The sequence below is a fragment of the Lemur catta genome, chromosome 16 (assembly GCF_020740605.2).
Source record: "Lemur catta isolate mLemCat1 chromosome 16, mLemCat1.pri, whole genome shotgun sequence".
NCBI lineage: Eukaryota > Metazoa > Chordata > Mammalia > Primates > Lemuridae > Lemur > Lemur catta.
The window spans coordinates 6380805-6524983 of NC_059143.1; the positions used below are offsets into that span (position 1 = coordinate 6380805).

At 40.0% G+C, this 144179-nt stretch overlaps 2 protein-coding genes and 3 non-coding genes across 17 annotated transcripts; 4 read left to right on the plus strand and 1 right to left on the minus strand.

Moving 5' to 3' along the window:
• Positions 1-327: 327 nt before the first annotated feature.
• PPP4R1 (protein phosphatase 4 regulatory subunit 1) lies at positions 328-68689 on the plus strand. 11 transcript variants are annotated; one of them, XM_045527232.1, is made up of 22 exons: positions 328-495; positions 1503-1547; positions 22762-22897; positions 24077-24183; positions 28793-28849; positions 30960-31102; positions 31932-32078; positions 34953-35060; positions 35203-35268; positions 36246-36404; positions 42063-42190; positions 48733-49232; positions 52518-52724; positions 55826-55998; positions 57297-57392; positions 58847-59032; positions 59648-59809; positions 62344-62444; positions 65422-65542; positions 65637-65771; positions 66384-66525; positions 67514-68689. In XM_045527232.1, the coding sequence occupies exons 1-22, from the start codon at positions 450-452 to the stop codon at positions 67675-67677; spliced, it is 3129 nt and encodes a 1042-aa protein (XP_045383188.1). In that variant the 5' UTR covers positions 328-449; the 3' UTR covers positions 67678-68689. The 11 variants fall into 11 exon arrangements, with proteins under 11 accessions (XP_045383188.1, XP_045383191.1, XP_045383197.1 ...); XM_045527235.1 differs by having other exon boundaries at positions 22813-22897; XM_045527233.1 differs by lacking the exon at positions 328-495 and adding an exon at positions 1198-1298.
• Positions 46790-46905, plus strand: LOC123622015. The gene has a single exon (XR_006729379.1). It is a non-coding gene; the product is annotated as a U5 spliceosomal RNA (small nuclear RNA).
• Positions 68690-75688: 6999 nt separating the features above from the next.
• On the minus strand, positions 75689-119899 carry RALBP1 (ralA binding protein 1). 3 transcript variants are annotated; one of them, XM_045527246.1, is made up of 10 exons: positions 119767-119899; positions 97493-97791; positions 92115-92573; positions 88564-88913; positions 86991-87152; positions 85895-86026; positions 81815-81922; positions 79646-79767; positions 79329-79452; positions 75689-77587 (listed from the first exon to the last, which is right to left on the minus strand). In XM_045527246.1, the coding sequence occupies exons 2-10, from the start codon at positions 97734-97736 to the stop codon at positions 77321-77323; spliced, it is 1968 nt and encodes a 655-aa protein (XP_045383202.1). In that variant the 5' UTR covers positions 97737-97791; positions 119767-119899; the 3' UTR covers positions 75689-77320. The 3 variants fall into 3 exon arrangements, with proteins under 3 accessions (XP_045383202.1, XP_045383200.1, XP_045383203.1); XM_045527244.1 differs by lacking the exon at positions 119767-119899 and adding an exon at positions 119262-119446; XM_045527247.1 differs by lacking the exons at positions 85895-86026; positions 119767-119899 and adding an exon at positions 119262-119413.
• On the plus strand, positions 91416-91601 carry LOC123622003. Its single transcript, XR_006729375.1, has one exon. It is a non-coding gene; the product is annotated as a U2 spliceosomal RNA (small nuclear RNA).
• Positions 112514-112615, plus strand: LOC123621968. The gene has a single exon (XR_006729346.1). It is a non-coding gene; the product is annotated as a U6 spliceosomal RNA (small nuclear RNA).
• Positions 119900-144179: the final 24280 nt, after the last annotated feature.

Sequence of the window (144179 nt, forward strand, 5' to 3'; positions counted from 1 at the left end):
TATTTAGAATTCCGCCTCCTTTCTATGACACTAGACCCCTAAGTGGCATCAATTATACAAGTTGGTGTTTTGTTCTCCACTTTTAGGAGACCACCACTTCCGAGGCCTTGGGTGGAGCTGGACGTAGACTAGAGTCATGGAGATAGGACAATGATACGGAGTCTGAAAACTTGGGTTTGGCCCCACTCTGTACTTGGGAGCTCCAGCTAATCGCTTAACTCAAACAACAGAACAATAAAATCCACGATACAGACTTGAGCGCCTCAAGTGCTGCCAAAAGTACTTAAAAGGCAGAAAAGAGCTAATCACAGGCACTCCTCACCGAGCACCTCCTAGATACCGAGTACCATTCTGTTCTGGGTTCCATACATTCTTCTTTTCACCCCAATAACCCACCCCAAGAGGCAGTTATCATCATTCTACAAATGGGTCACACAGCTACTAAGTAAATGGCCCAATCAAGACCTGACCCCAGGCCTGCCAACGCTCTTGCTGGTGAGTTTCCCGCGTTGTCAGCTCAGGCTTAGTAGGACGTGGGGGTAAAAACCTGGTGCCTAAGCCTTAAACGTGTTGTAGGAGAAAACTGGATGGGGCAACATGACTTTGTCACTCAACTACCCTCCAGCTGGGCCCTGGGCTTTGTCAGCAGCCACTTGGCTAGAGCCCCGGGCGGGTGGGGAGGCGGCGCCTCCTCCGCCCGGAGGTGGGACCCCCGGCCCCACAGACCTCGGGAGCCGCCCCCGGCCTAGGATCTCCGACGACGTACGTGCAGGCCCGGGGAGGGGGCGCGGGCGGCGAGCGACGCGCCCTGCGAGAAGGCTGCGGCGACGAGGCGGTGGGCGAGGCCGGTGACCCAATAAAGCGGCCGGGCCGCGGGAGGCCCCGCCCGGCCGGGTTCCGGCACACGCCGCGGGGTCCCGGCCGGCGGCAGCTTGCGCGCCCCCACCCGCAGCGCTCGGAGTGAGGGCGCCTCCGGCCGAGGGTGTGAGCGTGCGCCGCCGGGCCGGGCCGGGCCGGGCCGCGAGCAGGGGAGGCGGGAGGCGGGAGCGCCGGCCGCCCCGGAACCGCGCGGAGAGGCGGGCGGGGCGGGGCGCGGCCGAGGGCCCCGGCGTCCGGGAGCCGCGCCGCCCGCGGCAGGCCCGGGCCCTCGGCCCGCCCCGCGCGCGCGCCCCCGCCGGCCCGGCCCTCCTCGTCGCCGCCCCTCCCGCGCGCGTCCACCGGCTCCCCGGCTCGCGCCGCTCCATGTAGCCCCGGATCCCCGGGAGGCCGCGGAGGAGGGGGCGACCACAAGATGGCGGGTATGTGGCCCCCTGTTCTGCGGGCGGCGACGGCGGCTCCCCGCGCCCACCCGCCCTCTGCCGCCACCCCGAGGGGCGGCCTGGCTGAGGCCGGTGCGGGGTCCCGACGCGGGGAGGCGCCGCCGGGCCGAGAGGGCGGGTGGCGGGGGCGTCGCGCCGGGCCCCGGGGCGCTGACCGGGCCTTTTTCTCTCCCCTCGGCGCAGACCTGTCGCTGCTCCAGGAGGACCTGCAGGAGGACGCGGACGGATGTGAGTGGCCCGGCCTCGCCGTGCCGGGGTGGCCCGGGGGGAGCGGCCGGGAGGGGTGGGGAGCGGGCGGCGGCCTGGGCCCGGCCGGCGGAGGGGACGGGGGGCGAGGGCGGCCCGTGGGCCTGGGTGGTGACTTTGGGGGGAATCGCGCTGCCGTGAGGAAACGGCGTGCCCGGTGCCCGGCTCGGCGGGGGGAGAGAGGCGCCCCGCGTAACGCCCAAGTTCGGGATCTGCCCCGCGCTTTCCCCTCCCGGCGCCCCCAAATCGCCCGCGGGCTCGGGAGTTTCTGGGACGTCTGTTCTGGAAGGAGAAACCGGTGGGGCAGAAATTTGAAATGTGAATTTAGAGGGTGTTTTTCCCTTTGAGCGTCTTCCGCAGTCCCCCCCCCCCATCACTCCTGAGGAAGGAAGAGGCTCTAGGGAAGGGAGGTGTGTTTCCTCAGTCGCTCGCAAGTGCTGCTGCGGCGCCGGTGGGAGCCGGCCCTGGCCTGCCGCCGCGCTCCGCCGCCGGGTCTGACTGTGTGCAGGTTACATACCCGTAATTCTGCTTTGCTTCTTAGCAGTTTAGATTGCCCCGGTGTGATTCGTGGATTACGGGAAGGTTAGAAGGTGTGGCCTTGGCAGGAATTACTAGGTTTAGAGAACATATTTCTTTAATGCAAGTATTCAGAAAACACCCAGCCTTCCTTAATTATTAAAATATTGAAGTTTTTTTTTAAGAGTTGATTCTTTTATTTTAAAAAGACAAACTTTTTGACGTTGTTTCCAGATGGTGACGGGAAGGAATTGATATTTAGAAAGGAATTTTTCATTTTACATATGCTTTTCTAGGTATCAGAAAATAATTTGGGTCGATGACAGAAAAGACAAAGAGTTAAGCAAATTGGTATTGAAAGAAGTCCCAAATTGCAGTTAACTTGAAATAATTTCTGTTCATGCTAATGTTCCAAAATAGTAACCAATCAAAAAATTCCTAGGTTTTGAAATGCATTTTAGGAACGAAGAGTGTGCAAAATGTATTAAGTGTGGATTACGGGATACACAAGAGGACCAAGAAATTGTGAGTTGGGAGGATAAACGTGGTAGAATTGCGGTCTGTGCAGGGGAGTGCCTGCCAGAAGCCGAGATTGACTGTGTCTAATACCTGTGTAAGTCATTCAGAGATGGCTGCAGTTGGAAGTTGCTCTTTTAAATACTGTGTAGTTAATCTTTAGCATTGCCTAATGTGGTTCCCTTACTCAAATTAAACTTAATTTTTAGATGCCTAGTGGTTTTGAGTAAAGTAAGAGGGATTTACTATTTAGAAGGATTCTCTAAAAAGTAATTATTTTTAAAGCAAATGAATCATATACAAACTTATTGCTAAGTATTTTTTGGGGGAAGGGTTATAAACATCTCTTTTAAAGGTAAAGGGAGCAGTACTAATACAGGGAAGGACAGCTTTTATGGTTCATGCAATGCCTTTAACCATAGGCCACTTATTTGCCTAATAGTAAGTTTAAAATATCATTTAAGTCAACTACTGACTTGAGATCTTTCAAGGTTAGAATTGGAGAGGTAGCCCCGATTATGTTATCTCGAGACAGAGGCTTCTTATTCTTACATTTCTGTTCAAGACATTGTGAATGGAATATTTATTCAGCAAATATTTATGACTGTCCAGAGCAAGAACTGAGTATTCATCTGTTTTCAGTTAGGTGTCATGAACTTGTGAAGAATGAGATGCAGTGTCAGTTTCTCCCCTGACCCTCAAGAAGTGCAGTCTAGAGGGGAAGGCACACCAGTGAAAATTCAACAATGAGCTTTAAGACTGTGCTCAGTGCTGGGATGTAGCTGTGGAAAAGATGGTCACAATCCATGCCCTCTAGTGGTTTACAAGCCATTTTAATATAAATGTTATTTAGTATAAGAGGCAGTGTAGTACCACAATTAACAACACAGACTATTAAAAATGATAGAGGAGTTTAAAAAAAAAAACAGACTAGAGCCAGACCTCTGTGTTCCAGTCTTGTAATGTCACTTTGGGCAGACTTGGGCAACTCACTTAACTTCTCTCTGTCTCAGTTTTGCCATTTGTATTAATAAATAGGCATAGTAAGTATTACGTACTTTGTAGAGTTGTTGAGGGCTGTAGATGAATCAATGCATGCAAAGCACTTAGAGCATTTAGAACAATGCCTGGTAAATAGCGATTATTATGTTTGCTATTATGAGTAGAGCGCAAGGGAAGCTTAAAAGAGCAGAGAGAGTAATACTGATGTTGAACATTACAGAATTGATATGCTTAGTTTACAATTACCTTTTTAAAGGTTCTGTTCCCTGTGCATTTTAATTTAAGATAAAATGTTAGACATTTGAAGGCACAAATAGTTTATTTGCATATTTATAATCTGGTTGAAGACTTTGTTAGAGTAAATTCCTTATTTTTTTCAGTTGCTACAGTTATAGATAATAACATACCCATGATATTCAGGAACACGGGTTCGTTGAACATATGGCCAGTTGAAGGACCACTTGCCATCTCTTGTGAAGGGAGAAACAATGAGGAGGAAATCTGGCCATGGTACCCATGTAGAGAGCAAGATGGTTGGTAAGAGAATGAAAAAGCTTGTCAAATCCCGGAGAGGATGGAGAAGGTAGAGGACCAGAGTTTATAGAGATAATGGAGGTTGGGCTGCCCTCACTAGGCTCTTACCTTATGAGCGTGAGTTTCTCTGTCTCTAGCAACACTCATATGGAGGCCAACCTCCAGAGTAGTTGTAAATGAGTCTCGTCACTTTAGCCAAGCTAGATCTAAGTTGGCCCTTGGGATGGGAAGAAATTATTTTCAGGTCAAGCTCTGGAATCTTGATTACCTTTCCTAAATGCAGAACCTGGAGTATGACAGGAGAAGGTACATTCTGTTGTATGGGTAATCTGCAGTTGTGGAGACGAGGACAGGACCTGCGTAGGGTCTGGATCTTGAAAGGGGGGCGTTGCCGGACTTTCGTAAGAGTCTCAGTTCTTTTGATTTGATTTGTTTTAAGCCCCAGAGTCTCCATATAGAGGCCTTAGAGTGGTGGAAAGGATTGGTCAGAAACCAACTTGACTGATAACTTTGGAGAAAAAAAATTCTAGCAGGGGAAAATGGGTGTATTGTATGTATATAGCAAAAGGTCATAAAGGTAAGTAAATAAAATCCTTATTAGGTACTATTAAAATTAAGTTTAGGAGAATAATGCAATAAGAACTATAATTTTTTTAAAGTTTAAAAGTGATACTTTTGGCTACGCTGTGGCTCACGCCTGTAATCCTAGCACTCTGGGAGGCCGAGGCGGGTGGATCACTCGAGGTCAGGAGTTCGAGACCAGCCTCAGCAAGAGCGAGACCCCGTCTCTACTAAAAATAGAAACAAATTAGCTGGCCAACTAAAATATATATAGAAAAAATTAGCCGGGCATGGTGGCGCATGCCTGTAGTCCCAGCTACTCGGGAGGCTGAGGCAGAAGGATTGCTTGAGCCCAGGAGTTTGAGGTTGCTGTGAGCTAGGCTGATGCCACAGCATTCACTCTAGCCAGGGCAACAAAGTGACACTCTGTCTCAAAAATAAAAAAAAAAAAAAGTGATACTTTCACTACTGTATCATGAAATATACTTTGAATTTCAAAGTGAAAGCAAACCAGTGACTCCATTTGAATATAGGTTGTCTCAGCAGATTTCAGAGTTGGGTAAATCCTTTTAATTTTTATAACTAATTCTGTTCCTTGAATAATGGGAGGCAGTGCAAAATTATGGACTTCAGAGAAAGTTATTTCAAATTTCTATTGTTAGTTTTTCAAACATGCAATTTTGATTTACATTTGTTGTAGATTTCTAAAACAGGTGAGATAGAACTTAAGATACAGTAAGATTTGATGAACTAATGTTTGCAAAAATAATTTCATTGAAGGAGTTTGATTAAAGTTTAAACTTTTAACAAAGTAATATGTTGAAGAATGTTATTTTAAAAGAATGATTACATAACACTTAATAGTTTATGGTAGTTTTCATACACAGATTATTCATCACAGCAGTCCTGGGATATGTAGACTGTGGCATTCTAATATTAATAAATAAGTCAACTGATGCCCAAAAGGACTAAATTATTTTCTCAAGGAACAAAACTCTTAAGTTCAGACAGGAATTTAAACTAGGTCCTCTGATTCTAAATACTGGGTTTTAAACATTGCCTTTTCTTAAATTGTCCGATTTAAAACATTGATCCGTCCAAACTTTTATAGGCAGTTTGTTCGAACTCATAGTTAAAATGCCTTTGAAAATTAATCTAGGATGTGTGTGGTTTAATTTAACTTGGAGAGAGAGAGAGAGGGTGAAGCTTGGGTAAAATATAGCTTATTTAGTCTTTGTTAGCTTTTATTTCAGCTGTAATTAAGCATGATGTTGAAGAGCTTTTGAAAAACTATATTATGGAATATGCTATACCACAGATTTTTTCATATTTCTTGAAGTTCTAGAATCATTTTACATTACACCGTTTTTTGGGTTTGAGGGCATTGTTGAAGTAAAGTGAAGAAGTGATGCATCCAGAGTCCCTAGGCCCTCCAACTGCTTCTGAAAACCAGTTCTAATAAGCTTAGAATCCTTGCCACTGGGGTAGGTGAGAAGTAAAAAATTCGGGCTGTGTCCAGTAGCAGCCAAGGAATCATTCAAAAACCTTAGGAACATGATGATATTTAGGACTGTTGTTAAATAGGGATTTGGGAGAGTGAATCATGAGACTTGGTACCCTGTTTTGATTGTTGCCAACAAGAATAGACAAGAGAAATGTTTATATAGAGATAATATAATTGATAGCCTCAAAAAGAGTGCTCTAAAAATGGTTTTAGTGGTACCCACATGGTGTAGAATCAGTTAATGATACCTTGGCTAACAATTCTCTATGTAGAAATAAAAAAAGAAAGGAAAAGGGGAAAAACCCTTTGTAATTGTGCACAGACTTGTAGCTACATGACAAAGAAAAAAAAACCCAGAACATTCAAATGCATAGTTTTTGTTTGTTCTTCGCTGTAAAAGGTAGGTAAAGTTCAGAAGTCTGCCACATTTGTTTGACCCCTGGTTTATTATTTCTCGTCATTTTGCCTTAGTCCCTCCTCTCATCAAAACAAAGAATTTGGCTGTGTGTGGTGGCTGTAATCCTAACACTTTGAGAGGCTGAGGCGGGAGGATCGCTTGAGCTTAGGAGTTTAAGGTTGTAGTGAGCTATGATGATGCCACTGCACTGTAGCCTAGGCAACAGAGTGAGATGCTATCTCAAAAAAAAAAAAGGAATTTATATTTGTTTAATAAACTATTGTTACCTTGCTCCTGCCTTTGCATTATATCTCTTATATTTTGGAGTAAAGGATTTTTCTCTCTTGATGGCAAAGAATTACCTGATAGTGTGAGGTGTCTCTAAATTTGAATTAGGGTTTTGTTTTGCTTTTTACTTGGATCTGAGAGTAAACCTAATTTACTGTTTTGGGCAGAAGGCTGGGTGGCATACCTATGGGATCTTAGCTGAGGAAGTTAAAAGGCCTGTATAACTTCTGTAAGAGGGTCTGAAACCTGCCCTTGCTTTTAGCACAGATCTTTGAGCTGGTGGATCACCTAAGGTTCCATCCATTCCCTAACTCTCCTAACTTTTAAGTCAAGTCTTCTTAGCTCCTTATCCCCCTAGGCTTAGGAGCAAATTTGTTTTCTGGCCTGATAATAATTTGGTTGGTATTTGAGCTTTTATTGTGCAGTAATTCTGGAAGATAGCCCAGTATAGTTTTGTGTAGGGGAAAGAGCACTGGGCTTTCTTTGTAAACCTTTAGACCTGGGTTCATATTCTGGCCCTGCCATTTTATTCTCTTTATGATCTTGAGCAAACTACTTTTTTCTTCCCTGTTTTCTATCTTTAAAATGTTGATGGATTTTTGGATTGTCTCCAGTTTTTGGCTATTACAGATAAAGCAGTTATGAACATTCATGTACAAATCTTTGTCTGGATATATACGTTCTTTCTCTTGGGTCTATACCTAGGAGTGGAATGGCTATTTAAGAAATTGCCAAACTGTTTTCCAAAGTGGTTATGCCATTTTACCTTCCTACCAGAAGTATATGAGAATTCTAGGTCCTCCACATTCTTGCCAATACTTAGTATGGGCAGTCTTAATTTTAGCCATTCTGTTAAGTGTGTAGTGGTATTTCTTTGTGATCTGAATTTACATTTCATTAATGACTAATAATGTTCATCTTTTCATGTGCTCATTTACCATCTATATGTCTTCTTTGGTGAAGTGTCTATTCACATCTTTTGCCCATTTTTTCATTGGATCATCTTCCTATTAACTTATGTGAATATATGCTTTTTAAAGAGACGAAATCTCACTGTGTTGCCCAGGCTGGAGTGCAATGGCTGTTCACAGGCACACCCATAGGGCACTGTAGCCTCGAACTCCTCGGCTCTTTCTGTATTCCAGACACAAGACCTTTCTCAGATGTGTGATTTGCAAGTATTATTTTCCAGTCTGTGACTTGTTTTTTCATTGTCTTAACAGTGTATTTATTTATTTATTTATTATTTTTTTTTGAGACAGAGTGTCACTTTGTTGCCCTGGCTAGAGTGAGTGCCGTGGCGTCAGCCTAGCTCACAGCAACCTCAAACTCCTGGGCTTAAGTGATCCTACTGCCTCAGCCTCCCGAGTAGCTGGGACTACAGGCATGCGCCACCATGCCCGGTTAATTTTTTCTATATGTATTTTAGTTGGCCAGATCATTTCTTTCTATTTTTAGTAGAGACGGGGTCTCACTCTTGCTCAGGCTAGTCTAACAGTGTATTTAGAAGAGAAGTTTTGAATTTTGATGTTTAATTTATCATTTTTTCACAAGTGCTCTTTAGCAGGCTAAGTTCCCTAAGTTTGCTGAGAGCTTTTCCGAAACTAGGAATGGGTGTTAGATTTTGTCAGATGCTTTTTTTTTGCATCTATTGAGAGGATTACATGTTTTTTCCTTTATTTTTTCAAGATGATGAATTACATTTTTTTAGTGCATACCATTAATTTTTTATGGGAAACCTCAGACATACACAAAAGCAGATGAACCATGATGTGCTCACCACTCAGCTTCAACTTTCATTTTTCCCTTTCTAACATGTGAACTTTTGTGGGGAGGGAGGAGGAAGCCAAAGTATTTACCTGAAGTGGTTCTTGAATTTATATTCAAACCCAGATTTGATATAGAACATTTTTACATTTAAATCTGTCACATTTGTTTTTGGTAGAAATAACACATTCATTCAAGATTTCATTTATTGGGGATTGGTGGCAATTTGGGCCTAGGTTAGTTCAGATTTTATATTTGGACTACCTGTGGAAAAAAAGAATTACAAACCAAAGTAATTTGGGTTAAACAGACTGTAAAGGAAGTGTTTACTCATTGAAGGGAACAAACAACACATCTATAATGTTTGGGAGATCTACACCCTACAACTATGTTAATACGCTACGTAGTTCTCTAGCTATCAAATACTGTTTGGAAAGCATGATGTTGGTAACTAATATGAAAGTAGATAAACATACCACTACTCTCTCCATTTACATGAAACTTTAGCAAATTATTCTTGCTGAAATTCAGTTGTAAGATTGAACATGCTAAAGGACAATTTTGCACTTAATAAAGATGTCTAAGTATTTAGTAAACCTAGTATTTATATTAATATTTGAGGGAAGGAGTTCTGATAAACATTATACTGTTGAAAAGTATAAATCGAAGCTTGACATACCTGTTGCTTGGGGCTATATTTATAAGGACTAAGTTGTGTGGTCCTTCAATTTTATTATTTTATCTATTTCCATTAATTTTCTTCCTCCAAGTAATGACTTTTATTGGGTTTCTGTTCCATCACTAGACCAGAGGTTGAAAAGTTTCTGTAAAGGGCCAGACATTAATTACTTTAGCTTTTATGTACCACATGATCTCTGTTGTAGCTACTGAGATCTGCTATTGTAAGGGGAAAGGAGCTATAGACAGTACATAAATGAATGAACATAGTTGTCTTTCAATAAAACTTTATTTACAAAAACAGAAGGTGGGACAGTTTGGCCTGCTTGCCATAGTTGGCTGACCCCGTCTGTATACTGTAAAATTCAAGGTCTGTAACATTTTTATTCTTTACCCATAGCAGAGTGCCCAGCACACACCCACCCCAGCGAGACTGCAGAAGCTCCCTCCCTGGTGAAGGGTTCCATGATCATGTGTCAGGAGGGGGGAAGAACTAAGACACACATGGTCCCCTCGGCCAGGGCAGGGCCAGGGCAGGGAGCACACACACATGATTCTGACTGATGCTAGGAGAAGCTGGTAACGCCAGGTCTGTCCACTAGTCTGGGCAGGAACTAGGCTGATGTGCGTGGAGCTGGGTCTTTGGTACATACTCACTGAGATGAATCTTGATGTTTCTGGCCAAGCTAAATAAGGCCATAACCTAATTTGGAGTCAAATAATGAAATTATTTTTTAATTAAACTTATTATTTTGAAAACTTTAAGACCTACACAAAAGTTGCCACAGGTATTATAGTGAATTCCCAAAACTCTTCACCTGTATTCAACCATCGTTAACATTTTGCCAGTTTCCTCTGTATTTCTCTATGCAGTTACACACACACACACACACACACACACATAAAATGTAATGTATACATTATTAATCTTTTTTGTTGTACCTTTGAGAATAACTTGTAGTGATTGTGACTTTTAACCTGTATCTCCTAAAAACAAGGGCATTCTGTTGCATAATCATAGTATAAAATTTAGGAAATTTAACACTGATATGATTGTATTATGTAATATGAAATCTCATCAGTAATATCCTTTACAGCAACTGTCTTTTGCTGATCCGGGCTCATGCATTGTGTTTACTTGTCATGTCTCTTTAGTGTGGAACAGTTTCTCAGCCTTTACCTTTCATGACATTGACATTTTTGAAGAGTATATTGGGTTTTCTCCATTCCCTCATGATTTGATTCAGGTTCCGCTTTCCCTTCCCCCCCAGGACTGCTGCAGAAGTGATAGTGTAGTTTCCTCAGAGCTTCACATCTGGAGACAGTCTCTCCGTTGTTGCTAGTGTTGGGTGATGTCTGTCAGATTGCTCCACTATAAAGATTCTGTTTTTCCTTTTGTAATTAGTAAGGGAAATAATTTGACAATAGAAAAATATCCCATTCCCAAACAAATATTTACTCATTAGTGTCAGAATGCATTGACGATTCTTGCCTGAATCAGTTATTAGATTTGCTAGCTGACATTCTCCTTTACAGAAGAGCTTGTTCTTTCTTCCTGTTTATTTGTTGATTTATTGTTAAAATATCATTTTAAAGCCCTAAATCTTAAGGTAACTCTCATAAAAATGATTTAAATCTTCTATGGTTTGTCTCATTATCTTTAATTTTATAAAATATAAAGACTGAGGAAACAAAAGAAAATTTGGCAGATTTATTGTGGCTGAAGCGGTATCAAAGGAAAAATTGAAAGGGAAGACTACCAGGTTTTTTCTGTTTATATAGGATTATTAGAGGTTATGTAAGGAATATAAGGGTGTTTTGATCAAGTTTGGTGAAAGTTAGGTTGTACAAATTAATCACTTCTCTTTGGTGAAGTATTTGTCAAAGGCATTAATATGCTAATGTACTTGTGAATATCTTAGAGGATAAAGTACGTTATAGAAACCCTTGATTCTTCAAGTATCCCTGTGGACTACCTTTTCATTAACAAATAGTAATGAATGTGGCTCCTTCTTGAGAAGCATTAGACTCTCTTAAGTAATAAAAAGATTAGAAGACTATCTTTAGGGAATTTATATGTGTTGGGGAGGGCTGAGGGTAGGTAGAAGAATATGAAAAAAAGAAAAAAAAATACCAAGCACTGCAATTCCTGGTGAAATAAAAGCAGGAGCCACCAAGACTGCAGAGAATTCAAAGGAGGAAGAACTCTTAATTAGTAAGAATGGGAAATGCCCCCTGGATGGTATTTGTAGTAGGTAAATTTAAACTGAGATAAGGCTAGAGAGGACAGAAATGGGACAGATGAAACCACAGGAAAGTAGTAGGGTGTGTTGCAGAAAATTGACTCCACTGTGGACTGTGTGCAGGATAGGAAACTAGGTTGGGGCCAGATCAGGGAGTCCCTTGAACTTTCTTATCAGCATGAGAAAGTTGTACCTTAATTCAGACTGCCTGGGAGGTTTTTCAGGAAGTGGAGTGGTATGGGATGGGAGAAAAGGCAGGGAATATATGAACAGTAGTGCTTTAGGAAGATTAAAATGGTGCTTTTGTGTATACTAGATTAGAATGAGGGGAGACTGGGAGATGGATTGAAGCAGTTAAAATAGTCTAGGACAGTAGTCTTGAAACTTTATTACTGCATACCTACTAAAATAATTTTGAAAACTCTATCACTCATACATTTTTTTAAAATTCACATCCTACATTTTCTCCATAAAATTTTATCATATTTACAAAGAATGTAATTCCTAATGTATTATAAATATAAACATTTAAAAAAATAAGGGTTATATCAGTTCTAAATTGGAATCTAAATATCATAGCATTTTGATACTCACTACCATTCCTTTTAACAATTCATGAATAAACTCCTTAAATTGGGAATTTTGCATTTTCTCCCTTTATCTCTTTCCATTTCCCACACAGAAGTTTACCCTAATACATTTTTATGCTTGAGAATTTTGATTGCCTTGTCACATTTCCTTTTTTAAAATTTTTTTCCCCAGAGGCTAGTAAAGTGATGCAGTGAGCCTGTCACATTTCTTTGCACCAAAAATATATAAAGTGAAATTTAAAATTTGAATTTCCTGTTGCTATAAAACTGTTAAAATTTTCTTCTTCAGTTTCTGTTGTTATTAATACTCAATTGATCAACCAGAATATATTATAAATTATGATAAACACTTAATAAATAGAATTTTATTGGAAAGGCATCTCTTAATGAAATGGATGGGACATTTAAAAAATAATTAACTTACGTATTCATAATTATGTGTTCATGGATGAATAAAATTTATTGCTTAGAATGAGGTCATGTTTAGCATCTTTTCTACCTTTCATTTTAAGAGCTATAAGCACTGAGAAATTTTGTTGACGTAAATAAGTCAATGGGAATGGAAAGTGTTTTGTTGGCAGTGCCACTCATTTTCTTGAACTGCTTCCAACTTATGTGCCAAAAATTATTTTTAATGAGCTTTCAGTCTTTCAAATTTTTTGAAAGCAAGGGATCAAAAACCACCTGGTTTATAAAAGTATTTATTACAGTCTTTAGAGAGTTGATCTCATAACATTTTCATCAGTATTTCAAAGGGGTCTTTGGTTTAGCATGGAAGGTTTTCCTACCTTGGGGCAGTGCATCCTCCTAGCTTTAGGTAGTTCAGCATTGTGCCTTTGTTAGATGGGAGACTGTGAAGGGAAAAGCCTTGGATCCAAAACCCCCAGGTATGTTTTTTTGGATAGAGATTCCTAGAAGCTGAGGTCAAGAAAATCCCTTAGTTATCCAGTCTGACAAAGTTATAACCATGAAGTTATAAATCTTTATGTATCTCATGGGGTTTGAATACCCCAGTTTGCTCTAGGCAAAGTGTATCAGATCCTCTGAATTAGGGTGTTGGGAACTAAAAGGAGAGAATAGATACAAAATACTTCATGAAAGTAGAATTTATAGTTCTTAGGAACTGATTAGATATGGGGGCAAGAAAGGTAGCTTTAAAAAAACACTGAAGACCTCATATTTGGTAACTCATATTTAGTGAGTGGGGAGAATGATGGTAATTGGAAAGTCATCAGGAAGAGCTGATTTTGTAAGATTAATTTGGACAGTTCAGTTTTCAGAACAAATATGACATGGAGTATGACATGGAGGTGGTGATTCTACAAAGTATGTGCAAACAGGGAGCTGAGGATCAGGGTAAGAGAACTTCATGGGTCATCTGCATTATACATGGTATCTGAAAATGACTGAGTTTACCAAGGGAAGGCAGGGTGTGTGTGTGTGTGTGTGTGTGTGTGTGTGTGTGTGTGTGTGTGTGTGTGTAAAATGCGTGTATGAGAGCAAAAGTACAGGGAAGCCACCTACATAAAAGGGTCAGAAAGAAGTAAGCAAGAATAGTCCAGAAAGGGAGAAAAATATTCAGGATTGTGTATTTCCAGAGAACCCAAGAAAAGAGAATTTTAAGAAGAGAGTGTAGGGGTGGTGGGTGTGGGCACTGTGAAGCGCTGTAGAGAAGTAAGACCAATAGGTCCGAGAAGGGCCTCCTACTTTTGGCAAATTGCTGATCTTTGAGACTAGAGTACAAGAGTGAAAGAGAAATGACATTATGTGTCTTGAGGAGGAGATGAAGGCTGCCAAGGGATCTAGAAATTTGATGAAAAAAGTCATTTTAGGTGATATTTACTAGTCTTACAGTGGGTTTTTTTCTCTTCACTTTTTGTAACATTGTTTCTTGTAGTTGAGTCCTAGATGAGGTGGTTGGAGTTTAAGGGCCGTGTTGTTGGGAAATAGTCTTTAGACATGGTAGCAAGGTGCTTACATTTTGAGAAGTTTGTGGGGACTGAGAACAGCTGTGAGAACAGCACTTCTGCGTTTTCTTCTCACGCCCTGAAGCATTTATGTGTGGTCCGTGAGTGGAGTGGTGGTCATATGTACTGTTCAAACTACTCTCTCCCTTGCTTTTGTTCTTGTGGTTGCTGTTATTTTTTTACCCCCTGACTTGGCAGTCTAGAGTACATTAAATGCATGTGTGATAGTAAGGTAGGAATGGAAGGTGATTTATTTATTTATTTATTTTTTTGGTTGACATCCCAGCTAGAGTGCAGTGGTATCATCATCATAGCTCACTGCAAGCTCAAACTCCTGGGCTCAGGTGATTCTCCTGGCCCAGCCTTCCAAGTAGTTGGGATTATGCCACCACACCTGGCATGCCCTGCTAAATTTTCTATTTTTTGTAGAGATAGGGTTTTGCTCTTGCTCAGGGTGATCTTGAACTCCTGACCTAAAGTGAGTCTCGTGCCTCGGCCTCCCAGCGTGCTAGGATTACAGGCATGAGCCACCTCGCCCTGCCATGGAAGTTGATTTTTTGAAGTTGGTTCTGGGGACATCTAATAGAATAGAGGTTTGGACCATCTTCTGACAATTTTAAGATTTAAAAATTGTTGTGTGAATATGAAATTAGCTTGAATTTATGGTATATTTGGGCATATTTAACAAAGAATAGGAGAGAGGTATACTTATGGTATTGATGCGGATGGAGCTAGAATTCTCTTTGTTGAATTAGAATAGCCAGCCTTCTGTATCCATGGGTTCCACATCCAGGCATTCAACCAACCACTGATTAAAAATATTAAAAATCACACACAATACAACAATAAAGAATAATACAAATAAAAACAATATAGTATAACAACTATTTATATAGCATTTACTTTATATTAGGTATTATAAATAATCTAGGGAAGTTTAAAGTGTAGGGGAGGATGTTCAGAGGTTATATACAAATACTAAGTCGTTTCATACCAGAGCTTAAACATCCTGAGATTTTGGTGTCTGTTGGAGGTTCCTGGAACCAGTCCCCCACAGATACTGGGGAATGATTACATTGTACTCTTGAGAGAGTTAGGGCTTCTATGTACTCTTTTCTCCTGTTCTTTGACAACTAAGAGTGGTAGGATCATTAGAAGAGGAGTGTTAGGAAATGAGGCCTGAAGTTCTCTTAGAATGCTATGTTAAGACAGAGTCATCTGGCTTGGAAAAGACAGCATGGTCTTTGCTTCTATCTTAATTTTTTAACAGTGATTTTAATTAATAATTTTAATCAAATTTTCTTGTAGCATAGTTGAATAAGTATATATGTTGCCTGTGATTGTTTATTGTTCAAAGGAGATAACTTGAATTTAGTCAAGTTGTTGCTTAGAAAAATCTCAAATGCCACTCCTAATTGCAGGGTAGTGATGTGATTTCTCTAGCCAGGTAAGATGATTTTCCAAAATGTATTAATGTTACTCTTGAAAAATTAGAACGCTAAATTGATTTTGGTTGGTCCTATTCCTCTACTCCTTCTGCCTCTCCTGTATAAACCCTATGCCCCACCTATACCAAATTACTAGTAATTTTCTAAACATGAAAAGATTTTCTTTGACTTCCTATCTTTGGATTTTTTCTGCTTAGAATGCCCTCCTTGTACCCTATGTCCTGATTGGTAAATTCCAGTTTATTTTCCCAGAATTGGTTTGACTTTGAAACCTTTTCTTACTCATCAGGGCAGACTTAGAAGTATAATATTAGTAGTTAACAACATACAATAGTTAACAGCATATTTTGTATGTATACATTCTTATACCATGTATCTTTTGTTAGAATATATTAATATATGTGCACACACTTACATACCCATACATGTACATACTTAAACACATACTTTTTTATCTTTTTGTATCTATATCTCTTGTTCAGTGCCCAGCACTATGTATTATAATAAATGTGCTGTCCTACTTACTGGTTGAATGAAATGAATGAAAACAATTAAAAGCACACAGAAACCACAGTAAGATTTTCTGTATCTAGAAACAAACCAAAATGCAGAATGGAAGGGAACATCTGCTTATTTGCCTGACAATATGTTAATGTTACTTTATAGGCATTGTCTTTGTAGTGTGTGTCTTAAAAGTCTTGACAACAGTTATTTTATAGATGAAGAAGTAGATTCAAATTAATTTGGTACATGTTTAAGTTTACATTGATAGTTCATAAAGTGACAGAAGACAGGGTTTGAACCCAGACCTGTCTTACCTTAAAAAGCCTCTGCCCTTTTCACACCACTTTTGCTATGACTATTTAGTGATTAAATTAGTCATCTTTAAAATTCCACCGTGGGCCCAACTTTTAAACTTTTACATTTTAAACACTGTTTTTCTTAAATTTAAAAAGCTAAAAATTGGGATTGTTGTCTTTTGCTGCCCTGGATTCCTGTGTTAGGTGCAGGGAGCTGTGAGTAGCATAGAGGGTACTTCTGGAACTGTGAGGATGATTTTGTCTCTTCTGCTGTGTGATCTCATGTCTTTATACAGAGGGAAATATTCAGTTCTGTATGTAACAGTGATAAATATAATTGTTTTATTATTTCTTTCCCTTGTCATCTTCTTTCCTCAGCTTCTCTTTAATTGTAACACATTTGATTCCTCATAATTTGGAACTAGACGGTTATATTGAGTCTAATTTATGTTTAGCAGCAGTTTTCAAATGGTCTTGGAGATAGGGAATGGACTAAGCCTTAAGTATAGGAACTTAGGTTATGTCCTAGGTTTCTGTTCCTATTAGGACTTCTATTTCATTCTATTAGGATTCTATTCTATTATGTTAAGATTCACTAAAAGCTCCAATTTTCAATTAAAAGATGTGCCATATAGCTTCTTCATGGAAGCTTTTACTTTGTAATTAAATGTTAGGTTTTAGAAAATGAAGAATGCCTTCTTAAATATTTTTTGGAAATCAGTCTCTTATGTTGTTGAGCTTACAAGAGATCTTCCTCTTAACTTTTTGGAGACAAGGTCTCACTGTTTTTCCAGACTGGAGTGCGGTGTCCCAATTGTAGCTCACTGGAACCTGAAATTCCTGGGCTCAAGTAATCCTCCTGTCTCAGCCACCTGAGTAGCTGGGACTACAGGCACACGCCACTATGTCCAGCTAATTAATAAAATTTTTTTGTAGAGACAAGAGTCCTTTATCCTTCCAAAGTGCTGGGATTTATAGGCAGAGCCACCACACTCAGCCTCCTTTTAACTTTTCATCCTGGCTTCCCTGCAGCCAGCAGTAACAGCTACCTAAGCCAGTAAATTTGTAGGGAAAGAGGGAGTATTGGAATTTTGGGAGGACAGATATGATTTGAAAAAGCATTTCAGTGATCATTGTTTCTAGATGCTTTTTAAAAAACTGGTTTGAACACTGTATTGTATGCTTTTAGGCATTTTAAAACTTCAAATAACATGAAAAGATGATGTATTGTTTTTATTTTTTTACTTCATCAGTGGAGGAGGCTTGATTTTAAAAGCTGTGAAACAGTTATAGGGCTATTGCTGCTATTATAGTGTCCAAGAATCCATAAACTTTAGTTATCCAGAAAGAACTCCAAAAGAAAGAGCTCAGAGTCCTGTGGTACTGACCCTTTTATAGTTGTGAAGTGTCTCTCTTCATCTCTGGTGATACTCCTTTATCTTTAAGTCTATTTTGTCTGAAAATAATATAGGCACTTCAGCTTTCTTATGCTTACTATGTTTGATGTTCTATCTTTTAAAAATCCATTACAACCTACTGGTTGAAATTTTAACATTAAAAGTATGTCTCTGGTAGACAAACTGTATTTCAGTGTTGCTTTCTCATTAGTCTCCTATCTTTGCCTTTTAACTGAAATGTTTAGTCCATTTATATTTAATGTGATTATTGATCTGGTTAGATCTCCTATTTTGCTGTTTGTTTTTGGTTTGTCTCATTGCTTTTTCTCTGCTGCTCCTTTCCTGACTTTATTTTGGGTTAACTGAATAATTTTTAGTATTCCATTTTAGTTCCTCTATTATCTTTCTGGCTGTACAATAGAAGGCTGTATCTTTCTGGCTATACCATGTTTAAGTGATTACTCCTAGGATTGTAATTTGTGTCTTTAATGTATCACAATCTATTTAAAGTTAATGTACACTTTGAATAAATTATAGGAATCTTATAGCAGCATAGCTTCCCTTATTCCCTCTATGCTATTTTATCTGAGGGTATTATTGACTGTGCTGTCACTTAGGGTATGTATATATATGCTGTAGGATTTTTTTCAGTAGCAGTGATAGATTTTTTTAAATTGATTATTTCTAAGTTTCTCCTTTAACATATGGTAGGTGTATGCAGGATGGCTGGGTAAGACTTAAGCATACAGTCTGTGGCCATGGTAATCAAATCTTTGTGGCCTCCATAAACATGAAATTCGTAGTCTTATTAGTCCAATCAAGAATTGGTGAGGAAATTTTTTAAGTAGCTTGACCTGGGAGAGGATGATTCAGACCAGAATGATTCCACAGATATTTGCAAGAGGCAGCAGTATTGGGAAATAGAAGTGAACCTGTGGTGGGGTGCAGTGGCTCACGCCTGTAATCCTAGCACTCTGGGAGGCTGACGCGGGCGGATTGTTTGGGCTCAGGAGTTCGAGACCAGCCTGAGCAAGAGCGAGACCCCCCTGTCTCTACTAAAAATAGAAAGAAATTATATGGACAGCTAAAAATATATATAGGAAAAATTAGCTGGGCATGGTGGTGCATGCTGTAATCCCAGCTACTCGGGAGGCTGAGGCAGGAGGATTGCTTGAGCCCAGGAGTTTGAGGTTGCTGTGAGCTAGGCTGACACCACGGCACTCACTCTAGCCTGGGCAACAGAGTGAGATTCTGTCTCAAAAAAAAAAAAAAAAGAAGAAGAAGTGAACCTTTGTCACCAGTGTCTGTGCCAGAGTGGAACACTCCCACCCCCATTATATAGAAGTGATTGTCAACCATGACTGATAGATTGATGCAAAATACGATTTTGTTACCTTCTAGAAAAATGTTTCTCAAGTATGGTAACAGTCTGCATTTGAATTAGTAGGGTCATTTATTAAAAATAAATGTTCTTGGGCCTTACTCTGAACTAACATAATCGTATCTGAGTGTGAGATACAGGAATCTGCATTTTAGGTAGGTGCTTCAATCTCGTGTCAAATATAATGATGTTTGACAATCACAGCTCTAGGAATCTTTCCCATTGTATGAAACATGAGTTTTTCTCTGGCTGCTTAAAAGATTTCATCAGTGCTTTCAAACAATTTGTTTATATTGTGCCTTGATGTATTTTTCTTCATGTTTCTTGCTCATGGAATTCATCGAACCTCTTGAGTCTATCTATGGATTGATAGTTGGGTTTTTTTAAATCAAATTTGGAAAATTTTTGTTCATTATTTCAAATATTTTTTATGTCCCCTACTTCCTTCTTGGGGCACTCCAGTTGCATTTGTGTTAGGATGCTTGGAGTTTTCCTGCAGGTAATTGATACTCTGTTCTCTCCCTTCTCCATATTTTTTTCTGTTTCATTTAGGATACTTTTCTCATGCTCTGTCTTCAAAATAACTAATCTTTTCCTCTGTAGTATTTAGTCTCCTCTTGATCCCACCTGGTGTATTTTTCATCTCTCTTTCTCTCTCTTTTTCTCTTTCTTTTAATCTTTAGGTCAATTTGAGTCTTTTAAAATATCTTTCATGTCTCTTAACATGCTCAGGCTTTCTGCTACCTTCTTGAACATATGGATGGAAAATAGTTATAATAACTGTTTCAGTGTCCTTATCTCCTAATTCTGTCATCTTTCTCCATTCTGGGTCTGCTTCTGTTGAATTTTTTCCCCATGGTTTATATTTTCCTGATTTTTTCATGCCCAGTGATTTTTTTTTTTTTTTTTTTTTTTTGAGACAGCGTCTCACTTTGTTGCCCAGGCTAGAGTGAGTGCCGTGGCATCAGCCTAGCTCATAGCAACCTCAAACTCCTGGGCTTAAGCGATCCTTCTGCCTCAGCCTCCCAAGTAGCTGGGACTACAAGCATGCACCACCATGCCCAGCTAATTTTTTTCTATATGTATTTTTAGTTGTCCAGATAGTTTCTTTCTATTTTTAGTAGAGACGGGGTCTCGCTCAGGCTGGTCTCGAACTCCTGACCTCGAGCGATCCACCCGCCTCAGCCTCCCAGAGGGCTAGGATTACAGGCGTGAGCCACCGCGCCCGGCCCCCAGTGATTTTTTATTGGATGGTAGACGTTATGGGTTTTTACCACTTTTGAGGGCCAGGTGTTTTTATTTTCATTTATATACTCTTGAGTTTTGTTCTGGGACACAGATAAAGTTATTTGGAAAGAATCTGTTCCTTTCGAGGCTTGTGTTAAGCTTTGATAGGCAAAACCAGAGCAGCTGTTAGTCTAGGACTAATTATTTGCCACTTCTAAGGCAATACCTTTGACTGCTCCGCCTGTTGCCCCATGTATTATAGAGTTTCCAAAAAAATTTTGGTTGGTGGAGACATGAACTATTCCTGGTCCTTTGTGATATTCAGGGATTGGTTCACCTGATCTTTTAAGGTAGTTCCTTTCCCAGACTCAGGTAATTTCCTCACACATATATACTGTCCCAGTACTCACCTGAAGACTCATCTGCAGCTTTCTGAAGCTCTTTCTCTGTGATGCTCCATCCTCTCTGGTACGCCACCCTGCAAATTCTAGTTGCCTTGGCCTCCCTGAATCCTCAACTCTTGTCTTGTCTCCTCAACTCAAGGAGTCTGCTGGGATTTTGGCAGGGGATCCTTGTAGTGCTGTGGCCTGGAAACTCTTTCTGGGAGGTCAGCTGGGGACTGTACAGCTTATTTCATTTGTTTCTTCTCTCAGAGTGCATCTTCCTTCCTGTACTGCCTTTTGTCCAGTGTCTGAAACAGTTACTTGAAATAGTTTTCAAATTGTTCTCTTAAACATTAGGAACAAAACTAAATATAAAAACAATCTTATTTTGTATGCCCTGGTTAGTAATCTAATCCAATCTGTTATCTCACAGTCACAGTTCTGGAAAGCATATTTTGCACTCATTGTCTTCACTTCTACTTTCTTTTACCTCTTCAGTCACTGTTGTTTGGCTTCTTTGCTTTCGTAGCATGGAAAATTGCCCTTGTTAAGTTGAGCTAATTAACACACAACATGGCACAAAAGTACCAAGTTTAGTGGGCACCTTTTAGTTCTTTCTTGACTTCTTTGCCAGTAAATGCTATTTAATTACACCTTCAAACTCTCTTTGGTTAGTTCTTTGAATCATTACCTTCTGGTTAGTCTTTAGCCTCTCTTTCTTGGTCTTCTCTTCTTCCTCCTGCAGCTTGAGTGGATTTCTGGCCTAGCAGTTTGTACATACCTTTATTACAGTGATCATTTTAAAATAAATAGTTTCCTCAGTAGAATATTAGCTTTTTGAAGGCAGAAACATTAGTATTTTTATTGCTATTTCCCCAGCATCTATCCTAGTACTTGGCACAAATGTATTTAATAAATATTTGTTAATGAATATAAATACCATTAATGGTTTTTAGCTTTCCTCTGTTAAATTAAGTCAGATACCAGTTTCATTAGCTTTATTTATTTATTTTTTTTAGACAGAGTCTTGCCTTGTTGCCCGTGCTAGAGTGCTGTGGCATCAGTCTAGCTCACAGCAACCTCACACTCCTGGGCTCAAGCAATCCTTCTGCCTCAGCCTCCTGAGTAGATGGGACTACAGACATGTGTTACCATGCCCAGCTAATTTTTTCTATATATTTTTAGTTGTCCAGCTAATTTATTTCTATTTTTAGTAGAGACGGGAGACTTGCTCTTGTTCAGGGTGGTCTCGAACTCCTTCCTGACCTCTAGCAATCCTCCCGCCTTGGCCGTTACCTTTATCTTGTACATTGCAGAATTAACTGTATCAGTGTTGGACTTTTTGTGTGTTTATTCACAAGTTCTTAGTGTCCTGATTAAACATGTAAAGTTCTGAAGACTCTGATCACTGTTTCCCCCATACTGAGTTTCTGTGACCTCTGACCCTTGTTCTTTTAGAGGCAATTATAATATTCCTGTAGAAAAAGGAGAGGAAGCATCCTTCCATTATTCATGGCTTTGGGATTGATTCTACAATTCTCTTATGATTCTTTTTTTTTTTTTTGAGACAGAGTCTTGCTTTGTTGCCCAGGCTAGAATGAGTGCCGTGGCGTCAGCCTAGCTCACAGCAACCTCAAACTCCTGGGCTTAAGCGATCCTTCTGCCTCAGCCTCCCGAGTAGCTGGGACTACAGGCATGCGCCACTATGCCCAGCTAATTTTTTCCATATAGATTTTTAGTTGGCCATATAATTTCTTTCTATTTTTAGTAGAGACGGGGTCTCGCTCTTGCTCAGGCTGGTCTCGAACTCCTGACCTCAAGCAATCCACCCGCCTCGGCCTCCCAGAGTGCTAGGATTATAGGCGTGAGCCACTGCGCCCGGCCCCTCTTATGATTCTTTATACCATTTCAGAAACATACTTATGCTGCTGCAGACAGGCAAGGGGTATATTTTAGTTTCAAAGTGTTATAAGGAGTATTTCTGATGTCTCTGATAGTTGGTGTGGATGACTACAGCTCAGAGTCTGATGTGATTATTATACCTTCAGCCCTGGACTTTGTCTCACAAGATGAAATGTTGACGCCACTGGGGAGATTGGACAAGTATGCTGCAAGTGAGAACGTTTTTAACAGGTATATGTATATTTTTTTCGTTAAAGTGGAGGTGGAAGGGTGGTTTTATTAATTTCCGTAGGGAAAATAAAATTAACCAGTTTAAAATAGGCATTAACCTGCATAATCTGAGTCGTCAAGTTTTATTAATAATCAAAGCAGGATCTGTTTTTTTAGTTGTTCACTCCTTAATCCTAGTAAACATACAGGATTCTTTCGTAGCTTTTTGGCATAATACTACCATTGCTTTTTTGCCATTAGGCATAATTTTGGTATTCGTGTAAATTGCTTGTTGGGGAGTATGTTCCTTGGACAGATGGTATTGTACTCTTACTGTGTGCCAGCTGATGCCCAAGGGCATTGGGGCACAGTGGTGACCCAGAGCTAGCACTCTTCGTACTGCAGTGTCCCTCCAACTGTTGTCCCCAGACCACCTATGTCAGACTTTTCTGGGAAATTAAAAAATCTTTGTTTAAATTTTTTGAGTCTAGGTATATAAAACTCATGCCAATAAGATATGTGAATATAATATGTATATCTGTAAAATATATATGTATAATGAGGAATATGTTTTTCCATTATGATATTAATCATTGAAGGCTGTTTGAATTTTCACAGACGTTAGCAATTTGCCAAATCAGTTAAATAAAGATAAGAAAAAATATGTTGGTAAATATCTAATCTCATTAAAATCAGTACTGGCATTTGCCACTTAAGAAATTACAGGCTTTTTTTTTTTTTTTTTTTTTTTGAGACAGAGCCTTACTCTGTTGCCCGGGCTAGAATGCAGTGGCATCAGCCTAGCTCACAGCAACCTCAGACTCCCGGGCTCAAGCGATCCTACTGCCTCAGCCTCCCGAGTAGCTGGGATTACAGGCATGCGCCACCATGCCCGGCTAATTTTTCTATATATATTTTTAGTTCTCCATATAATTTGTTTCTATTTTTAGTAGAGACGGGGTCTCGCTCTTGCTCAGGCTGATCTCGAATTCTTGAGCTCAAACGATATGCCCGCCTCGGCCTTCCAGAGTGCTAGGATTACAGGCGTGAACCGCTGCACTCGGCCTACAGGCTTAATATGTGTTTTATTAATGTAATAAGGGAAAAGTTTTTTAAAAACTATATGGATTCTGTCTTTTAAAATTCTAGATATTAATATTGATTTCATTGAACAATATATAATTTTATTTTTCTCTATAGACAAATGGTGGCCCGGAGTTTGCTGGATACATTGAGGGAAGTCTGCGATGATGAAAGGGATTGTATTGCTGTTTTGGAAAGAATTAGCAGATTGGCTGAAGATTCAGGTATATGTTTATGCAGAGAAAGTGAATTTACCCTATTTCTAGGAAGGTTTTTAAATCAAATATGTGTTTCTAAAAACTAATGAAAAAGTTAATGTGATATGAGATTTCTTTATAAGATTTCCTAAGTAACACTCAAACTCATCACTAACAACAAAATAAAATTTGTTACTAAGACCTGAACATTGTATAGTAGGCTCATTTGGTTTAATTTTGAAAATTTTTCATTAAAACAAATTTAAGAACATTGTTTTACATCATGTATACTAATATTTTAGGGTTAATAAAAAATTTAAAGAATAATTTAGAATAAATTAGAAGAGCTGGCGGGGGCTATAAATGTAATATGCATTCTCTCTATGTGCTTTCTGACTTGCAATAAAAGTCAGTCATCCATTTGTAAAAGTAAACCTAGTTTATTTCCAGAGTGAAGATAAAAAGGTCTGCTTAAGAAAGAGGTAAACTTATGTGAGGCCTAGAAAATGGTGATATTAAAGTTTTCATGAATATATCTTTTCTTGTGGTAAACTATATATAACAAAACTTACCATTTTAAGCTATAATACTAAGTTTTAAGCATATTTTTATACTTGATTTTAGAAAAAATCCAAAAATACATTTAAAAAAACTTTTTTCTTAAATCCATTTATTAAAATATATTTTCAATCTCTGATAAACTTTTTAGCATGTTAGGAAGTCTCATCTAATTTTTAGATGAGCTTCCTCTTTTGGTAAACAATTTTATGGGAATAAGTTAACTATTTACACAAACCTTAAATATTTTAAATTTTCTTACAGGATGAACAGAACATCTGTAAGCTTAACTGTCTTTCTTATGTATTCTTGTTGTAGAATGGTTTTAGGAGGTTCTCATGAAATATAATTTTTACTTATTTTTTTATTTGATATAAGTTAAATAATCATTTAACTGAAATTTGTGGCACTGTAATAGCCTATTGTGGTTGTACCTTTCTTAGTAGAGACAGATACTCTTTAAGGAAAATTTGTATTTTTTTTTTAACCTGTTTACCAACTCTGGTGTTGTTTCTTATATATGTATGTGTACATACATGTTTTAAATATGTTCTCAAGTTTGTAAGTTCGTGATAAATGTCTTTGATATTTATACTTCGCATTCATTCAGTATACATAAAACAGTACATAATCTATGCCAAGTTCTAGATTTAATGCTAGAGCAGTTATTAAGATAAGTAAGAATTTCTGTCATCGAATTAACAGTTTAGTGACTCAAACCAACATATAAACAATCAATAACAGGGAAAAATTAAGCTGGTTTCAGAAAGTTAGTGACGTTTGAGTTGGATTTGGTAGGTGCAGAGAGGGGAAAGGGCATACTCAGGAAAGGAAAAGACAGGTTTGGAGGCCAGAGGAATTCAAGGGTGTGGCCCATTTGGTCAAGAATGGGGCCAGCCTGACAACTACACTAACTTGCTGAGTCTGCAGCTTAGAAAAACGAGGCTGTTAAATAAAGTAGGTGAGGGCTAGATTGTAAAGGTTTATAATATGCCATGCTAAAGAGTTTACCTTTCTTGTGAATTAGAACAATAATGCAGCAGTATGAACTGACTTGATGAAAAAGATAGGTGACAGGAAGACTAACTGGGAGACTCTACTAATTGTTAATAAGAATGAGTTGTTTGAGAGAAATTGAACTGCTACGAGGGATTCCAGAGCTAACCTCCGGATAGAGTGAGGGAGAGAGGAATTGACCCTGACGTTTCTAACTTGGTAGGTAGGCTGGGCTGATTGTGACATGCAGGTGAGGTAAATCCTGGTGAATAATAGATAACTATGAAGGGAGTGAATAGATCCATCCTCCTAAACAGAGCAGCAGTTGAGAATCTTTAAATCTTTCTTATATCTTATCTTCATCAGCTTCTATCTTGATATTTTTATTCCCCTAAATTCATCTGCCTTTATTTTATATAGTAAATACTTGTTTAGATTTAATACTAAATTTGCCAGTTTTTTTTCCTCATCAGTGCATCCTGTATCCTACTCTTTCTTGGTTCAGTTTCCTCTGAGAGGACATCTGTTGACAAGGGTATAGCAGTGTCATATCGTTTTTCCTTTGTCTGAAATGTTTTTATTTCACCATTACTCTTAATTGATCACATAGCAAAGTATAGAAATCTAGTTGATAGTTTCAATATTATTTCATTTCTTCTTGCTATTATTGTTCCTTCTTTTTTTTTCAAGGTAGGTTCTTGCTCTGTTGCCTGGGTGGGAGTGCAGTGGTGTCATCATAGCTCACTGCAACTCTTGGGCTCAAGTGGTCCTTGTGCCTTAGCCTCCCGAGGAGCTGGGACTACAAATGTGCACCACCACGCCTGGCTTGTTTTTCTTTCTTTAAAATTTTTTGCAGAGATGGGGTTTTGCTATGTTGCTCAGGATGGTCTCAAACTCCCAGGCTTAAGCTATCCTCCCACCTTGGCCTTCCAAAGTGCTATAATAGCATTACAGGTATGAGCCACTGTTCCCAGCTATTGTTACTATCGAGAAGTCTGCTAGTCTAATTTTGTCTTGTAGGTAATCTGGTTTCTCTTCCTGATTGGTTTTTAAATTTCTTTTCCTTGATGTTGTGGGGTTTCACTGTGATGTATTTAGGTACAATTTTTTTTTTTGTTTATTCTACTCAGGATTTGCCCTGCTTCTTGAATTTGAGGATTCTTATCTTTCCATTAGATATGGGAAATTTCATCCTTTAATATTTTGAATATTGCTTCTCCTTTATCTTAAAATCCTTTTTTTAAAAGTTGTTTTGAGTAGACATATTTTACGTGGTTGAGAATACAGAACTCTAATTAGAAAAAAGTATATTGTATTTTTCTATGGCTTTTAACTGTTCTTATTTTTCAGTTTTTTATCCCCTAACTGCATTTTGCTAATTTCTGTCAGCAAAGTATTTGCTACTGAAGTCTAACCTTTCATCTGACTGTTCAATTTTTCATTGCCATTAACTCCATTTTTCATTTTCAGGAGTGTCAGGTGCTTTGTTTTCAGATCTTGTTTTTCTTTCCCTATTATCATATTCTTTTTCATTTGCTTTTCATTTTTTTATATCTTTAAAATAGAATGTTTAAAATGATTGAAACCTCCAAAAGATGATTTATAACAGCTAATCCTTCCATTGGATCTTAATCTTTTTGCTACTGAAGGATCATTTTCTTGTCTTTTTTTATAGATTTGGATTGTGAGTTCATCTTTAGTGGGTCTTCATGGGAATTTGGTGTTTGATTCATCCTTCAGTGTGGGACATTCCCACAATGTTTTTATCTACCAGTCTCAGGGTTGTTAGTGACTAGGAGTAATTTTATGTTGATTCCATATGTGTATATGAGATGTGTATGTATGTGTTTTTATTGCATGTAAAGGGAGAGATAGTTCTCAAACTATGCCTGGATGTGTAAATTTGGAACTCAAACCAGTTACAAATTTATCCCCAAACTTAGAAATAATATATTTGAAGCAATTTTTAAAAAACTCTTTTCATATTGAGTATAATGCATTGCAAAAAACACATGAACTATGAATGTACAGCTCCGTAAAGTTTCACAAAGTTAAGGCTCGAGTAATTAGTATTCAGATCAAGAAATAGATTAGCATCCCAGAAACCATCTCAGTGCACCTCCTAGTTTCTGTCCCATTCCTCTTCCCCATAGGTAAGCCCATTTTGACCACTAAAAGTGCAGATTAGTTTGCCTGTCTGAACTTTATGTGGAATCATACTGAATGTACTCTTTTATGCTGGCTTCTTTATGTTTCTGAAGTTCATCCATGTTGTTGAATGTAACTGTATTGATTGATTGATTTTACCCATAGTCTGTTACATGAATCTAGTGCAACTTATTTATCTATTGTTCTGTTAGTGGATACTTGGACTGCTTCTAGCTTTAGGCTGTTAATGCTGATGTGAGCCAAGGAGTCACGTAGAGCACAGGTGCACACATTGCTGTGGGTATATACTTAGAAGTGGAGCCACTAGGTCATAGGGTGTACATGGATTTATCTTTAATAGATATGCCGTAGAGTTTTTCAGAGTGGTGTAGCAATTGTGGTCCCTTCAGCAGTGTATCAGAGTTTCTGTTGTTTCAAATATTCACCAGCACTTGCTTATTTTAAATTTTGCCAAAGGGGAGTGGATGGGTGTGTAGTGGTGTCTCTCTCTGGTTCCCCTCCGAGACAGTCTCACTCTGTTGCCCGGGCTAGAGTGCTGTGGCATCAGCCTAGCTCACAGCAACCTCAAACTCCTGGTCTCAAGCGATCTTCCTGCCTCAGCCTCACGATTAGCTGTGACTACAGGCATATGCCACCATGCCCGGCTTATTTTTTCTATATATGTTTTTAGTTGTCCAGCTAATTTCTTTCTATTTTTAGTAGAGATGGGGTCTCGCTCTTGCTCAGGCTGGTCTGGAACTCCTGAGGTCAAGCAATCCTCCCGCCTCAGCCTCCCAGAGTGCTAGGATTACAGGCGTGAGCCAAGTTGAGTACCTAGTTATATGCTTATTAGCTGTTTTGGTATCTTTTTTGAAATGTGTGTTCAAGTCTCTTCCCCTTTTTGAAAATTGGCAGTCTTTTTTTTTTTTTACAGATTTGCAGGAATTCTTTATTCTGGATATGAACCCGATGTCGTTTATGGGTATGAAAGGTATCTTTTCCACTCTGTGGCTTGTCTTTTCACTTTGATAATGGTGCGTCTTTAAAGAAGAGACGCTCTTTTCTTTTATGGGTAGTGCTATTTGTGTCTTCTGAGGAATTTTTCCCTACCTTGAAGTCATAAATATTTTTTCCTATATTCTCTAATTTTAGAAGCTTTATTGTTTTTGCCTTTGATATTTAGATCTATATTCCACCTGGAATGTATTCATGTATATGATACAAAGTAGGTGACAAGTTTCTTTTTCTTTCTTTTTTTTTTCTTTCTTTCTTTTTTTTGAGATAAGGTCTCGCTCTGTCACCCAGGCTAGAGTGCAATGGCATAATCATAGCTCACTGCAGCCTCCAACTCCTGGGCTCATGCAATTCTCCTGCTTCAGCCTCCCGAGTAGCTGGAACTACAGGTGTATGCCACCATTCCCAGCTAATTTTTCTATTTTTTGTAGAGACAGGGTCTCGCTGTTGACCAGGCTGGTCTTGAACTGCTGGCCTCAAGTGATCCTCCTATCTCAGCCTCCCAAAGTGCTAGGAACACCCAGCCTCTTTTTTTTTTTTAATGTGAGTAGTCAGTTGACACAGCACCATTTATTGAAAAGACCATCTTTCCCTGTTCACCTTTTCATATATCAGTTATCTACATGTGTGTGGGTCTTTTTCTGAAGTCCATTTTTGTTCCATTGGACTATTTGCCTAAGCAGGGTTTTGAAGAAAGAAAAGTTGCTAATTGCATTCTTAACTGTAACTGTCCTTTTGCTTCAAAAATATCTGTAAGTGATTAGGTTAGTGTTAAATTAGCAAATTCAGGAGGAAAAGTAGAGGCCTGTATGTCTACTTTTTAAGAAATTAGGTTTTCTTTAAAACAGAAGCACTCTATTTTGTTCAAATCTAACTTCCCATGGCACAACAATATCACAGAAATTCCAAATATTGGTTTGTTGATAAGATTCTGAACTTTGTAAAATGTTAATATGTTTTATACTGATAGCTATATTAATTTCTCTTTGTTGAAATCTGAAATTCCAATGGACACATTCATGCATAGCTACCCTAAGGTGACTTTAATAATATAATCATTAATAGGTATAAAAGTTCTAGTAACGTCTGATGTAATAACTTCTTACAGATAATTCATTGTGCCTGTGTGTCAGTCACTTGGGTGACTTCCATGAATTGCTCATTTATATCCTTTTTCTTATATTCATGTTCCTTCTATATTTTACTTCTAATACTTTGTTAAGCATACCTCTTCTCTTAGACTCTTTTGCCTTTTAACTGAGTATGATCTCTTATCAATAATGAAGTTTTTATAAAGTGAAATTAGCTTGTCTTTTAGTTGTTTTTTTGGATTTTGTTTTCCCACCTAAAGATTGAACATTCCTTTTAATGTTATTTTTTAGTGCTTTTGATCTTTTTTTTTTAAAAATAAAAGTTTAGAACTTTATTTCACCTGGAATTTACGTATCGTGTGCAGTAGGAATCTTTTTTCCCCCATGTAACTAGCTGATTTTCCTACCCTACTTATGGGACAGTTCATCCTTTTGAAACCCAGAGATTTGAAATGCCATATTTCTAACATTTAAATTTTCCATATACACTTGGGTCTTTTAAAGTATTTTTTTAAATCTGTCTCCCTTGATACTCATTTATCCTCTTTTAATCTTTGTCAAGTCTAATTATAAATCATTCATTCATTGACTGAATTAAGATTAGGAGCCAGTTCTGATGACTTGTCCTAGGGGGTTCTTAAATAGTGGAGTTTACAGATCATATGATATCATAATATTGATGAAAATATCAGATATTTAACCCCTAGCACTGTGTGGCATAATGTAGGTGGTGAATAAATTCATTTATTATAAGATATACTTACATACTCAATGCATACTATAAACAACAGAAGCTTGGGTTGGGGGTAAGGTCCTACTTTCACTCATGGGATTGACTGGTGTATGGTTGTGAAAAGGATTACACAGAGAATGTTTTTGTAAGTCTTCTTTATGCTGAGGATGAAAGTCCAAAGCCTGTCTAGATAGTGTGAAGCCTAGAAAAAGATTTTGTTACTATGGGAGAATATGTTTGCTCACATTGCTGTTATTTCATAGAACCAACTGTGAGAGCGGAGCTGATGGAACAGGTGCCTCATATTGCATTGTTTTGTCAAGAAAACCGGCCTTCAATACCATATGCTTTTTCCAAATACTTGCTACCTATTGTGGTTAGATATCTTGCAGATCAGAATAATCAGGTAAGAGTACCATTTACGTGTTCTTAAGGGAAGTTGATGTAGCATAATGTAGTTAGCCTAAGTGATCTCATTAGAATGTTTTTTCCTCTTTCACTTCATTATTCTGTTTTTCAGAAATGACCATCTGTCTTAGACAAGATGTGTTGAGAATCTGACAAATCTACTAGGTCTCCTTAATGCCATTATAGGCGGTGCCTAGTAACTGCACTCTCACTCATACCCTCCCACGTGTCCCTCGAAATATTTGTTACTTTGTGAGACATCTTTTACAAGGATGGCTTTTGTGTTCTTCTTCATCTATTATAACACAACCTACCAAGTTCTGTCTTTGTAATAATTGAAAAACCCAGGCCAGGTGCGGTGGCTCACGCCTGTAATTCTAGCACTCTGGGAGGCCGAGGCGGGAGAATTGTTTGAGCTCAGGAGTTCGAGACCAGCCTGAGCAAGAGCGAGACTCCCGTCTCTACTAAAAATAGAAAGAAATTATATGGATAGCTAAAAATATATATAGAAAAAATTAGGCGGACATGGTGGCGCATGCCTGTAGTCCTGGCTACTCGGGAGGCTGAGACAGGAGGATTGCTTGAACCCAGGAGTTTGAGGTTGCTGTGAGCTAGGCTGATGCCACGGCACTCCAGCCAGGGCGACAGAGTGAGACTCTGTCTCAAAAAAAAAAAAAACAAAAACAAAAAAACCCCACAAATATTTGTTTGCCAAGTTTTGCCAGTTTTGGATCCCTTTGAGATGAGAAGTCTCAAGTTTGTAAAAATCAAGTGATAGAGTTTTGTTATATTACATATTTACTTTGTTTATATTGTTTTTTTCCTAGGTGAGGAAAACAAGTCAGGCAGCTTTGCTGGCTCTGCTGGAGCAGGAACTAATTGAGCGATTTGATGTAGAGACCAAAGTGTGCCCTGTCCTCATAGAGCTGACTGCCCCAGATAGCAATGATGATGTGAAAACAGAAGCTGTAGCTGTAAGTAGAATGCCAGTTTTTCATTTAGGCAAAACTTGCATGATAGGAGGTGCTCATTAAATGTTAAGCGGGTTTATCTCATTTAACACACGTATTAAAGTAGCCACAGATCTTTAAGTTTGAAATGTAATCAGGGCTAGAAAAGGACATGAAGGCTTAAGGGAAAAGTGTACTTTCACACAATAAAAAAATAATAAGTAACTATTAATTCATTTTTATGTCAAAATGGAAAAATAAAATGGTTATTACCAGTGCAGTTAGGGGGAAAAAAAAAAAACCTGTGTTGAATGAAAAAATATTTGAACCCCTTCAGTTGCTGTTTAGCACTTTTCTTGGCACTACAAGCACAAGGAAATAAAAAAATATTACTTGGCTCCTGCATTTGACAGTATGGTCTTTGGAAGGAGGATAGTCAGGCAAGTAATTTTGTTATGAGACATGATGTCAATAATGATTATTGGAAGACTGTATAGATTAAGTCATTATGTACATAATAAAATCACATATAATAGTGAGTTTCTGGGCTTTTTGACATGGTTAGCTAATATTCTGATTATTTGGGAGCAATCATAATTAGGGCATGAATTAGAATGGAGTAATATATATGTTATGATTCACATCTGTGGTTCCTGGGTTCAGATAATAAGAATTCTGATAATAAATTAGAAAAGTGATAAATTCATCTGAAAATTTATTCAAATCTGTTTGGATAGTGAGTTCATTCACTATTTAAACCTAAAGTAGTAGTTACATCTTTGTTGATACAAAAAAATTACACCAAAATTGTATAGTACTTCCAGATCATCATTAGTGGGATGAATTAGATGATGTCTCTAGTCTCTTTTCCTTGAAAAATTTCTTGAATCCATTATCTTATTTTTAGATGCTTAGTTACTAGTTAATAAATTTAGATACTTTTTTCAGTAATATTTTTATTGAAGTGAAACTCATATAAAATTAATCATTTTAAAGTGTATAAGTCAGTGACATTTAGTATAATCACAGTGTTATGTAACCACCACCTCTGCCTAGTTCCAAAACATTTTTCTTTTTTATTTCAGGAATTCCTCAATAAAGGAAATCAGTTTTTGCCTTGGCATAATTGTTAGTTTATATTGAGCAGAGTTTAACTTACTCTATTAGAATTTTTGATGGGATTTAAAATTGGTAAAACATTATAATAAGACTATATCCAGCACTAGTAGTAATCTCATGATTCTTACAATTCATTTATGTTTATTTTTGTCATGTTTTATATTCCCTGGCTCCCAATTTTTCCTCTATCTTGGGAATAATTCATCTAGTAAATTTAGTTATGCTATATCAGTGATATGGTATAACTTTGGATCTTTAACTGGGGCTTGGAGATAGCTTGGAAATTCAAAAAATGGGCTGGGTGCCGTGGCCCATCCCTGTAATCCTAGCACTCGGGGAGGCCAAGGTGGGAGGATCGCTTGACATCAAGGATTCAAGACAAGTCTGAGCAAAAGCAAGACCCCATCTCTACTAAAAATAGAAAAAATTAGCCAGGTGTGGTGATGGTGTGCCTATAGTCCCAGCTACTCGGGAAGCTGAGGCAGGGGGATTGTTTGAGCCGAGGAGTTTGAGGTTGTGGTGAGCTGTGATGATGCCTCTGCACTCTAGCCCAGGTGAGAGGCTATCTCAAAAAAAAAAAAACAAAACCAAAAACCAGCTTTGGGATATAAGGAGGATAGGTAGGCATTATCTTCAGTTCTGATGATGCTGGGATTTTGTTGGGGAGATTGTATTGGGTCCGTCGATCAATTTGGAGAGAATTGCCAGCCTAACAATCCATGAATGAGGTAGATCTCTCCATTTATTTAATTCTTTGATTTATATCATAAATATTTTATAGTTTTCAGCAGAAAGATCTTGTATGTATTTTGTTAGATTTCATGGTTTTTAAAAAACAATATTGAGAATAATACTGTTTTTAAATGTTTCCAGTTGTTTGTTGCTACTTTGTAGAAATACAATAGATTTTTGTATTCTGATACATATCCTACAACCTTCCCAAACTCGCTTCTTTGTTCTTGTGACTTCTTTGTAGATTTCCTTGTGATTTTCTATGTAGACAACCATGTCATATATGAATAGTTTTCTTTCTGTTCAATCTGTATGCCTTTTACTTCTTTTTCTTGTCATATTTGCAGTCTAGCAGTGGATATAATTGATAGATGATAACAGGCTATCAGATTTCTTTCTGTGTTAACTATGGGGGGAATGTATTTAAATAGTAGAGGGGCTAGTTTTCAAATAAAGTTAATCCTCATTTAGCCTGGTACTATGTTAACTGAAACATATCTATATTGGAACTGTCCTTCCTTTCCCTGGAACCGAAGCTTTGCAAAACCAAGACATGGTTCCAATATGCATGAGCTTCAGTTAACACTGCTTTGTAAGATGAGGATTGCCTCTGTGTAGTCTTTTTTTAGCAATACAGTTTTGCTAAATCCAGATCCTTCTGAGGGATAATCTTTCCCTTTGAACAGTCACTGTTTATATTTTTTTTACTGAGAAAAGTGTAGGGTTTTTTTTGTTTTAAAGTTACCAGGCAAAAAAATAAATAACTAAAGTTACCAGGCAAAATGATTAATAAGATAGAAACTGGACAACAATGAAATTTTAGGATTTTCTGTGCATTTATTTAGTATTTATTGGGTGATTTTATTGATAGCAGTTAATATCTAATTTTCTGTTTCCTACTTGGATAAACAAGATGAAATTAACAATCGACTATGAATGTTTTCTGTGATGTATACAATATAGTGCCATATCACATTTTATATTTGCTTAAATTATATACCGAAAAAGCCTTAAACATATTTCCAGTGTGTTTTGTTCTCATTTTAGATAATGTGCAAAATGGCTCCCATGGTTGGGAAGGATATTACAGAGCGTCTTATCCTGCCTAGGTTTTGTGAGATGTGCTGTGATTGCAGAATGTTTCATGTTCGAAAGGTATTTTTTGCAGTCAGTTTTTTTTCTATTTAAAAACACATAGTTCTAATGGTTAATGTATTGATATGTGAAATTTAAAAGGTTGTTTTTAAAAAACTGTATATGTAATGTTTTGAAATATCAATGATGCTTTTGTTGTCAGGTCTGTGCTGCCAATTTTGGAGATATTTGCAGTGTAGTTGGCCAGCAAGCTACTGAGGAAATGTTGGTAAGTAGCACAGATATAAAGGAGTAAGTAATGTAGTACATAAAGTTTGAAATGCAGACATTTACCCCAAAATTTTATTAACACAATCCCATGAATATAAACCAGAAAGAAAATAATAACTTTGAATTTAGAGGTTTAAATTTCTGTAAACTAGGCACTTGAATTGTGTTTTGATAAAGACAGTTTATTAAAAAATATACATATATGTCAGAACTGCTGATCTTTTTTTACCTCTTACATTTTTATGAAGCAAATCAATTGTTTATGCAATTGAATTTTTAATTTCATCACAACCTTCATATATTTTGGTGGCATATTAAATCCATAGCAGGTTAGTTTTAAATAGTATATGAAATGTATATGGTTGATATACAAGTTAACATACTGAAAAAGTTTCTGAAACTGTTATGCAAAATAATTAAGTTCAGGTACAAGCTCTTGGACAACCTTTAAACTATTTGTTGGGAGTGTTTTTGCTTTTGCATAGTCAATTTGGTTATGAATTAGAGGTGATTTATTAAAAAGTGCTGAGTAGCAATACTAAATAGGTCTTCTGCTTATTAAGAAAATCCAATGTTTAAAACTCTATGAAAGCAGAAAATGCGCCAGGCATGGTGGCTTATGCCTGTAATTCTAGCACTCTGGGAGCCTGAGGCAGGAGGACCACTCGAGGTTAGGAGTTTGAGACCAGCCTGAGCAAGAGCGAGACGCCCGTCTCTACCAAAAATAGAAAAAATTAGCCAGGTGAGGTGGTGTGCACCTGTGGCCCAGCTACTTGGGTGGCTGAGGCAGGAGGATTGCTTTGGCCCAGGATTTGGAGGTTGCAGTGAGGTATAATGATGCCACTGCACTCTACCTAGGGGGACAGAGTCTATCTCAAAAAAGGGAAAAAGAACTCTATGAAAGCAGAAGATGAAAGAGAAATAACTGCTGGAACTACAGTCTTTGACTAACAAAACCCTTTCCTCCTTACATAGCTACCCAGATTTTTCCAGCTTTGTTCTGATAATGTATGGGGAGTCCGGAAGGCTTGTGCTGAATGCTTCATGGCGGTTTCATGTGCAACGTGTCAGGAAATCCGACGGACTAAATTATCAGCCCTATTTATTAATTTGATCAGTGATCCTTCACGTTGGGTAGGATTTTGTTTAATTATCATTTTTGTAAAATAATTCATTTGAATCTATTTTAAAGTGAACATAATTTTAACTTCATAATTTAAGAAATAATTTATAACTTTTAAGATATGTTATTCATACATTTAGGAGTAGACTGTAGAAAGACTACTATATTAAGTTTTTTTGTAATTGGACAAAATTTATTTATAAATATAAATCTTTTTTATTTTTTTCTATTGGCAGGATGTATTACATTAATTGATTTTTAGATGTTAAACCAACCTTGCATCTTTAGAACAATTCCCACTTGATCATAGTGTGTAATTATTTTTATATGTTGCTAGATTCAGTTTGCCAGTATTTTGTTGAGGGTTTTTATATTTATATCTTAAGTGATTTTGATCTGTAGTTTTTTTATGATGGCTTTGCCTGGTTTTATTACCAGAGTAACAGCTTCATAAAATGAATGGGCTTCATAAAATTGAATTGGTCTCCTCTTCTGTTTTTTTGAAAGAATTTATAAAGAGTTGGTATTAATCCTCCTGTATCTGTTTGGTAGAATTCAGTGGTGAAGCCATCTGGGCCTGGGCCTTTCTTTGTGGATAGTTATTTAATTACTAATTCAGTCTCTTCACTTGTCTATTTCTTCTTGAGTCAGTTTCAGTAATTTGTGCCTTTCTAGGAATTTGTCCATTATTCTAACTTATCTAATTTGTTGGTATATGATTATCCATAGTATTCCCGTATAATCTTTTTATTTCTGTAAGGTTGGTAATTATGCCCCTCCTTTCATTTCTTATTCAAGTAATTTGAGTCTTGTCTCTCTGTTTCTTGGCCATTCTGGTAAAGGTTTGTTAATTTTATTGATCTTTTTAAAGAACCAGGTTTTGGTTTCATTGACTTTTTTTACTATTTTTCTATTATCTATTTCATTAATTTCCATTCTCACCTTTATTATATTCTCCCTTCTGCTTGCTTTTGGTTTAGTTTCCTCTTTTTTTTCCATTGTCTTCAGGTGAAAGGTTAAGTTATTGATTTGGGGTTTTCCTTCTTTCTTTGAATTACCATCTAGGGTAACTGGCTTTCAACCTGAAGAAATTCCTTTAGTATTTATTATAATGTGGGTCTGCTAGTAACAAATTTTCAGTTTTTGTCTATGAATGTCTGTTCTGACTTCAATTTTGAAAGATAGCTTTGCCGAATGTGAGATTCTTGCTTGATGGTTTTTTTTTTCTCGAGCGCTTTGAATATGTCATCCCATTGCCTTCTGGCCTCCTCTGTGCTTGCTGAGAAGTCAGCCGTAAATCTTCTGGGGGGTTCCCCTATAAGTGATGTGTCATTTTCCTCTTGTTGCTTTCTAGATTTTTTGCTTGTCTTTGACTTTCGGAATTTTTACTGTGATACGTCCATTTGTGGATCTCTTTTAGTTTGTCCTACTTAGAGCTGATGGAGCTTCCAGGATTTGTAAATTGTTGTTTTTCAATAAATGGGAAAATTTGAGCCAACACTTCCTCAAATATGTTTTCTTCTCTTTTCTCTCTCTCCTCTCTTCCTAGTATTCCCATTATATGTATGTTGGTGTGCTTAATGGTGTCCTACATTTCTCTGAGGCACTGTTCGTTTTCCCCATATTTTTCCCCTCTGTTCTTTGGCTTGTATAACCTGTATTGATCTTCAATAGATCAATTCTTTGTTCTGCCATTTCAAATCTACTGTTGAGCTTACATAGTAAATTTTTTATTTTAGTTATTGGACTTTTCAACTCCAGTCTATTTGGTTCTTTTTTTTTAATAATTTTTTTTTATTTCAGCATATTATGGGGGTACAAAAGTTTAGGTTACGTATATAGCCCTTGCCCCCCTCCCCTGCCGAATCAGAGCCTCAAGCTTGTCCATCCCCTAGACAGTGTGCATCGCACTCATTATGTATGTATACACCCATCCCCTCCCCACCCCTGGTTCTTTTTAAATAATTTCTCTTTATTGATATTATTCTCTGGTTGATGCAACATTGTCCCCATACCTTCCATTACTCTGTGGTCATGTTTTCCTTTAGTTCTGTGAACATATTTATAATGGCTACTTTGAAGTCTTTTTTTTTTTTTGGTTTGAAATCTGATTGCTATCATGTGCAGTTTCTGATGTGTGATTTTTTTTCATTTTCCTAACACGGATTTTTCTTTGCATGCCTTGTAATTTTTTATTGGAAACTGGACATTTTAAATAGTAATAGTGTAGTAACTTTGGTATTGGTTGTCCCCTCTCCCCCCAAGGCCTATTATTATTTGCTTGTTCATTTAGTGACTAGCTTTTGTATACTTCAGTGGAGCCTGTTTCCCTCCTCCAGGAGGCACAGCTTTGGGTAAGCCCACAGTCACCCTGGGATGACAGGAATTTGGTGGGCGTGGGAGGGCAGAGCCTGAGGTTCTCTTGGTGGGGAATCGCTACCTTGTGAGCTGGAGCAGCACCTGTCGGGGCCCCAGTATTCTCAGTGTGCCATGCTTGAGGCAGAGCCTCTGTTTTACAAGTGGGTGTTGGGTGGAAGAAAGGACCGTCCGCCTCTCAACCGTGGTCAGCCAGGACTTGGCCTCAGCATCAGGAGCTGGGGGCTGGGAGAACAACACAGAAAGCCTGTGAGTAGGAGCAGGGGAGAGAGGGAACCCCATGTTATTGGCTACAGCAGTCCCAAGTGGGGTCTCCACCTCGCCAGGCTGGAGGAAGGGTAAGAAGGGAATGGTTTTGGTTCAGATAACACAGACTCTGAGCTTTTTTACTGAATTTTGGTAGATTTTCTTCAATAGATATTTTTTCATTTGCTGTTTTCTCTTAGGGCCATTTCCAGAGGCTTTGAATGATCATTTTATAATTTTCACTTGTTTCACTGGGGAGTGAGTCAGCTGAGCTCCCATGCTGCCGTGGCAGAAGTCGATATCAGGACCGTACCACATTCATTTCCAAAGCAAAATTGACACAGAGGGAAAGACTTTTAAGCCTTAGTATTATTTTAATGTTTTTGTAATATTCTGTATAAGATTGTTAGAAAAGATTAACATAGCTTATTTGAAGTTTTCATTTTGAAACTATACTTGGTCATTGTTTTGGATCAGTAACGTGCATTATTTGCTGCTAATTTGAGAATATGGATATCTTGGTCATTTTAGATATATACAGTTTTCTCTCAGTATCTGGGGGGATTGGTTCCAGGACACTCTGTGGATACCAAAATCTGAAGATTCTCAAGTCCCTTATATAAAAAGAGCGTAATATTTTCATATAACTTACACATACCCCCTGTATATTTTAAATCAGCTTTTGATTACTGTAATACCTAATATAGTGTAAATGCTATGTAAGTAGTTGTTATACTGTATAATTTAGGGGATAATGAAAAGAAAAATATCTCTATGTTCAATACAGATGCAACAGTTGTGAGCCTAAGTACATTTTCAATCTGCAGTTGGTTAAATCCACGGAGCCCACGCATACCCAACTGCATATCCTCTGCCTATTTGAGAGAGATACATGTACACACACTTTATGTGTAAAGTGCCTATGCCTATTTAGGTACAAAAGAAAGAACGAAAATGGACTTCTGTCAGAAAAATGTTAAGTTGTTTGGGGAAGATTAATCTACTGTACTGTCCCTTCTCAAAAGTTAAGCTTGAATTGAAAGTTAATTTTATTTCTGAAATTCTTTAATATTCATTCTTTGAGTGACTTGTGGATTTTTTAGTGGTTTTCAGAACCTCTGTTTAAAATCATTAGTTACTTAAAGTCATTGGAACTAGTAAAAATAATAGTGGCTTAAAATCACTTCATTTTGAGGAGTAACTCAAAGTAGAAATGTTTTTGTAGTGTCGGAAAATTTCTCAATTATATGCAGTGGGATGTGTTAGAGAGTTAAGGAACTGGGATTCTAGTCGTGATCCCACTGTAATTACAGAGTGACATTGAGGAAATCATTGTATTAATATTTGGATTTCAGTTTCTGTGAACTCAAGGAAGTAGATTAATCTTTAACAGTGTGATTTAATTAACTCTTATTAGACACCCTTAGGTGATGTTGCTCCTCCACATTAAACTCTTTTCATTCTAATCTAATGACAGAATAAACTTATCTAATGATTTAAATAAGTTATATATGTCCTTTACTGGAACAAGCTTAAAGATTTAACAATATATAGAGAAGACTAAACTCATGCAATATTATTTAAAAAGTGACCTTTTGTGCTTTTATGGAAGCAATGTTTGTTGATTTATAAAAGGGAAGAAAAACCCTAAATTCACAAGCTATTCTTTTCTGTCATGTATTCTAACCTTTTTTTTAACCTGTTGAACCATTACAAAATGCTTCTCCAAGTAGATAAATACAAATAATAGATATGTTCTACATTTATTTGCCTTTGTAAAAATACACATTATATAACCCTTATTTTAAAATTGCAAAAAGTATTGTTATGCTGTTTTTCTAGAAAAGAAATGCTAAACTTCAGAGAAATTGATTTGTGACAAAGTCAAGGTTTTAGTAACATACCAGTTTTTTCGTCAAGATTGCCTTTGTTGGATTGTGTCTGTCCTTCCTTCCTTTCATAAAACTTCCCCTTTTTGGCCGGGCGCGGTGGCTCACGCCTGTAATCCTAGCACTCTGGGAGGCCGAGGCGGGTGGATCGCTCGAGGTCAGGAGTTCAAGACCAGCCTGAGCAGGAGTGAGACCCTGTCTCTACCAAAAATAGAAAGAAATGATTTGGACAGCTAAAAATCTATATAGAAAAAATTAGCTGGGCATGGTGGCGCATGCCTGTAGTCCCAGCTACTCGGGAGGCTGAGGCAGTAGGATCGCTTAAGCCCAGGAGTTTGAGGTTGCTGTGAGCTAGGCTGACGCCACGGCACTCACTCTAGCCCAGGCAACAAAGCGAGACTCTGTCTCAAAAAAAAAAAAAACCAAAAAACTTCTTTTCCAATGTTGTGTTTTTAAAAAAATCTTTATTTTAAAAATAATGTAAAAATACAACATGAAATAAAATTCTGTAATCTCCTTTTCACCCCTCCTATGGAAGACAGCCATTGATCACAGTAATACATGTTTTCAGATTTTTGTGACATATTTAGTCACAAAGATAATATAATACAATTTAGTCAGTATTATATTTCTGATCGATATGCACGTAGTTCTGATACATCTGCCTTGCCTTCATGTAGTAAAAATGTTTTCTACCTGAAAACATTAAATATATTTATGATCACATTTTATTGACTTTATTGCTTTATATCTTCTGTTTGACATTCTTGGTTTTCTTCATCCTTTTTGTTCTTGAGTATATAACAACAAGACTTTCTTTAGTTCTATGCAAATGTTTTATGGGATCTCATATTCAGATTATCATGGTTTAAATTTTAAAGCCAGAATAAAAACAACTGAAAGTAAATAAGAAAAAATAGTTTATAAAGATTTTAAAATCATAACTGAAGAATGATTTATAGTTTTTTTTCTTTTTAATCTTAATCACATCCACAATAGGTTTATAGTTCTGAATCTGGGTTTCTTTTAGAAAAGCTTGAGTATTATCCTAAACATACTTTTTGTATATAGAAAATAGATTATTAAATATATATAAATGTGTGTGTGTATAAAAATCTTTTTTAAAGTGTTTTATTATTGTCCTTTTTTTCTTCCTAGGTTCGCCAAGCAGCTTTTCAGTCTCTGGGACCTTTCATATCTACTTTTGCTAATCCATCTAGCTCAGGCCAGTATTTTAAAGAAGAAAGCAAAAGTTCAGAAGATATGTCAGTAGAAGACAAAAATAGGTATAATTTTAAAACTTTGTTTTCCAGTTCTGCTTGTGCACATCATTTCCACTATTTTACAATAAATATTCTTTTTGGGGAGTTTGCTATTTCTCTTGAGTATAAAAATTGGTAAATATTTTTCTAGAGTTTTATTTTACATACATTTGTTAAGCATCTTTTTGCTTAGTTACATGCTAAATGAGAAGATGGGTGTAACAGGCTTAACTTGATGCCTAGCACATAGAAAACTCTAAATGGTAGATTCTATGATTTTTTGCTAAGTTTAAGAAATTATTAATATTTGTCCAGTAAACCATCTGTTGATATTTAGAATATATGGGTAACTGTTACACAATGTATAGGATTTGGTTTTTTAAAATTCATTTTTAAGGAGTAAAACTTAAGTTAGGATTATGTTTGTTTTATTTTTCTTTCCAATCAAATAATTTAATTGTGGATCTTGGAGTCTCTGTCTACAGAATGATGATTGTAATCTCTCAATTGAGGGGAACCCATGTGAATGACTAGTATCAACTTAGTATACTTATTAGCTAGTATATCAGTTTTCAGTGTATTAGTCTTGATAGGACAACCAAATTTTTAAATAAAGCTTAAAGAGTCAACTCTGATTTTTAAAAAAAATTCTTGCATTAAAAAATTTCTATTAGATTTTAATTTTTAGCATGTATTGTAATATATACTTAGGGGAAAAACTGATTCAAATCTAACTTAGTACATGGGAATGCCCACGAACTTTTGCAGTTATGCATTTGAAATAATTTTAGTACATGTTTTTGAAACGATCCCTACTGTAATGCTTGACTTGCCATAGTTTCTTCTCCCTCCCTTGTCATGATGCTAATGGACATTTTCTTCTATAGGTCTTGATACTGTGATATTTGCTTTCTTGGTGTTTTGATTTGGCAGTTCTTCTTTCTTCTCTGCTGCCTTGTTTTACCTTTTTGCCTGTTCTCCTACTGTCCTGCTGCATAGCCAAACAAACCCGAGGTACTGTTTTTTGTAAAGGAAGAAAAATCACTCAACCCTGTCTTCCTAGCAAGCAAAGTCTGTCAGTTCTTTTGAAAGAACTGCTGCAAGGAGTTTGACAAAAATGATTATGGGGAGGGGGGGATGTTATCTATTTTTCATTTTTTAAGTCAGCATACTTTTTTTTTACTATCTATTTAAATGTACTGAAGATTGTTACATAACTTTTATTTATTCTTAAATCTGGAAAGGATCTAGTAAGTGAAAGCATAAATTTACAGAGAATTATATAAGACAGAGGTCAGCAAACTTTCTGTGAAAGGCCAGTGAGTAACTATTTCTGTTCTCTGTCACAGCCGCTCAGTTCTGCCTTTGCAGCGTGTGAGCAGCCGTAGACATTACATGCATGAATGGGCTTGGCTGTGTTCCAATAAAACTTAATTAACAAAAATAGTTGATGTGGCTATCAAGGCTGTGTTTGCTGACTACTGGTAGATAGCATTATTGGAAGAGCTATTTAAAGGTAGTTTAATTCTTAATTCTTCTTCCGCTGTAATGAAATATATATGTATTAATTTCTATGTAGACGCTATTTGTAGCATTGGATCTTCACTATATTATTAAACTTTATTGAATTATGTTAATGGTATAGTAGAGGGAAGAGAGAATTCCTAGCTAAGGAAGGAGTTCCATTAAATATTGTAAAAGCTTTTATATAGTTTGACTTCCTACCTTTATGAAGAAGTAGTCCTATATATTATTCAGTCAATCTCAGCACCATTAGTTTGTTGCCCTCCCTTAAGTACCATACTGGCTTTTGTTTTAAGCAGTTTTAAAACTGTTGTGTTATTTAAGATTGATGGATTATGCAAAAATTACCTGAGCACCTACTATGAACCAGAAACTATAGAAGGAAAGATAGAACTCGATTCCTATTGTCAAGGTTCTCTCAGTTTCCTGGAATTAAGATTTCTCAAACAAATATCTTGTAAAGTAAAAGCAAGTTTTTAGCAATATGTTTCCACTATTGTTTGTTTATTGTATAGTGTTTCATCTGACCCTGGAAACATTTACTATCATTTTAATACTTTTGAAGCATTTATTGATTATAAACATCTGACTTAGATTTATCTTTTACTCTCCCTGGATCAGGCTATTAATACTTCTTTGAAAGTGCTAATAAAAGCTACTTCCAGAAGCAGGATCAAACATTCAAATTGGCATTTTAAAAGTATATAAAATAAACATTTTCTTATATTTAGTGAAACAGTTATATTGTTCTCTGAATGTACTGTGCTCTTTTGGTTCTACCTGTTTTTTTGCACTTGCTGCTCTCTGGGAAGTGTCTTGTTTCATCCATACCTTCATTTAACAAAGTGAATGTCAGCAAGTTTGCTGTCTTGAATCACTACCTCCAAGAATCCTTTCCTGACTTTTCCAGGAAGTTCAGAGCTTTGTCTTTGTTGTCAGTAGCACTGGAATTAGAGCACTGATTTTTAATCATATCTTTTAAATTATGTATTTGCATATATAACCCAGTAGACTCCAAACTCATCCCATGTAGCAGTCTAGTTTTTATCTTTGTTTATACTAATACCTTCACTGTGCTTGGTACATAGTTGGCACATAATACATCTTGAATAAATTATTCTAAGGAAATATGGATGTGATCTCAAAAACCCAAAGTAAGTGAACCACTTATGCTGGGTTTTGTCAGTTTAGCTTAATGCTAACTATGTGAAAATAAAGTCAATAGTTATTAGCACAAATTCGGAAGTATTTCACTAATGTTAAAACTTCATTTAGGCCAGGCGCGGTGGCTCACGCCTGTAATCCTAGCACTCTGGGAGGCTGAGGTGGGTGGATCATTTGAGCCTCAGGAGTTCGAGACCAGCCTGAGCAAGAGCAAGACCCCATCTCTACTAAAAAAAAAAATAGAAATTATCTGGACAGCTAAAAATATAAATATAAATAGAAAAATTAGGCGGGCATGGTGGTGCATGCCTATAGTCCCAGCTAGTTGGGAGGCTGAGGCAGGAGGATCACTTGAGCCCAGGAGTTTGAGGTTGCTGTGAGCTAGCCTGATGCCACAGCACTCTAGCCCGGGCAACAGAGTGAGACTCTGTCTCAAAACAAAAAAACAAAAAACTTCGTTTAGTTAATTCATAGTACTTGGCAGAAGTATCCTGGAGAGTTTTCTTGGCTTTCATTTCAGGATACAGTGCTTTTTTAGCCAGATGTTCTGTAAGTCATTTTCCCCGTGAAATACTTGTGCTTAATTTTCTAGGCCCATTATCTGTAGTCGGGAACTCTGAGGATATTAATTGTAAACTTAGGCATGAAAAGAAACTTAAGGTTCTCTTTAATTAGGTTCTCTTTTGTGTATTTTAAATGGAAGTTTCTTAAATTTGTCAGATAGTAGATGAAGCCTTACAGGTTTTACCCATTTGCTCCACCTTCCTTGCTGAAACAATATCTTATTAAAATTTTTAAAATTTAGTTTGAATGATTTTAGAAAAATGAGAAAATACCACAAAGATTCCATATATCTTTCATCTAGATTCTCCAGATACTGACCTTTGACCATATTTTTATTTTATTATTTTTTTTGAACTCTTTGAAAATAAGTTTTAGACATGATTTTTTTGACCTTTCTTACTTTATTCACTGTGTATTTCTTTAAAACACAGGTGTTAATACATAACTGTAGTCTGATTACCAAAATTAGGAAATTAACATTGATACAATACTGTTATCTAATCTGTAGACTTTATTCATATTTTACCAATTAGCCTACTAATTTTCTTTATAACAAAAGGGAATAAAATGATTTTAATAAGGACAAGATGGGAAATCCATAATTCCTACACATATAGAAGGTACATTTATTTTGTATAACAGCACTAGCTACAAGAGCTTCTTTGGAGGGAAAAGGATGTTATACAGGTTATCTATATCAGTCCCTCATTTTTATGAATAAGGAGTAAATGAGGAATCTTAGAAGTCCCTGTGAAGCTCAGAGTTTTATATTAATGCCAGTTCTGGGTTAAGAACTTGCAGTCCAGTGTTTTCACAGTTGTGAAACAGTTGTGTTATGTATACATACCATGTATTTTGCAGTTAAAAGACTGGAAGAGAAACACCAGAATTTAAAATGCTATCACTGTGTGTTATGTTTTCAGATGAGTTATTTTTGTTTATCCGTATTTCTTAAAAATTCATGTTTGTGAAAATATGGTTTTGAAAATGAGCATTACAATGTATATGGTGGCTATTTAACTGGGAGCTTACATAGGTGTTGACATCACCCTCCTTTTGCACAGTCCTATTAAGCCTCCTATTAAATATCTTTTATTGTGTGTGTTTCAAGGCACACAATGTTTTAAGGGAGCACCCTTCATTTTTTCCCTGTACTTACCTTACAAATTTACGTACGTATTCCTCCATCTTTATTTCCATTTCATGTTCCTTAGAAAAAGGTGTCTCCTCACCTGTTTAATCTGTCCCCTTGTGTTCTTGAAGCCTGTATTCTTTCTTCTCTGAAAGACATTGCCTTATCAGTTACTCTGTCTCTTCAGTTCCTTCATCTCTTCTAACCTCTTTTCCTCAGGCTAAATCTGTGCTTGTCTTATGCTCTGGTTTCTCTTCAGAAGGTATAAATCTTTCACCTTTTACTAAAGATTTCCATGGAGAGGAACAATTCTGAGTCTTACCCCAATTTTTTGAGGCCTTGCATCTGCAGGAAAAATAAAGAAAAAAATAATGTTAATCTTTACCACCTTTCACACAAGAAAAATGCCTTCATTCTTTGTTGTTCTATGTGATTGTCACATTTTTCTTTATTCATATTTCTTGCCTAGCACACATTTCAGCTCTACAAATCTTTCTGAGCTGATGACCTCTCAGTCTGTCTCAGTTTCCACCTCTGCCTGGTGTTTGACCAAGTCCTCAGAGACGTCACCGTATAGAATCCAACATAGATACCCTAACTCACCTTGTCTGAACCCGAACCCATTATCTTTCTCGTTAAACTCTTCTTGCATTTTTCACTTTCAGTTGGTGCTGCCAGCATCCATTCAATTGCCCTAGCCAGAAATCTGCAAATCTTCCCAGGTTCCTCCCTTTGTTTCTCACTTCCAGCATGCAGTGAGTGAAAATGTCCTGTTGATTTTATCCCCATTTCAGTGTGTTTACTTCTTACGTAGCTCTGAAGACACTGCCTTCATCAGAACGTCATCTCTCATCTTCACATCTGTAATTCCTGCCTTCTGTCTTACCACTCAATTTTCTGCTCTGCTTCCACAATGGTCATTAAAAAATAGCAGATCTGATGATACCGTTTCCTTAATTCCTACATGATTTCCTGTACCCTGGGGTAAATTCCAGAGGTATACAGGTGTGGATTACCATGTTTCCTGCGACCTCTTTCATCCTTGCCATCATCATTCCCTTCTCTTAGCTGCAGTAAACTCACTGCTGCTTTCTGAAGGCATCCTACCTTTCTGGCACTCTTGCCTTGGCGTGTGCTATTTCTCCTTTGGTTGCTTTTTCTTCCCCTTAGCCTCATAAACATTTATTGGTTCTAAATATGACCTGTCATTTCCTCTAAAGCCTTTTAATCTCCACGCTCCTCTCCACCTCCCATGTTCCGTGTGCATACATGTGTACTTAACCACTCTGCCTGGCAGTGATTTGCTTATGTATTTGTTTTTCGTATCTGCTTCTAATTATAATCTCAAGAGCAAGATCCGCATCTCATTCACATTTGAACCCTCAATACTGATTCATTTCTTGGCTCTTAGTAGGTGCTCAATAAATGCTTGTTAAATTTAATTGAGTCAGGTAAAATATAGGAGATAAACAATAAAACGTATTGTAGTGCTTTAGTTTAGATAATGCAGTAATCAGTGAACTTGAATTAGGAACTTGTACCCTCTGTCTTTACCAATTAAGCCATGACTTCATTTTGGGAAAACCTTTGGGAGTAGAGATGATTATTGTGGAAGAAATAAAGATAATCTTTTATTTACACTTAAGCAGATTTCAATATGTTTTGTGAGCTAGTGAATAAGTATCTTTTCTTCTGTTGTGTAAAGTTTTTTCTTTTTTTCTTTAAGCAAATAGCTTTAATTCTTAGCTTTTCGGTATGTCTTTAGAACAGAGTGGCAGTACAAATAATCCTAAAAATCAAATAATTTAAAAATTGTATATACCTTAAAATGCATTGTAGGAATTTCTTTTCCTACTATTTTTCTTTAGTTACTTGTTATTGAAGTTAGCACAGTATTTTAGAACCCCAGGATTCTTAAATGCTATGTTCTCCGACTAATATATATTGCTTGAATATCTAGACTTATGCTTAACAGGTGTTTACATCCCTGAACACAGAACAACTGATGGAAAAAGAAGCATTATAAATACCATACATACACTGCTCAGTTTGTATGGATAATCTGTAATTTTTAATGTTTAACTGGTTTAAATGCTATATGTAATATCTCTTCATTGATTTTTTTTTCAGTAATTATTTTTATACTTTCATGTTTTTCCCCCTCCCAATGAAACAATAAAAGGATCAGAGATCAAGAAGTCCCAGAGGATGTACAAATCAGGCCAGAGGATGTTCCTTCGGATCTCAGTGTTAGTAATTCCAGTGTCAAACTGGAAAACACAGTGGAAGATAATGCTGCTGAAACATCTAGGAAAGCTCCAGGTGTGGACAGCTCTTTACTTTGTACTTTGTCCTCAGAATCTCATCAGGAAGCAGCTAGTAATGAGAATGATAAAAAACCTAGAAGCTGCAAATCTACATTATGCACCAGTTCACAAGATTCAGCTCTCTTAGATCAGGAATTGTACAACTCCTTCCATTTCTGGAGGACTCCTCTTCCTGAAATAGATCTAGATATAGAGCTTGAACAGGACTCTGGGAAAACACTCAGCCCGGAAAGACCAGAGAAAACGTCTGAAGTCCCCATGCCAACTTCTCCAAACATCACCATGGCTACCAGAAAGGAACTTGAAGAAATGATAGAAAATCTAGAGCCCCACATTGATGATCCAGATGTTAAAGGTATGGAAAAATCAGTCAAGTTCTTTATTCTAAAATTGATAAAAATGTTACTTTCTGGCTTTGAAAATTTTTTGTTTCATAAAAATTGCCTTTTAAAAGTTTATTATGACCATCATGATGCATTCTTAAATCCTCTTGATAAATACAATTAATCTGATTTTGGGGGAATTTCATTTAAGACAGGCTGATCATTGTATTCCTTCCTGTACTATACACAGATTTGTTAATGTACAAATCACTCTTAGAAATTTTGAGTTATTCAAACAATGTTTTATAATTTTGAATCTTCCGCCCTGCCTTATCTATTTTGCTCATTGTCTCATTAGTTTTGTTTATAAAATAGCAGTGGATGCAATGTTGTTTTTTAAGGACAGACTATCATCTATTAACAGTGAACAAAGATCTCCATTTTTCTGTGGAATGTGATGTTTTAAGAGCTACAGACCTGCAAAGATAAAAAAAAAAAAAAAGAGCTATAGACTTTTACAAGAGTTTAAGTTTGTTTTTCAATTTTGACTTTTTTCAACTGGTGACACTTACTTCACCTAGATTCCTTCGTTATTAACAACAGTCCCAGTGGTTTTCTATCTTAAAATGAAATGTTACCTGTTATTAAATGGAGTCTGTGTTCTAAGTAAATCAGTTGGTCTGCCTGCTGGAGGTTAGGAAGTAGTTTACAGTCAGTGGGGCAGACTCTGATGAAGATGTTAATCTTTTACTCCTTTGAACATCATGGCCTTCCTGATAACTCTTTATAACCATTCAGTGAAATATGAAATATTTAAAACAAAAAAATTTTTTTGAAAAAATCCCGTAACTACTATGTCTTCAGATCTTACGTCACTTTAGATTTTGTTTTTCCGTGTTAGTTCCAAAGCTAAAATTTCTAAACTATCTGTTCAATGTTGGGAAGTATTTGTTTTTAAAGCAGTTAAAGTGATACTTTCAGTATCCTTCTAAAATATAAACCTTGTTATGTTTAAACTTTGAAAGTTGTGTCAGTATGATTCAGTTAACAGTTGCCTTTATTTGCTTTAATTTATTATGATTTTTAGAGATTTCCTATTATAATTTTATACCTGGGGTAAAATTTAAATGATCTGATTAAAGCCTAGTTTTATATCCTTGATTCTTGAAAGTTATTTTAATTTAACTGACATGATCAGTTTCTTTTTTTTAACCTTTTTTTAATTGGGGTAGAATTTGTTTCAGTAAAATTTAACTTTTGAATGGATGCTTCTCTGAGATTTGACAAGCACAGTCAAGTAACAACCACAATAGTCAAGATATGGAATAGTTCCACTATCCCAGAAGTCCCTCATGCCCATCTCTAGTGAGTTCTCCTGTCCCTAGCTGTTAGTAAGCACTGGGCTTCCTGTGACTTTGCCTTTTCCAGGATGCCACATAAACAGGGTGTAGCCTTTTTGAGTCTGACTTGTCACCTAGCAAAATTTACCTTGTTGCATGTACTCATAGTTTATTCCTTTTATTTTCTGAAACAAGGGCAAGAACAGAGGGCCAAATATTGTCAATAGAATACCCTGTTTAAAAAAAAATCTTTTACAATAGATTATTATTTTTTAGGAAAACCTCACCACTCTCCTTTCTTTGCTTCACTCCTTGTTTTTTGCCTCCTGTCATTGATACCTTCCTTGAACCAGTTTTCCATATTTTATGACAACTTGATGATATATAGCAAGTACTCAGATTTTTTGTTTTTTTCAACAAATTAAAATCTTCACAAAAATCTTGCTGTAACAGTCTCCTTCTATCCTTCTACTTCCACCCCCTAGGTGAGAATTGAGTCACAGAGAATTATACCTAAAAGTAAGGACATTCACAGCAAGGACAGTCAACTCTTGATGAGTGTTAATGCCTCTGTAACTTTAAACTATATTTAAATGTTTTATTCTTATTTATCAACTTAAGTTTATTAAGTTCATCAGACTTGAATGACTGGTATTTTATTTTATTATTTTTATGGAAAAAAGATTGCCAGCTAGGCTTTAAGCCTATTCTCGGGGCTGTCATTGTACAGTACCTGCTAGTTCTCCGACACATAGTCAGCACTTAAATATTAATTGAAATACTGAATGAACTGCTTTAAAATTTTCTTTCAACAATTAAGCAAAAAGTAATATACATAGTTAACTTTTTAAAAAACCTACATGTTACATACATACAAGCTTCACAGTATGACTTTCTGTTTCAGAAGGTGGCTAATACTCTTGGTACTGTAAATTTATAAGCTACAATTGAAAGATTTCAATACAGATATAGGCATACCTTGGAGATACTGCTGGTCCAGTTCCAGAACACTGCAATAAAGCAAATATTGCAAAAAAGCGAGTCACATGAATTTTTTCATTTCCTAGTGCATATAAAATTTGTACTATCTTGTAGCCTATTGAATGTGCAGTAGCTTATGTCTATAAACACAATGTACTTTACCTTAATTAAAAAATACTTTATTGCTAAAAACTGCTAAGGATCATTAGCCTTCAGCAAGTTGTCATCTTTTTGCTGGTGGAGGATCTTTCCTCAATGTTGATGGCCGCTGACTAATGAAGGTGATAGTTGCTCAAGGTTGGAGTGGCTATAGCAGTTTCTGAAAATAAGACAACAATGAAGTTTGCGGCTTTGATTGACTCCCCCTTTCACGAAAGAGTTGTCTGTAGCATGCAATGCTGTTTGATAGCATTTTACCCACAGTAAAAATTCTTTCAAAATTAGTCAGTCTTCTCAAACCTTGCCACTGCTTTATCAACTAAGTTGATATAATATTCTAAATCTTTGTTGTCATTTCAATAATGTTTGCAGCATCTTTACCAGGAGTAGATTTCGTCTTAAGAAACTGGCTGGGCATGGTGGCTCACACCTGTAATCCCAGCATTTTGGGAGGACAAGGTGGGAGGATCACTTGAGGCCAGGAGTTCAAGACTAGCCGGGGCGACTTAGCAAAAACCCGATCTCTACAAAAATTTTTTAAAAATTAACTGGGCCTGGTGGCTCCTGCCTGTAGTCCTAGCTACTTGGGAGGCTGAGACAAGAGGATCACTTGAGTCCAGGAGTTCCAGGTTACAGTGAGCCACTGCACTCCAGCCTGGGTGACAGATCAAGCAAGACCTTGTCTCTTAAAAAAAAAAAAAAAAAAAAAAGGAAGAAAAAAGATACCACCTTCTTGCTCATCCGTTCACATTTGATCCTGAGATTGCAGCAGTTCAGTCATATCTTCAGGCTCCACTTCTAATTCTAGTTCTGTTGCTATTTCTACCACATCTGCAGTTACTTCCTCCACTGAAGTCATGAACCCCTCAAAGTCATCCATGAGAACTGGAGCCAACTTCTTCCAGACTCCTGTTAATACTGATATTTTGACCTCCTCCCATGAATCACAAATGTTCTTAATGGCATCTAGAATGGTGACCCCTTTCCAGAAGGCTTTCAATTTACTTTGCCGAGATCCATCAGGGAAATCACTCTATATGGCAGGTATAGCCTTATGAAATGTATTTCTGAAATAATAAGATTTGAGAGATGAAATGACTCCTTGATCCATGGACTGCAGAATGTATGTTGTGTTACCAAGCATGAAAACAGCATTCATCTCCTTGTACATCCCCATCAGAGCACTTGGGTGACCAGGTACACTGTCAATGAGCAGTAATACTTTAAAGAATTCCTTTTTTCTGAGCAGTCGGTCTCAACAGTGGGCTTGAAATATTCAGTAAACCATGCCGTAAACAGATGTGCTGTCACCTAGGCTTGTTATTCCATTTCTGGAGCACAGAGAGTAGATTTAACGTCATTTTTAAGGAGGCCCTAGGATTTTCAGAATGGCAAATGAACATTGGCTTTAACTTAACGTCACCAGTGGCATTAGACCCTAATGAGAGTCAACCTGTCCTTTGAAGCCAGGTTTTGACTTCACCTCTCAAGCTAGGAAAGTCACAGATAGCGTCTTCTTCCAATACAAGGCTATTTTGTCTGCATTGATAATCTTTTTTTTGTTTTTTGTTTTTGAGACAGAGTCTCACTCTGTTGCCTGGGTTAGAGTGCCATGGCGTCAGCCTAGCTCACAGCAACCTCAAACTCCTGGGCTTAAGCAATCCTACTGCCTCAGCCTCCTGGGTAGCTGGAGTCCCAGGCATGCACCACCGTGCCCGGCTAATTTTTTCTATATATATTTTTAGTTGTCCAGCTAATTTCTTTCTATTTTTTTTGGTAGAGACGGGGTCTCACTCTTGCTCAGGCTGGTCTCAAACTCCTGAGCTCAAATGATCCACCTGCCTCGGCCTCTCAGAGTGCTAGGATTACAGGCGAGAGCCACCGTGCCCAGCTGATAATCTTTTGTTTAATGTAACCACTTTCTTCAATGATCTTAGCTAGATCTTCTGGGTAACTTACTGCAGCTTCTCCGTCAGCACTTGCTGCTTCACCTTGCACTTCTGTGTTATGGAGATGGCTTTTTTCCTTAAACCTTGTGAGCCAAACTCTGGTAGCTTCAAAGTTCTTCTGCAGTGCTTCCCTACCTCTCTCAGCCTTTGTGAACTTTAAAGATAGTTAAGGCCTTGCTCTGGATTAGGATTTGGCTTAAGGAAATGTTGTGGCTGGTTTAATCTTTCCTGATCACTCAAACTTTGTCCATGTCAGCAGTAAGGCTATTTCCCTGTCTTATCATTTGTGTCTTCACTGGAGTAGCACTTTTAATTTCCTTCAAGAACTTTTCCTTTACATTTACAACTTGGCTAGAGGCACCAGGGGGCTGGCTTTCAGCCTGTGTAGAGACTTTGGACATGTCTTCCTCACTAAATCATTTTGAGCTTTTGATTTAAAGTGAGAGATGTGTGACTCTTCTTTTCACTTGAACACTTAGAGGCCATTGTAGGGTTATTAACTGGTAATTTCAATATTGTTGAAGTCCAAGGAGAGGGGAAGAGATAGAATGGCTGGTCCGCAGAGCAGTCAGAACACACATAATGTTTATCAGTTAAGTCAGCTACTTTATATGGGCAGGATTTAGGACACCTCAGGACAATTAGAATAGTAACAAAGATCACTGATCACAGGTGACTGTAACAGATATAATAACAGTAATGAAAAGTTTGAAATATTGCAAGAATTACCGAAATATGGCACAGACACAAAATGAGCACACATGCTATAGGAAAAATGCTGCCAGTAGACTTACTTGAAGCAGGGTTGCCACACCTTCAATCTGTGAAAAGTAGTTCTAGCTACTTGGGAGGCCGAGGCAGAAGGATCGCCTGAGGCCAGGAGTTTGAGGCTGTAGTTTGCTTTGACTGCACCTGGGAATAGCCACTGCACCCCAGCCTGAGCAACATAGGGAGACCTTGTCTCTTTAAAAAAAAAAAAAGGCAAAACTGCAGTATCTGCCAAGTGCAAGAAAACAAGGTATACCTACACTTCCCAGGGAACAGAAATGCAAACACTTAGGGATCACACAACACACATCATAAATTGTATGTGGGACAGCCATTTTAACCTTTATTGTACTACTTTGAGTACTATTTTGGTTTGGTTTTGGAAACTTACAAGATCCCAAAATAGGGTTGCTGAAATCATTAAAAGGATAGTAAAAATCGAAAAATTGGGGCTGAAATTATGAAAATGAGAATATTCCACTAGAACATTTTTGTGAGTAAACATCCTCAATGTACTTAATTTAGCAAGTAATGAATAGAACCTTATACTCTATGTTTCTTGTATGTCTGTTGCCACGCACTTCTTGTACTTAGACAAGAAATTTTTTAAATGCTACAGCATAGTAGTAGGTTATCTTAATAAAATACTTACTGATTGTTTTAAGTAAATTTGAATTTAAAATTTTCATATTTTGAATATCTAGGTGGATTGTTACTTGGAGTAAATGCTAAGTAATATTTTTTGCTACATTTCTCATTTATTTGGGGAGCAGGAAGAATGCTTTATCTTAATTTTGAATCACCTTTGTAAGGAAGGTACAATTCAAAACCTAGGCAATGCTCATTGCCAGATTTAAGAACCACTGGTAAGTTGTCATTTTGGTTTGCTGCAAGCAGGACGGTGCTCATTTGGTATCCCGATGTTTGGGACAAGGTACTACTTTCATTTAAAAAAAAATTATGGAAAAATAAACTGGAATAAGTTATGAGATGTTTAAATGTAACTGCAACAAAAATCTTTGTAATTACCATTGTTTTATGTTGGCAGGGTTTGTGTGACTGGTCTTCTGCTAAAATAGCTTAGTAAGTAAGCCTTGTCAGTTTGATTCATACACTACCAAAACATAGTTAACTTACACTGAAATTGACTCCTTTTAATAAACTGGAGGTAGCTCCAGCAATTAGATAGCATTCTCTTTTCATACTAACGCAGAATAATGTATAGTAGCAGATAAACATTTTTAATCTCATGAAAGCATATTAGTTTTCTTCTTTTTCTCATGAAGGACTAATGATTTACCACAGTAGAATTTTTTTTTCAGCTTTTTGATGGCAGTGTCAATAAAGTATACATTTCATTGATAATGTGCCATGCGCGTGGAGAATATTGCGGCTGTGTCTCTCACTGCTTCCTTCCTTTGCCCACAGCACAAGTGGACGTGCTGTCTGCTGCGCTGCGCGCGTCCAGCCTGGACACTCAGGAAGAGACCAGCAGTACAGAGAAGAAAAGTGATTTGCAAGATGAACTGGGTGTAAATGAGCTACCCGATTGTAAAATAAATCAAGATGATTCTGTGCCTTTAATCAGCGATGCTGTTGAGGTAACAAACTCAGTAAAGTGTTTACCGAGTAAGAGCAGTTTGAATCAGAAGTCTTTCATTGGGACACAGTTGTAGCTAATCACTTTCAGTTAGTACATTCTGTTTGTTGCTGATTTTTTAGCTTTTCCTTTTGCATAAAGTAAAAGTAATTATTCTTACCACATCCTGTCCTTGTGACATTAGTGTCATATGAAATGCCTGGAAAACTAAATCCCGGTCCTGTCTATATGACTATTTTAGTAGACACGATGTTAATGTAGCTCACTGCAGTGAAATAGTCTTACTGGAAACAAAGCCCTTTGTCAAGAATAATTAACTCTTCCCTTTTCTTTTTGGAGAGGTGCTTTGTTTCTGATCGGAACATTTCACTGCAGCAAGCAACACAGTATTCTGAGCAGAAGATCGGGACTTGAGGCCATGTTGCGGAGGGCCAGTGGCATTATCTGGACTCTGGAGTGTGAGGGTGGGTACTGTTCTAGCACCGTCTTCCCTGTGTACTTGTAGCTGTTCTGTATGATCCTCCCTAATTTCCTGCTACGTCCCCATCAAGCCAGCATCATTTGGCATTGGTATTTCTTACCCCTTGTTTATATAAACTCAGAGAAGGAATGCACCACCGATTGCCAGAATCAAATGGTCACAGACCGTAGTGGCTTGAATGACAAGCTCAGGAAAGAGCCTACACAAACGTTGGGGCTGGCAAGAGGGTTTTTAGAGCTCTAGTGTATTTCTGTTTTGCTTTTTGTTAGGTGACATCTGGTATAGTTAGAAATCTGTATAGTACCAATTCTTTAGAATGAAACCTTGACCATTTTTTTGAGATTTGAATACTATATCTATATTTTAGATATAGATATTTTTGGTTATTGCTTTTGGGGCTGTTAAAAAAATATATATTTTGAAATTAGATATTAACAGCCAAGAATAGAAATAGAATAAAAACTGCATATGAATACCCCATGGTCTCTAAAACAGTTGAGCATAACTCACTCAATAATATTTTATTAATATAAGTAAGGTAATTTGAGCTATTTGGATCATTTCAAAATTACTTTCAAATTTACTTTTTAATTACTCTCATTTTCCTGGAATTTGTTTTCATACATTTGGCAACTTATTCAGCACATTTGATTTAAGGCAGGGAAAGTTCTTACAAGGTCTTAGTATGTTTATAAACTTTTAAAACATGAAGAATGTATATGTATATCTTTTGTCAATCTCAAAAGGTAAGTAACTTAGTAAGATAGTTTAAGTGAAGAAAATTTGGGACAGCTCTAAGTAGACATTTTTCCTAACAGAGTGTGGACTCCACTCTTCGCCATATTCATGACGATTCAGACTTGAGCACCAGCAGTGGTCTCAGCCCTGATGAGGAAAGGAGAACTAAAGTCCAAGTGAGTGACAAAAAATGTTCTTTTGTGTGTGTTCTTAATTTCTCTTTCAAAGCCCATTTCTGACCTAAGTCATATTTTCACTAAGAAAATTAAAACAAAAGAATAACACACAAACACAGATGTTCCCCTTCCCACCCGTGAGCCCTTTCTTCATTCAGAGTGACCACGGATCACAGTCCTGCCATGTCTTGTGATACAATTTTGTGTGCACATAAACATGCACATGTGCCCTTTTTTATCTTTCAGAGACACCTGTAAGTATCCCATCCTACCTAGGTATTTCCTCATGCCTAAGTTGCCAAGAGTTACAAAATACAGCTCCGGTGGGCGGTGGCTCACACCTGTAATCCCAGCACTTTGGGAGACAGAGGCAGGAGGATTGCTTGAGGCCAGGAGTTTGAGACCAGCCTGAACAACATGGCAAGACCCCATCTACACACACACACACACACACAAATACAAATACTGTTCAATTTCAGAAATTAAAATATGAAAAAATGGCTCAAAGCTATTTTAAACTGCCATCAATAACAGGTACAAGGAAAATACACTTATGGAGTCATTGGAATATGAGTCTGTGCCCTGACTTGCTCTTCTTTTCTTTTCTAAAAATGTATCTTGGGGCTCTTTCCTCTGAGCACACCCGGACACCCTCTCGCAGCACGGCACAGGTCCTCACCACACCTGGCTTCCGTTGTAAGAGTCGTTCCAGAGATGCTTCCAGTTGTAGTTTTGCTTTCATGTCACAAGCAATGCTATGTTCATCATGATTTTCTACACATGTTGTTTACTTCTGGGACTATATTATTATTAGAAGTAGATTTCCTAGATCAAATGGTATGTGTTCTTTATTGTTATGTATTAAAAATGGAGTTGGTATTCATAGTGATTTTTTTGTTCTTTTCCTTTTTTGAAGACAGGGTTTTGCTTTGTTGCCTAGGCTACAGTGCAGTGGCCTGATTATAGTTCACTATAATCTCCAACTCCTAGGCTCAAGCAATCCTCCTGCCTTAGCCTCCTGAGTAGCTAGAACTACAGGCATGCGCCACCACACCCAGCCAAGTTTCTAGTTCTTTTATAGAGACGGGGTCTTGCTGTGTTGCTCAGGCTGGTCTCAAACTCCTGGACTCAAGCAGTCTTTGTGTTGCAGCCTCTTAAGCAGCTGGGATTACAGGCATGCACCACTACCCCTGGCTGTTCCTGTTTTAAGATGTTATTCATTGTTGTTCTCCTGGAGTTGCTTTTATTTATTAATATTTATATATATATGTTTGCCTTAGCATGTTTTTCTCTCTTTCCAGTTATTAGATACTGGAAAATTTGATATTAGTTTTTTTCCTGCTATTTAGGATGCTATGTTAAAATCTATATATTTAAAATTAATTTTGCCTAATTTATGTTTAAAGTGCTCAAAGTGCATCTAAATGCTGAATTGCTCTCTCTTTCTTCATCAGGATGTTGTACCTCAGGCTTTATTAGACCAGTATTTATCTATGACGGACCCCTCTCGTGCACAGACGGTTGACACTGAAATTGCTAAGCACTGTGCATATAGCCTCCCAGGTGTGGCCCTGACGCTCGGCAGACAGAATTGGCACTGCCTCAGAGAGACGTATGAGACTCTGGCTTCAGACATGCAGGTGGGTACAGCAGTTAAAGAATTACCAGAATGGACATGTGGAAGGCATAGTGTTTTGCCTTTCAAAACCTGTAGAATTCCTGTTTGTATTCTAGCATGTATTTAGTGTTGCAGGAAATTATGTACGGAGCAGCTGGAAAGTAATACCAGAGAGTGTTCTTTTTGCACTGTCAGAGCTGCACTATTTGGCTTCTTCATTTTTACTTAAAGCAATAGAAATTGATATCACATTCAGCATACCTAAGTTCCTGACTTACAAATATGTAAAGTAGGAATGGTACTAGGTAGCCTTTGACATGTGGGATGTCTGTACATTGGGGTCTAATGTTAAGAGAACTACAAAAAACTATGATTACTAATGATTTGCAAGCATTTTTTCCCTTCATAAATGAAAAGGAGATAATACATACATACTATGCAGGGGTTTAAAAATTTTGTCACACCTTTTGATACATAATAGGCATTTAAAACTTAGTATCTATTATTACTACTATTCTGATTTAATTTTTTGAGATGAATAACATTCAGATATAAATTAGCCTTCATATATTATCTAAAAGTTGAAGTACTGAGCACTTTGTGTCTAGCATTGCTAATGCAGTTTTCATTTCTGCAGTGGAAAGTTCGACGCACTTTAGCATTCTCCATCCATGAGCTTGCGGTGATTCTTGGAGATCAGTTAACAGCTGCAGATCTGGTTCCAATTTTTAATGGATTTTTAAAAGACCTTGATGAAGTCAGGATAGGTGTCCTTAAACACTTGCATGATTTTCTGAAGGTAACTTTTCAATTCCTTGCATACAGATGCTCTAAAATTCTACTTGTAAATCTGAAGCTTTATCTTCTGCTATTACCAAGATAGGTTTCTGTATGTCCCTATGTAAGAAAATATAGCCATGAGTTGATGGCAAGATATGACTTAATAAAGAAATAGTCTCATAGTTATGCTAAATTTTATTTTTAGAACAATGTTAGATCATAGTTGCAAACATTTGTCCCTTTTTTATTTTTCAAAGTTATTGACTGAAATATATGTAAAAAAATTTTATGAACTACAGCCCTCGGTATATGTGGCAGATTGGTTTCAGGACCTCCACGTATACCCAAATCTGTACATACTCAAGTTCTGCAGTTGGTCCTCCACGTACACAGGTTTCACATTCCTTGATCTGCATTTGGTTGAAAAAAATCTGTGTTTAAGTGGACCCACGAAGTTCAGGGTCAACTGTATATCAAGTTTGGAGGCTTTACGATGTGTAAGGAGTCTGAGAATTTACCTTTAGCCCTCGCTCCTTTGATATAGGATCTGTGGTCTCCAAAGCCCCAACTTTTTTTTTTTTGAGACAGAGTCTCACTCTGTTGCCCAGGCTAGAGTGCCGTGGCATCAGCCTAGCTCACAGCAACCTCACACTCCTGGGCTCAAGCAATCCTCCTGCCTCAGCCTCCCAAATAGCTGGGACTACAGGCATGAACCACTATGCTCGGCTAATTTTTTCCATATATTTTTTAGTTGTTTGGCTAATTTCTTTCTATTTTTAGTAGAGACAGGGTCTTGCTCTTGCTCAGGCTGGTCTCGAACTCCTGAGCTCAAACGATCCACCTGCCTCGGCCTCCCAGAGTGCTAGGATTACAGGCGTGAGCCACCGTGCCCAGCCTAAAAAGCCCCAACTTTTGACAAATTATTTAATCCTGGAATTAAATAAATTAAAAACTATTGTTTTTTAGACTTCAGCCTTGTAATTGACTCTCATAATTCTAAGTTTTGAGGTACAGAAGTAATCTAATTTTTAAAAAACATTGATACCTTGTTATATTTTATATAGATCATATTGAAATTTTTCCAATTATCCTAATAACGACCTTTATAGCTTTTCTCCCCTCGATTCAGAATCTTATCGGTAAGTGTGTATTGAATTTAAATGTTTCTTTAGTCCTTTTAAACCGTGAACACTTACCCTGACATTCTGTTTTTAATGTCATTGGCATTTTTGAAGAGTCTAAACCAGTTTTTTTGCAGATTGCCTCTCAATTTGAATTTAAGTGTTGTTACAGTTTGATTCTGGGTAAACGGGGTTTTTTTGCAGGCATATTACCTGTCTGTACAGGTCAGCATTTTTTAACATTAATGTGGACTTTAGTACTTTTTTTTAATTCAGTGTAATATAATGTAATCCACTTCTGTCCTCTGTTTTGAGCATCACAGTTGGCTAGTGGGAACCCCTTAAACTGCCTCTTGTGTCCTTTCCACTTGCCTGTCTCCTTGTTTTAAAGCATGTCCTTGCTGTTGGGCCCAGTTTCTCCTCGCCTTGCCCCAGCCTGGAGTTAGCTATTTCTCCAAAGAGCCTGGTCCTTTTTAGTGGAGAATGGTCTTTAGCAACCAAGATCTGGGCACTAGATGTGCTCATTGCTCCCGGGGTATTACTTCTTTTAGACTTTTTCAGGGTACAGGAGCTAGGAAGTTTGTTGGTTTTTTTATTGAATTAAGTTCATATTGAAATGAACTACTTCTAGTCTGATACCATTTCCTCTCCTTTCTTCACTTTATTTTTTAATTTTCTCTTATGGTAAAAACTCTATTCTTAACAACATTAATATATTTAGTCATTTGCTCAATTGGACAGCATAATGTGAAATAGTTTCAGAATCCCTCCACCAATAATAACACCAACATCAAATCAACTAACGTTGAAGATTTCCTTCAGCACATTCTGTCATTAAAACCTATCCCATGAAGGTGCATGAGCAGAGTACTAAGTGCAGCCTTGTGTGATTGTTATCTGTTCGATTTACTGTTCGATTTACTTGCTTCCATTTGTATAAAATTTCAGGATTTTCCCTCTTGCTGACTATAAACCTACTTTTAAATATTTATAGAGCAGCTATTAGGATACATCTTTTTATTTTTTTCACTCAATAAATACTGAGTACCTGGTATGTGCCATGATAGTGCTATACAACTGGGCTCACATGCATGTGTGACTAAGAGCATAATCACCGTCTGCAGGGAGTCCGTGATAGCCAGGTGTCGCGTGAACAGAGAGGAGCAGCACCGTAAACAAGCTGTGCCCGGGGTCCTGTGGGCTTCGGTGCAGGCCACTGACAGGCTCAAGAAACAAAGATTCCAAAAGAACACGACTCCTGAAGGCAGATGGAATTATTCAGGGAAAATGAATTTAATACCAATTTTTAAAACAGCTAAATATAGATACTACATTTCTTCTGAAGAATTAACCATATCACTTGTAGTCTATTTTCAAGCACTCTAGTGAAAGGAATAATGTCTATACCTTGTCCTGGTTTTCGTTGCTTCAGCTTCTTCATATTGACAAAAGAAGAGAATACCTTTATCAGCTTCAGGAGTTTCTGGTGACAGATAATAGTAGAAATTGGCGCTTTCGAGCTGAACTGGCTGAGTAAGTTCTCACAGTTTATTAGATTATGTTTTATGGGGTATGTATTCACTTCATTTTTACCTTTTCTGAATTTCTTCATTTGTGTAGATCCACGTTTCCTGTCTGGTATCCTATTCCTTTAACATTTCTTATAATACAGGTCTTGCTGGCAGTGAATTTTCTCAGCTTTTTTTCTTTCTTGAAAAAATCTCCATGTAGCCTAATGTTTTCTAGAGTTATCCATGTTGTAGCATACACTCAAAACTTTCATTCCTTTTTATGGTTAATATTCCATTTTATGGATATACCACATTTTTAAATCCATTCTTGAGGTGGACTTGCTGAGTCATATGGTAAATCTGTGTTTGTTGAGGAACTGACTAACTTTTCCATAGCAGATGTACCATTTTACATTCCCATTAGCAATGTATGAGAGTTCCAGTTTCTCTGCATCCTGACACTTGCTATTTTCCATTTTTAAAATTACAGCTATTCTAATGAGTGTGAAGTAGCATCTGACTGTGGTTTTGATTTGCATTTCTCTAATGACTGATGTTGAGCACTTTTGCATATTCTTGTCAGCGATTTGTATATATTCTATGGAGAAATGTCTAAGTCCATTCCCTATTTTTAAATTGGGTTGTTCATCTTAAACTGTGTTGAGTTACTGAGTTGTAAGAGTCCTTTATATGTTTTGGATTATATACCTTACCTGTATTTTTAAAAGAAACTTTTGCTTGGTATAGAATTGGGGGCTGACAGTTTCTCTTTTCTTGAATTGGGGCTTGCCCGCTCTGACTCAAAATGGGCAGGCTGCTTCTGCTGTTAGTGTGGGAGTGTGAGTCCATCCAGTCAGGATCAGGCTGGGTCTGGGTTTTGTTGCTGTGGTTACCTTCAGTGTATTATGGGCTTTAATTTTTCTTGCTGTGGGCTGCCATTGCCATTTGCTGAGGCCGGGGCCTGGCGCTGGTGGGCTTTTTCTAGTGTGAGTATTCTACCCTCAGCTTTTCTGCGTAGCAGGCGTAGACTGCAGCATTTGGGCTCGTGCTGGGAAAGGGGAGGGTCTCTGTGCTTCAGGTTCAGCCTCAGTCTCTGGGGGGCCCGTGTGCCCGGGCTTTCTCGGAATGCCTGCCCCCGCCCCGCGGCATGCAGGCTCTCTGCCTCGCATCTCTGGTTAGTCTGGGGCGGGTCGCCTGCCCGCCCCTGGCAGTAGGAGATTTTTGCTTGACGTCAGTGTAGAGTCAGCTGGAGAAGGTTTCCTGCCCCTTCACCAGGAGTAGATAGTTTAGTTCTCTTCCCCCCACTGCAACTTGTCTTTGCCTGTACCTGTGGGATGGGCAGGCTTTGTGTCCCTCTACCAGCACAGAAGGCTTTTGCTTTGCATGAGAAAGGGCCTGGGGAGTGCTAGGTGTTCATGGCTGTCCCCTGACAGGTCGGTCTCCTCTGCCTGCACTGAGAGACCTCTCTCCTGTTTCCTTTCCCGGTCCCAGTGAAAGTGACGGATTTGCACAGGAATGCGAGCTTCCTGTGTCTGCCGCCAGCCCCCAGCCTTTGTGTAAGCCCGCACCGTGCCAGCCCCCATCTGGCCCTGGGCCGCTGCTACAATTTTAGCTGATTTCCTCTCCCCTCGTACGTGGCAGCAGGTGCCTCTTCCACCTGTGCTGGGCTCGGGTGAGGCTGTTCCTGTGCCCGTCCCTCCTGGGAGAGGCACTTGCTGTCTTGGGAAGTCAGGTTATTTGGGTGCCTTGCAACCTCAGCTCTCTGGTGGGCTCAAGAAAAGATTTTGTAGTTTATACAGCTTTTTCTCATTGTAGGTTCAGAGTGACATTCTTTGTAGCTTTCTGTATGCTAAACAGAAGTCGAAGTCCTGTTTGGGATTTTTATTTTGAACTTTTGTGCCAGAAAACAAATGTGTTTCTCTCTTTGAGGATTTATGTTTATGTATATATACAGGTACATTTATCATTGCTGCATTATCTATGTTAATAGTTCACCCCCTGCTGATTAGAAATATAAGTAATCTTTTTTTTTTTATTTTTGAGACAGAGTCTCACTCTGTTGCCCGGGCTAGAGTGAGTGCCGGCGTCAGCCTAGCTCACAGCAACCTCAGACTCCTGGGCTTAAGCGATCCTTCTGCCTCAGCCTCCCGAGTAGCTGGGACTACAGGCATGCGCCACCATGCCCGGCTAATTTTTTCTATATATATTTTTAGTTGTCCAGATAATTTATTTCTATTTTTAGTAGAGACGGGCTCTCGCTCTTGCTCAGGCTGGTCTCGAACTCCTGACCTCAAGCGATCCACCCGCCTCGGCCTCCCAGAGTGCTAGGATTACAGGCATGAGCCACCGCGCCTGGCCAGAAATACGATCTTAAACATAAAATTGGAAAAGGCAAGTCTCAGTCGTATCCAGGGTATTTCTTCCAGAGCATCATTGCAGCTACTCAGGTCAGTCTGTGGATGTTGTGAAGGTCTTCAGTTCCCTCAGACATGGGAGGAGAGTTGCCAGAGGACCCCCTACTTCTGTCACCCCGAGGTGTGTCCTGTCATTAGAGGCTGCTCAGAATTTTGACAAGTACACAGCAGGCTACCTCAGTCTGCTGGAGCTTTCTTTTTGGGATACCTGATTTGTAGATGGAAGCTTCTCAGTGTTCTAAACTGTTACTATGGAAAAATGTGTGCTATCTTCCAATAGAACATACTAGGAAATGCTTTGCTCTGTCTCAGTCCCTGTGGACACAGAATTCTACAGCTTTTGTTTTCCTTACACTCTAAGGGGAGGAGAGACTCCTTGAACTTGCAGTGTGTAAATGCATTTCCTGACACACAGGGACTGGATGTAATTCTGTGCCGGAGAGGCCTGCGTAATCACGCTCTTGCATGTGTTTATCGGATGAGTATTCAGTATCCAGTGTTACAAACCATTCACATGATTAATCTGTTTTCATTTGTCTTACTGATTTTTAAACTTAATTGTCTTTTTATAATTCCTTTTTGTAGACAGCTGATTTTACTTCTAGAGTTATATAGTCCCAGAGATGTTTATGACTATTTACGTCCCATTGCTCTGAATCTGTGTGCAGACAAAGTTTCTTCTGTTCGTTGGATTTCCTACAAGTTGGTATGTATTAAACTTCTAAAATTGCAAGTCGGCAAACTATTTATAATACCCTAGAACAGAAGCTATTCCTTGCTTCCCCGTGCTGCCCTCCTAGGTCAGCGAGATGGTGAAGAAGCTACACATGGCCACACCACCGACGTTTGGGGTGGACCTCATCAACGAGCTTGTCGAGAACTTTGGCAGATGTCCCAAGTGGTCTGGTCGGCAGGCCTTTGTCTTTGTCTGCCAGGTAAGCGAGGACCTGTGCTTGCCGTCTGTGGAGGTTTTTCTCCTAGAACTGTTTCCTCTCTCACCTCCTCCCTCTCTCACACCCTCTTCGTCATCCTCAAGGAACAGAACTTCACCACCATCTGGCTATTTTTAGGATGTCCGTGTGTCACTGTTGGGCATCTGTCTGGCCCTTGAACTGGCCTTTCTCCTACAGTCAGCTGAGCTCGTTCTAAAGCTGGCACGTACCACACACATACCGTCTGTGCATATGTACATGTGCCACACACATAGCATCCATGCGTACATACACACAAGCTATACACACACACACACACACACACACACACACACACCACACACATGCACCGCAGCCTGGCTCCTGTTAGAGGGTCCTTGTGTCTGGGCTCAGTGCCCGTGGGAAAGTGAACTTACCGCTGAGCATCCAGGTCTCTGTAGAGCAGTTTAAAAACCTGTGTGTAATTGTTCTTGAGTTCCCAGGTACCTGGAATATTGGTTAAAAAGCCAAAACTAAAATACCTATTAAGTTGTAACAAAACAATTTGTTAGTTAGTATTACAGTTCGGTAGCCGAATTGGCAGAGAAATCTAAAGCAGTTATTTCTTGTCCCCAGACTGTCATTGAAGATGACTGTCTTCCCATGGACCAGTTCGCTGTGCATCTGATGCCACATCTGCTAACCTTAGCAAACGACAGGGTCCCAAATGTGAGAGTGCTGCTTGCGAAAACATTAAGACAGACTCTATTAGAAAAAGGTAGGTGGGTGACTGTACCAGGAAACGTGTGTGGCGAGGGGCTTCAGCACTGTGTGGAGTAGAAAGTGTCACAGCAGAAGTAGCGTAGGGTCACACAAAACCATCTGGCAGAATGATACATTTTAAATTGTTCTGGTGGTTCTCCCAAGAGGACAGGAGATTGAAGGAACTTTAAATTAGCACTGTACTGTAGAAATATTTTTATCATGGGCATATATCATTTTTATAATTTAAAATATAATAATTTTTTAAATTTAAATTGGGTATTTAAATTCGCCTATGACTGTGGGAGCCATGGCCTTGGCAACCCCCCCCCAGCGCCGTCTGGCACTGCAGTGCGGGCCCGGAGCTGCGTGGACTCCCTGCTCTCACTCAGTAGGCGGGAGACACATGCCCTGTAGTGTCTGTTTTTCTGGAAATTATAAACCCCTCAAGATTCAGGATGTTTTATTTATTGTAACTGCTACCCCAAATGCCTCAAATACAGTTGAATGAATGCATGTACTCATGAATGAAGCACGGAAGTTTCTAGTAGATTTCAAGGAATAAGGATGAATGAATATTCTTTTTGCTCCTTTGCCATTCATGTAAATTTTTAAAATAGCGATTAAAGTGAAATGGCTAGAGACTTGTTTGGTTTAGAGGTTGTATGTTGTATGTAGCTGGTGTTTGGAAGTGTTTTTCCGTTTACTAAGCTGATTAATAGCTAAGAAGTATTAATGTTTTAATATATTTATTAGTTTAATGCTCCTTAGCTGTCATTGAATATCATGAGATTATCTTAAAAACAAGATAAATCTCATAATTCTCTTTATTCCAGGATTTTTTTCCCTGTAACAAATCAGTTTGGATTACTGGTTATAATTCAACATGGCATTTGTTTTTATACTTATGTTTTATAATGACTGGTAACTAACCACACTTGTATTTGACAAAACTCTGAATCGTTAGACCAGTTTCATTCATACTGTGCGTTTGTCATTCCCAGAGTATTTCCTGGCCTCGGCCAGCTGTCATCAGGAAGCCGTGGAACAGACCATCATGGCTCTTCAGATGGATTGTGACAGCGATGTCAAGTATTTTGCAAGCATCCTCCCTGCCAGTACCAAAATCTCTGAAGATGCCATGAGTACAGCTTCCTCAACCTACTAGAAGGCTTAAGCCTCGGTGTGTCCCCTCTTCCACAAGAGCCGAGGCTCGACGAGTGCTCCACGTGCATGTGATCTGGGTGGCTTTGCTGGGAGGAGAGACCTTCCTCTCTTGCAGACTTATTTGCAGGTGCAAGTTGCCTAACCCAATACCAGGGATTTTACGAGTCAAGAGAAAGTACAGTAAACACTATTATCTTATCTTGACTTTAAGGGAAAATAATTTCTCAGAGGATTCTAATTGTCACCGAAGCCTTAAATCCTTCCGTCTTCCTGACTGAATGAAACTTGAATTGGCAGAGCATTTTCCTTATGGAAGGGACGAGATTCCCAGAGACCTGCATTGCTTTCTCCTGGTTTTATTTAACAGCCGATAGTTGAAATTCTTACAGCCAGAAGGCAGATGTGCACCCGGACGTGAAAGAGACCTTCAGTATTAGCCCTAACTGTTTTCTCCCAGGCACAAGGACCTGTTGGGTTCTGTGGCCAGCTGCCCAGCCTGGCCCTAAGTGTGAATAGTTCCTGACATGTATAAATAAATGGGAAAGGAGATTTTTTTTGATTTCTCCTAAGGGCTTGATGCTAACACTAAAGTAGAATCTGATTTTAACTCTTAAATGCAGCATATTGCTGTACACATTTACAAAACATTTGCTGAGTATATGTCCTGATTTTTTTCATGCTGGTCATGACCCGAAGGAAATTTATTAGCACGTATACCGTATGTCAGGTGTTTTTAACTTGATCATGATCAGCTCTGAGGTGCAACTTTTTCTTCACACACTGTACATATCTGTGACCATTCTCGAGAGTGCTGCCGTCTTTAATCATGCTGTTTAAAACTGTTGTGGCACAAGTTCTCTTGTCCAAATAAAATTTATTAATAAGATCTATATAGAGAGATATATATACACTTTTGATTGTTTTCTAGATGTCTACAAATAAATGCAATTTGTGACCTGTATTAATGATTTAGTATAAAATGGGGAAACTAGATTAAAATATTTGTCTTTTAACTAGCTTAGTAGTTTCTTTGAAATCTGCCTTTATGTCCTCTGGATCGGGCTTGCCCTTGGCAGGGGTGTCCTGGGCAGTCCTCGAGCCCCTGCCTGCAGCCCCCAAGGGCGGGTGGGCACCACACTGCCGCAGCTCAGACCCACAGTAGGGCTTTGTCCTGAAGCTCCTGAGATACAGTGAAGCACGTCTCGGCCTCGGTATTTTAATCTGTAAAATGGGAATCAGTAAAACCTGCCCCCTCTCTCACAGGGTCCTTTTACCGTCAAATGAGGTCACATGTGAAGGGGCTTTTGTAAAGTGCTGTGTGTCGGTTCTTCTTACAAGCCCAGGTTGAAAACCTCGGCTTGTGTGACTCGTCCCCACAGTGCTTCTGAGAGTTTGGGTTTTACTTGCTCAGCTAGTGGAGACTCCTCAGTGACTCAGAGTGGGTTCCCTGGAACCTGGGTGTGGGATTTGGGGCTATACAGGCTCCCTCCTGTAAACAGTATTTGCTAATGAGGTTTTGGTTTCTTATTCTTGCGAGGTAACCCAGATACTTGTACACTTTGAATATAAGTGTAAACAGGTTCTCCTGGCAAAGACTCGAATGAGGAAGTGCACGTGTGGGTGGTATGTCAGTGGTGGGCGTAGCTGTGGGACGCGTGGGCTCGTTGCTGGAGGCCTTTGAAAGCATCGGAGCAGGGACTGCAGGAGAATGTGGCCTCTTGATTTAATATAACCTAATTTTTGAGGTACACATTCTCTGCTATTATAATAATATACTTTTGCCCCCAGAATTTCAGTTCTACAAATTACATTAAAATCATACATTAATAGTTGCATTTTTTTTAAAGCAGTGGCAATACTAACAGTATATTTCGGGGTAAAGAACTCAAATTTAAGGTGTGCTAGATAGAGCTCCTGCAGAGTTAACAAATGCAGCGGCTGCTTCTCACTCTCTAGCCCTCTTGCTGCTGCTGGATAAGGTGCCCCACTGAGGATCATCCTCACACACACATCGGGTTTTAAAGTGTTCCAAAGACTCCGCTGGAATTTTAGATGTGTCAATGGCAATGAATATAAAAGGCACCTGCATTGTTTTAACAGCTTTCATACGGGACCATCAAGGCATTCCCAGTTTGGATAATCTCTAGTGAAATTCAGAATGAGAATTTCACCTCTTTTCATTTCTGCGCTCTCTTCAGTAGTTACTGTAATGCGCTTCTCCCAGGCGTGTTCTGGGCGGCAGGAGCTGGTCTGAGCAGGGCAGGGCTCGGGGTCCTGTCTCCCGGGCAGCCACCCACTACACAGGGTCTCCGACGCGAGGTTTGGATTCAAAAAGGAGTATAAAAACAAGCAAATGTAGAAAATTGATTCAATAGTTCTTTCAAATTCCCCAGGAGGTGAACAAAAACAGCAAACCAATTAGTACTCAAAACCTAGTTGCACTATATAAAAATGAATAAAATGCACCAGTTATGTCCTTACAGTTATTTAATATCGGGCAGCTAATCTTAGGAGATAGTATGTGATGTCCTGGGACTTCTGAGTGCTGAGGATGCAGGGGAAAGCTGTATTTGGCAAAATAGCGTATGGGCCTCCTCCCCTCTCCTCGCCAGCCGTCCCCGCGTGGTGTGGGGCCCCTCTTCCTGCCCGGCCTGGCTTGGTCCTGGGTCACGGCGCCCTCTCCCTGTCTGGGAGATGTTGATGAGCTTCCAATTGTGGAAGCTCGGGTGGTGCGTGTCCGTGTCCCTCACTGACCACCCAGCCCCCAGGGAACCAGACTTCCGTTAGACTCTGGAGGGCTGGCTGCGAAGTAGCTACCTCTTGGCACGAGACCTTTGTCCTGAAGTCTTGGAGATATTTGTGATGCCAGACCACTGTAGTTTTTCTAGAACCTTCTAACTCGAAATTGGCAAGTGTTGAGTTCCTGAGAAAGCCACCATGCCATGAAGAGCCAAGGCTGCCAGCTCTTGTCATGGAGTGGACTCTTCAGTGTGCCGGGCAGGCAGTGGACACGTGTGGCACCGACTCTCCTTGCAGGGGAGAGAAGACCTTCCCTGTCCCCTCTGGGGGTTCAGTAATTGAGTCTGTTAAATAAACTGACTGTGGGCAGGTTAACCCGAGAAAAGGTGCACGAGTTTCTTATGTGCACAGGAGCATGGCATGAAGGGGGAATGAATACCCCCAGAAGCTTAGATACGGGTCATGAGGACAGGCAGGGGATGTAGGCGACTTAGGGGAGGGGACATGGATTTGGGGGAAAGATTAACAGGCCCTCAGGGCTCTCAGAAGAAGAGGTGACAGTGTGTGAGAGACTCCCAGGAGGGAATTCATGACGTTGAGCCTGTTTTGGAGGACCAGGCCCCTCCCTGCGCTGTTGCTCCCAGGTGCCCTCGGTCATCAGCGGGCTGGACGGCATATTCTGGCCTGGCAGTTCCTGAACTCTGTTCTCACACCTGGTTGGTGCAGGTCCCACCTTACCTAGGGTGAGAGTGTAGGGGAAGGAGCTGGGGGCAGGTGCCCGGTGGGCAGTGGCACCAGGGGCGGGGTGGGCGGGGTGGCAGGGCTGCAGCCCGCTGGCCCCTATGTTTCTGTGCAAAGTTCCAGGAGGAGCCCAGGAAGCAACGAGTCAAAGGGAGAGACAGAGGGGACATCCCAGCAGCTCAAAGCCAAGCAGGAGGCCCCTTTAAAAATTAATCCTCTGACTCAAACCAGAATAGAAATTCAGTCTGGAATTACTGTGGAAAAGCAAGACCTGCGTCTGCAGAGGTATGTTCTGACTCCTGCATCAGCCTTTGTCATCCTGCTGGACCAGCAGGCAGGGCCGTGAGCCCCCAGGCGAGGTGGCCAGGCCTTTGTCTCCCGACCTGGAGGGGCAGAGGGGATGCGTCTTTTCCTCACCAGAAAACCAGATCCTACTTTCGAGGAGGGTGGGAAGGAGGCCTGTCTCAATTCTCTCTACCAGAAACGGAGGCAATTTTGTGATCTCTTGAATATGGAGGTCTTGACCTTGAGAATATTCTGACTAAACAAAAATTCTAACAACGAAAAATTTTTATGGAAAGTATTTTCTGCAGTGAACTCCACCAAGCCAGTTTAATGCCTTTATCCTTTTTTATGAGACGGGGCCTTGCTATGTTGTCCGGGCTGCTCTCAACCCCTGGCCTTTAGCGATCCTCCCAGCCCGGCCCCCAGGGTGCTGGAGTTACAGGTAGGGCCACCGTGCCAGCCCCTTTACCCATTTGCTATGGAGAATAAATCAGTTTTGTCTTGCAGACATTATTTTCCTTAAGCATTCTCTTCCACTGCATGCAGTGGCTCTCACCTGTAATCCCGGCACTGCTGCGGAGCTAGGGCCCGGGAGTTTGGGGCTGCAGTGAGCTACCATTGTGCCACTGCACTCCAGCCTGGACAGCACGGTGAGACCCTGTGTGTAAGAAAAATAAAAAGAATTCTTTTCCTAGAAAACTTGACAAATGATCAGTGATGAGGTTTTAGTCCATGTGATGTTTTGCAGCATTCCTGTGGGTTTATTTCTACCAAATCTTTTTTTCTTTTAGGTAAAATTTGTTGATTTCAAGTTGGCATGATTTGATACTTGCAGTTTTTTGTAATTTTATCATATGAGTATTTCATCCTCATCAGCTTTAGTGTTAATACTAATAATTGTTATTTGGATACAAGACAATTATTGAGCAGCATCTTTAGCTGTTGCATGAGAAAATCAGGAGCAGTTCTTGCCAGAGAGTCCTGATCTGAGCTGTGTGGGGACTGTCCTGTGGCTCCGAATCCCCAGGAGACGCCCCAGCCTTGGGCAGCGAAGAGCAGGCCAGTTCTCTGGTTCCTACGCGGGTCAGCCTCACACGTGAGGAGGCAGGCTTGCCGAACAGGAAGTTCTACAGGGAATATTCTGCAGCAGGTGCTGAGGAGGGAGAGGAGCACGGTCGCCGGACCAGTGAGACGCAGCTCCAGGGGCCGCGCCAGCTGCCGCTAAGGGCCAGGCCGCCAGAGGAGGGGCCTGCCCTGGTGCTGGCGGAACACCGAGGGACAACCGGGCAGGGCGCTGGAAGACGCTGGCCAGCTTTTTTGGATGGTCATTTATTAAGATTTGCCTGAGCGGTTTCTGTTAATGGCTTTTAAAGGCTAGGGAATTTAGAAAGGTGCCCCCCAGAAGTTGGTGGACATCTGAGCCTCCTGGGGACCTCGTTCAAATGCTGATTCTGACTCTGGGTCTAGGGTGGGTGAGACCCAGCTTTCCTAACAAGAATCAAGGTGACACCTTTGAATAGCAAACGCTTAGGAGAATCTGGTGGTGTGGGACTCTACCTTTTCCAGATTAACTGCATAATTTTGATAACTCAGTGATCAAAAGGATTTTAAACGTTTAATATTTGTATTTTATTTCCTCAGTTGCAAGTCAGTGCTTTCACACGCTAAGTATCGATGCCTGCAGGGACACTGGTGATGGTCACAGGATGTCATGACCACAGTGGGCTTCGATGGCATCGCAGCCGCCTTGGGGGCAGCCAGGGTCACTCAGGTTCCAGGGATGTGGGATCAGTGCGACTGCCTGCCCGGCGGCTCCAGAACATTCCCCTGTGCTGTCTCAGCTGCTTCCCTTTGTGCCCAAGTACAGGCAGCCCAGGAGGTCAGTATCACACGCTCACATTTGCTCAGCGACTGCTCCTGTGATTTCAAATTTGCGGCAAAGGGCCAGACTTTGCAGTTCTCTGCCCTTCCTTCCCCTTCCCAGCCCGACCTACCTACTCGATTCCGTCAGCGTTTCGTGTACTGTCCTGCACCTACTTCTGTTTCTGTCAGATGACAGTGGCCCTGCTGGCCCCGCCTCCAAATCACAGCCCCTTCTGCGGCCACCACCATCAGCCCTAAGGCAGGGGGGGGCTGGACGAGCAAATCAAAGTGCAGGACACCCAGTTAAGTGAGCTGCATGGGACATAATGAAGTCCCTGTTTTTGATCTCTGTTCACGTGTGAGGGTGTCATGTGTTTTACACAGTAGCCCTACAGCAAGGTGGACCTGAGTGAGCAGGTGCCAGCCCGGGCAGTCTTCTGCCACCATCCTCTTCTCTGAGTCCCTCCTTCCCGGAGGAAGACCCCTCAGCGCATGGACTTTGGGCCTCAGCAGCCAGTGGTGAGCGGCGGGCCCCGCCTCCCAGGCCGAGCTCATGCTTCCACGCTGTCTTTGAACAGTCTGAAAAGCAGTAATGTGATTTTTATCCCCACATGAGAAACTCGAGAATTGCTGGGGTGACCCTCTTCAGAGGGCTCGACACCCTCCCAAAGGGAGATCCTTGCTTTCTCCAGCTGCAGCTGAGTGTTCAGCAGTCTCCTGCCTCTTGGTCCCGGGCTCTGGCCCCAAAGGCAAGGAGCTGGTGCCGGTTCAGATGAGAACCCGCCCGCCTCCCTCCCGTACCTATGGCTGCTGCTCGGCTGTGTCCCCCTCTGGGTCCCAGGACCAGCAGTGGCAGCGCAGGCTGCAACAGGCTGCAGCCCCCAGCCCTGCCCGGGGCTGCACACCGGCAGGCAGGCAGTCTGGGTCACAGCTCACTTTGTGGCTGAACCTTGAGTCATCCCTCTGACTCAGAGCTCTACACCATAAAGTTTAATGCAATGATGACTAAGACGCGGATCACGTCCTGCAGGGAAAATGAATCTGAGTAGGAAGCTAAAACCCCCCCGCCAGGCACTTCATCCTCCATTATTTAACCCAACAGCCTTTTGAAGGTGGGATTATTTTCACAATTTTGCCAAAGAGGAAACTAAGTTCAACAAGGATGGCTCATGGAAGGCCACGAAGACATGGGACACGGCGAGGCCTTTCCCACCTGAAGCCCACCTTCCTTCCAGGACAATGCATTTCCCTAAAGCCTGGCCCGGCGCTAAGTCGCAGCAGTGCCAGGTGCCTGAACTAAGCGCTGTGGGAGCCGAGGTCGGGTGCCTGACATCTGCTGGGGCAGGGAGTTGGGAGACATCACAGGTGACATTGGCCAGGGGCTGAAAGTCTGAGAGGAAGTGAAGAGTGAGCTCAGAAAACAAACGAGAGCGCACTACAGATAAAGTTAGTTCTCCTCCCATTTTTACCTAACTATGAATAGAACACCCTCTCTTGAGTCATGCTAGTGTAGCGACAACAAAGTCACCAGACTGCAGTCAGTATCCATCATTTTGCAGACTTGGGGGCCAGGAACGCAACAGCAGCACACTCGCTGCCCCGCGAGAGCCCTGTGTGTCCAGGATTAAAGGATGTCTCCCCCGCCCAGGCTCCCTGTTGCGCTTCCAGGCCTCCTGAGCTCTAGTCTAGAACACAGGGGGTGACGCCCGCCTTGCCTGCAAGTGCGGAATCGTGTTATAATTAGCCGCGGCAAGACGAAAACCATCAGGCAAACATGGGGATCCTATCCCGGCAGCTGCTCCCCAGAGTTACGTGTGGTTACACCGGGGTGGGCAAGACCTCCCTTAAAGGAGAACTCCACCACATAGGCTTGACCTTACAGGATTAAACTACAGGGACACACCCTGTTAGAAGCCAGATGTTTGTCTAAGCTTTAAATGAGACATACCTTACTTGTAGAATTTTTAAAGTAAAAAAAGCAAATGGAAACTTCATTTTTATTCTAGACCAGTCTATCCCAGACATGCTCATAATGGTTGGCTTGTGCTGAGTCCCAATTTCATGTCTGAAATGCACATATCTGTAAAGCACGACACCTGGGGCCAGGTGCAGCCAGGTGCCTTGGGCTGGTTCCCAGGGGGCCCAGGAGCTGCTTACGGGGAACGTGCAGACCCAATCCCAGGCTGGCCGGCTGAGGAAGGCCGGGAGATGGCTTCAGTGGCCGAGCACAGACACCGGGACCCCAGAGTGCTCAAGTCTCCAGAGGGGAGGAATGCCAAAAACACGTGTTCACTCTTGGCCTTGAAGAACCCAGCCCAACTCCTTACCAGCCAAAGAGTGCTCAACTATTTCAAAGAATGTGCACAAAAAACTAGAAGCTTTTCTTTTTCCCAAATGGCTGAATTTATTTGCTTGATCAATAATGGTCCTGGCAAAAATTAATTAACCAACGCTGAGACATTTGTAATGAAATACTAATTTTAAAAATCCATGACACCTTGATAGAAATTAGAGTTTACACAAACACAAAAGGAACCTTCGATATTGCCAGCAGCTGTAAGGTGAGCGCACTAGGACCGACAGGACAGCGAGGCAGCGTTTACACGTTTGTCTGACACCTGACCGTGCTTTCAGTCACCAGAATATCTTCTCTCCAGATTTAAAAAAATAGTATGCTGATTTCTATAACAAAGCTTTTCTTCGTACAAAAATCAAATAATGGCCAACAAGTCACAACAGTGCAATAGGTAGAGGATAAAAAACCGCATCGAACAGGTGCTGAAAATAAATACTAACTAGGAGGAGGAGAGAGCCCTCGTGTGGGGTCGTTTCCGTCCCGTGAGTGTGTGGGGGTTTCTTCCGAGCCACGAGACCTGGCCGGTCCCATGGCAACACCCACCCTGACAGAGCCGACCCGCCGGAGCCCGGCCTCCCGGAGCCTGGCCTCCCGGAGCCTCCGAGCACCCCCTGATCTCTGGACTAGAAGCAGGGGAGCGGGGTGGCGAGTCACAGCGATCGTTAAAGGAAAGGAATCTGTTTCTATTGCTCAGTCTTGGCAATCGGAGTCCACCAGTAGGTTCACTGAGACAATATGGGTAATTCTGAACTTTCATTTAAAAGCATTATATATGGCTTATTCAGGCAAGGAGACGTGTACATTCTAGCCCAAGCAAGCAACCGGAGTCATTCTGTCTAATGGAAGGTCGGTCGTGTGACAGATGTCTGGCTGGGACACGCCCTGTGTGTGGGTGCCCCAGATCAGGGCGGCCCCTCCCCGCCCACCCAGTGCGAGCCTCTGCTGGCCGTGGCAGTGTCGCCGGCAGGAGCGGGGCCTCCTGCTCGCCGGGCCTGCCTGCCCGGGCGGGTGGGCAGGCTCCACAGGCAGCCTGTGTCTGCGACCAAACCAGGCCGTCCTGGTGACTCGGGCTCCGGGACGGTGGTTTGGAACTGTCAAAAGAGAGAGTTGTGGGTGGGGGACCGGAACCCCAGTAGGAGCCATTCTGGCCAGTCAGGAAACATGAGGCAGCTCCCCCATTGTGTAATCTGCACCGAAAAGGTGTGAAAGGCACAAGCAAGAGTGACAGGTCCGCGGAGGCCCTGGGGGCAGGACACGGGCGGGCCACAGGCAGGCGCAGCACTGACCTGGCTGGGTTCCCCCTTGAATGAGAAAGAGATCCTGATTCTGCTGTGATTAAAAAAGCAAAGAAAGATGATTTTTGGTTTAAAAAGAAGCCACTCAAGGGTTAAAACAGTTATTTTAACAAAGAAAATTAATCTTCAAATAAGCCGACACTATCTGGAAAACCCATCTGTCCCCTACCAGCCCGCAGCGCGCCCTCTGACCTCCCGTGGGACCTGAGCCTGATGGAGGGGCAGATGCGTGAGGAAGGGTCTCTGGGAAGAGGAGACGTCTTTACAGAATGTACAGCAGGAGAGCCGCGCCCTCGGCTCCCGGGTTACAGTAAGATGCACAGGTCCCTCTAAGTAGGGGATTCCAGGCGACCACGCCAGGCTGCTCAGATGGGCGTCTCCTTCCTGTCCTTGCTTGGCGACGGCTTCGCTTGCTCCTTGCCTGCCTTTGGCTGCTCTTTAGCTGCTTTGGCCTCGAGGACGCCGTCCCTGGGCGGCTGGGCCGTGCCGCCACGCCGCTCGGGCTCCTTGTCCTCCGGCGCCGGCTGCTCGGACTTGGCCCGCTGCATCTGCAGCAGGCGGAGCTGCACGCGCAGCTCGATGATGGCCTCGCGCTCCTCGTGAATCGCTTGGTTCAAGTCGTTGTTCTTTATCTGGAGGAATGACAGAAAGGGCAGTCACCACTAGAGGAGGCGGGCAGGAGCAGAGAGCAGTTAGCAAGGGTGCCCTGCGGGAGACAGACCGGGCGGTGAGTCTGCGAGGGAGCACCTGGACACCTTGCTCAGGGCAGGCGGAATGTAAACTAGTACCGAAAAGCAAACACGGGGAAAACATCAATGTACCGAAAGAAAGCAATTAGTTTAATAATTAAGTATTCTAGTGTTTCAAATACACTTAACTCAAAATTTTGTACTGGCTTCAGAACAGCCCTTAAACAAGGCGAAAAATAAAAGTAATTTTAGTAGCAATTAGAGAGGGGAGTTACAGATAGGAAAAAAACCTAGATTTGTCTCAGAAGTGAATATCCTTTGTCTTTTGTGAATGACATTACTTTAAATCTGAAATGTGCTACCTAGTCAAACAAAAGAAAGATACTATCAATTCTAAATTATCTGCAATTACTCAGCGAAGTTTAGGTAATGCAAAACAGGAGCTAAGCCCAACCTCCTGCTGACCCCCGCTGACCCCCGCTTCTGTGGCGGCCGTCAGCGCCCGCGCTCCCCTCCGTCCACGGCACCGTCCAGCCTCCCTTGCCGCTAGGTCCGGCCGCGACACTAGGCCTTTGAGAATGCAGGCGAATGCGGGCGCTGAGTTCCACTTGCACAAGGGCGTGCTTTGATTCCTCTCCCCTTCCTGCTGACTCAGAGTGGGCAAGACGTAGAGCAGCCCCTCTGGACCCCAGGTGGGAAAAGCCTGTGTGGAGAGTGACAGGCCTGGACAGCCCACACTCAAGAAACACCACCGTCCTGTATAAACCACCGGGTTATTCTCTCTGTTACGGAGGTTCAGTCCATACCCCAAGCACGGCAACTCTGGACTCTGGTTTCCTGCTAACATGTTACAGAACGTCCTGAAATCCTAAGCAAGCAAGCAAGGTGCCAGTGCGAGGGCCTTCTACAGAGCAGAGGCGCCAGCGACTCAAGCCTCAGCACCTGCTGGCCTCTCCCCACGGCGCACTCCTGTTGCCAGTGTCTCGGCCTTTGTCCTCGCTGGGGTGCCCCTCGGAACCCTGCCCACGGGCTGCGCACAGAGGGCGGCCGGGGGCGGTGGCTGAGTGTGGAATTCTGGCTTTCCTCGCAGGGTGTCGCTCAGGTTTGCCCCAGCCCCTGAACACGCTGAAAGAGGGGAGCAGCCGGCTCTGTCCTCAGATCCCTTTCTATAAAGAGGATGTCTTCTCTCTCTCAGCGCTTAGGCAAAACATGTGGAGGAGGCAACGTCTGATTTGGGGTGAGGAGGAAAACCCTGATCTAGCGCGTCAGCCCTGCTGCCTCCTCCTCGCTGGGCAGCGTCCCCTGCTCCCCAGCACCGCCTCACACGCCACCACGGCTTCGCCCTCACCCTGCCACAGGGAGATCAGGAGACTCTCTCCTCCCACTAGCATTTCTTTTCCTGCCCATCCTCTCTGGGAACAGAGACCAGACCATTCAAAGCTGCTCACGCCAGCACCGTGAGGTGACGCTCACCTTTCCGCTAGAAAGAGAAAGGTCGGTGTGGGCACGAAAGCCGGGACTCAGCTGGGGCCCCACACGCTCCGGGTGAGACGTCTCCCTAAACCCCTGCCCCCAGCCTCCCCGCTGGCAACCAAGGAAAGGAGGACAACTCGTAGGGGGACCGTGGTCTCCACACCTTTCTGTAAGTTAGTATGCTTCTTGGCCACCTCCCCTCAAAACTCACTTCCAGCTCCTCATTCTGTCTCTGTAGATCTTCCAGAATGATCTGCAGCTCCTCTTCATCCTCGCTCTCGCTCTCGCTCTCGGAGGAGTACTCCTCGGTCTCGCTCCGGCCGTGCTGCTGGCGGCTGCGGGCGCGACAGAGGGAGGCTCAGCCCGAGCGCACGCGGCAGGGGTGACGCCCGCTGGTAAACGAGACACTTGAGGGGGATTAATTTCAGGTGCCTAATTATCCTACAGGAAAGTCTAAGAGCTGAAGGAGTGATGTTTATAGCTAAATAAACATTCTGTGAAACTTCGAGACCCCCGGCCTCCCTTTACCTCTGGATTTCGGCGATCTCGGCTCTGAGACGCTCGATCTCCTCCTTCTCTGAGGCGATCTGCCGGCGCAGGAACTGCTCCATGGCCAGGAGCTCCTCCTGCTCAGTCAGGATCTCATTCTCCTAAAATAGTGATCACTGGTGAGCACCGCCGAGAGTTTGAGGCCAGGAAATGTCACCTTCCTGGAGTCGCATATGTTGCCCTGAATTCTTCCACCCCACACAGTGCTGAACACACGAGTTACGCACTGCACAACCGAAAAGCGTCCCGTTTCCTCAGGGTCAAGAAAAGGCTTCTTTGAAAAGGAGCAAAGTGACTTTGAAGGAATGACTAGGTTTTCTCAACAACAAAGTGCTGGCGGGAACCCCATGCGCCCTGCAAAGGCCACGAGCCTGCAGGCACACGGGCACCGGGGCCCAAGGGACATCTGCCTCAGCCTCCCCGTCTGTCCTCAGTGCCATCCCGCCTCTCAGGAAAGTGAGCACATTTAGAGCCACGGTGGCCTTTGATAGTGCCACAACCAGGAGACGTGTGGCCGTGTCAGCGTCACCTTCAAGGCAGATCAGCATGAGGGAGAAAGCATCACAGGGACCGTCCTTCCTCACCACGAGCCACCGTGCTCCCAGCCCAGGTCCCCAGAGGTGATGTTTAAACAGTAAATATTCTGCCCGAACAGAACAGCCTTTTCTAAAACCGATTAGGTCGCCTGTCTTATGCAAAGACCGGAAAAAATCCCTATCTGCCCAAGATCTAGAGAACCCCTCCCACCTAGAGAAAAGAACCGACACAGACGAACTTAGGGCGTAACAGAAACGTGGTTGTGCATATGCGGAGCCATATGCCATGTTTCTTTCCAAACGAATAGGTTCTGAGAGGACAAGTACTTAAGGTTAAACTTGAGAGATGCCACGGTCACCTTGCAAAATAAACTACTCACTTAGAAACACTAAGAACCTCTCTTAGACACACAATACACAGTATTTCCCAAAATTTTTTTTTTTTTTAATTTTAAAGAGATTTATTCTGAGCCAAATTTGAGGACCATGATCTGGAGCCACGCCCAAGAGGCCTTAAGCAAGTGGACTCCTCCCAAATGTTTTTGAACACACAGATGTTTTTCCTTTACTTCAGCGTACCTATTAAAGCTAACATTCCGAGAAATATCATCATTTTTCACTCTGAAATAAACACACAACCTGGGCCTTCATCCTCTCCTCCAGGGCTAAACAGTGCTGTGTCCCCGCTAGGCAAAACAACGCGTTTTTTTAGAAGTGACAGAAAAGGCCTGAAACGTGTAGGGTTTTAGGTAAACCACATACATGAGTCTCTGGAAGTCTAGACACAATACTGTCAGAGCCCAGAACTTCATTCCTTTCTGGCTAAACTCTGGGAAGTTCCAGAACACAGTGAGGTTGACTTGAGAAATTCAAAAACAAAGATGAGTTCATCTTCAGCTCTACACCTGGAATACAGTAGGTAACTCAGGGACAATAAAGGATTAATAAGATAAATTGCCTCCAACAATTGACTTTTGCCTGCAAAGAATAAAATCCAAATACCTAAAAGGTGTTACCAGTAACAACTACCAGTTAAAAGCTGTATCATTAGATTTCAAGGATCTCAGACTTTGCAATGTCAGGAACAACAGGTTTTAAAATATTCATTAAAGTCTGAACTCATTAATATGAAACAAATACCATTAATCTTTAAATTAGGGACAAGACCTATAGCTCAGACTTGTGTGTGGACTAAACGAGATTGAGTCAAGCTCCTAGAACAATGCCCAATAAGCAGTAATTACTCAGTAGAAGGGAGTGTCTTTCTCTCCAGCCAAACATTTTAGCCAACACAACATAAAGGTAGGGCCAAATGTAACAAGCACAGTCTCTCTCAGTCATTTCACAATTTTTCTTAAGAGACAGGTCTGTTGCCCAGGCTGGAGTGCAGTGCTGCGACCATAGCTCATTGTAACCTCGAACTTCCAGGCTAAAGCAATCCTCCTGCCTCAGCCTCCCAAAGTGCTGGGATTATAGATGTGAGCCACAGTACCTGTGACCATTTTACAATTTTGATTAAAAGATTCATACTTCTGTAATTGAACTGCTCAAATTATAATTTTTAAATGACCATTAAGAGTCTTACAAAACAGAAAAAAGAGTTTTAGCTCACCTGGGCAAGGAGAATATTTATAACTTCTTCATTTTCATTCATTTCTTCTTTGGAAACATCCTCTTTTGAAAGACTGGCTATCTCTTGTGCAAACTTGGTTTCACACTCCTGTCAAGTAAGACAAAAGAAAAAGAACTGGTCAGCCTATATGTAACATATAGTCAACAAATTCACACCATCACCAATCTAGAAGTTTCCTTCTCACTTCCTGGATTTGGAAAAATAACAGTAACAGTCAGATGAACCATCTCAGTGGATGGCATTTGGTAACTGGGCTTGGCACATAACATGGCATCTTAGTCTGTAGCTGCACTGTGGAAACTGTTCAGTTCTGGTAACGTGCTCACCATTTTTGGAAGCCTTCCCCATAAATTACCTCCTGTGATACTGTTTTTGGGGGGCATTGGGGGTGTCAATTTTAAGCATATAATTTAGTTTTGACACACGTACACAGTCAAGCAACCGCCACCACCATCATGCTACGGAACATTTCCATCCCCACACAAAGTCCCCTGGGCTCCTCCACCATTTGCTGGCTTCTAGCAGCCACTGACCTGCTTTCCATCACTGTAGTTCTTTCCTTTTCTTGAGTTTCACATAAACTGAGTCAATTGTAAGTAGTGTGATTACTGGCTTCTTTCGCATAGCACAGTGCTTTTAAGCTTCATCTATTTGGTTGTGTGCATCAGCAGCTGCTGAGTAACATGTCATCGTATGGATGTGCCCAACGTGTTTATCCGTTCACCAGCTGACAGACACTCGGGTTCTTTCTAGTTTTTAGCTATCACAACTAGAGCTGTTACAAACATTCTGCACGTGCTCTGTGAGGGCATGTGCTTTCTTCTCTTAGATAAATTCCTAGGAGTGTGAGTGCTGGGTCATATGGTAACTAACCGTATGTTTAACTTTATAAGAAATTGTCAAACTGGTTTCCAAAATGGCTGGCACCATTTAGCGTTACCAAGAACAAGGTGAGAACTCTAGTAACTCCATATTGTTATCCACACTTGGTATTTTCAATTTTAGCCATTCTAGTTGGTATGTAGAGTTACTCATTGTGCTTTTAATTTGCATTTCCTTAATGACTTCATAATGTTGAGCACGTGCTTATTTGCCATCGGTCTATCATTAAAGTGTGTGTTCACATTGTTGTCTTTTAAAAATTGAATTGTTTTCTTAAGTTGTAAGAGTTTTATAAATACTCAACTTCAAGTCCTTTAATAGATACATGGTTTTTGCAAATATTTTTTTCACAGCCTCTGGCTAGAACATTTATTTCCTTAACAATGTCTTTTGAAGACCATGTTTTAAAATTTTGATGAAATTCAATTTATTAAATTTTTCTTGTATGGTTTGTAGGTTTAGTATCATATTTAGGAAATCATTGCCTAAGCCAAAGTCAATAAGAGATTCTCCTGTGTTTTCTTCTGGAAGCTTTTTTAGTTTATGATTCAAGTTAATTTTTGTGTATGTTGTACAGAAAGAATCACAGTTTTTTTATTTTTTTGCACATAGACATGCAATTGTCCAGCACTATTTGTTGAAAAGAATATCCCTTCCTCACTTGAGTTATCTTAGCATCTTTGTTGAAAACCAATTACCCATGTATGCATAGGTCTATTCTGAACTTTCTGTTCTGTCTGTCTATCCTTGTCTAATACCTATTGTCTTGATTACTATAGCTTTTATAATAAGTCTCAGAATCAGAGAATATGAGTTCTCCAATTATGTTCTTTTTCAAAATTATTTAGGCTATTCTAGGTCATTTGTATTTCCACATAAATTTTAGAAGAGCTTATTAATTTAAAAAAATCACCTGTTTGGATTTTGACTGGGTCTATAGATTTGGGAAAATCTAACATCTTACTTAACAATACTGAGTCTTCTGCTCCACATGCATGATACATCTCTCCATTTATCTACGTCTCTCTTTTTTTAGTCTATTGTATTTCTATATATACTAGCAATTGCTAATACCTAGAAAACACAATAGATTTTTGTGTAACTGATCTTGTATCCTACAACTTTCCTAAACTCACTGATTAGTTCTTTTTTGTAGATTCCTTAGGATTTTATATATAGATAATCATGTTATCCAAGAATAAAGACTTATTTCTCTCCAATTTTTTTTTTTTTTTTTTATGAGACAGAATCTCGTTCTGTTGCCCGGCTAGAGTGAGTGCTGTGGCATCAGCCTAGCTCACAGCAACCTCAAACTCCTGGGCTTAAGCGATCCTCCTGCCTCAGCCTCTCAAGTAGCTGGGACTACAGGCATGTGCCACCATGCCTGGCTAATTTTTTCTATATATATTTTTAGTTGGCCAGATAATTTCTTTCTATTTTTAGTAGAGACGGGGTCTCGCTCTTGCTCAGGCTGGTCTTGAACTCCTGAGCTCAAACAATCCGCCCGCCTCGGCCTCCCAGAGTGCTAGGATTATAGGTGTCAGCCACCACGCCCGGCCTCTCTCCAATTTTTATGCCTTTTTTCCTTGCTTTAATGCACTGGCTAGCACCTCCAGTACAATGCTGAAGACAAGTGGTACCAGCAGAAATCCTTGCCTTATACGCCAATCTCAGGGCAAAGCATTCAGTCTTTCACCATTAAATATGATGCTAATTGAAGGTTTTTTTGTAGATGCCCTTTATCAGGCTGAAAAAGTTGTTTGCTGAGACTTTTTAAAATCATAAATAAGTATTAAATTCTGCCAAACGCTTTTTCTGCATCTACAGATATAATGTGGTTCTCTTATTTTTAGTCTGTTAATATGATAAATTTTAATACTTCTGTCTTTAAAAGTCATTTATTCCTCAAACTTGAAATCAACTTCGTAGAATCTTTTGAGCATTTTGTGACTCAAAAAGCAGGCACAAAAACATAGCATCAAGAAAACTGTTCAAGTGAAGGTAAACCCGTCCCTTCCGATATTGGCTCTGGTTGCTATATCAGGATTCCTTTCTCCAGGAAAGATGCAGAAGCAAGAGAAATGAAAGCCAGACCTCCACCAGCCCTGCACCAGGTCAGGGATTCTTCATCTGAAGGCTGACCGGCAACATGATCACCAATTACAACCCGCCCGTGAGCGTGGGTGGTCAGTCACTAAAGCCTGACTGCCAGGCTGACACATGAGGGAAAAATTTAAAAACAACAACAACAAAACAGGCACAGGAAGCAAGAGACAGATAATCTAGCAAGCAGGAGAAAATAAGGAAGAAAAATCCACAGAGAGCTTCTGCTAGACTGCTTATCCCGGCGTGCATGTGCTTAAATCCCGAGTGTGCCCCTTCTGATAAAGCTCTGCTCCGCGCACACACACAGATCTCTAACCTCAAAGAAACAGAAGTACTCAGGCTGTCTTTTAACACAACCACAACAGCAACCCACCGTCATCCTCTGCAATTCTGGTAAGGGCTAACTAATGTTCCCTGCGTGTGCTGTTTGGATCCTGCAGCTAGAAGCTACACATGGACTGGTCCAGAGATTGGGGATTTAGCCTTGGTGGAGCTGGCAAACTAAGTCCCAGAACAAAGCAACACACAGTAAACTAGAGGGAAATCAAAAGTCTGACTGGTGTGCCCCAAACTCATCAGGTGTTGCATACCACTCCTCTTATTCTTAAGTAAACAGAGTCTCTCCTGATCTCCAGGGCCTTCCCGACCACCTTCATCACTACGCTGCTACACTGCCGAAGAGCTAACTCTAAACGCCTCAAACTCCCCAGCTGTCTCCGAAGATATCTCCCCATCCGGCCTGCTTCTCATCCTTAGAAATTTGTTTACAGGTATAATCAAGCAGAAAATGACAAAACATCTTTCAGTAAAATCATTTTTAAATTAAAAAAAACAGTTTCTAAATTAAATGAAAGATTTGACTGGATACCCGGCTGAAGTATCAATAATCCAGAACTAGAAACATCTGACTGAATAAATTTCCCATAAGGGAATTTCACTTCAAGTGACAAGTTTACATGCTATTTTAAAAAGTAATAACTTAAAATGGCGTATGAAAAACTCCAGCACATTCTTTTATATTTTTATATTTTATCATAAACATAATATACCAAAATAACAAATTTAACTCACCTGTCTTTTTGCTTCTCTTAGTTTTCTTTTGAGGGCTGTCAAAATTCTTTGTACTTCCCATAATCTTTCTTCTTTAGATAAATCCTTTATCCCACCCTGCAGATCTCGATGTAAACAATTCAAAAGAAACTCCTAGAAAGCAATGCCAGTACTAAGTAGTATTCTATGTCTTCCTATCTTAAACTAACAACATGGGTGATTTCTAAAGATATATAATCAACTACTTTTCAATTATCCTTTATTTTATTAAAGGAGTGAAATAATGGCACTAATTATGTTTTCAAGGACATGATTGAAAAAAGCACCCTTATTATTTGTTTCATCTGGGAATTAGGTGCTCATTCAGTAATTTATATTGGTTCACTGGTAGTTAATTCAATCCCCACCATCATCAACTAATGAGAAATGGGAGCTCAGAGCAGATGAAAGGGAAGGAAAGCAAGCATGGATTTGATAATGTGCCTGCAAATAAATAATCTAACATAATTAAACTCCTTATTTAGTCTTGAATTTTTTATTCAGTTTTACCCTTCCCCCAACACACGGCACTATTTCTTACATCAAAGTAGCATGGTGAAAAAGCCCAGGATTTGGGCTCAAAACTTGGTCCTATTATTTAACTTCTGTAGATTTCGATATTTTTATCTGTAAACTATGGCCTATGACAGCAACCTTGTCCAGATAAGCAAACATTGTTGGATGGTCTACAATGTGCCTGGGCGCGTCTCATGCCTTATCCCATTAGTGGTAGTCATCACATCAGCCCTATAGGAGGGTCCATTTTAAAATGAGAACACCAAGGCTTAAGGAGGTTAAGCAACTTGCCTAAAACTAGTTATAAATTAAGAGGAAAGCAAGAATTTAAAGCCAGGTCTTTTGATTTAAAAACTGTGCTCTTTCCACCATGATATTCTGTCTTCTTTGGCATGAAATTGTACCAAATGGCAATTTCCAACTTCAGTGTGCCATGAGGAACATGCCTAACATAGCTGCAGCCACGCAGAGTGCTCAGTAAGCAAGACTGACCATCATCTGTCTCCAGGATGGCCACGCAGGAGCAGGCGGTGGGCTTGGGTGTGGGGCTGAGGGCACACACCTGTCTCCGGATCTCCTCCTTGATGCCGGCCTGGGTCTCGGGCAGTGTGGGCATCGTGGCCATGTTAGACCATCGCAGAGGTTTTGTCACTTGCTTTAGAACCACATTTCCAAAGAGTTCTTGCACATGTGTGAAGAATACATATAGGACTCGATTGCTGATCTAAGAAAAAAATTAAAAGATTTATAAGAAAACTATTAAAGTTATTTTATTTCATTTATTTGTGTCTATCACATAGTGCATCCTTTAATTCTGGACACATGAATGAAAATTCTACCCTGTAGTGACAATACAGGCTTTGCTAATTAATGGCTAATTTAAGAAGAATATGGCAAAAATGTAAGTTAAATAATGTACTCAAGCACCATCCATAAGGAATCAAAAGGGAAAAAAGCCAGGAAAAGGATACAGATGCTGATGACCATCAATTTGTTCTTTTCTATCACTATAATATTAACTGATTAAAACATCTTATGTTCTTTATTTCCAACTTATTTTGAGACCTTTTAACAGAACCATGAGGGAAATGAGAGCATGCAATCACAAAGCTGGGCTGGGCTGAGGCCCTCGCTGCAGAAACACCTGCCTCCTGGGCCCTCAGGCAGCCCAGGTTACACGTGTTCAGGTGCTAGAAGACCCGGACATGAGGTTGGCTGCAATCAAAGAAGTTATTTCCTACCTAAAACTTACTCTTACAACACACTTGAATCTTCTGTGATACTATCGTCCCTATTGTAATAATATTAAATGTCAATGTAATTAATATTTACCAGATTCAGAAATCTCAACTAATATGAATGATCAAACTAAAGTCTGAGAAACATTTTGCTTCCAAAATATAATCAATGAGCGATTAAGAATCTTTGGTAAATGAAAACACGCTCCAGTAACAGTTATAATGATTTATCGTGGCCTAGACTATTGGCCAAAAAGAGGGTTTAAAATTTTTTAAAAAATCATCTTTATTGGGGGGACCTGAGTAAATCATCAATACCTCTAATTAAAGAAAAACATACGCTCTATGACAGCCCCAACTGAGCAGCAATCAGGGAAGCCAGGTACTTATGTTGTAAAAAGACACCAATTAACACACTATTCAATTCCCGGAGCACATTCTCAGGCTAAGAGAGCCTCTCCAGGATCCCAATGAAACTCTCAGGGTGAACCCCTGACAAAACAAATGTTAGGCCCCTTTGTGTGAGTTTGACGTGTGTGTGTATAATTAAGCAATAATGCTATCTGACAAAATAACTATCATCTTTAAAATCCTGTTGATGAACTCTATAATCGCTTCTCCCTCTGCTGATGATCACTGCCATCATCAGCAACTTGTTTATAAACCCACAGCAAAGACTGTACAATACTCAAATTACATAGCTACAGGCTAAAGGACAACCATGCTCATTATGTGACATGTCAACACTGTCCACACTGTAAAAGAAAGACACCTATATTCAAACTAGTTCATTATCTACCTTCTCCAGTTAATTGCTTCATATGCGACTGACAGAAAGTGTCCTCCACCTCCCAGTGTCAGAATAGAGGAGACCCTGTAGGGAAGACCACGACGTACCTGGACAGTTGGACTGAGCACTATAGAAATGTTCTGTATATTCATTTTTGTTTCCAGTTCCTTGGCGATGACATGGTCCATGTGCACAATGAGCCAGGAGATCAGAAGGTAGTTACATTCCGGCAGTTCTTGGAGTAAGCGCTGGAATTCCTGCACTTTCTCGCTCTCTGAGGTCCTCCCACAAGCCTCTTCAAATCGGGGCATAAGCTCTTTGGTAAGCAGATTCTCTGGAAGGTCGCGCAAATACTGCTTCAGCAAACTGGCTACAGTGTTAGGCTCATATTCTTCCAAGTTTGTAGACTCCTCTCGGTCATAGGCTGCTTTTAGCTCATCCACTTTTGATTTAATTCCTTCAAACGTTCAAATTCAGAAGAGAGAGAATACTAAGAAAAAAAAAACCTCAAACACACAGCTTTCTTCATCATTATACCCACACCCGTGCTGGGAGATCCAAGAACAGCCACCTGACCAATAAATAATTCATAACAAGAGGTTTATTATCTGAACAAGGGTCATATAATTCCTCTGTAAACACCATCACTTAACCAAAAGATAAATGATAATTGAAAAACTCAATATTTTCAGAACAACTATAAATATTTTAAGCAAATATACCAACTGATTCAGGAAAAATTTTTTTTTTTAATTTAAAGATAGCTAGGTAAAAATTCAGGCAAAAATTAAACTACAATCTAAGTCTTGTCCTATACGGGCAGCCAACTGCTTTTTCAAACTAGTCACAAGACTGACAACATAAAATGCAACTTGGTATACATAAGTATATTCCCAAAAGTTTTGGGTAAATTACTTTTTTATAAGTAAAAATTATTGTAATTGCAAAAGGGAAGTTAGCCATCTAAACAAACTCTTTGGAAATTATTCTCCATTATATAGTCCCCAATTAAATTCTATTTTAAAGTTTGGATTCTTTAAGTGCTTCCTTAATCTAAACAGAATGGAACAAACATAAATAAAATTTGGGTTTTTAAAAGCAAATTGTTTTGCTTTTCTTATTGGACAGAAAGACACTCTAACACACAAAACAAATATTATCCAAACGTTATGTAAGTCTTTAGTCCAATCTACATTGTATTAAGTGGCATAATTCAGTAACAGTGATTGATCAGAAAACACAAAGTAGCTTTTTTCTTTGCTTTACTACTTAACATTTTAGGCCATAAATTAAGGCTGACAGTTTCTAATGGTAAATGCCACCTAACCTGTACAGCATCTTAGAATCACCACAGTGCTTACATCTGGGCTTTGGCATGCCTTATCTTATGTGAAAACCTTTAACGGCATTACAATAAATCTGTAACTTACCCAATGCTGACAAAATAAAATCAATAGCACCAAATACGAAAATAACAATATGAATTTACTTTTGCATAGTATTTATTTTAAGACAGAAAAGTCAGAAAATAATTCCCATTGTCTTACTCTTATGACACTATGAGTAAAACACGAGCAATAACTTTAACTGAAATTCTTGGCAAAGATCTCCTCTCTTCCTCATTATGTATGTAATTTCCCCCAGCAAAATGTACATGTGGACAATTAGAATATGTGTTTGGTTTGCTGTTACTCTGAAATTATTAAAATGTCTTCCTTTTAAAAACTGGACATTTCGGCTTGTTCTTCTCTGCACAGGGCTGGTCCTCATCTGCAAGTGGCTGGCTCTCTTCTGCAGGGTCCACCAGCCTCTACTCTGCCTGTGGAATAGACTTTCTAGAGTTTCTGGAGGAAGCTGGTTCCTTTCTGCAGGGAGAACTTGCCTCTGCTCTGTGGGGTAGACTTTCTAACTTTCTACAGTTTCTGAATAAATCTCACTTTCACTTTAAAAACAAAACAAACAAACAAACAAACAAAACAAACAAAACAAAACTGGACACTCCAAATAAAGCATTCCAGGGAAAGAGAGAAAGAGCACACAGGTACACTTTAATGTAAAAGACATAAAACATAGATAATTAAACTCTCTAAAACCACTTAAATTATCTTTCATATTAGTTTTAAAATTGGAACTGATATATAAATAAATGAGAACCAAAATCTCCAGCAAAAAAAAAAAAATTATTACCATTCAAAAAGGAAAGTCTTACTAGAAATCAATGTGGAATTACACCAAACTATACTATAATTAACATCTGAGGCTGCACTCTGCTTTTAGAAGTAATATAAATTTGCTGACAATTCTGAAGATAAATACCCAAAGATAAACAAATAAAAGTAGGCGCTGGAAGTTTATATTTAATAGATGTACAAATATTGAAAAATTGCAAAGCAGCAAGTAAAATGTGTTATGGGGAATGTCCAAAGTTAAAAAAAAAAAAGTCTTGTCCATAACTGTAGTACAAGGTATCCTGACTATAACACACTACCACAGGTTAAAGAATAAATAATAGATAAAATCCATCAAAGCAAGAGATCAGCCCCTAGGAATCAACACTGGGGAACAGCTCAGTTTGAGTGCTTTTACACACAAATAGAGGAGAGTTCCCACCACTTTGAATTTCCAATAGAATTCAAACAACAAAAATAGGTCACAGACAAAAGAATCCTTTGAACAAAGCTGTAGAAACTTTTTGGAGAAACTTTAACAAAAAATTTCTTCATGCCTATCAAGATCATGAGAGAAGTAGCTTATGTTATTAATGTTTAAACTTTTAAAAATCAATCTGCATAAATTATGAACCCAATATGAAACACATTCTTGCCAAGTATGAAATTTAAATTTGTATACATGTGGGATGAAGATAAATGGAAAATCAATTTCACTAACGTATGTAAATAGCTGCAAGTGGCTGACAGCATTCACATTTGGGGCCTAAACATCTGGAAAAGAACACTTCATTATTTTTCAGCCTTTTGGCTGAGACCAAGTGTAGTATCTGTTCTTATCAGTTTAATATCTGATATGTCCTCTATCCAAGGACAATATAGCAAGTGGAGTTTGGAGTTTTGGAGCAGGGAGCTGGAATAGGAGCTCACTCAGTCATGCATCAACCTTAGTATTGCAGTACCTCCAGGAACTGCACCTCCAAAGAAAAAAAAATGCACACACACACCAGTTCATGCCTCTTAGCTGAGCTCAGGAAATGCACTATATGACTACGTCAACAAATGTGCCTCAACGTGTCTTTTGCCCAAGAAGCTTCCTTCACACACATATCCTTCCTTCTCTCGCTGATGGCCCTCACACCACAGAGCCTCTGCTGAGACAGGGAAGAAAAGAAGAAAAAAGCAGGGTCTGAGCACAGCTGTTAAGCAATGCCACCCACACGCTCCACTTTGTCCTAGTCCTGGCTGCTGCAAGCTATGAACGACTCAGGTGGGAATCCTCCTAATGGAGCAAAATAACATAAAAAACCAAACTGCCCAAACACCAAAAAGGAGATGGGGTGGGATTTTTGAGCAACTGGAAGGATCAAGGAAATGAATAAGGCTTAGGACCCAAGCCAAATTTTCTGCTCAAGTTAGTATTTTTCCTTCCTTTGAAATATGAAAGTGAAGTTAATTTTTAAAAACCAGCAAGTACATGTCCCCAATACCTGAAACTCTATAGATGCCTTCACACTTCATGCCATACTTCTCTACGTAATCTATACATTCACGGAAAACTGCCGGCAGCCGAATGCCGTCATACATCATGGTCCTCTCTACTGCATCAGCCAAAGGAATTCCAAAAATGGGTTTGAGATTTGGAACATCGATCTGAGGCACCTCTGGTTCCTGAATTGGCTTCTTCTTTTTCTTCTTTTCCTTCCACTGTTTAACAACATCCGCTGCTGTCAAGTCTTTTGACTTCTTCTCTTTATGTTTTTCTTCTTTGTGCTTTTCTTCTTTATGCTTCTCTTCTTTGGGTTTCTCTTTTATTTTAAAATCCTTCTCCTTCTTTTTAGAAAAGCTGGGCTTCTTGAACACATGGATTCCCTTGGACCTCTTCATTTTGGAAGGACTTTCAGCTTCATCTCCAGAGCTATCTTCATGAAAGGTAGCATACCCTTCCGCTGCCAAAGAAATGTAGACAGTGTAAATTGTATGTTTGTTCAATGTCAAACTGTCCTATGCTTTCCAAAAACAGAATCAAAAACAGTGCCACATGGCACTAGCTATCTGGCTTCCTACTTCAGGCCAATCCCTCCTGGTGCTTCCAGCAGAGAAATGGGTTTCTTCTCCACTAAAAAGAGATGTTGCAGCGACCTCTCCTGACCACCAGAGGGCGACAAGCAGCTGACAGTTACCACTCTTACACTAGTGGGGGAAACTGGTTTAAATCAAATACTATAAATACACATGAAAGGTTCTACATACAGAACCAGTGGAATGATTCCTTCTATAAAATAGAGTGAGTGTCATTTCATCATGTGAATCATATCCTTTAACATACTACAGGTTGAGTATCCCTTATCTGAAATGCTTGAAACCCAAAAGTGTTTTGAATTTTGGGTTTTCCAGGATTTTGGAATATTTGCATTACATCAGTTCTGCATCCCTAATCTGAAAATCTGAAACCTGAAATGCCTCAATGAGTACTTCCTTTGAGCGTTGTGTCAGCACTCAAAAGTTTCAGATTTTTCAGATTTTGGATTTTTGGATTAGGGATCCTCAATTTGTAATGACTTTGCCTACATTTACCCTATTTGGTGCCCGCTACTTGAGGCAATCTCAAAACATGACACAGACTGCACTGCTGTTTATATGCTTCAGTTATTCCTCTATCACACTTCACTCTCCTGTCACAAGCTGTTAAGTTCTTTCTGGAGACCACAAAAGGGATTGCAGCCTTATTTGAGTCAGGACTGAACCCAGAAATTTCCTCATCTTTGGATGGTGGCCAAATCTGGTGGTCCACTTCTCTGCATCAGAAGCCCTGGTTTTTACATACTGACAAAAGTGCCTAACTGCTTTAACACCCTGTCAGGGTTGCATTGTTTGGTTTTGCTGTTTTTTTAATATCTATAACTCTCCTATTCTTTTCCTTAGCTAGCTAACTATCCTACAAGCTATTTTTTTAACTCCAATATCAGTCCAAACCTTACAAGGTATTTTATAACCAATATTAAAGATATTTCATATGTTACCCTCTAACTAAAATACCACAAACCCCACACCAACTGGAATGGCAAAAATCTTAAGGGCAGGCCGGGCAGAGTGGCTCACATCTGTAATCCCAGCACTTTGGGAAGCTGAAGCAGGAGGATCACTCAAGCTCAGGAGTTCGAGACCAGCCAGGCAAGAGAGCAAGACCCAATCTCTATAAAAAATAAAAAAATTAGCCAGGCATGGTGGCGCACACCTGTAGTCCCAGCTATTCAGGAGGCTGAGGCAAGAGATCACTTGAGCCCAGGATTGGAGATTATAGTGAGCTATGATCATGCCACTGCACTCTAGCCTCACTACAGAGTGAGAACCTGTCTCCAAAAAAAAAAAAAAAAAAAAACTTAAGGCAAAATACCATGACATAAAGCACTAGAATTCTCATTCATTGATAGTGATAATGTAAACTGGTACAACCATTCTGGAAAACTGTTTTGCAGGATCTACTGAAGCTGAAATACACATGCTCTATGAGCAAGCAGTTCCACCCCTCGGCATACACATAACAGAAATATATATATAAACATGTAAACCAAAAGATATGTGACAATGTTCACAGAAGCACTATTCATAATGGTCAAAAACTGGGCCGGGCAAGGTGGCTCATGCCTGTAATCCTAGCACTCTGGGAGGCCGAGGCGGGAGGATCGTTTGAGCTCAGGAGTTCGAGACCAGCCTGAGCAAGAGCGAGACCTCGTCTCTACTAAAAATAGAAAGAAATTATATGGACAGCTAAAAATATATATAGAAAAATTAGCTGGGCATGGTGGCGCATGCCTGTAGTCCCAGCTACTCGGAGGCTGAGGCAGTTGGATTGCCTGAACTCAGGAGTTTGAGGTTGCTGTGAGCTAGGCTGATGCCATGGTACTCTAGCCGGGGCAACAGAGTGAGATTCTGTCTCAAAAAAAAGAAATAAATAAAATAATGGTCAAAAACTGGAAAAACAGCCCAAATGAGGAACAACAGTAGAATAGATAAACTCTAGTATATTAATGCAATGAAATAATATCCAGCAAAAAATGAACAAATTGCTGCTATAAGGAACATGAATAAATCTAACAAACATGTTAAATTAAGCTAAAGCTGCCTCATTAAGTATGAAATGTCCGATTTCCTTAAGTATTAAGTTTGATAGTTACTATCTCTGACATTTCACTTTGACACTTCTTGTGTTACTATTATTGTGAAGGTATATCCTCAGTCTTTCAAATGCACATTTTGGCTTGTGATTATCTTTCAAAGTTTTTTCTAGAGCAATTTTTGTGAAACCATGGATAAGTCAAAAATTCATGTTATTTTCGAATATGAGTTCCATTGTGGAACCAATGCAGCGCAGACAGCTTGAAATATCAATGAAGTGTTTGGGAAGGATGTGGCTAATGAACACACACAGTATTGTCAATGGTTTGAGAAGTTCCATTCTGGTGATTTTAATCTTGAAAATGAGCCACATGGGTGACCTGAGACCAAGGTGGATAATGATAAGCTGAAAGCTGTAGTGGAAGCGAACCCATCTCAGCCTAAACATGAATTAGCAGCAAGGTTTGACATTACTATTCCAACTATATTGGACCATTTGAAACAAATCAGCAAGGTAAAGAAGCTGGATAGATGGGTTCTGCACGAATTCAATGAGCAACATAAGAGAAATCATCTGGAAGCTTGCTTTTCTTTGCCGTCACGACATAAAGGCAAACCATTTCAACACCATATTGTTATGTGTGATGAAAAATGGATTCTTTTAGACAATTGCAAGCTTTGGGCACAATGGCTGGATAAAGATGAAGTGCCAGAACAGTCCAAAATTGAATATTCATCAAAAAAAACTAATGTTGTCTCTCTGGTGGTCCAGTGCTGGCATTAAACACTACAGCTTCATGAAACCTGGTCAATCCATTAGAGCAGACGTCTGCTACAACCAACTGGACAAAATGATGAGGATGTTTGTGATTAACCAGCCGAGACTGGTCAATAGAGACAGGCCGATCCTCTTGCAAGACAAAGCTCAACCACATGTCACACAAACAGCACTGCTCAAACTGTAGAAGCCGCACTTGGAAACTCATTGTCATCCATTGTATTCATCAGACCTTGAACCAACTACCACTTCTTCCAGGCTTTGGACCACCTCTTGCACGAGAAAATATTCAATTCTCAACAAGCTGTGGAAAATACCTTCTGCAATTTCATTGCCACTCACTCTCCAGGCTTCTTTGCTGCTGGCATAAAAAAGCTACCGTTAAGATGGCAAAACTATGTGGACAGGTTAGGCACATACTTTGATTACTTGCACTGCTTCTTGTTTGAGATAGAATAAACTACACTTTTGATTCAAAATCGGACATTTCATATTTAATGACCTAATATATTAAGTTCGGCCTAGAAGTTTCTCTGTACATAGTGAACTGAAAGCTAACTAGATGTGTAAACAGACTGTAACCTACTCTTTTGTTTTTTTTTTTAAGACAGAGTCTCGCTGTGTTGCTCGGGCTAGAGTGAGTGCCATGGTGTCAGCCTAGCTTACAGCAACCTCAAACTCCTGGGCTTAAGTGATCCTACTGCCTCAGCCTCCCCAGTAGCTGGGACTACAGGCATGCGCCACCATGCCCGGCTAATTTTTTCTATATATATATTTTAGTTGGCCAGATAATTTCTTTCTATTTTTAGTAGAGACAGGGTCTCGCTCTTGCTGAGGCTGGTCTCGAACTCCTGACCTCGAGCAATCCACCTGCCTCGGCCTCCCAGAGTGCTAGGATTACAGGTGTAAGCCACCGCGCCCGGCCTGTAACCTACTCTTGCAACAGTTTTGCCCAATCACAGGAGGCCAACTGTTCAAACTGTGTTCAAATAAGGTAAACACTGAGCTATAACTAATCTAGCTATTTCTGTCCCTCACTGTCCTTTTCTCTGTCCATAAACATTATCCGACCATATGGCAATCCCAGAGTCACTCTGAACCTACTCAGGTTCTGGGGGCTGCCCGATTTAAGAATCATTCTTTGCTCAATTAAATTCTGCTAAATTTAATTTGTCTGAAGTTTTTCTTTTAACACATAATATTGGGCAAAAGAAACTAGACACAAAAAGAGGTACACTTCCATTTACATAAGTTCAAAATCAGGCAGTATTAACCTACAATGAAGGAAGTTTACTTTTGGGAGGGGTGGGGCATTCCTTTTGGAGAGGCAGTAAAAGGGAATTTCCAAGTGCCGAAAATGCTCTGTTTCCAGATCCCTGCAGAGGTTACGCAGGCATATCCGCTCATCAAGTTGTAGACAATTTGTGCACTCTATCTATGTGCTATCTGTGTCTATATGCTTCAAAAACAAATTAACTTAAAAATACTAGAAAGACCAAAATAAAGGAATACTTAAAATAACTTATTTGCTTTTATCATACTAAATAGCTATTCTTAAACAATTCATCCTCTCTACTAAATAGGACCTATAAATGGAATGCATCATGACATTTACTTAAGAAAAACGAATACCTATTTTATTAAATGTTCCAATAAAATATACCCCAACCTACTCAAGAAAGTAAGATTCTATAAGGGCAAAATTCCAGTATCTACTTTTTATACATTATTTTAAATGACCACTTTAAGAAATAGCCATTGCAAAACTTTACCATTTCTAGAAACTCAGTGTTTTTATAAGATTAAGACCCTAAGATACAACTCTAGTATACAAAAATTGAGATCCTGAAAAATAAAGAACAGAAAATCAAACCAGTCTCTGACTTATGCTTCCAGAAGACAGCTAATACATGGATCAGGATGGAGGTTTATCTAAAATACATCTAAAGCATAGGAAAAAATGGCACTTACTCCTTTTTTCCTTTTTCTTAAATTTTCCTTTTTTCTTCCCATGGTCTTTCTCATCATCAGACACTATGTCAGGAGGCTCGTGGAGGATGTCATGGGGAGGTGAGGGCTCGCCAGTGCGGTACAGTCCAGGAAACTTAGTAGGGCTGATCTCTTCAGAGCTGGGGGTCCGGGTGAGCCCACTGCCATGCTCCACCCTGCGGTGTTCACTGGGGCTGCTGGTGGGGGGCAGGAAGCACTCGGTCATGCTGACGCCCTGACGAGAAAGGGAAGAGGTCTTCTCTGTTACCTATCCATTATACCTGCAGAGAGAGAAAAAAACATCAGCAGTCACCTAACATCAACCAAAAAACAAAACACCACAAATACACAGCACAGGAAAAATATTTTCCTCCACAACCTCCCTTTAAAAATACTCCTTCATTTTATTATATTGTCTGGAGTTACATTCCATGCATCACACATTTCAGTTCTCATAGTTAAAAGCACTGGCATCTTCAAGTATTAGAAAAATAAACCAAATGAAAATCAGAGTTAGAGCTCTCAAAGCAGAACAGGAGTTCCTTTTAAAAAGAACTCACCATTGTAAAAGGTTTCATTTTGACTGCTATCCAACATAAAATCTCACCATTATTCTTTTTTGTTTTGTTTGTTTTATGAGACAGGGTCTCTCTCTCCGTCGTCTGGGCTAGAGTGCAGTGGCTTCATCATAGCTCACTGCAACCTCAAACTCCTGGGCTCCAGTGATCCTCCTGCCTCAGCCTCCCAAAGTGCTGGGATTACAGACATGAACCACAGTACCCGGCCTTGGCCATCATTTTTAAAAATCCATTTTATTTTTCCATTAATTGAAGGTATCCTAAGTTTTATCAATCGCAAGATTTTAGAATTTAGAGGGAGCTAGAGTTCAACAAGATAAAGGTTATTATACATTAGAGATGAGGTAACTAAAGCTCCAAACTCCACAAAAGCCAAAACACTTATGGGCAAGGAGCACTGCTTTATACTCCAGAAATAAAATTGCTTATAGATGTATCACTCATACCATTTTATTTTACTCTTTCCTGCCTTTGCTCATTCTTCCAATAATCTACTCCCTGGAATCCAGCCCTCCTCTCAGTATTTTTGCGTGGCTAATTCATGCTCATCCTTTACCACTAAGCCTGCAAATGGCATGAGGAATCTCATGGGGTGATGGAAACATTTCAGATTTGGATTGTGGTGACAGCTGCACAAACCTGTAAGTTTACTGAAAATCATCAAGTTATATATTTCAAGTGGGTGGATCTTATGGTATGTAAATTATAACTCAATAAAGCTGTTTTTTAAGAAAAATCGAGCACCAGCAATATTCTCCAGGAATCCTCCCTGGTGACTCATTTCATCTAGTATAAGCCACAGATAATTCTTTTCTGTGCTCCCAGAACATCCTGAACATCCCTCTATGTGCTGTATTTTAATTATCTACGCATGTGTCTGCCTTGCTTAACTGTGAGTGCCACCATTTCACACAACCCATGGCACACAGTAAGCACTCAAATGTTTATTTAACAAACTCACTAGTATCTCCTCCTTTCTCACCATGTATACTGCTAATGAGACAAAAATTAAAAAGAATGAACCTTGCCCTGAGCCTTAAATTCTAATTCAGGACATAAAGAAAAAAAATCCAAATTTTGTTTGCATTCCTGTGGCTTCTGGGACTTTCACGTATGTTAACTAACCTCAGTATACTCTAAAAGTAGTATTTTTCCATGTTTACAAAGAGCTTTAAATAACTTATCCTAAATTACTCACAAGAGGTAAAATTGGGATCTATTTGACTCAAAACTAAACTGCCTTTCATGTATATACACAAAACAAGTAGTACATCCATGCCAGGAGGAACAGCATGGTTAAAGACACAAGCAAAAACATATGGGACTTGCTACAAGAATGGGAAGACTGGTCTGACCAGAGCAGTTCCTGCTAAGGAGCAATGGAAAAGACATTAAAAGGTAAGGTAGGCCCAGCCAACCAGATGCCAAGCTGAGTTCAGACTTGCTGTGGGAGTCATCACCATTCAAAGCCAGGAAGTGACAAAACTGGGGTAAGAGAGGAATAAGGGCAGGAATACCAGCAGCACAATGCCAGACAGCTTTTGATCATTCGCTCCTTTGTGTTCCTACGACATTTGCATACGTGACACCTATGTTTACATTATCTCCTAGTTCACAATTATTTTTATATGGTTTCTATACTAGATTGATAAGACAAGAAGAGAGATTTATTCATAAAGTACCTAACAGATTATCTTGCAAAAACTACTCTTAATGAATGTTTGTTGACTTGTGCTATGGACTGAATGTTTGTTTCCCCTCCAAAATTCATATGTTGAAACTTAATCCCCAAGGTGATGGTATTAGGAGGCTGGGCTTTTGGGAGGTGACTAGGTCATGAGAGTTGTTATGAATGGGATTGGTGCCCTCACAAGGAGATGAACAGACCACAGTTCACCCCTTCTACCATGTAAGGACACAGCAAGAAGGCACCATCTGTCAACCAGAAGGCAGGCCCTCGGCAGACACCAAATCTGTCAGTGTCTTGATCTTGGACTTTCCAGCCTCCAGAGCTGTGAGCAATAAATTTCTGTTTTTTATAAGCTACCCAATTTATGGTATTTGTTATAGAAGCCCAAACAGACTAAGACAACTTGATTCACCTATGGTTGGAAATAGGTGGGGCAGTTAAAAGCAGATATGAAGGAGTGAGAGCCCAAATGTAGGATGATTTATAGTAATAAGAAAGGAAGAGGAATGTGAGTGCATTATGGCACATTGGCCACTGGGGAGCTATAGCAAGCCTAAATTTCACTTAAGAAAAGAGCAGAAGAAACACACTTCAAATGGTCCATAGTAAATTTAAGTATAATCATTCAAATAAAATAAACAACAAAACCCAGAAATTCTTATTCCTGAGGCAAGAAGAAATCTGTGTAAATTTTTTAAAAACTGAATTAAAAAATATTTATCCTTATTCCTCCTGGTAAGTACAACTAAAAATCCCAGATATCAGATTTTTTTTAAAAAAAGAAGAAGAAAAAGACTCTGAAAGGTAGAGAGAAGACAACAGATAGGTTAAGAACCTCAGGATAGAAAAAACATGGTGGTGAGTTCCCAGGGGTATTTTTTGCCTCACATCATAGACTTGGAGCTACAGAAGCCAGAAACCCAGAAACACCAGTGGGCATAAACAAAAAACAAACAAACAAAGCTACACTAATTAAGACAGTATGGTATTGCAGCAAGAATAAACAAACAGATCAGAGGAACAAAGAGAAAATCCAAAAAGAGGCCAGGTGCAGTGGCTCACACCTATAATGCTAGCACTTTGGTGGGCAGAGGTGGGAGGATCACTTGAGGCCAGAAATTTGAGACCAGCCTGAGCAACACAGCAAGACCCTCGTCTCTACAAAAAATAGAAAAATTAGCTGGGCGTGGTGGCACATGAGTGTCTGTAGTCCCAGCTACTCAGAAGGCTGGAGCAAGAAGATGACTTGAGCCCAAGAGTTTGAGGTTGCAGTGAGCTATGAGGACACTACTACAATCTAGCCAGTGCAACAGAAGTGAGACCCTGTATCAAAAAAGAAAATGAAAGAATATTAATAGTCAAGCCAAATACTTGAAAATATATTTGCTGTGTGTGTGTGTGTGTGTGTGTGTGTGTGTGTATCTGATCTGACAAACGATTTTATCCAGAATAATAAAAAGACAAAAAATCCAAAACAAAAATAGGCAGAGTTGAACAGTTTACAAAGAAAAACATATTGTAAAAGTTGATCATACCAATTGGGTCATTCTTGTCATACCTAACTATTAATAAATGAGAATCAAGAGGCTAGGGGAAAAGCACTCAGGGCACATAACATTGCTTCAAGAATGTCATTCTCTGCAAGCCTGGCTGCAGAAACTTCCTACTGATACCTGAAACCAGTTTTATCTAATAGCTACTGAAACAACCTGCTGTGACTCTAAGACTAGTTTTACCCACCACAGTCACTCACCAATCAGAGCTTCACAGCTTCCCAAAACCTTACTAGTGCCAATTGGCTTTCTCAAAGAACAATATGTAACATTTCTGTTTTTAAAATAAAACCTCTAATCTTCTCTTTGTTCTTGGGACATTCAAAGACACCCAGTCTGTGTATATGCCATGAATTGCAATTCTTGCTTCCCAAACAAAACATTTTAAATTTAAAGATTCCTCTCTATACTTGACTTACATAATACTAATGGTCAAAAAGTCTATGAAATAAGCTCCACATCACTAAACATCAAAGAAATACAAATTAAAATCATAACAGGCTATTAATAGACATCATCTAGAATGGATAAAATTTAAAAAGAACAATTCCTAACACTGGTGAGGATATGGGGCATCCAAAGTCTCATACATTGATGACATGAATGTAAAAGTTTAATCACTCCAGAAAACTGTTTGGCAGTATCTTTAGTTTAACATACCCTTCCATGTGACCTAGCAATTCCACTCCTTATTTACCCAAGAGAAATGGAAACATATACTCACAAAAAGATTTATCATCAGAGCAACTTTATTCATAAATAGCTAAAAACTAGAAGCACCCTCATTTCCATCAACAGAACACTGGATTCACACAAAGAAATGTTACTCAGCATTTTTTACAAAGAACAAACGATCCACACATGCAGCAAAACTGATGAATTTCCAAAGACAGTACACCAAGACACCATAGAGTACACATATATGATTGTGTTTATGAAGTTCTAGAACAGGTTCTAGGTGTTAAAAGAATGTACAACTGTGGTAGCGGGGGTGTGGAGAAGAGGCGGGGACTGAGTTAGCAAGAGAGAACATTCTGGGTTGATGGCTATGCTCTGCATTGACAGGCACGTGGGCTGTAAGTTTGTTAAAACTTATCAAACGCTACATTTCACTGAATATAAATTATGTCTCAATAAAAACTCAGAAGGAAAAAAAAGCCACGAATGCTTTATAGAGATGTGACCATAGCCATTAAAAAACACAAACCTTCCTTTTCAAATATGGACCCACCTTTACATCAACATCCCACCCCACTCACTACACCCCAAATCACTACAATAGGAATGTGCTTTCCAATCATTCCAAATGAAAGCATGCACTGGTTCCTGTGTAAAAGAACAATTTCTCTCCAGAGGGAACTGAAGGTCCAAAATGTTAATTTCTGTAACATCTAATGAAAAGTATTAAAAGTGTAAAGCAAAAAACAATCCCATACCTAGAATTTTACTTTAAAACCAAAAACAGTTGTACCTTTGAAACTGAATAAAACTTCAAGTAAAAAGTAGTTATAACAGTTACAATTGAGATGAAGCAAAAAAGTTTCATAAAATTAGACTCAAACTTAACAATGGTTTAAAAACACTCACTTCTCCAAAGAATTAGGATATACATTATTCTTAAAATAGTCTTTTCTGTTCATGTTCCAGTATTAATCAGCACACATAGTAAGAATCACTCACTCATGCAAAAGAACAAACCAATACAGAGAAGAAAATAAGATTGCCAAAGTCTCCCGAAATGAACTTTCAAAAATAAATCTGGTTTATTAAACTTGATAATATCTAAACATAAAAAGGCTTATTCCAGAAAATCAACAATTTGTTTAACTGGTTTACAAGTTAAACAGATTCACTATTTCATAAATGTTCTACAAGTATCCTGTCGGTGAGGGAGCTGGAAAGGGCTTACACGCAAAGGATCAGGACCAACTTGGGAACAGGAACACTGGGCTTAAAGACATTAAAGAAGTATCTTCAAAACTCTAAAAGAAAATTAGTTCCAAAAGTTAAATAAAACCATTTTCAGACACATAGTCTCAAGAAGACACTTCCTATAAAGTTTCTGAAGAATCCCTAAAAAAACAAGACAGTAGACTAAACAATAAGAGGGCTTGAGATTCGACCCTGGAGAGCAGCAAAGAGAAGCCCCAGAACAGCAAGCCTTTGATCAACTGGTCCACAGTGAAGCTGGAGGAAAAGCTCCAAGCATCAGTGGAACTTAGACACATCTGACTATGTGGAAAAGAACAGTAAGACACATTAAAGAGCTACTAGAGCTTTTGGGATAAATCTGTCATAAGAAAACAGTAAACAAAGCAAAAGAAGAGAGACCACTATCAACTCCCGGAGAAAGAAAAGTTAGATGAGAAAATGAAACCATAGTCCACTGCTTGGCTCAGTATTATACAGTATGTCTGGTTGTCATAATGAAAACAGTTAATGCTGATTTGATCAAACATTGTGACAGGATCATATTACAGAACTGAAATGCAGGGAACTGGAGAAAGGCATAAGAGATCTAAATCCTCCCTTATCTATCATAATACCTAGTTAATAGATAATGTCAAAAACTGGTATCTCAAGAAATAGCAGTTTGGCCAGGCGCGGTGGCTCACGCCTATAATCCTAGCACTCTGGGAGGCCAAGGCGGGAGGGTCGTTTGCGGTCAGGAGTTCGAGACCAGCCTGAGCAAGAACGAGACCCCATCTCTACTAAAAATAGAAAAATTAGCCAGGTGTGGTGGCGTGCACCTGTAATCCCAGCTACCCGGGAGGCTGAGGCAGGAGAATCACTTGAGCCCAGGAGTTTGAGGTTGCTGTGAGCTAGGCTGATGCCATGGCACTCTTGCCCAGGTGACAGAGTGAGACTCTGTCTCTAAAAAAAAAAAAAGGAAAGAAATAGCCATTTAAGTATATTATTTAGAAAAAAGGGAATAAATACCAAAATAAATAGCTAAAAGGAAAAAAAAAATTAAGACTGAAAGGGGTGCAAGAATGAGGCAGGGAATGGTATTTTCCTTTTTAAGTATTTTAGTACTATGTCAGGGGTTGCCAAAAACACCCCCAGGATCTGTGATTTGCTAAAAGGACAAATAATTCAGCATATAGTTGTACTCACAGCTAACGATTTATTATAGAGAATGGATACAAAGTAAAACCAGCAAAGGCAAGGCACATGGGGGGAAGGCCAGAGGAAATCAGATGAGAGCTTCCAAGGGTCCTCTCCCAGTGTCTCACCCTCCTAATGCATCCTTATGCTGGAGGGTCAACTCCTCCAGCAACACTGAAAACATGTGTAAAGTGTTGTCTACCAGCAGCATTTTAGATATTCAGAGCCCAAGTTCTTTTTAAAGGTTCATCACATAGATACCCTCTGCCTATGTGAGTCTGGAACCAAAATTGCAGACTTCCGGAAAAAGCGGGTATTCAGCATCAACTATTGTTTGCACAGTGAGCCACTCCTATATTTGAAAAAGTTTTATATCATTGCAAGGAACTGTTTACCAGTCAAGTTCCCAGACACCAAGCAAGGGCCAGCCTTGCAAGCAGGCCCTTCTGAGAACAGCATCTCAGGCCTCTTATGGTAACTCTTTTCTGTACAAGTACTATTTGATTTCTAAAACCGTCTCTACAAATTACAGTCATGCACTGCATAATGACATTTCAGTCAATAACTGACCACATAACAATGGTGGTCCCATAAGAGTATAATATCATATTTTTGCTGTACCTTTGCTATGTTTACATATGTTTAGATACAAAAGCACTTATCACTGTTTTCCAATCACTGATTCAGGACAATAACATGCTGTTTGTAGCCTAGGAGCAATATAGCAATATATGCTGTACCATATAGCCTAGGGGTATAATAGGCTATACCACCTAGGTGTGCACCTGATGTGCACACAATGACAAAATTGCCAAAGACACTTTTCTCACAGTGTATCCCCATCATTGAGCAATATATGACTGTTCTCTGATTAAACTTAAAAAATAAAAAATCCAGCCAGGCACAGTGGCTCAAGCCTATAATCCCAGCACTTGGGAGGCTGAGGCGGAAGGACTGCTTGAGCACAGGAGTCTGAGGCTGCAGGGAGCTATCATCATGCCTGGGTGACAGAGTGAGCTTTGTCTCAAAAAAACAAAACAAAAGAACACTGGAAACTAACAAAAAGTTTACAACAATCCAGACAATGCTTATTCAAGAAAAACAGCTGTTGAGGCTGGCTAGGGATGGGAATGGGAGGGAAAAAAAGAAAGAAAGAACAGCTGAATCTTGGCAAGAACATTGAATTTTGTAGCATTTTAACTTACTCTTGGCCCACTGGGGGCTCCCCAGACCAGGGGCAGCCTTGACAATAACAGCCCATATTCCCAGTGCTGGTACTGCACAATAAACCTCATTTGCAAACATACTGAAATTATGTTTTGACCTACCTAGTGGCTCCCTGAAAGACCTGCTTAAAAGACTTATTATGTCGTACCTAATGTAGCTAACTTGGAACTCCCAAGAACTAAAGCCACTATGGAGCATGAGGAGTGTTGTGGAGAACCTTCACAGGCAAATGTTTAGCTGCTGCTGCCTGAAGCAATGGGTAACAGTCAGGACAAGCAAAACGCTGACCAAAAGTCTTGAGAGGAAAGGCTGGAGAATGACGTGCTGGAAAATGAGAGCTCTGAACAGCTTCAACATATTCCTGGGAATCTAGGAGGCAATGCACATGCCCAGGGCTGTGCACATGCTCAGGAAAAGACCTGAGAAGGCCTATGCTCTCACCTCTGGATGACCTTGAAGCTCTGCAAATAGGAAGTGAAGACCAAGGCAAGTCTAAACTGGCTGAGTGCTGAATACGTACCCCAACAGATGCACAGTGCACCTCTGCAAAGATTGGGAGATGTTTTTAGTTTCAAGTGTTTAAGGAAATCTCTGTCCAATCACTAGCTGACTACTACTAATGTAATGGAACAGAGGCTTCAATGGCCATACATGACAAAGCACACAGAATTTAGAAAAATTACTTCAGAAATGTCATTAAACAAACTAACAGCAACAGCAACATCCCTGGGGACAGGGGAGAATCGATTTCCAAAGTTGCCACATTATAATATTCAAAATATCCAGTTTCAACAGAATATTACAGGTATGCAATGAAACATGAAGGGATGGCCCATAAATAGAAAAAAAAAAAAAAGCAGTCATAGAAACTGTCCCTAAGTAAGCCCAGACATTGGACTTATTAGGAAGACTTTAAATCAGCTATTTAAAGTATGCTCAAAAGCTAAAGGAAACCACATCTAAAGAACTAAAGGAAAGCATGAAAACTCCGTCTCACCAAAAAGGGAGTACCAATAAAGAGGAAGAAATTATCTTTTTTAAAAAAATCATATAGAAATTATGGAGTTCAAAAGTATAATAACTCGGCCGGGCGCAGTGGCTCATGCCTGTAATCCTAGCACTCCAGGAGGCCGAGGCGGGTGGATCGCTCAAGGTCAGGAGTTCGAGACCAGCCTGAGCAAGAGCAAGACCCCGTCTCTACTAAAAATAGAAAGAAATTATCTGGCCAACTAAAAAAATATATATAGAAAAAATTAGCCGGGCATGGTGGCGCATGCCTGTAGTCCCAGCTACTTGGGAGGCTGAGGCAGAAGGATTGCTTGAGCCCAGGAGTTTGGGGTTGCTGTGAGCTAGGCTGACGCCATGGCACTCACTCTAGCCCGGGCAACAGAATGAGACTCTGTCTCAAAAAAAAAAAAAAAGTATAATAACTGAAATGAAAAATTCACTAGAAGGGGTCAACAGCTGATTTGAATAGGCAGAACAAAGAACCAGTGAACATGAAGATAGGTCAATTGAGTAGGTCAGTCTGAGGATCAGAAAGAAAAAAGAATTGAAGAAATTATAAAAGAGCCTAAGAGATACGTGGGACACCACCAGGCATACCAATATACACATAATAGGAGTACCAAAAGGAGAGAGGAGCATAAAAAATATTTGAAGAAATGGCCAAAAACTTCACAATTTAATGAAAAAGCTCAACAAACTCCAAGTAGGATAAACTCTAAGAAAGCCACATCAGAATACTAAGATCTTAACTAAACCACTGAAAGACATAGAAGTTTTTTGTTATTTATACAAATTAATGAGGAACAAATGTAATTTTGTTACATGGATATATTACATAGTGGTGAAGTCAGGGCTTTTAGGGTAGTCATCACTGGAGTAATGTACATTGTACCTATTAAGGAACTCATCATCATCCACCCTCTCTCACCACGCCCCCACCCCTGAGTCTCCCTTGTCTATCATTCCATACTCTACTTCCATGTGTACACATTATTTAGCTCCCACTTATGAGTGAGAACATGTGGTATTTGTCTTTCTGTGTCTGAGTTGTCTCACTTAACAGTTCCATCCATGTTGCAGCAAAAGACATGATTTCATTCTTTTTTATGGCTGAATAGTATTTCATTGTGTATACATACCATGTTTGCTCTAGCCATCCATCTGTTGATTCCATACCTTTGCTATTGTGAATAGTGCTGTGATAAACATACAAGTGTAGGTATCTTTTTTATATAATGATGTCTTTTCCTTTGGGTAGATACCCAACAGTGGTATTGCTGGATCAGTGGGTAGTTCTTTGAGTAATCTCCATATTATTTTCTATAGAGGTTGTATTAATTTACATTCCCACCAGTGTATAAGTGTTTGCTTTTCTCCACATGCTCACCAACATGTTATTTTCTATCTTTTTAATAATGGCCATTCTGATTGGTATATCTCATTGTGGCTGTAATTTGCATTTCACTGATGATCAGTGATGTTGAGCATTTTTTCATATGCTTGTTGATCATGCATTTGTTTTCTTTTGAAAAATGCCTATTCATGCCATTAGCCCACTTTTTAATGGGATTATTTGGGGTTTTATTGTTTGAGTTCCTTGTCATTTCTGGATATTAGTCCCCTGTTCATTCTATTAATTATTTAATTTGCTGTGCAGAAGCTTTTTAGTTTAATTAAGTACCATTTGTCTATTTTGTTTTTGTTGCCTGTGTTTTTGAGGCTTACTCATGAACTCTTTGCCTAGACCAGAAGAGTCTTCCCTAGGTTTTCTTCTAGCATTTTCATAGTTTCAGGTCTTATATTTAAATCTTTAATCCATCTTGAGGTGATTTTTGTATATGGTGAGAGACGGGTCCAGTTTCATTCTTCTGCATATGAAAATCCAATTTTTCCAGCACCATTTATTGAAAAGGATGTCCTTTCCCCAGTGTATGTTCTTGTTGACTTCGTCAAAGATCAGTTGACCATAAGTATGTGGCTTTATTTCTGAGTTCCCTATTCTGTTCCATTGATCTGTGTGTCTATGTTTATACCAGTAACATGCTGTTTTGGTTATTGTAGCCTTGAAATATAATTTAAAGTCAGGTAATGTGATGCCTCCAGCTTTGTTCCTTTTGCTTTGGCTATTAGGGCTCTTTTTTGGTTTCATATGAATTTTAGGATTTTTTTTTTTCCTAATTCTGTGAAAAACAACATTGGTATTTTGATAGGGATTGCACTGAATCTGTAAGTTGCTTTGGGCAGTGTGGTCATTTTAATGACATTAATTATTTTGATCTATGAGCACGGGATGTTTTTCCATCTGTTTGTGTCATCTACAATTTCTTTCATCAGTATTTTACAGTTTTCCCTGAAGAGATCTTTAGCCTCCTTGCTTAAATATATTCCTAAGTTTTGTTTTGTTTTATTTTGTTTTTGTAGCTATCGTAAATGGGATTGCCTTCTTGATTCAGTTCTTGGCTAGTCACTATTGGTGAATAGAAATGCTACCAATTTTTGTACATTTTGTATTCTGAAACTTTATTGAATTCAGTTATCAAATCTAAGAGTTTTTGGAGGAGTCTTTAGGGTTTTCTAGATATAAGATCACATCAATAGGGATAATTTGACTTCCTCTTTTCCAATTTGGATACCTTTTATTTCTTTCTCTTGCCTAACTGCTCTGCCTAGGGCTTCCAGACAAAGAATCTTAAAAGAAGCAAGAGAGAAGTTATTCATCAACAACATTAACAGTTGACTTCTCATCTGAAACCACAAAGACCAGAAGGCAGTGGGATGGCATAGCCAAAGTACTGAAAGGAAAAAAAACCCCTGTCAACCAAGAATTCTTTATCTGGGAAAATTATCCCTCAAAAATGAAAGAGAAATTAAGACATTCCCAGATTAATATAAACTGAGAGAATTCATCACTAGTAGACCTACTCTACAAAAAATGCTAATGAACTCCTTCATGTTGATGACAATAACTCCACATGAATAGAGAACACAGGTAAAGATTAGTTACTATATAGGTAAATATAAAAGACAATATGAATATATTCTTTATGTTTCTTTTCTTTCTCCCATCTGATTTAAAGGACAACTGTATAAAGCAATAATTGTAAATCAGTGTTGATGAGCATACAACATATAAAGATATGACTTGTGACAATAACAGCATAAGGCTACATAGGAGTAAAGTTTTTTACACTACTGAAATTAGGTTGATATTAATCTAAACTAATTAAGATGTTAATTGTAATCCCAGGAAAACTACTAAGAAAATAACTTGAAAATACATAACAAAGAAACATAAGAGTATTACAGTGGTACACCAGAAAATATCTAACACAAAAGGAGGCAGAAATAGAAGAACTGAGTAATTAAAAAAATATGGTATGGGCCAGGCACAGTGGCTCATGCCTGTAATCCTAGCACTCTGGGAGGCCGAGGCGGGAGGATTGCTCAAGGTCAGGAGTTCGAGACCAGCCTGAGCAAGAGCGAGACCCCGTCTCTACTAAAAATAGAAAGAAATTATCTGGTCAACTAAAAGTCTATATAGAAAAAATTAGCCGGGCATAGTGGCGCATACTTGTAGTCCCAGCTACTCGGGAGGCTGAGGCAGTAGGATCGCTTAAGCCGAGGAGTCTGAGGTTGCTGTGAGCTAGGCTGACGCCACGGCACTCATTCTAGCCTGGAAAACAAAGCGAGACTCTGTCTCAAAAAAAAAAATATATATGGTATGGAGAAAACAAATAGCAATATGGCAGAAGTAAATTCTTCCTTATCAGCAATATGCAAACAGATTAAATTCCCCAATGAAAAGGTAGGGACTGGTAAACAAATTAAAAATATATATAAGATCCGACTATATGTTGGCCATAGAGACTCACTTTAGATACATCAAATAGAGAGATGATCAACAAGAAACAGAAGATTGAACAACACTATAAACCAACTAGATATATGAGACCTCTATAGAATAGTCTGCCTTAAAGTCCTTTAAATGGCCTATTAAAAAGAAAAAGAAAAACAAATATAGAACAGTCTGCTCAACAACAGAACACATATCCATTTCAAGTGTACATGGAACACTCTCCAGGACAGACCATATGTTAGGCAACAAAACAAGCTGCAATAAACTTTAAAAGATTGAAATCACTGAAAGCATGTTCCCCAACTACAATGAAATGACACTGGAGAGGAATGGCAGATAAAAATGTTGAAAACTTCAAAAATAGAAATTAAGCAACAACCTCGAGAAACACTCAACAAAGTACTAAGCAAACTAGGAATATAAGGGACTTCCTCAAACTTGTAAAGAGTATCAATGAAAAACCTACAGTTAACATCATACTTAATGGTGAAAGACAGGCAGCTTTCCTTCTATGGTCAGGAACAAGTCAAGGAGGTCTGTTCTGGCCACTTTCATACAACATTGTACTAGAAATTCTAGTGTGGACAATTAAGAATGAAAAAAAACTGTTAGGTGATTAAATGCAAAATGTTTGATTTTGAATCAAAAGTGTAGTTTATTCTATCTCAAACAAGAAGCAGTACAATTAATCAAAGTATGAGCCTAAACTATCCACACACTTCTGCCATCTTAACAGTAGCTTGTTTACGCCAGCTGCAAAGAAGCCTGGAGAGTTTGTGGCAACGAAAGGCATTTACCACAGCTTGTTGAGAATTGAATATTTTACCTTGCAAGAAGTGGTCCAAAGCCTTGAAGAAGTGGTAGTCAGTTGGTTCAAGGTCTGGTGAATATGGTGGATGACGATGAGTTTCCAAGTGCAGCTTCTACAGTTTGAGCAGTACTGTTTGTGTGACATGTGGTCCAGCGTTGTCTTGCAAGAGGATCGGTCTATGTCTATTGACCAGTCTCGGCTGCTTAAGCACAAGCATCCTCATCATTTTGTCCAACTGGTTGCAGCAGACATCTGCTGTAATGGATTGACCAGGTTTCATGAAGCTGTAGTGTTGAATGCCAGCACTGGACCACCAGAGAGACAACATTAGCTTTTTTTTTTGATGAATATTATGTTTTGGACTGTTTTGACACTTCATTTTTATCCAACCATTGTGCCCAGTGCTTGCGATTGTCAGAAAGAATTCATTTTTCATCACACATATGGTGCCAAAATGGTTTGCCTTTATGTCATGACAGCAAATAAAGGCAAGCTTCCAGATGATTTCTCTTATGACACTTGTTTAATTCATGTGGAATGCATCTATCCAGCTTCTTTACCTTGCTGATTTGTTTCAAATGGTCCAATATAGTTGGAATAGTAATGTCAACGTTGCTGCTAATTCATGCGTAGGCTAAGATGGGTTCGCTTCCACTACAGCTTTCAGCTCATCATTACCACCTTGGTCTCAGGTTGCCCATGTGGCTCATTTTCAAGATTAAAATCACCAGAATGGAACTTCTCAAACCATTGATGTACTGTGTGTTCATAAGCCACATCCTTCCCAAACACTGCATTAATATCTCAAGCTATCTGCGCTGCATTGTTTCCCTGATGGAACTCATATTCAAAAATAACATGAATTTTTGACTTATCCATGGTTTCACAAGAACTGCTCTAAAAAAAACTTTGAAAGATAATCACAAGCCAAACCATGTGTTTGAAAGAATAAGGATGTACCTTCACAATAAAAATAAGAAGTCTCAAAGTGAAATGTCAGAGATAGGAACTGTCAAACTTAGGACTTAAGGAAATAGGACATTCCACACTAATAACCTAATAAATATATAAAAGGCATCCATATTGGAAAGGAAGAATTAAACCTTATCTCTATTTACAGTTGGCATGATCTTATATAGAAAACCCACAAGAATATAGTAGAAACTATTGAAGTGCTGGTTTGAACAGCACATACACTAAAATTGGAATGATACAGAGAAAATCAGCATGGCCCCTAAAAAAGAAGGAAAATATTGGAGCTAATAAAGGAGTTCAGCAAAGTTGCAGGATACAAAATAAAGACAGAAAATAAGTTTATATCTATACACTAGCACATTGCAAAAAATGAAATTTAACAATTTCATTTGCAATAGCATCCAAAAGAATAAATAGGAATAAATTTAACCAAGGAAGTGAAAGACTTATACTACCCTCAATAACAAAAAGACAGACAACCCAATTTGAAAATGGGCAAAGGAATCCAATAGGTATTTTTCCAAATAAGATATACAAATGGCCAACAAGCACATGAAAAGATGTTCAACATCATCGGCCATCAGAGAAATATAAATCAAATCCACAATGTGATACCAAATCACACCCACTAGGATAGCTAGAATTTTTAAAAAAGAAAATAGCAAGTGCTGGCAAAGATGTAGAGAAATTGAAGAACTGGAATATAAAATGGTGCAGCTGCTTTGAGAAACAGTTTGGCAGTTCCTCAAACTGTTAAACATAAGAGTTACCACAAGAACTATTCTCTGACAACACACTGACACCAAATATGGCAGTTTTTTCCACACCAATAACTAGTTCTCCAATTCTCCAGACACCAACTGGGTATCCTATAATTCAATTAAATTCCAACATTAACTGCCCAAAGTTAACGTCAGACTCCACAGGTTTAAGGGCTCAGACCCACAAAACTGCCCTCACATCAGTTACCAGTCACAAGTTCCACATAGCTACCAACAGTTATGACCCAACAGCTATAAATCAGGGTTCCCATAATCCCCTCCTCAAGTTGAGTAATTTGTAAGCATGGCTCACAAAAACTCAGGGAAACACTTTATTTCCACTTACCAGTTTATTATAAAGGATACTATAAAGGATAAAAATGAACCACCAAATGAAGAGGTACATAGGGTGAGGTCCAGAAGGGTTCCAAGTGCAAGAGCTTCTGTCCTGTGAAGCTGGGGTACAACACCCTCCCAGCACAAGGATATGTTCACCAGAAGCTCTCTGAACCCCATCATTTAGAGGTTTTTATGGAGGTCCCATTTTGTAGGAATCACTGACCATTGGTGATTGAGCTCAATCTCCAGTCCCCCACACCACCCACATTCAGGGCTGGGGCTGAAAGTTCGAATCCTCTAATCACATGGTTGGTTCCTCCAGCAACCAGCCCCATCCTAAAGTTATCCAGGAGCCCACCAGCAGTCACTTTATTAGCAAAAACTCAGATGTGATTGAAAGAGGCTTATTATGAATAACAAAAGATGTTCCTATCACCTCTATTACTCAGGGAATTCCAACAGTCTTAGAAGTTCTGTGTCAGGAACCAGTACAAAGACCAAATATATATTTTTTATTATATTACATCCAGCAATTCTACTCCTGGGTATATACACAAAAGAAATGAAAACATTCATCAACACAAAAACTTGTGCATGAATATTCACACCAGCATTATTCATAATAGCCAAAAAGTAGACACAACTTAAATATTCATCAATTGATGAATGGACAAAATGTAGAATACCCAAACAGTATTATTCAGCAATAAAAAGAAATGAAGTACTGATATATGCTACAATATGGATGAAACCTGAAAACATTATGCTAAGTGAAGGAAGTTGGTCACAAAAGGTCACATATATGATTTTATGTATATGAAATACCCAGAATAGGCAAATCAACAGAGACAGAAAGTAGATTAATGGTTACCAAGGGGCAGGGGCAGTGGGAATGGTGAGGGACTGCTAATGGGTAAGAGTTCTTTTTTTGGGATAATGAGTATGTTCTAAAATTGATTGTGGTGATGGCTGCACAACTCTGAATATACAGACGGTACTTGTGATGGTACCCATACAACCATTCTGCTTTTCACTTGCAGTACAGTATGCAATAAATTCCATAAGATATTCAACACTTTATTATAAAATGAGCTTTGTGTTAGACGATTCTGCCCAATTGTAGGATAATGTAAGTGTTTTGAGCACATTCAAGGTAAGCTAAGCTGCGATGTTTGGTAGGTTAGGTGTATTAAATGCATTTTCGACTTAGGATATTTTTCAATTTTCAGTATAAGTTTATCAGGATGTAACCCCATCATAGGCTGAGAAGCACCTGTACTAAAAACCACTGAACTGTGCACTTTAAAGGGGTGAATTTTATGGGTATATGAATTATATTCCAATAAAACTCCTATTTTTTAAAAAGCAGGGTCAAGTCTTTGCCATGTTAAAAGTCCCTCCCTTGGGCCAGGAGCAGTGGCTTAGACCTGTAATCATAGCGCTCTGGGAGGCCGAGGCAGGAGGATGGTTTGAGTTCAGGAGTTCAAGATCAGCCTGAGCAAGAGCGAGACTCCATCTCTACTAAAAAAAAATAGAAAGAAATTAGCTGAACAACTAAAAATATATATAGAAAAAATTAGCCGGGCATGGTGGTGCATGCCTGTAGTCCCAGCTACTCGGGAGGCTGAGGCAGTAGGATCGCTTGAGCCCAGGAGTTTGAGGTTACCGTGAGCTGGGCTGACACCATGGCACTCTAGCCTGGGCAACAGAGTGAGACTCTGTCTCAAAAAAAAATAAAAATAAAAATAAAAATAAAAATAAAAATCCCTCCCTCAACCCTTTATCACCCTCTGCTACAACCTCTTTCTATTCCTCCCTTCACAGCTAATATTTATTTATTCTTGAAATAATCTACATATTCTTTTATATTCTCAGAACTCCCATTAATTCAACTCAATGAAACCTAGCTCCTTCCTGAATCATTCTACTGAAACTGCGCTCACTTAATTATCAAATCCAATAACCTCCTAGTTATCAAATTCAATAGATTCCTATTAATCCTTGCTTTACTCAACATCTCAAAGCACTTGAAGTATGCCACTCCTTTTTTTTTTTTTTTTGAGATAGAGTCTCATTCTGTCACCTGGGCTAGAGTGCCATGGCATTATCATAGCTCATCATAGCTCACTGAAACCTCAAACTCCTGGGCTCAAGGGATCCTCCTGTCTCAGCCTCCAAGGTAGCTGAGACTACAGGCATGTGCTACCACACCCGGCTAATTTTTGTATTTTATATTATAGAGACAGGGTCTCACTCTTGCTCTGGCTTGTCCCTTTGGCTGGTTGGTTGGTTTTGTAATTTTTTTTTCCTAGAGAGTCAGTTGTGAAGGACATCTTCCTTTAAAAATGATCATGTTTTGGCTTCTATGACATTTTCTCATCATTTCTCTACATCTCTAAACACTTGGGAATTTTCTTTTCCAGCTTTTCTTTATCTGGCTTTAAATTGTGTTGGTTTCCACAGCCTATTTCCAGAACTACTTTATGTCAAAAAACTCTTCATATGTGGTGTTAACCTAAATCAAAGGCTTCAGCCACCACTCATAAAATGGCCTGATGACCCACACACATCAAGACCTCACTCTTGTATCCAAACCCACATATGCCTGGCTCCATAGCAGATGATTCCACCTGGATGCTTCACAGATGTTAATAACCTCCACTCAGTATGTTATACAAAGGAGGTAGTGGTTAGCATGCTAAAATACTGTTCCTCCCCCATTTGCTCCTCCCCCTGAATTCCCTGTCTCAGTATACTTCACCATTGTTTATTCAATCACCCAAGTTAAAATCCAAGTCATCTTATCCTATAATTTCTGCCTCACTCCCCATAGCCAATTGTTGCTGAATGCTATGAACTCTACTTTCTAAATGTTTCTGCTATTAAACTACTACTCTCTGTATCCCCACAGACATTGCCTTAGTTTAAGAGTTAAGACCCTTATCTCGAATCTCAATTATTGCAAAAATCTGCTAACCAGGCTTTTTGCATCCATTCTTACTTTCCATCCCTTCTGAAATCCATACTCTACAATTCCAGAATGATCTTTCTAAAATGAAAACCTTATCACGTCTCTTTCCTAATTAAAATCCATAAACTTTCTTGTACTATCTACAGGAAAAAACTGTAAAGGCCATCGAATGGCATGCAATACTTTTAAAGGTGCAACCTCACCTTCAGCTACTAACCACCACAACCAATGCTACAGCTGTAGGGAACAACTTCCCATTCATAAAAGTGTTCCATGCTCTTTCTCACCTACATGTCTCTGTCCAACTTTCCCTCTGTCTTAAATTTCTGCTTTAGTTATGACTAAGCTTTCTTGAAACATTAAAGACATAAAATATATAGTAACTAATATAGTCCCTGACACATTGCAGGGAGTTAAAAATCGGCTGAGTTAGCTTGGGTCTCTCTTCTTTGTTCTGTCTCGATGACTCCTATTTGCTTACAAGATAAACTTGAAATTACTTCGATGGTATACAAGACTGCTCATCATTTGGTCTCTGCCTACCTCCCCAGTTTCATACCTTGCCACCACCCTATGCTATACTTGCTAGCTATAGCTGCAGATCCTACCATGTAATTTCATACTTCCATGCTTTGCTCACACTGTTCCTTCTACCTAAATGCCCATTCTTTCTATGCCCGTACACTTGTTTTCATCACCTTGTGCCTGTCGTTTTTCCTTGCCACTACCCCGTTCCTCAACCTGTTTTTCTTCCCTTAGGAAACTAACCACTACCTCCTTTGTACATCCACTGTACTCCCATATTTTCTCTAATCAAAACAATCTTAAAAACATATTATACTTGTTCACAGTTCAAGTAAGAGATAAAGCTTGACCACCTTGAAGGAGGGACACTGCCTTATCCGTCTTTAAGTCCTCTTCAACTGGCACAGTACCGGCGACACAGTAATTCCTGTATTCTAAATAATCTGCATTTTTCCTTGTTCCTTCTTATGTATAATAACATAAGTTTCTATCAGGGATTTTCTTTCAAAAAAGAAAGAACATACTTTTGGGTTACATTCTGAACCCAGTCTCTCCTTGCAAACAACTGTGCAAATATAACCCTACAAGTTAAGTTTAATATGTACTTTCTGATACCACTTCTATCTTTCTAAATTAGGGAGAAATGGTCCCTGTCAGATCTATAATTAGAAATGTTTTGAAGAGATAGCAAATTAGGTTCTATTACATTGTTTCAAAATACTTTGTTTAAATAATTACTTCTCAAAAGCTACTGTTAAACTACCCTACCCCACCTGGAACTTTGGGGATACTTTGAATGAAAAGTGAAACTACTCTATCGACCTCCTTCCTACCCCTACTACTGCCACTAAGGCTTACAGTAATTACTCACTTTCAGGAAGATACTCAGAAAAGAATTATCACATCACCAAGACAATTCTAAAGACAAAGTGAGGTTATTTTTTTCATTCACAGTCACATTTATTCATTTAGAAATGCTGCCTCTCTGAGCACCAAACCAAAAGTGGGCCTATTCCTTACCACCACTTAAACATTTCCTGAATAACTGCCAAGTATGATGGAATGCTCCCCAAAGTACTGCAGCATTAGAACATGTCCACTCCACTAAACAAAAAAAGTCAATGAAAGCTTTTCTAACGAATGTGGATGGTGCACTAACTCTTTCCATGCAGGTTCAAAATACCTCCAATTTAAAATCACAGTGATCTTCGGGAACTCTACCAGGCCTTAGAGAGAACATGCTGCTTGCTCAAGAGGGAGGCTCTGTAATGAATCCCAAGACTTAAAACAGCATAATTACTTCAGGGAAGACTGAGAGGTGTGGAATACTTTGTAAAACCTGTTTCACTCTCACAACGATAAATCAAAAAAAAAAAAAGAAGAAGATTAAGAAGAAGAAGAAAGAAAGCTGACCTCAATTAAGAGAATTTTGGGGCCGGGCACGGTGGCTCACGCCTATAATCCTAGCACTCTGGGAGGCCGAGGGGAGAGGACCGCTTGAGCTCAGGAGTTCGAGACCAGCCTGAGCAACAGGGAGATCCCGCCTCTACTACAAATAGAAAAAAATTAGCCAGGCGTGGTGGTGGGTACCTGTAGTCCCAGCTGCTTAGGAGGCTGAGGCAGGAGGATCGCTCGAGCCCAGGGGTTTGAGGTTGCAGTGAGCTAGGCTGATGCCACAGCACTCTAGCCAGGGCGACAGAGCGAGACTCTGTCTCAAAAAAAAAAAAAGAAAAAGAAAAAAAAAGCATTTTGGCACAGACACACTTGAAAATGAGTTGTGAAAGAATTCTCAACTCCAGATTTCTCCATCCATCCCCACTGAAAACTGAATTACGGACCGCAGCACCCAAAGGCGCCCACCGCTCAGTGCCGGCGGCGGGCAACACCGAGAGCCTTTTCCTGGTCCACTGGGCAGCGCTGGATACGGGTCAGCACACGACTCCGACAGGAAGGTCCGAGCCCCCTCGCCTCCGCCCAGGCGTGCCCCGAAGAGCGCCCCCCAGGCCTGGGAGACTCGGGGGAGGGGTTCGGCTCGGAACACTCCTCCCCCGGCCCCCGAGAGCACCGAATCACAAACGCGGATGCCATTAAGGGAGGCCTGTCGGCAAGTGGGAGGGACGGAGGAACGGACAGCAAAGGGGGCGAGAACGGGGCGAAGCTTTCCCGGGAGGAACCGACACTGGGGGCAGCCACGCCCCCCACCCCCAACTCCCACCCCGAGCGCGGCAAGCGCCGAGCCCCGCACGCTGCCTGACAGACGCGGGCGCGAGGCCGGCGCCGGAGAGGGCTCCTCGGGCACGCGGGGGGCATCGCTGCGACCCTCGCAGGCGACCGCTCACTGCCACTGACCTGTGCCTGCCGCCACGCGACCGCCCGCTCCGCCGCAGCCGCTGCCTCCCCGCGCTCACGCTGCCGCTGCAGCCGCCTCCTGCGCTGCGCCCCAGGCCGGCCGCAGGCGCCCCATCCCCACCCCGCCCAGCCTCCGCCTGTTTACAATGATTGGGAGCGACTGGGCCGAGGCGGCCCAGCGCGCATGCGCACCCCCTCCTCCCGCGTCGGCCGGCTTCACTAGCCCTCCTCTCTGCGCTCTGACGGCTGAGGCCGCCAAGGGCCAACGCCCTGTGCCCCCGCGCGGGGCGCGCTGGGAGACGTAGTTCTTGGAACTTGCCGCCCGCCGGCCCCGGGACCGCACGTCGAGGAAGTAACTACAACACCCAGGAAGCACCGCGCCTCTTCAGGCCCGGTCTCTCCGAGGAGGCTCAGGGAGCGCGCGAGAGAACGCGCGGAGCGCCAGTGCTCTGCAGGCGCCTGCGCAGTCGCGGGCCTTGGGGGCCTGGGCGGGACGTCCACCTACCCCACGCGATCACTGGTGGAGGGAGCGGGGCTAGCTCCTGAAGCGGTTTAGAGGAAGGGGAGCTTTCCTCTTCACCTTCTGGCCCGGCCGTTCCTCAGCTACCGAAGCTGAGACCTTCTCCAGTGCCAGCGCGCTTTCCTCGTTCCAACCAGTTAAACCAGCCTGGGAAGCCGCCCAGCCCGCCGCTGGGTGGGGCGTCTTCCCAGCCTTCGACTGGGTGCGGAAGCGCTTGCTGGGTGGGGACTCTTGCTCGGGCTGGGAGGTTTGCAGGAAGGGAGCGCCGCGGGCCTGTGGGGAGGGACCACCCACAGAATTCTTAAAGTGGGTGTTGGTTCTTGCGGGGACCCGTTGGCTCAGCATTTACAAAGCTGCCCCTGAAGTCGCGCTGCCCAGCCGCATGTTAAGCTTGCGAATAGAAAGAAACGAATTTCCTCCAGAAGTCTTTCACACAGGTTTGAAGAATTGCTCCGCTAATGCATATTGAAGGCTGAAAACCAGGGGTGTTTTGAAGTCGTGTTTTATAAAATTTGGCAGTTTATTAGGGAAAGAGGCTTTGGAATAGATAGTCCTTCACAATCTCTTCCGCTCCTACGTGCTGCACGCCTTAGAACTTCATTACGTGTTCAGGCTGACCGCCGCAGTCCGTCTTGCACTATACTCCTAGATCAGCTTTCCTCCAATCTCTGCATTTCCTACCCAGTGCCCCCCTCAGCCTGACTCCAGCGGCCTCCCACAGTTGGATAACCGGGATGGTCTGTGGTAGCCGTTGTTTTCTCTCCCGGAAAGGTCTTCTCAGTGCCCCGCTTGCAGGTGAACATGCAAATATCAATACTCTTTGTCTCTGACAACACTGATTCGCCCAAGGGGTAGGTACTGACCCATGCGGGGCGTCATGGAGGCCTTGCTTGAAGTTGCTATGTGGACGCGGAGAAGCGGGGCTGGAGGTGTTCGCTGAGGTAATTGCTGGTGGACATACTTCCCGCAACATCACGTGGCCTGTCCGAAGCAGGAATGGACTAATAGACTGGGAGGGGGCAAAAGAGAAAAGGAAAGGAAGGAAAAGCAAGAGCTGGCAGAGTAAAGACTGGTTTCATTTTGCGGCCATGGTTTGTGCAGCTTTTCTTTAAGTGCTGTGAGCATGTGAGCCTAGCTAGGTGAGTGAGCCCATTTCATTCATTTATAATTAGAGCAAATTTGTTTGAATGTAGAACATGTTTGTTGGCTGCCTTCTGAGCGTTTGTTCCTCCCACTTAAGTTATGCAGAGTGAATAATCATTCACGCTGGCAACTGAGAGTTTTCAGAGATGGTCATGTAACCCAATCAGAAACAATGAGCCCACGAAGACTTGGGTTACAGGTTCTAGTAAACTGCAGCTTCCTTGTTCTCGTATGGTCTAAGTATATGAGGTCTGGAAACGTAGCAAGTGTTTTGCTCCTATAAGGGGAAAGCCTATAGAGGATGGGAGTGTAGGGGGAGGCACCAGGAGAGCCTGAGGATGAAGTCGATACTGTGAAACGAGTGCTGGAAAGATGGAGAAGAACCTCGTGTTTGGTGGCACCATTAGAGCTGCAGTAGCAAACCACCTGTTTGATACTGTAGACCAGCGGTCCCCAACATTTTGGCATCAGGGACAGGTTTCATGGAAGACAATTTTTCCACAGAACACAGGGTGGGGAGGATGATTTCAGGGTGATTCAAGTGCATTACATTTATTGTGCAACCCTCTCTGCTAATGATAATCTGCATTTGCAGCCACTCCCCAGCACTAGCATCACCACCTCAGCTCCACCTCAGATCATCAGGCATTAGATTTTCATGAAGAGTGTGAAACGTAGATCCCTCAAATGCACAGTTTACAGTAGGGTTCTCGCTCCTATGAGAATCTGCTGCCACCACTGATCTGACAGGAGACGGAGCTTATGCAGTGATGCAAGCAATGGAGAGCGGCTGTAAATACAGATGAAGCTTCTCTCACTTGCCCACCGCTCACCTCCTGCTGCACGGCCTGGTTCCTAACAGGCCACTGAGCAGTACCAGTCCACAGTCCAGGGGTTGGGGACCACAGCTATAGACTGTTCAGAATTGTGAGCAAGGCCTGTCTTATAAACTGTTCAGAATTGTGAACCACAAATTTCCAGTGTTGTTTAAGTCAGTTAGTATTAAAATTCAGAAATTCGGGGGTGGGGGCAAGGGCAATATACGTAACCTAAACATTTGTACCCCCATAATATGCTGAAATAAAAAAAAATTTCAAAAATTCCTAACTAATTCAGTTGCATTTCTTTAAAATGACACTAAGGTCCTGACTAAAATGATATAGGTTCCTACTTAAAAAGAAACAGTGGAAGGGACTTAATTATGACTGTATGACATGGTAAAGCATTTGTACACAAAACAAGTATAAAACTGAACAAAATTGGCATGCGCACACACAAAAACCTATTTCAGGGCACTGGAGATCAGCCAAATATTAATAAAAAAAATAATTTGAGAAACATCTATTCTTGAAAAACTGCTAGAACTCCCAGTAGGAACAGTAGATGTCTGTGGCCTTCTTGCCTGAGGCTGTTTCTCTCTCACCCAGTTGTCCCAGAACTGTAGTTTCACCAATGTGGGTAGGGCTAGCCAAGAAAACTAGCAGTTTTGCTGCCAGAGGGATGGACTCCATTTGTGGTGGGAGGTCAAAAATCCAAGGCTTTGCCAGCAAAAAGTGAGAAACATATGGAAATGAATAGGGAAAACTCACAATTTTGCTTACCCGTGGTTACAGTCCCAGGTAGGGCAAATGGCAAGCCAGCCATAAATATAACAGGGAGATACTAGAAATAGGAGAGTCATAAAAGGGCTAAGTCTCCACACATCTCTGACTGACTGGGAAACTATATGTTTGCATGAAGTTGACCCAAAAGACCCATTGAAAAGTAAAAGCTAAGGGAGGCTTGAGAACTGATAGCAACATTGAATGTATTCCTCAATCCACACACAGATCAATTAGCAGAGGGAAGAAGACTCACAAACTCAAGGTGTTTGAGTATAACCTCTGTACAAATCATTGACTGGTCATTCAGCTTTGCAAATATAGAGACAACCCCCCAAAGTCAGGCTAAAAATAAAAATGAGAATTAAAAAAGCAGAGCAAAGATACCAGCAGCCACAGACCATCAGGGAAACATTTTAAATCTGTCTAGCCAGGCATGGTGGCTCATGCCTGTAATCCCAGCACTTTAGGAAGCCAAGGCAGGAGGATTGCTTGAGGCGAGGAGTTTGAGAACTGCCTGGACGACATAGCAAGACCCCATCTCTACAAAAAATTTTTTAAAATTAGCTGGGTGTGATGGTGTGCACTTGTAGTCCCAGTTACTTGGGAGGTGGAGTCAGGAGGATTGCTTGAGCCCAGGAGTTTGAAGTTACAGTGAGCTGTGATCACGCCACTGCACTCCAGCCTGGGCAACAGAGCAAGACCTTGTCTCTAAAAAAGAAAAGAAATCTAAGTCTAGGTAGATAACTAAAAACACAAACCAAACAACACCAACAACACTAACAAAAATAAAACAACATCCAGAATTGGTACAATATATCAATATTATATAAAATATCCACTTTTCAACCAAAAAATAGCAAGCAGTTCATGCAAAGAAATAGGAAAGGGTCGTGCACTATCAGGCAGGAAAAAAAAAGCAATTAATAGAAGCTGACTCTTAGTGGGCTCAGATATTGGATTTAGAAGCAAAGTCTTCAAAATAGCTATTATAATTACTTTTAACAATTAAAGGACATTTTTTAAAGAATTAAAATATAATAAGAATTATTCAACAAATAGAGGATCTCAATGGAGAAATAGACTCTATGGAAAAGAAATAAAGCAAGGCAGTGGCTCATGCCTGTAATCCTAGCACTTTGGGAGGCCCAAATGAGAGCATCACTTGGGGCCAGGAGTTCAAGACCAGCCTGAGCAACTTTGTGAGACCCCATCTCTGTAAAAAATTTTTAAAGATTAGCACAGTGTGGTGGCAGGCCACTGTAGTCCTAGCTACTTGGAAGGCTGATCCTGAAGAATCCTTTGAACCCAGGAGTTTGCAGTTGCAGTGAGCTATGATGACACCACTGCACTCTAGCCTGAGTGACAGAGTGAGGAAGGAAGGAAGGAAGGAAAGAAAGGGAGGAAGGAGAGAGAAAGAAAAGAAGAAGGAAGGAAGGAAGAAGAAAGAAGACATTTTTAGCAATGAGCCAGATTCAAGAACATGGGTTTGTAGCTGTAAAATAGAAAAAGAAAAAACAGAAATGGGAATACTTAATGAGAGAAAGAATGTGGCAGTACTTTTTATACTGAAGATCATATATAAACATCAGGTATTATAATTCTTACTGTAATAAACATTAAATATTATTTTATCAGAGAGTGATACAAATTATTATATAGTACGGAATCATGAACCCAAATCAGTAATGTTTACCTAATAAGGAATGCTCTGGGTGACAACAGAAAAACAAAAAAAAAGAGCCAGGTGTGGTGGTGGCACATGCCTGTAATCCCAGCCACTTGAGAGGCTGAGGCCAGAGGATCACTTCCATCCAGGAGTTGAAGGCAAGTCTGGGCAACATAGCAAGACTCCATCTCGAAAAAGAAAAAAAGAAAGAAAAAGGAAAAAAGTGAAAGAGAGAGAGAAGAGCCTAAGGGAACTATGTCAAGTATCCCTCTACATGAAATGGAAGCTCCAGAAACAGAGAAGGAAGAGAGAGAACAGAGGGCCAAAATTTTTTGAAATAACACTTAAAAAGCTCCCAAATTTGATTTTAAAAAGAAATCTACAAATACAAAAAGTTCAGATGAACCCAAAGTAAAATAAACACAAAGAAAACCACACCTAGATGCATCATACTGAAATTGCTGAAAGCCAAGGACAAAAGGAAAATCTTGAACGTGGCAAAAGAAAAATGATTCATCAGCACAGGGAGAAAACAATCTGACATAGAGCTGACTTCTCAACATTAGAGGCCACGAGACATGGGAATGATACATTCAGTGTGTTGAGGGAGGAGGGGGACAACTGTCAACCAGGAATTCTGTATCCAGTGAAACTATCCTTCAAAAGTGAAGGTGAAATAAAGACATTCCCAGAGAAATAACCACAGAGAATCTGTTGATAGCAAACCTACCCTCCAAGAAATATTAAAGGAAGTTCTTTAGGCTGAAAGGAAGTGACAAGAGAGGGTAACTCTGATATGCAGGAAGGAATGAAGATATGAAAAATTTTAAATATGCAGATAAATATAAAAAGACTATACACACATGCACACACATTTTGCTTCTCTTAATTTCTTTAAAACCACAAGATGAACTAAAGCAATAATTATTACACTATCTTGTTGATATTATAATATATACAGGTAATATATATAACAGTGATAGCACTAAGGGAGAGGGAGGAAATAGTGCAATATCAGAGCAAATGTTTTATGGTTTACTGAAATTAAGTTAATATTATTAGCCTCAAATACTAATAGATTGTGTTAAGTTAAAGATACACATTGTCTCAGTCCATTTTGTGCTGCTTTAATAAACTACTACAGACTGTGTAATTTATAATAAGCAGAAATTTATTTCTCACAGTTTTGGAGGCTGGGAAGTCTAAGATTGAGGTACCAGAATTGGGCAAGGGCCTTCGTGTTGTGTCATCACTTGGTAGAAAGCAAAAGGGCAAGAGAGAAGAGAGACCTTGCCCTTCACCCTCAAGCCCTTTTATAAGGACTCTAACGCCACCCATGAGGGCTCCACCTTCATGACTTAATTACCTCTTAAAGGTCCTCCCTCTAACTACCGTCACACTGGGGATTAGGTTTTAACCTATGAATTTTGAAGGGAACGTAAACGTTCAAATCACAGCACACATTGTATTCTTTAGAACAACCAATTGAAAAAGTAATTTAAAAATACATTACGTAAAATAAATATAAAAATGTATTAAGTAAAAATTTAAAACTATAGCTAAGAAATCAACAAAAGATTTAAAATAGTACACTAAACAATATTTGTTTAACACAAAAAGATAACAAAGGAGAAACTCAACAAAAAAAATTCGGCCGGGCGCGGTGGCTCACGCCTGTAATCCTAGCTCTGGGAGGCTGAGGCGGGTGGATCGCTCGAGGTCAGGAGTTCGAGACCAGCCTGAGCAAGAGTGAGACCCCGTCTCTACTAAAAATAGAAAGAAATTATCTGGCCAACTAAAAATATATATACAAAAAAATTAGCCGGGCATGGTGGCTCATGCCTGTAGTCCCAGCTACTCGGGAGGCTGAGGCAGGAGGATCCCTTAAGCCCAGGAGTCTGAGGTTGCTGTGAGCTAGGCTGATGCCACGGCACTCACTCTAGCCCGGGCAACAAAGTGAGACTCTGTCTCAAAAAAGAAAAAAAAAAAAAAAAAAAAAAAATTCGATTTAAAGATAGACAAAAGACATGAATAGATATTTCTCTAAAGAAGATATATATAAGTGATCAATATGGACTTGAAAAGATGCTCAACATCATTAGTCATTAGAGAAATGCAATTCCATACCACATTGAAACACCACCTCACGCTCATTAGGATGTCCACTACCAAAAAAAAAAAAAGCAAAAGATAAGTGCTGGTGAGGATGTGGAAAAACTGGAGCAGTTGTGCACTTCTGGAGAGAATGTAAAATGATACAACTACTATAGAAGATGGTATGGTGGTTCCTCAAAAAATTAAAAGAAGTATCATATGATCCAGATGTCACACTTCTGGGTTTATACCCAAAATAATTTAAATCAGGGACTTGAAGAAATATTTGTACACCCATGTTTATAGCAGCAGTATTTGCAATAGTCAAAAGGTAGAAGCAAACCATGTGTCCATCAACAGATGAATGGATAAGTAAAATGTAATATGTACATACGATAGAATATGATTCAGCCTTAAAAAGAAATAAATTCTGACAAATTCTACAACATGGATGGACTTTGAGGACATTATGCTTAGTGAAATAAGCCAACCACAAAATGACAAATACTTTACGAGTCCACTTAGATAAAGCACTTAGAGAAGTCAAATCCACAGAGACAGAAAGTAGAACGGTGGTTGCCTGGGGCCATGGGCAGGAGAGAATTGAAAGTTATTGTTTAATGGGTATGGAGTTTCCATTTGCAATAAAAAGAGTTCTGGAGATAAATAGTGTTCAGCAGTTGGTAGAACAACAAGACAGAAAGTCAACAAGGATATAGAAGACTTGAACAATACTATCAATGAACTTGAAATACTGGATATACAGTCATGCATGGCTTAACAACAGGGATACATTTTGAGAAAAACACTGTTCGGTGATTTTATCATTGTGCAAACATCATAGAGTGTGCTGTCGCAGACCTACATGGTGTAGCCTACTATAGACCTAGGCTATAGGGTATAAACTGTTTCTCTTAGGCTATACCTAAGATGAAGGCTACACGTGTAATAGACTATATAGGCTATACCTACAATGAAGCTCAGAATAGAAAGTAATAAATAAGAAGAAAATAGAAAAAAGAACTGAAAATCTGGTTCTCTGAAAAGACCAAATTGATAAACCTTTAGCTAGACTGAGGAAAAGAGACCTTACAAAAATGAAAAGAGTTATAAAGGAATATTATGAACACAATAACTTAAGAAATTTAGATGAAAATGGAGGAATTTCTAGAGAGAACAAATTACTAAAACTGACTTTAAAAAAATAGAAAATTTGAATAGACATATATTGAGTTTTGAAAAATTGAATGAGTCAATACAAATCTTCTCACAAAGAAAAGAAAAGCTCAGGTCCAGATGTATTCACTGGTGAATATTTAAGGAAAAATAGCTAAAGAAAAAAATTATAAAACCTGTTAAAAGTCTTTTAGAAAATGGAGGAGTAAGAACATTTCCCAACTCATTGTATAAGGCCAGTATCACTCTGGTACCAACCCAAAGACATCACATGAAAACAAAAGTACAGACTGACAGCCTTCAAGAATTGTACATTTTAAAGGGGTTAATTTTATGGCATATGAATTATATCTCAATAACGCTGTTATTTAAAAAATATCAGGGTTTCTTACAATAAAATATTTTAAAGATATCCCCATCTTTGAAAGAACAGAGTGTAAGAATCCAATGAGGTCTGTTGCCTGTGACTGTAGGACTGGCATCACTGGGTCAAAGCACTGTTACATAATTGAAATATTTTATTTTTATATATCTAAAATATATAATATTTAGAACTCAGTACAAAAACAGACATCAGAAGTGTTTGCTCTTTGTGACAATTCACCTCACAACTTCGTGGCTTTAAACAGCTATTCTTTTCTTAGTCTTGCCCACGATCACTCAGTTGTAGCCAGTTGATGGGTCAGCTGGGAGCTGACGGCAGATCCTCTCTCTGCAAAGGTCTCTTGTCCTCCAAAGGCCAGCCCACATCCTCAGTGCACACGCACTTTTCAAGTCCCTGTTGCATGTCATTTACCAATATCTCTCATTGGCCAAACAAGTCACATGCCAAGCCTCAAATTTAAGGGATAGAGAAAATAGATTCTGCCTCTAGAGGGGAGGCACTGAAAAGAATTAGTGGCCATTTACTTACAACCTATGACAAGAACTCTGGACTCTCCTAGGCTTCTGAAGGAATGATTTTATATATTTCAGGGATCTGTAAATTCCTGTGAATTGACAGCTCTGGTTGAACCAGCTGTCCTTTAGGGTAGTTGGCTAGGATGGTGGGAGTAAGTACAAGAAGAAAAATCAGACATGTGTTCACCATCTAACTCTGATGACTGGTAGAGTGCCTGGCATGTAATAGATGCTTTACATGTTTTGGAGCAGTAAAGCTGATAGAACTCTTTCAGAAGGAAGTGATGGAAATCCAACTCAAACTTGCTTAAACGAGTAAGGAGACTTGACCGGTACATATAAGCAGGAAGTGCAAGCTACTGACTCCAGCTGGTTTTAGGCCTTCAGATGCCATCATCAGGCTCTCCCTTGTCATCTTTTGGTCTCTTTTTCTTTGTATTGGGTTCATTTTCTGGTAGACTGTCTCCATGTGGTAACAAAGACACCACTAAGTTTATATTCTTGGGAGTTGTACCCTGTAACTGTGTATGTCTTCTTCCTATGCTTAACATGATAACATCTGTTATTTATGAAAGACTTTTCTGCATTAAGCACTGTATATGTAAGTTAAATATATATTTATTTTCAGTTAAATAAATATTTATGTCACATAGTGGCTAAGATCAGGGACTCTGGAACCAGTCTGCCTGGATGTAACCCTATATCCATACAAATCCCAGATTATACTGAATAATTTTAGCTAACACTATAGAATGCAGTCTGCCCTCATATTTGAATTATGATTGTGTTTGGATATTCCTTGTAATCCTTCAAATTAACAATGAAGCTATACTAAGTGATGTGACTCAAAATTTGGCAGTGGGGGTTTGGGAAGTGGTGGTGCTGCTGGAAAGCTATTTTGTGCCTCTACACTTCTGCTGAATTCTTTCTTCTTTCTCATTCCCCGCTCACATTAAGATAGCATTACTTCCAAATTCCCTGTTTTCCTTCTGAGTTTTTGATCCAGCTTGTGAACTCCCCTCCTATAAAGAAAGAATGATAAGTCTTTTTGGTAGCTGAGCTTGCTCTACTTGTAGACTTTTTTTCCTAGCACCTCTAAAGACTAAATACAGAAGAAGATATAGAATGATTATCGTGTTGACTGATTTGTCCAAAGTCAATGAATACTCCAGTCCCATCCAAACACTGATGATTTTCCAGGAGTAGATAAACTACAAAACCAATTCAGATAACAATATTGTACCTTACAAGCATCCATCCAGTCTGGCCAAGTTATTCCAATTTTCCACCATAAGTTGTGAAGACAATGCTTTGTTCAATCATTTTTGGGGAGAAAATGGTAAAATTTATGTCATAAGTATAAATTATAGCATTTGCTTTTTAAATGTTATCAGTGGTAGCAGTGAGGCTATTTAGAATATTAATATTATTTGGAATTTGACCTTGTAAATCATAGTTTCAGTCTTAGATAAATTTCAATATCTAAAAGTATGTGGTTGTTTTCTACACTATTTTTAAATTTTTTATATTCCTTTTTTTCAGTTATCCACACGCATCATTTAAAGAGTCACATAGTTCCTTAAGACTTGTGATTAAAACAGTAGTCAGCTGCCTAACTCTCCTTCCCATTGCCAGTATCCATGCCCCAGAGGCAACTGTTTTCAAGTCTTAACTAATTCTTTTAATATTTACCTCTCTATTGCTAAATACAGATGCTCATCAACTTACGATGAGGTTATGTCCTGATAAATCCATCATAAGTTGAAAATATCATAAGCCACTTAGGCGGCTGATGTGGGAGGATCACTTGAGCCCAGGAGTTCGAGACCAGCATGGGCGACATAGTGAGACCTGTCTCAATAAAAAATAAATAAAAATAAAAAAGAAAGAAAATATCATAAGTTGAAAATATACCTAACCTACTGAACATCATAGCTTAGCCTAGCCTACCTTAAACGTGCCCAGAACACTTACATTAGCCTATAGTTGGGCAAGATAATCTAACATAAAGCGTATTTTATAATAAAGTGTTGAAAGGAACAAAATTCAAATTTTGAAGCATGGTGTCTACTGAATGCATATGGCTTTCACATCATAACAAAGTTGAAACATTGTAAGTTGAACCATTATTAAGTTGGGGACCTTCTGTAGTATGCTTACATTGTTATTTCTTGACGTTGGGAGATAATTCCCCATGAATTTCTTGCATTTTTTAATGTCTCACAAGCAGAGGCACTGATGGGTTTTTCTCTGAGTTATTTTTTTATGGGTGTCTGTATAGCAAAGCATTAGAAGAGAAAGTCTCTTCAGAGTGGAGAACAGGTTTTTTTATTGTCTAGTATTATAAAGATAATGTCTCCATCTGGGGCAAAGTCTGGCAGGTTTGCTGCAGCCCATTATAAAAGATTGAGTTTTCGAAGTTAAAGATACCTCAGCCGTGATGCAAACCTATTGTATGTATAGCACCATTCACCTGGGCCGCTCCACGTCACCCTCGTGGGACTCACGGTGAAGGGAACTAATGTGAACAAGAAGCCCATACTACTTGCTGTACCATGAGTAGCAAAGGACTTTGCTTCTGACCCAGGAGCTTCATAACTTTCGTTAGCATTCATGGACTCTGGCAGACTACCTTGACAGCTTAAAGTAAGGTGGAATCTCAGATCCTTAAGGGTTCTGACACTTGATTTTTCCACTTTTGGTACTACCAATTGATTAACCATCGTGGAATATGTAGGAAGCCTTCTGTTCCCGCCCCTCCAACCCTCACACATCTACACACACAGATTACCTGCCTCTCCCAACATAGTTAATATGATAGTTTGGGTCAGATCAGTGTTCAGGGCTTACGTAATTAAGGCTATGCAAATACTGTTTACAGGTATATCATGCAGTGTGCTGTGATTGCCTTTTCTTTCCTGCAAAACTTTTCATTTTCTGAAGAGTTGATAATTTCCCTCTATTTTTTGATTACTTTCTTAGTTTTCTATATACTTATCAGTAATGTGTTCCCAAATTCTCTCTCAGTTGTATGTTCAATGTATAAACACATTAAATGTTATATTAATTTCATCTTCTTGGAGACATCTCTCCCAGAGATTTCTGACTTGTTCCAATCTGCATCGCTTGCTCTCCAGGCGTGCTTTAGCTGTCATCTGGGGTGTTCCTACCATCATCCCAGGCACTCCCTTCATCTTTTTATGTTGGATCCTGTATTAGTCTGCTAGTGGCGGCCGTAACAAAGTACCATAGACTGGGTGGCTTAAGCAACAGAAATTTATTTTCTCACAGTTCTGGAGGCCAGGAGTCCGAGATCAAGGTGTTTGCAGGGTTGACTTGTGATACCTCTCTCCTTGGCTTGTAGATGGCTGTCTTCTCTGTCTGCCTTCACATGGTCTTCCCTTTGTGTATGTCTGTGTCTTAATCTCCTCTTCTTATGAGGACACCTGTCACACTGGATTAGGACCCATCCATATGACCCCATTTCATCTTAATTATTTCTTTAATATTGAATATAGATCTCTATTTAATATATAATATTAATTAAATATTAATTGGCATTAATATTTAATATATGTCTCTTTAATATTTAATATATCTCCAAATGCAGTCACATTCTAAGGTACTGGGGTTAAGCCTTCAGCACATAAACTTGAGTGAGGGTACACAATTCAGTCCATAACAGATTCCTTCTTTCCTGCACTATGTCTTCTTCTTTCTTGATTTACTCTTTCATTTCAGTGAAGCACATCCTCCAGTAGCTTTTTGAGAATAGATTTGTAGAGATTTATTTTTTGAGAACTTGCGTATCTTAAAATGTCACTTTTCTATGTGGATAATTAATTGACCTGGTTGACCAGGTATAGATTGGAAATAATTCTATTTCAGAATATTAAAGACTTTGCTACAGTTCTAGCTTCCAGTGTTGCTGTGGAAGAACTCAGTGCCACTCTGATTCTTGATCCTTTGTGAAAAATACTTGAATTTCCCTCCTCCTTAAGGAAAAAAATGCTTTAAGATTCATTATTTTCTCCCTGATTTTATGAAATTTCATAATAATATGTCTAGAGCTGAGGTTGGTTTTATTCTTTGTGTGGGGTAGGCACTGTGCAGACCCTCTCAATCTGAGAACTCAGGCACTTCAGTTCTGCAGATATTTTTGTGAATGATTTCATTGCCATCCCCCACCCCAATTTCTCTGTTGCCTGTTTCTGTAACTCCTATCATTTGTTGTTGAATCTTTTTAACAACATACTCTATTTTTATTGTCTTTTCTCTCCTATTTTCTATTTCTTTGTCTTTTTACTTAAATTTCTGGGAAATTTCTTCAACTATATTTTCAACCTATGTACTGAATTTCTCATTTCTGATTTGAGGTTACCATAAGGCTTGCAAAAACCATTTTATAACAAATTATTTTAAACTTATGACAATGCTGCTTACAAACAAACAAGCAAAGAGAAATCTAACAGAAATTCTACCCTTTAACTCCATCCCCCCCCACTTTGTAACTTTTTGTTATCTCCATCCATATCTTTGTATACTATCTCTTTAAAAAGTTGTTGTTATTTTTGATAGGTTTGTCTTTTAGTCTTCCTACTCAAGATATAAGTGGTTTATATACTGCAGTTACAGCAATAGAATATCCTGTATTTGTGTCCATACTGTTACCAGTGAGTTGTATGCCTTTGGAAGATTTCTTATTGTTCATTAACATCCTTTTCTTTCAGGTTGAAGAACTCCTTTTAGCATTTCTTGTAGCATTTCTTGATGAAATCTCTCAGCTTTTGTTTGTCTGAGAAAGTATTTTTCCTTCGTGTTTGAAGGATATTTTTTCAGGGTATAATATTCTTGAGTTAAGGGTTTTTTCTTTCAGCACTTTGAATATGTCTTGCCACTCTCTCCTGGCCTATACGGTTTCCACTGAGAAGTCTGCTGCCAGATGTATCGAAGCTCCTTTATATGTTTTTTTTTTTTCCCTTTTTTCTTGCTTCCCTTAGGGCTTTTTCTTTATCCATGACTTTTGGGAGCTTGATTATTAAATGCCTTGAGGTAGTCTTTGTTGGGTTAAATCTGCTTGGTGTTCTATGACCTTCTTATACCTGAATATTAGTATCTTTCTCTAGGTTTAGGAAGTTCTCTTTTATTATTTATTTGAATAAACTTTTTGCCCCAATCTCTCTTTCTCTGCCTCCTCTTTAAGGCTAATAACTCTTAAATTTGCCCTTTTGAGATAATTTTCTGTACCTTGGAGGCATGCTTCATTCTTACTTTTTTTGTTTTTTCTCTTCTGACTATGTATTTTCAAATAGTCTGTCTTCAAGCTCATTAATTCTCTCTCCTGCTTGTCAGTTCTGCTTTCAAGAGACTTTGATGCATTTCTCAGTTTTTCAATTGAATTCTTAAGCTCTAGCATTTCTGCTTGATTTTTTTTATTATTTCAATCTTTGTGTTAAATTTCTCTGATAGACTTCTGAATTTCTTCTTTGTGTTGTGTTGAAGTTCAATGATCTTCAGGACAGCTATTTTGAATTCTTTCGCTGAAAGGTCACCTATCTCTGTCCCTCTGGGATTGGTCACTGGTACCTTATTTAGTTTGTTTGGTGAGGTCATGTGTTTCTGGGTGTTCTTGATGCTTGTGGATATTTATCAACGTCTGGGCACTGAAGAGTTAGGTATTTATTTTAATCTTCGCGATCTGGGCTTATTTGAACCTGCCCTTCTGGAGAAGGCTTTCCAGATACTCAAATGGGATTGAGTGTTGTGGTCTAAGCCTCTGGTCACTGCAGCCATGTCAGCACTGGGGGTGCCCCAAGCCCAGCACCGTGACTCTTGCAGACTTGTGGTGGTACTGCCTTGGTGAGCTTGGGGCAGAGTCTCTCTCTCTCTTCCCTCACTTTCTGTGCCGGGCTGCTGGAGTTGGGGGAAGAGTGATGTGAGTACTTCCTCTCGGACCCAGCTCCAGGTCACACCTGAAGCCAGCCCAGTCTCACCCAAAGCCTGTGGCGACTGTTGCCTGGCTACGTCTGACGCTTATTCAAAGCTCAAGGGCTTTTAGTCAGCAGGTGGTGAATCCTGCCAGGACTGGGTCCCTCTCTTCAGGGCAGCATGTTTCCTTCCGGCCCAGAGTGGACCCAGGCTGCCATCCAGGAACTACTGCCTGGATTCAGGGGCCTGAGGAGTCTGGCTGGTACTTTATTTTACTGTGGTGGAGCTGGCACCCAAGTTGCAAAATAAAGTCCTCTGAGCTCTTTCCTTTCCCCAAGTGGAGGAAGACTCCCTATAGTTGGGGGAGAGGTGACACAGGCGTGGCTGCAGCTGCTAGTGTCTCACTGGGTTGTGGGCACCCAAAGTTCACTAGCTCTAAGCCAGCACAGCTACAGGAATTGCCCAAGGACTGCAGCCCTTGTGGCCTGACTGCCTTACGAATTCAGTCCATGCTCCCTGCTGCTTTATCTGCTGGTGGTAGGACTAGCTGGAACTCAAGTTTGGGGGCAGAGGATTTCCCTCTGGCTGGCCTGGTCAGTGCCCCTTCCACAGGCACAGGCAGAATTCTGCCCTGTGCTGTGTTCCCCTGTGCCAGGGCAGCCCTGCGTGTCGATGCAAAGTCCCACAATCACTTCACTCTCCCTCCCCAGGCACATGGATTCTCTCTCCACTCAGCGTGCTGGCTCTGCACTGCCAGGGTGTGGGGACAGGGTGGCATAGGCAATGCAAGAGCGTCTTTCCTGCCCTCTTCAGTGCCTCTTTCCTTGATATAATGTCCAAGCCAGGTAGTATGATTGCTCACCTGATTTTTGGTTCTTCTGAAGTAAGGTGCTTGCTTGTGTGGATAGTTGTTGAATTAGGTGTTCGTGGAGGTTTCTATTTGGCCATCTTGCTCCACCCTTTTTCACGTTTTTCATTTCTGTTTTCATAATTTCCAAGAAATCTTTGTTGTTATTGTTCTCTAAATTTTTTACATAAAAAATCTGTTTTATTCTTGAATACAATAATCTATCTTACTTTCCTGAAACTAACAATTATATATATATATTTTTTTCTCTTCTCCTTGCATAATATCTAATTCTCTCAGGTTGTGATTTTTGCCATTTTTGTGGTGGTTGTTTGTGTTTGTCTTGGTCTCTGAATTTCTTATTAGAGACTTTCCTCAAATGATCAGTAGTCCTTGGCTACCCAAATATATTTAAAAGTGTGGAACTAAAAAAGCTGTCTGAAGGCTTTGTACATGTGGATAGGGCTGGAGACTTGTGGGCCTCATTTATTGCCAGGTGGTCTAGCTGGGCCATTTTGTTGGGTGTGTCAGACTGCTGGTTTCCTGCAAAAGATGTTTCCTTTTTTCCCTTGGGCACATGAGGTGTGGCAGCCATGGGGAATGTGTCTCTTGGATCTCTGACTGTAGGGGTCACAATTGATTGATGGCTCCAGATGCTGCATTCCAAATACATCACTGCATTCTTGGCAAGACCATGCTTCTCACACTCCCCATCAGCTGCTCCCCAGTCCACGACTAAGAATTGCAGAATACTGAGGCAGGCCTCTGCCTACAAGACACAGGATTCCTCTCATTGGAGCCTTTGTCTTGAAGGCTCCCCAGTAGCCTTGCCAAAACTTTCTTAGAATTGGACTGTAGTCTATGGACTCTCTTCCTTCCTTCCTTCCTTCCTTCCTTCCATCCTTCCCCCTCCCTCCCTCCCACCTTCCCTGCTTTCCCCCCTTCCTTCCTTTCTTTACAGAGTTCGCACCTTCATATGACTGTTAGCTCTCCCAGTTTCCACCCTCCCCATTTTCTCTCACAGGTGTTTCCTCTAATGAATGCCTTGGAAGTCTTCTTGTCCCATCTTGGCATTTTCCTCTCAGAGGACTCAGACTAATACAAATAATACAGAAAGTGGGGGAGAAAACAGAGGAAAAGATGCGGATTTGGGATTTATTGACACACCAACTGGCAGGTGTTAAGGATGCCATCCTGAATGGTAGGTGGGCACAGATAGTCCTGGCACATGGTGGTGGCCCAGTTGCTAAAGATTTTACTGGTGGTGAACTGGGAAAATGTCTGGGTGGAGGAGAACACTCTTGCAGAGAAAATGATTCAGCAATTTGAGAGCTATGAGGAGAACAATGCTGATAAGTGGTATTAATATTCTGCAGATGGAAAATTGGGAACTAAGCACCATTAACAAGCAGTTAATGGGCAAGAGCTGTAAGACCTTTTTGGTAGCACAAAGAGGCCCTTACCTCCTTCAGCAGGGACCAGATACAGATGAGCTCCAGGGATGTGTGATTCTTGGCCAATAGCAGGTCTGTTATGCTAATGTCAGAGTCCTAGTTGGGAAAACCTTTGACTCTGAAGTATGGAATGGAGACAACTGAATGTTTGCCATTAAGGATGTGGCCATTGTAACTCTCCTCAACCCTATTGCTTTCAAAGGTGCCACTCCTTCCTAGTAAGAGCTGATACTTCTCCCATGATGGAAATCAACCCTAGGCCTCTCCCTGACAATACAACAGGTGTATCCCTCAGGAGCTACCCCCACCAGCTGTCCTGGGGTGCCAAAGCCAAGAATCTGGATTGTAGCCCAGCATAACCCGTCTGGGGATATACTGGGCCAGATAATGGAGGAAAGAGATGCTGCCAAAAGAGTTATTGGAATCGGCATGGACATTAGGAGTCAAGGGAGTAGCCCTGGAATTGGATTTTGAGAGTTCTTGCTCAAGGGGGTCAGAATGCAAGACTGGATAAACAAGAATTCATTATTTTGGGGTACTTTCTCAAGACACAAGATTTAACATTTAACATGGCAAGGACTCCAAGGAATAGGGCAAACCTGTTGCTGAAGTGTCCCTTAGAAGCTTAGAAACAGCAGTGACTAACACTTCAGTGAAGTAGAAATGCCAGATTTTTCCCTGGAAGATGGTGGAGGAAAGAATAAAGAGGTTGAGGAAATGGGACTGGGTATCGTGTGTGAGTCCAGAGGATCCTGCTCCACAGCAGGGCCCCAGGCTGCGCCGTTCACCAAGGGCGTTAGAAGTGTGCTTGTTAGAGGGCATCAGCCTCACTAAGAAGTCCAGTGGGCTCCTCCTCTGCAGGCAGGAATGATGGCGGGAGAGACAGGCACAGAGCTGGACTTGTCAATACCCACGGGGAAAATCGGGCCACAGCGCAATAGAGGCCGGTGGCCGTGTTTAGCATCCAGAAGCCAGGAGGCTACGATGACTACAGTGACCAGTAAGGTCAAGGGGCTGCCAAGGGGCTCAGCCAGCAGGGGGCTGTGAAGATGGCTGACAGCACAGGGTTTCCCTCAGGGGAGCAAATGGGCAGCCCACAAGCTGCTGCTTGATGCCTATACCCAGAAAGGAGGGTGAAAACGAACCAGCAAGAGGCTAAAGAAATTGTCCTCCAAAAAGTCTAATTTCTTACCATACACAAGCCGATTGCCTGGCTGTGGTCAGGGACCTAGGAGGAAGAAGGCTGACACCTTGCAGTCCAGGAGGCCTGGGGGAGGCATGAGGATGAGTGTAGGGAAGAGGGGTGGGACGTGGGGGTCGTCCTTAAAAAGACTTTCACCCAATGCTCCTGGTTTTAGCTCCTGAACCGTGTGCCCAGTGCCTCTAATTTCTGAGCTTTTTGGGAATTTCACAGTAACCTGGCTTGCTTTGGGGCTGTCCTGCTGGCAGCTTAGAATTCATTTTCCTTGGGCCTGTGAGCATCTTAATCTGTTTTCTATCTCCCAGATGTCACTATTGTTGTCTCCTCTCTCGCTTTCTCTTTGTGGGCTTATGGTTTTCACTTTTTTAAAAATCCCTTCATTGTCATTTTATTGGGTTTTAGGAGGGATTAGAGGTTATTGCCTTTAACTGGAAGTTGACAAATTCTTTACTATGGTGAATTCTATTCCAGCTTTCCCCGTCTGAGTCCACAGCAAGAGATCTTGCCTAAGTTGTATTGCTTTCACGGAAGGGGCGCACTCAGCTAGCTTTTGACTGATAATCAGGAAAAATTCCCTACGTGTTTCCTACCAGTCACTGAAGCAACCTCTCTTCAACTTCAAGAAGATTCACCAGAATATCACACATACAAGCTGGATGTGACTTGACCAGGAGGCACCGTTGGCATGACTGTGGGATGGCCTCTGCTCACGGAGGCTGCACTGGCAAGTGGCTACACTCTCACCCAGGCCACATCACCCTGGCCTGTCCTCATGGATATGAGAAACACTGTCAAAAACTTTGCAAAAATCTATATACACAACAAGCAGGTATAATTAGACTAGGTAACGTGGCACAAATTTTCTGGAACTTGACAGAACTGAGTTTGAATGTTGGCTCTAATTCCTGCTGTAGGTCAGTCAGCAAACTTTTTCTTAAAGGGCCAGACAGCAAGCATTTTAGGTTTTGCAGTCTGTACGGTCTCTGCTACAACTACTCAGCTGTGCTGCTGCATTGCAAAAGCAACCATAGACAATATCTAAACAAATGAGCGTAGCTGTGCTCCAAAATAATTTAGAAAAACAAGTGAAAAACTGGATTTGACCCCTGGGCCACACTTTGCTGCCCCCTGCTCTATGGTCACATTTTTTTTTAAACCTCAGGTATTTGTAAAAAGAGTTTTAATGCTAACTACTTTTTCAGGCTGTCTGTCACTTACATAAAATAATATGAACCAAGGAAGTGAAGTGGGGTCCCAATGTCAGGCAAATCTTGGGCTGAGTCTTCAATTTGTCACTTACTAGTTATAAGTGACCTTGAGTAAGTTTCTAAACCTCTCTAAGCTCTGCGGTCTGGCTGGATTGAACAAGGCCTGAGATAGTTTAATTTGCAGAGAGTGGTTTGATTTCCAGTCCGCTGCTCTATCTGCAGTTCTGGCTCTAGCTGCAGCCATGTAGCTTTGCCATTTGTAACACAACCAAGAATACTCACTTTAGCTCATAATTTTTCTGAAGCATTTGATAGTTTTATTTAGTCATCTTTTTCAAACAGATCTTAGGTCCCTGCCCCACTGTCCCTCCTCATTCTCCTCTGCTTTCTCTCTGGTCCCCAGCACAGAGCTTTCCAAACAGGAGAGCTGTCAATCCTTAATGAATGCAGTTTCAGTCCTGCTGGAGTCAGCTATGCTTGGGGAGACATGCCCTTAATGACCGAATTTCTAGTTTTCAAGTAAAGGAATCAGATATTGCATTTTTTTTTTTACTGAAGTTGAAAAAAATAAAAAAGCCTTAACCAAACAGGGCTTTGAGGTTTGCCTTCAAAAGAATTTCATTATAGTGGCTGTTGAAAGCTTTTAAAATTAGACAGGTTTTTAAAAATAGGGTGGGTTGGCTGGGCGCGGTGGCTCACACCTGTAATCCTAGCACTCTGGGAGGCCGAGGCGGGAGGATCGCTTGAGGTCAGGTGTTCGAGACCAGCCTGAGCAAGAGCGAGACCCCGTCTCTACTAAAAATAGAAATAAATTATCTGGACAACTAAAAATATATAGAGAAAAAATTAGCCAGGCATGGTGGCGCATGCCTGTAGTCCCAGCTACTCGGGAGGCTGAGGCAGTAGGATCGCTTAAGCCGAGGAGTTTGAGGTTGCTGTGAGCTAGGCTGATGCCACGGCACTCACTCTAGCCCAGGCAACAAAGCGACACTCTGTCTCATAAAAAAAAAATAGGGTGGGTTACCATCTCCCTTATAAGTTTATGTGTGGGTCTAATTAAAACAAAGGAGTATCAATCGAAATATCCTTTATAGCATCTTTGATTTAAATGCCTGAGAGTATTTCTGGTAAATAAAGGAAGAGAAATGTCCCTGTAGTGAATATTTAAGAGTTCCTTTGTTAAATATTGTATGTTGTAAGGTAGGAGCTGCAGGGTTCTGGAAACTGAAGCACTAGCTGAAACCTAACAGGGCTGGTGGAACTGTAAATTAGTGCAGCCTTCCTAGAGAGAAATTGGGATGTCTAACAAAATTTAAAATGTACATAAACTGTGATCTGAAAACTTATTCCAAGGTTATAATAGGACAAGTATGGCATGCAAAGGATTATAATATTGTTATTTTTAATAATGAAACCTTCATCAACAAAGGATTGATTAAGTCAATTATGATATATTCACTGCAGTAGAACACTTTGTATCTTTTTAAAAAGGTGGCTGTTTAATTTTTGGCATGAAAGATGTCCATGATATACAGCAAACCGAAAACTGTTGTTATCTGGATGGAATATGTATGAGAATATGTTCACTGTCTCTGTATGGCTTGAACTATTTATGAAAGTGATGCATTATGAAGGAGGAAAATAATGATGCTTTTTTCTGTTTGGAAAGAAAAAAAATCAACCATAATTTTCATTTTCACTGCTCAGGAGACAAAGAATAGAATAGTGGGCTAAAGAAATCTATGGTCATCCAATCAAATTTCCTCACAGGGTATATAAATAGTAAGGTACTTTAAAAACTCATCCTATTGTAATTCTCTGTTTAAAATACACGTAGTAACTCCTTTTCCCAAAATCTGTTGCTGAGAACTGAGATACAAAGTAATTATGTTTTTTCCCAAGAAAATAATATAATCATTTATTTCAATATTAAAAACATTACAGATGTGGCCCAAATTATGTCAGAAAGTCAAAAAATTATATACAACATGCAAAAAGTGTAATATATTTCATAAATTAAATTAAGCTTGCATAATTATATAATACATGTTCATTATTAATAAAATTTTTATTGACTTATTAGAATTTTGATAGATTTGTATGAATCATGTTACTTATAAATTTGTCCGTGATAATTTTAAAAGATGTCTTTTTTTATTAGTAAAGTTTTATATAGTAAATGGACACATTTTATATATTCTATTAATACCAACCTACAAATCTTGCCATCCTCTTTCATTTCTCTCTCTTCTCTGTCTCTGTCTTGTTTGAGAGACACCTCTGAATTTATAGCTTATTTATAATAACTGAAAAAACTGACAAACTGGCTTTGAGTAATATTTTCCAACCTTGTTTTCATTAACAAACTCCTTTCACAGTAAATGATCTCCAACCCCATTAGAATTTTTATATGTATTTTTCTCCAATATTTTAATATGAAAATTTTCATATATATATAAAAGTTAAAAGAATTGTATAATGATGTACCCAACTATTAGATTCGACAATTGTTATATGTTGCGTGATGTATTTTATCACGTATCTATCCATTCCCCGCCCATGCATCTATCCATCCATCTTTTCATCTTATTTCTTTATGCATTGCAAAGTCAGCTGTAGACATGAGTGCACTTTATCCCAAAACACTTCAGCTTGCATATACTTATCTTGATCATAATTTTGTTTATAGTTCTTTTTTTTCTTTTGAGGTAAAATGTACACACAGTGAAATAGACACATGTTAAGTGTACCATTGCATGAGTTTTCAAAAATGCAAAACTCTACCCAACCCCTATCTAGAGAATGTTGCATCACCCAAGAAAGTTGCCTTGGGCCCTTTCCTAGTCAGTGCCCAGTTTTACGCATACCAAGAAACAACTGCTGTCCTCATCTTTACACGATGGATTAGATGTCCCTATTCTAGAATCTTCTATGAGTACAATCACATGGCACTATTTCATGTCAACTTTCTCAGCCTGTCTGTGAGATTCATTATGTTGTGTGTTTCAGCAGTTCATTCCTTTTTATTGCTGAGAGTATCACATCCTTTAAGTATGTCACGGTTCATTTTACTCCTCTACTCCTCCTATTGATGGATATTTGGGTTGTTTCCACTTTGAGGCTGTCAAAAGACAAAATTACAACCAATCTGGTTTAAAGATCTAATTGGCTTTTTTTTTCTTTGAGACAGTGTCTTGCTCTGTCACCTGGGCTGGCATGCACTGGCATCATCATAGCTCACTGCAACCTCAAACTCCTGAGCTCAAGTGATCCTCCTGCCTCGGCCTCCCAAAGTGCTAGGATTACAGGCGTGAGCCACCGCGTCTGCCCTGATTGGCTTTTATTTGTGATTCGACCATCAGGCAACATGTCATTCTATAAAATAAAAGGAGGGTTCTAATGAGTGAGCAGAGGAGATTGGCTTTGTAGGCAGAAAGGGGCTAAGGAAAGCAGAAACAGAGAGTAAAAAGCAGGTTGGTGGCTTCAAAGTTACTTTCCTTGTAGGGTTAAAGCAGAAGGGGCTTCCTTATTAAACTGACCCAGTTGACAGCAATCTCCTGTTTTTTAGGAAAACCAGCCCATTTCAAAGTTCAGTTTGATGATGTGGCACTTAGCACAGGTGACTCCATTCCGGTTTGGTCTGGTCTGGTGCAGGAGCCTATTCCAAAACCATGGCTCCCGTAAACCTGTGTAACAAGGCAGTTAGGGAAAGAGCTGCTGTGAACATGTCAAGAACTGTGCGGGGTCTGAAGTTACTCTGCTTGCAAGATAACACACTAGCCTGCTGCGGTCTCATGGACGCTGGCTGATGACACAGGACGCCTGGGCTGAAGACTTAGAAAGCCAACAAGGCCACTAGGCCACAGCAGTGGCCAAAGTTTCGGTATTTGCATGAGTTCTCCAAGCTCCGATTCCCACAGGTTGACCTGAAGAGGGCTAAGTGACACCGGCATTTGGAGTTGTGTCACAAGAGAGGAACCTGAGGCTAGGCAGCCTGAATCGTTTATAATTGCTTTTATCTTCCAAAGCTGTTCTCTGTGCAAACACATAGACAGCTCAGAACAAAGACAGCGGTGCTTCTGCTCACAGTGTGTCCACAAAACCAGATGGACCCCTGTGGAGAACTGTCTCCCAACAGGACCTTCTTGTACAAATCTTTTTGTGAACATACATTTTTATTTCTCTTCGGTAAAATCCTAAGAGTAGAATTGCTGAGTCATAAGGTAGGTGTTTGTTTGTCAGACCTTTTCCCAAAGTGATTGTGTTATTTTATACACCCACCAACAGCGTATGAGAACTCCTGTTATTTCAGTTCTCACCAAAATTTTGTGTGGTCAGTGTTTGCAGTTTTAGCCATTCTGGTTAGTTGTAGTGGTAACTCAAGGGTAGTTTTAATTTACATTTTCCTGATAACTAATAATGTTGAACACTTTTTTCATTGGCTTGTTGGTTGTTAGTACATTTTTCTTTGTGAAGTGTCTGCTCAAATCCTTTGCTTTTATTAAAAAATAAGGTGGTGGTTTTTTGGGTTTTGTGGGGTTTTTTTTTGTCTTCCTACTATTGAGTTGTAAGCCTTTATTAAATATGTTTTGGGTACAGTGAATGAAGTGTATCACACTGCAGTCAGAGCTTTCAGTGTACCTGTCACCGGAATAATGTACATTGTACCCGACAGGTAAATTTTTATCCCTCCCCCAATCCCACCCCCCCGTCTTAATTTTCAATGTCTATTACACCACTTTATGACCATATATACCCCTCGTTTGTCTCCCACTTATAAGTAAGAACATGTGGTATTTGTTTTTCCATTCCTGAAATACTTAGGATAATGGTTTCCAGTTCCATCCAAGTTGTTGCAAAAGACATTTATTTCATTCCTTTTTATGGCTGAGTAGTAACTCATCGTGTGTATGTGTGTGTGTGTGTGTGTGTGTGTGTGTGTCTGTGTGTATAGACACACTCCTATATACATACCACATTTTCTTTATCCACTCATCAGTCGATGGGCACTTAGGTTAATTCCATATCTTTGCAATTGTGAATTGTACTACAGTAAACATCCAGGTGCAGGTGTCTTTTCTATGAAATGACTTCTGTTCCTTTGGGTAGATACCTAGTAGAGGGATTGCAGGTTTTCAACTTTAAAAATCAACCACTAGACAATCCACAGAAGAGTT

Coding starts and splice junctions, on each gene's coding strand:
- PPP4R1 (XM_045527232.1), top strand. CDS start 450: ATGGCCCAATCAAGACCTGACCCCAGGCCTGCCAACGCTCTTGCTG. Junction 32,079..34,952: donor TGAAAACAGAAGCTGTAGCT/GTAAGTAGAATG, acceptor TTCTCATTTTAG/ATAATGTGCAAAATGGCTCC. Junction 42,191..48,732: donor TCAGTAGAAGACAAAAATAG/GTATAATTTTAA, acceptor AAACAATAAAAG/GATCAGAGATCAAGAAGTCC.
- RALBP1 (XM_045527246.1), bottom strand. CDS start 97,736: ATGACCGAGTGCTTCCTGCCCCCCACCAGCAGCCCCAGTGAACACCGC. Junction 87,153..88,563: donor TGCTCAGTCCAACTGTCCAG/GTACGTCGTGGT, acceptor TTTTTTTCTTAG/ATCAGCAATCGAGTCCTATA. Junction 81,923..85,894: donor TAAGAGAAGCAAAAAGACAG/GTGAGTTAAATT, acceptor CTTACTTGACAG/GAGTGTGAAACCAAGTTTGC.